This window comes from Saccoglossus kowalevskii, chromosome 21 (assembly GCF_978046115.1).
Source record: "Saccoglossus kowalevskii chromosome 21, keSacKowa6.1, whole genome shotgun sequence".
Classification (NCBI taxonomy): Eukaryota; Metazoa; Hemichordata; class Enteropneusta; family Harrimaniidae; genus Saccoglossus; species Saccoglossus kowalevskii.
In genome coordinates this window covers 15,416,378-15,560,556 of record NC_140661.1, presented here as the reverse complement: position 1 = coordinate 15,560,556, position 144,179 = coordinate 15,416,378, and the positions used below count along the sequence as shown (strand labels likewise).

At 37.0% G+C, this 144,179-nt stretch overlaps 2 protein-coding genes, 3 long non-coding RNA genes and 1 other non-coding gene across 6 annotated transcripts; all 6 read right to left on the bottom strand.

The window, feature by feature from the left end:
• Positions 1-24,038: 24,038 nt before the first annotated feature.
• Positions 24,039-26,353, bottom strand: LOC144342880 (uncharacterized). The gene is made up of 2 exons (XR_014928004.1): positions 25,345-26,353; positions 24,039-24,717 (listed from the first exon to the last, which is right to left on the bottom strand). It is a non-coding gene; the product is annotated as an uncharacterized LOC144342880 (long non-coding RNA).
• On the bottom strand, positions 25,469-25,569 carry Mir184 (microRNA mir-184). The gene has a single exon (NR_037547.1). It is a non-coding gene; the product is annotated as a microRNA mir-184 (primary transcript).
• Positions 26,354-32,648: 6,295 nt separating the features above from the next.
• LOC146729659 (uncharacterized) lies at positions 32,649-40,760 on the bottom strand. Its single transcript, XR_014928061.1, has 3 exons — positions 40,658-40,760; positions 37,092-37,236; positions 32,649-32,691 (listed from the first exon to the last, which is right to left on the bottom strand). It is a non-coding gene; the product is annotated as an uncharacterized LOC146729659 (long non-coding RNA).
• A 12,868-nt stretch (positions 40,761-53,628) lies between these two features.
• LOC146729658 (uncharacterized) lies at positions 53,629-82,368 on the bottom strand. The gene is made up of 3 exons (XR_014928083.1): positions 82,281-82,368; positions 65,666-65,830; positions 53,629-53,949 (listed from the first exon to the last, which is right to left on the bottom strand). It is a non-coding gene; the product is annotated as an uncharacterized LOC146729658 (long non-coding RNA).
• A 7,671-nt stretch (positions 82,369-90,039) lies between these two features.
• Positions 90,040-99,355, bottom strand: LOC100371542 (excitatory amino acid transporter 2-like). Its single transcript, XM_006824889.3, has 10 exons — positions 99,234-99,355; positions 98,881-98,992; positions 97,878-98,091; positions 97,172-97,214; positions 96,525-96,645; positions 95,395-95,521; positions 94,570-94,803; positions 93,590-93,781; positions 93,230-93,364; positions 90,040-91,260 (listed from the first exon to the last, which is right to left on the bottom strand). Exons 1-10 carry the CDS (start codon positions 99,348-99,350, stop codon positions 91,050-91,052), a joined length of 1,506 nt encoding a protein of 501 aa, XP_006824952.1. The 5' UTR covers positions 99,351-99,355; the 3' UTR covers positions 90,040-91,049.
• A 7,622-nt stretch (positions 99,356-106,977) lies between these two features.
• Positions 106,978-110,757, bottom strand: LOC102804768 (excitatory amino acid transporter 2-like). The gene is made up of 4 exons (XM_078005744.2): positions 110,669-110,757; positions 107,728-107,919; positions 107,454-107,588; positions 106,978-107,155 (listed from the first exon to the last, which is right to left on the bottom strand). Exons 2-4 carry the CDS (start codon positions 107,907-107,909, stop codon positions 106,978-106,980), a joined length of 495 nt encoding a protein of 164 aa, XP_077861870.2. The 5' UTR covers positions 107,910-107,919; positions 110,669-110,757.
• Positions 110,758-144,179: the final 33,422 nt, after the last annotated feature.

The following is a 144,179-nucleotide window of genomic DNA, read 5'->3' as shown; positions in this document are numbered from 1 at the left end:
TTTTATTGCAGTCACTTTTTTTTCCCAGGTCACAATGTCGTGAGAAAACACGGAACTAGAGAATCAAAAGTCATTAGAACGCTGTTAACGCTGTAATTTGTACACATTTTGCATGGATGGTCGCATATGCTAGATGAAATGGATCACTTTATAGCGAGGTTGTGTCTGTTCCTTTTTACTATCTCTGGCGTCGTCTTTGCAAATGAAAGAAGACAATAGTATCAATGAGGGTTTTATGGATGACGGGCACCAATTACTGTGTAGCGTTAGTGTGGTTATTTCTTCTTTTTTACCAAATTAAGTTTGAAATGTATCACGCCTGCGGCATCGGGTCTGGTTTATGTACCACTGCTGGGAGAATAAACATCAACAGAATGATATTCTGTCAAATATATGTAACTATAGCAACAGCAGTGTAACCTTTTCGATTTAGGTTGCCCAACGACGAAAGCTTATAACACATAGAGTTTTATTAAAAAGACACGTTTAACCCAATTTAACAACACATATTTATCCCCCCCCCCTCAAGCCCACTTTGTCTAAATCTTCTTCTGAAAGGCGTGGTGTAGACTTTTGCTGTTTAACAAACTGTATGCACAACAAGCGAACACTGGATATAATCATTTGAAAATTCAGGTGCGGATCACAGATAGTGTCGTGTCTGGTTACATCGCGCATTTGAACGCAGACAATCGGTATGTATGTACGACAAACACCGACAATGAGCCCGGCTGACATGTGTTTGGAACCCACATAGCCTCATGCATTCTCGTCATAGTTTATTGTGCATGGAAACTTCGATGGGGACTATTCACCCAGTGTGCTGTACCGAGACCGGTCCTACAGTCATGCGCGGCCGAGCAAGAAGACTAGTCGTACTTGAGGTACGCGTATTGTTCATTTCAGTTCAATTAATGGCACTGAACACTTGGTTAGTGTGTTTGGTTTTCATTTGGAAAAAAGCACCAACCGTGAAATTCAAGATTATTTTACCCCATTTAGAGGACTTACTTAAGACATGTACATTGCGACTTGGGATTACTTGCATTGGAATCAAATTTGTTGGGGGACTATATCCTAAATGTCTGCGCGTGCACTCCTGTGCAAGAGTCCGGAAAGATCGCTTCGGTGAATGGGCGACATTTTTTTTTTCGAATCTAGGTAAATGCCTCTAAGCAATTCACCTGTGTGTGAGAAAACTTTCGAATACGTATCATCATTTTTAAAATCACATGTTTGCGAAGGAATTTCACACCAGGTTGGTCTGGCGCTTTTGTCTGTGTTTCCGCACTCATTTGTACAAATACCTCAGGGGTTAGACTCGGGTTAAGAGGGCCAGAATTGGGAAAAGAACATTCTTTGTGAAAATTGCACAGATCAATCGGCACTATCCCCTCGCCGTGCCGAATCCCCAGACCCTATACGTTATGTTAAATAAAGCACATTCGTGGCAGGAAACCTACGGGCCACCGTTGTGAAAGATTCCACAGAACGAGTGCCAACAAAAACGCTACAATAAAGGCCAGAAATCGCATTCAATTATTATAGTCCGCTGCTCAAAGACAAAAAATAAACAAAAGTTGTATCGCATTTCAGTGTATTTATGGAAATGTGTGAGTGACAATGAGAACAGAACATCGAGGTCGTATACAAACTGACCCTGTGTTTATTGGACACAAGTAGTGCCGTGAAATGCCACACCGGCAGTAAGATGAGTTTCGTGACAAGACATAATGGGAGGCCGTGGCGTTCCGAACCTCTCGGACACTGACTTTGAATTCTTACAATACGTTCCACATGGAGCATTTTCTGTGGAAGAAAGACAATACGCAAACAAGTCTTAGTTTATTTGTTTGATCGTATTTCCATTGGCCGGTGGCATAATCTCATCATCGGGACTGGCCACACGCGTGTAACTGTCATCGCCCTTCATGAAATGCGCCCTTCTTAAAAATAACACAGGACGAATGATAGACAATGTAATCGACATGCTTGTCAGTATTTCCGAATGTGACGTTTTAGATGGCATAATTATGTAAAAGACTGGTAGAAACAAGTGGGGCCACGCACAAATTGGCTAAATGTGACATTCATGCAACGTGTAATTTGGCATTGGGTAGATATTATATACTGGTGACGTGACTTGCCATATATAAATAAATGCAAAATAATTGACCCACGCACAGTCGTAATCGTGCGGCCATTGTTTATTAGCAAGACGGGAATTCGCTGACTTTATTACAGAGTTGAGGTCGTCTATTTGTTGAACTGAATGCACGATTATTGACGGAGAATTTGATTGACTGGTGCAAGTACCTTGCCATTCACGCCTAAGCACCTGTTAGAGCAGCATTCAAAGCCACGCACACTCCTCGGAGATGCCCGGCGTCTAGTGTTCGTGCGTCATTTCCCTGGAAACGCGTTACCTCATCCACATCTGTGATCCGAGTGTCAGCTGCGGGATAAAAGTGCGTTGGCTTATTAATAGTATATCCCGTTCCGCTGAAGATGTATATTATATATTATTTCCATCTCAATCGTGATTTAGCGTCATATATATATATATATATATAGCACACAATCTACTCAAGAAATAAATAACTTTTTTCATTATAGAAAACGACATATCAGATCATTATTGGTTAACGTCATGTCTACAGCAAAGACGCATCGACATATTCCAGCACATTTACAAATGTTGGGAAACGTATATCAACCAAATTTCACACTTCATGGGACTCAATAAATGAAAATGAAAACTCGGTTAAGAGCTAAATGTTAGTTGGTAAACTTAGAACGTCATGCACTCAGTTACACCATTCACTGGTTACCAAGGAAACGTTGCACCCTCCGTATGGACGCTGATGAACCAAGTTGCAATGTACGGTGCAGTTGCCTGACAACCAAGAATCCAAACAAAATGACGTCGATGAATAAGCCTGGCATGAAAATACGAGCGACGAAACGATTGATTGTCATAGCATCAATAATTGAGAGGTCGGTCTTAAAATAAAATGGCCACTCACTGAAACTATGTCGAGTGTATGCGGTGAAATTGGTTGGACACAGAAAGTAATGTGCGTTCAACAACTTAGGAATCAACTCAATGAATTAATATATCACTTCAGAAACGACGGTGTCGAAACTAGTCATGAAAAATGTAATGAGATAATTACCAGGCGTTTCAAGTCAGTCAACGCTGATCTAAGTACGCGCAATTCCAAATTGCAGTATGTCATGAACAGAAAAGAACACAAACTTACATTCCAAGACTGTCAGGGTTTAAAAACAATAGTATTGTTCACCAAGAAAGGCCCGCTTTGTCGCACAAAAATAGCTGTATATAATTGCAACGTGTGTGGTTAGTTTCTGGAATGCCAGAACACTTGTTCACGTTTATTTGTCATATATGACGTCACAGAGTGCCGATAGATACGCATATTTTAATACCCGATCGGGCGAGGAAAAGTTGTATTGATTCTCACACATAGTTTATCAGTAAATAAAGTTGACACAGCAGATGTTTGATGAAACTAAGTCGCTAAACCTGCATTATCTTAAGTATTGTAAATTAATTGCTGTGTCATACAGAAATAACAACCTCGGATGGGTTCATCAGTAAAACACTGAAATATCTTAAGTACAATCGCTTTACAATCGCGAGACTTCACACGTGTTCAGATAAAAGATATGTAATAGTTTGTCATGAATATATATATACACGAGATCTCGAGTTATTATTACGCGATCTCGTGGTGAAATTATTTTTTATTTTATTTTTTTCAATTTTCCAATGGCCTTTAATAATACATGTACATGTATATACGGATGCAGTTCAACATCAACATACTGAGCGTGTGACCTCTTTATATTTCAGAGACAAAATAAATATTACACCATACGTTTACCATTCGTTTGTTTTTCGATCCAGAAATTATCTCAACAACTGTGTGTGAATACTGTGCCTTGTGCCACTCTTGGTCATGTGATCATTGTTCTGGTCGTACATTCAAGTTTACTCGTATTCCGGTAAGTACGAAATGCATTCTGTTCGTAAACCAAGACTATTTGCATATATGCTAATTGTATATACCGCAGTTGTATTCATATGTAGATTGTGAACCGCAATTGTAAATTTCTTAACTTGAAAACCAGTATTGTATTAGTCTCAAATTTTTTGTAAACATTTATGAATTGTAAATCATATATATCTTGTAATCCAACACTGTTTGTAGCCAAAATGTCGTTTTTCTATGAGTTGCTCGTGGTATAAGTATAGGTAACACCGCGGGACTGAGAAATATTGTGAAGGCGTGGCCCAAAACAACTAATCGAGGCCAGTCCGAGTCAAACATCGGACTCAAGATGTGACATCGAGAAAAAAACAATAAAAGTTTGTAGTGTTCATTGTTGTATGAAAAGTTTGAGTCGCTAGGTTGCGTCAAATAAGAAAGATGATTTTTGATTGGCTCGTTGGTCAGCAGCCAATCGCAAACTCAACACGTGACTGTCGACAATTCGTCGGTGTTCTATTTTATTTAGCTATATGTTTGTTTTTCCGATAGAAAATACTTTTTCTTGTTCCCAAACGTCTATAATATTCGTATCCATTTTAACGAGCTTTCAGAATATAAATATGCATTTTGTGATTGAGTATACCACTTACTTACATCCTGGGCATTCGCCATATTTTCAAATTCCTGCTATCACCAGAAATCGTACTTATGATAACACTCCCAGGCCTCACGATGCACCAATCTGAATCTCAATAAAACTATAATATTGTCTACAAACGTGCTCAATGGCTGAAACTTGATTATCAGTGAGGAGTTTAAAGGTCGGGCACACGTCTTTGTTCAAACAGATATATAGATCCCTGGGACGTCGATGTGATTATATTATGTTAATTAATGAAAAGGGTCAAACATACAAAATGACGATTGTGTATATAGCGCCCAATGTACAGTGACATTCTTATAGAAAATGTCGTTGCGTATAGTTTTTTTTACCCCCATATCATTTTACGGGACAGTTAATGGTTCGCAACAGTATTTGCCAGCAACATTCCGCCTCCATAAAAAAAGATAAGGGACACATTTTATATAAATAAGGTGAGTGGAAGAGTCAGCTCAGTCTGTTATTTCATGTATTAAGTGGAATGTTTCGAAAAATTACTATTTAAATACATCGGGGCAAATTTAACTTAAAATAATTAAAATTATATACAAACGTCATTATCTATGCATTCTAAGTTACATCCAACATGTGACTTTTAGAAAAAAGTATATGCATTATACATGACATCCTGGTACTTTTTGAGGGTGTTGACCGACAACGGCAATTATTTCAAATGTTAACCCTCAACTGCGCCATGTTTTTTGGGGGCGAAAATAATTGAAACAAAATTGTCTGTGAAATTGTACCCCCAGAAAGTACCAGGATGTGTGACCTTTCGAGGGAATGGGTCATGTATAATGCATATCACCTTTTAAAAAAAGATTATGGCGACATTATGGCGTTCAAAGGGTTATTAAAGATGGGTGAATGGAGACAAGTACGATTAAAGGACGGCGGTCGTCGCGCCGAATCCTGTTCGATAGCGACGTAGACAACGCGTGTAAAATACATTGTTTGTTTACATGAAACCCGAACACGCGCTGCGCGACGACCACCGCCTTTTAACCTGCACCCAGTACATGCGGCAATGGTTCCGTAGAATCCAATGTAATCTGCCAGTATATACTTGTATTTAATTGGCTGTGAAAACGTGTCATATCGATGACGGTGTGAGTAACGACGCAAGAGTTCTTCACCCAATGCGTTGCAGGTGCCATTTACAATGGTAAGATAGACGACTCTCTTCAGTAAAGCATTCGCCGGATAACTATAATTTGAATCGACCTTCGCAGTGTCGAGTGTTGACATTTACACCACGTTCTACATATATATTCAATCATGATGCCTCGGCCCCATTTTTCCGAAGCGTAAATGCCCCGAGGCTTAAAACTACAATCACATGTTCGAGTCGTTGGTAAATACACTGAACAGCTCCATACAGCAGCTCTAAGAAAGCTCTCTAAAAAGCGTGACAGTTCTTGGCGAATAAATAACCAGAGTATGCGAATGATGGATGAGTGGTCGTTCCTTTGATACTATGTGAATTGGAGCGAGGAATTAGTCGGGAAAAATCAGGGTAGCGACTTGAAAGTCCGACAGGTGTATAGAGAATCGACCTCGAATGGTCGGTCGATCGACTCCAAGATGGAATTCGTATGGAGTTGTTCGTTTACAAAGTGGCGTTACGGCGCTGTGCCTTAGCAATGTTCACTGAGTGAATGACGTGATATCGCAGTAGAAAATCGACGCAAACGAACTCGAAAATTGGAGAGCCGTTTTCGATTAGTCCTCCTATTTAATTTAATCGTCCAGCTTGTTCGTTATGTTAAACAGCAATTGAAGAGATGAAAACCGGTAAAACAAAATCGAGGAAACTGTGCTCCTATTGCTGTTAGTTGATGTATCGATAGTAGTAGGAGTCATGGCAACAATATCGCATTGTATTTCTTATTTGCGAGCCAGGCTCATTGCAAAAGTAATGTTCATGTAGGAAATTAACACCAACAACGACGAAATGTGCATAGCGCCTAAAAGTCTGCAAGACTTTGGTCAACATTTTGATAATTTTTCACATATGCTGAATCACAGTCCCTCAACGGTATTGAGGGACGGTGGCTGAATATATTGTGGATTGCGAGTGGGAAGGCGTCTCTTTCTCTTGTCTTTCTCTGTAAACAGCTATTTCCTTTGTGTGACCCTAACGCTACTATGTAGGGACACAATTCTTTGTTGTTCATTTTCAATTTCAAAATCCCTGATTCATTGGAGTTAACTGAAAAATTGGCAAGGATCCCGACGAGTAGTCAATCAATTCGCCTCAGATTCAATTACAGCGCCATTGTGGCTTTCACTCGGTCTACTCTTGCGTGAGAACTGACTCGGTGCGAGATTTACTTGCAATTGATTCCAGTACAGTTGGTAGAGTGCAAAGATCGTCACAACGTATCCCCCGACAACCCTACTTATTTTTTTTCTGGAACAACTCGGGAATCAATGAAGTTATCAGTGGCGCAATCGACTTTTAACCCGCCCTTGAAAATTGTCCATGAGTGTCCCGCAATTGAGGATTGCCGTCGCTTGGATGACAACGGAGTGTCAACAACGCTTAACAAGTTACACTTGTTTTATCCCACAAACGTTCAGAGTGGTCGGTAAATCATTGTTTAATTTCGCTATTTTCGTTGATAAGTAAAATCCGCTAAATTAAATCTACGTGAATATGTCAAATAACAATAAAACCCGTCGTTCCCTTGACAAATTCGTGAATAAATGACAAAATGGTGAAATTAAAGGTCAATGAAAATAAATGGTTTTACAGTGTATCATAAACCCAAGAGTGGCCGCCGAGATCTCGTTGAGACGTAGAGAACCACGAGACTTGTTATTCTTCCTTTGACATTATAGCAAATAATGTTTGGTCGACATACTTGTTAAAGTTTATTGCTGATGACAATGTCAAACAAATTACGTGACATATTTCTGAAATAATGTAAAATATCGAAGTATAAGACAAGGCACGGGCTTTAAAGAATGTCCGAACTGCCAGTACGATCTTCTAAGAATATGCACGAACTTAAAAATCACGATTCAGGCCAAATCCGTCACCCTTGAATGCAATTTTACGAGGTCAAAATGGTATTTGGCAACGAGGGTGGAACACATTCTGTTCCACAAAGACAAATTTGCTATAATTTGTCGTTATTATTTGCTAGAGGGAGGTTTATTACCCACTCGACTCAAGTTAACGGTCGATTCATCAACGGTATACTACAGTCCGAGGTATATAAGCATAAGATCACCACGCTGAAGTGGTATTTTATGTCGCCAGCTGAAAGCATACTATTAACTTCGTCTCGTTTCATTTGTCGACACTTGGGGATTTTTATGAGCTATGTTTGAGAAGGTTATGAAATCACCTACGAGCTTGAGAAATATCAGTCGCAATTGCTCTGAAAAGACTGGATCAAGCGTTATCGAACTATACCTCTCTTGGGAAATTAGTTTTTTTTTCTACCTAGAAGAGAATAAAGTTACAATTGTATTGTTGGCGCAGAGAAACTGTCCGACTCCAAGTAATAGGTAGTTTTGAAGGGGTAGACAAAGTTATGTATAATATAATGTAAGCCGTTGCATTGCGATGCCATTTATATCAGCGACGTATTGTCGCTTCTTTTCCAGAGCGACACGTTGCGAAGCAGGTGCATGAATGAATAGGAAACATGAAAGGGGAGGTGTCGTCGGAACTTGAAGGTGTATACTTCTCTGTGGTGCTTTGTTTTGTTTTTTTCTTCGGTTGCCGCGCCAATGAATCAGTGGCATCCCAACTTACCTGGAGCCACAGGATATAAATGTGTGCATTCAAATCGACTATCGGGTGGCATTCTGGTATACGCACCGCACCTCTAAAAGTGATCCCACCGATAAATTGCCCGTGTTAATGACGTCAAGTTTTTGCAAAATTAATTTCAAAAATTAATTCCAAAAGCCATCAACTTCCAAGAGGCCGCGGTTGTATAAGGATATCAACCACGTGATTATTTTAACCTGCAATCAAACAATATTAACATGTCCACGCACGTGCGGACACGCTGCATATCTAGCCAATAAATCATCGTTTACAAAAGATTGACATGATGTAATCTTTTTTCTGTGTGCCGGTCCCCATCGACTCGATCGTGTATCTGTTTGAAAGCCTAATGCTACAGTGGGTGTGTATAAAATTAATGTTATAGGTATCTTGTGTTGTACTGTTTATGAGGACCGACACTTTTTGATCCGGTCACCGCTAAGGAGGTAAAAATAGAATTCCATAGGTACATCGATTTTACGAATAGTTTATGAGTATTTACATGTGTGGACTGCGGTTGGCGGAGGGCATGTATAACCTCACACAACTAATGCTGGAATACAATAGCCGTGTGAGATATAGCCAATGATGGATGATGACATCACAATCGCTCTGATCGTTCGTAGTTTATGATTAAATTAACGGGAATTAAATGACAGGGTTAAAGCCCTCTTCGGCATCGGCGACTATTCGCGACGGGTGTTATCAGTGCATTTCGGCCCTAAACTGATTGATGAATTGTGTATGCCATATAAAAATGAGAAAAATGAGTTTATTTAAAAAAAAAACATGGGTCTCTTCAATTTGACTATGGCGCCAATACGTTGCCGCTTATCACTTATCGTTAATTTTCCGTCTGTACACGATTAGTTTATGGCCGCTGATCAACACTGTCAACAGTGGATTGGAGGAATATATATAACCATGGAGGTAATAAGAAAAAAATACCTAAGCACAATTTGTTTCTTATTGTATACGTTCGAGGAAATATGTTGCATGGAGATTTTAAGTTTCCATAATACCTGTATGTAACAATTGAATCGGTTATACGCTTATGCTGTGAAAATGAATGACGGCATTTACACTGAAATGCACATGACATCCAATGCTCTCTTGTGTAAACAGTCCTCTGCCTTTGTGGTAAACTCCCTCTACGGTGTTCACGCATGGTAATTTAGTATGGCTCCCGTATGTAAGATGCAGTGACGAAGTATTGACTTGAACGTTCACTTATGAACTTGAGATTTAAATATAATATATATGTGCATAATGTTGGGCAATCGCTTATCGTGTTATTTCTTATTGGGTCAGTTAGTATGACATGGTAGGTAGATTGGTATGTAACGAGCGCATCTGCTATGACTTGTTGTGTTTAGTGATGGACAATCGTTGGGCGATGGCGGAATTGAAATAATGCACAGGAAATTATCACGAAAACAATATTGGAGCACACAATAACTAAAACACAATTCTGAAGAAATAAAAACAAAACAGCGAATTCATCATTGAATATATTAGCACAAAACAGAGTGAAGGAAAACATATTTTGCATAGTTTTTCTGCCATCGCCCCAGACGGGGTTTATAATGGTTAAACGCCTTACTTGAACTTTAGCGGCGCATGAGCTGTGTTTTCACCATATGTATTACTGAACCAAAATTACATTTGTAGTACCAAATACGTAAAATTATGTCAAATATTTGTATATATATTTATGATAATAGCATTCAAATTATTAGAAAAAGAATCTACCAAACATCATTTTTTTTTTTTGGTTTTTTCAGCATAAGCATACTAAAATTTCTTCTCAGTTGGTTTCACAGAGTATTTAGACTGAGTATTTACATGAACTAAAAATAATAAATTAAAAACAAATGGAGAGGAGCGCAGATAAATGCCGTTTATTATTACACATTCTAAATAGTTTGTACTCCCTGCAAATTCCGATTATTTCTATAATAGAGAAATTGTACAGTTATTAGATGAAAATAGTAACGTGCAGGCGAGATTGGGAGTACTATAGTCTTGTCCTGAACCGACCCGTTGAACGCCTCACTCTTTCGATTCGTACAGAACTTCTTGTACCACGCAACATTAACTAGGTATCGCCCGAAGCATGTCGCTTATCTGGCATTCATAACCGCTTCAACGCACTTTTTTGACCAAATGCCTAGTCATTTTTAGATTGGGCCACCCAGACAAAGTGCAAAAAGACCCTCCGGTATGACATTGTGTCTCGTATTTCTGACGAGTCAGGTAGTTCATGTTGCTAATGCGAATGACTTGAATATGTGCTGGTCACTTATTTGTTTCTGAAAACGACCGAAAGACTGGAGCGGTAAACAGGAATGTTGTCTGCCTCCAGGGAAAGTCTTGCCTCCTTTGATTTACGAGTACACTTCAAAGGTATTCTTCGCGTTGTTGTTGATATAATCATGGAGCATGGAGCTCCTTTTTTAAGCTCCGTCATACAACATACGCCACTTTGTTGTCGTCACACCCTATTCCGAGTGAGACCGTCGACAGAAAAGATGGCCGTAGAGTAAAAATAGTGAAACTATTGAAACTTTGTCCTGAGTCGAATATACACCTGTCATGGAAATACATTTCATTTAGCGAAGTTACAGGTCGTTCTGATTTATCAATTAATTGAATATTTGATCCTTTGACCCCTTCGCCACCCCAACAACACCATCACCCGCCTCGCCCACTTAGGTAACCGATATTACGCTACTTACCCATATATGGTCGCCTCTCCTTTATCAGTCTGAAATACTAGTAAAAACCGGACTATTTGTGCGATAATTTATCATACTATGTTCTGATTCATTCTTATCGTAACTGCGCAACTTGTCTTGCGATCTAGGGTATTATTAAACCCTGGATTGATGAAATATGACACTTATGATAAAGTTGACCCTGCTTGAATGTACTGAGTTCCAGTCAATCATGTATACTATACTATAGAACGAGTCACCCTCGTCAATCACAATATATGGAGTGATTGTAACTTGTTATATCGGGATTATTCGTGAAAACTCGGCTTAATTTCAACGCGTGGCGTACCATCGCAACTCTTTCCAAAGTAATTCTATTCAACTGTCCTGCCCCCATATAAAAAATAAAAGTCCAGGAAACGTGTCCTGGTATATGATTGTTACATAAAATATGGGAAGTATAAAAGCCAACCAAACAAACTTAACTTAAAAACATTTCACATAAATAACACAACCGATTTCTTGACAAAAATTTCAAAAAAAGAAAAAACAAAACAAAACAAAACAAAAAAACATCTACTTGTAACAACGAACAAATGAAAGAAAGCTTTTATTTTTCATCCCAAATCGGGTCTATACTCCAAACACAGTCTGATGCAACAAGGAAATAATTTCCTTAATAATCATTAATAACTTTTAAATAACTTTATAACTTTACTTGTTCTCATGACCGTGCATTTGGGAAGACCAACGACGTATTAACACGTCAGTGCGTCCACGGGGAAACCCTCTCGTGCAACGTGTGCGTACTTCTCGCTTATAGAATTTAACCTTTCTGAACATTCCTTCCGGCCCATTCACTCCGAATATAGTTGATAGGTATGTACCCTCGGTGGCTTCCGCAGTGAACGTGGTTTTTAGTAACATAAACAATACTAGGGCATGGAACAACATTGACACAATGCAAAAAGTCGAAGTATGTAAATAATGTACACAACTTGAACTTATTTCGGCAGCTGACACCGTCTGGTATATCGCTGTAGTCTTATGTATACATTGAGTGTAGTCGTTCAGATATTGATCGATATTCGGGCCGCAGGTTTGAGTGTAGTTTCAATATCTGAGCTATTGCTAAACCACGAGTACATTACCCGGCCGACAACACGTCAAGCAGGGGCGTATACACTGGGTTCGTACGAACGCCCTAAAATTTGGGAATTTAAATATTTTTTTTCTCGTTTTTCTTCTTTTTTTTACGTGGCAAAGTGCCGTGAAAACAAAATTATAACCCGCCCCCTGTCGACCACTATAATTGGAGTTTGTACCGACTGATCATATGCAAATGAATGTGTTGATATCATTTTTTACACGTGTGCAGGGCTTTTACATATTAAATTATTGCAGGTATACGAGTTACACTGCACAATCAGCTGTTAATATTTATTACTAGAATGTAAACGTGACAAGGTCGGATCGGATCACTGGCATCGAAATCCAGGTAGAACAATAGACCAAAGTAAAAGGTGTTTTAGTTCGAACGCAATCCGTAGTTTTGCTTCGAGTACCGTTAACTTCTCGTAGAGATGAGGCTGTAATTTTTAATAGTGTTGTTTGATATTGTATATTGATAGACACGTTGGACTATGATTTATAATTATAATGAAAATGCTGTTTTTATAGCACATAACTGAGGATTCGTTCGATTACATAATGAAAATCTTTAATAAGCATGCGCACTGGATATTTTGGTACGTACAATAATAATCACTGCACATGCGTAATACGGTGGTTTTGTTCTTTTATCGAAAGAAAACTGTTGGGTGTCTTGATAAATCATACAATTAGTCCTCGCAGTATTGAGAATCGAACAACAATATTAAAAATTGTATGTTTTCGCACATAATACATCTTTAAACAAGCGCCACGAATTTGTATGGAGCTAGATCAAGGTGGTGGTGTAATATCTGGTTAATATCCCTCGAAGACAATATAGTCAAGAGACCGGAGTTTTGTTATAGCAAAGACGGTACGTATATAACACGAAAAGAATATGTTTTGCAGGTAAACTTCATACATAAGGCATTGCCCCGGTTACGCTGCTCAAGTTTCCAATTAGAAATTCAATCGCCATTTAATATATGTGACGAAGTTTCCATTGGGGATTAATCTTCATAGCCTTCGCAGGTGTGTCTATCAGTTATTCAAACCATGGAGGTAATAGACCATTTTCCGTACACTGCGAGAATCACGCGTTATGCGTGAAATCGAACGTAAAAACAGGACAAACAAAGGTCATAGCGTCGTAGTCGCGTCAAACATCGCGTGGGATTCGACAAACGCGAAAGTATTTTGGGGACATTTCCATGCTTAATAATGTGCTGTCCACATTTGATGATAGGCAATTTCGATTAAGTAAGGGTATTCGGAAGCAATATTCCTCTGTCGAAGATCGGCCGGTCGGTGTGAGCTACGAAATAAGGAAATTCGAGTTCAAAATCAAATCGTTCGATTTTTGCGACAGACGTTCGGCGCGCGTCTTTCATGCATCTCGCGAGATCTCGCAATTGTACGGAAAATCACCTATTAACTCAATGACTTAAGAATGGTGTGGAAAGTGTTAAATCCAATAATATCCGATTTAAATCCACTTTAAATCGTGCGTATATAATATGTAGAAATACATGGGATAAGTTTGCCAATAATGAGATTTGTTAGATATATTCATATTTTACCAAAACCAGAAAACAGTTCCATTTGTATGTAAATCGTTAATATTGACTATTTAAATCCACGTGGACAAATGAATATTCATGAGTCGCATTACCTAGAAATTAATATTAACTTTGGTTCTAAGCTGTATGTGTGAATACTATGAAATTACGGTAGATCTACGTATACATCTACGTATATCTATGTATTTTGAAAACGGTGCAATACGCTGTGGATTTAAATTCAAGTCCACATCTGTCTCAGGTTGTGATTTTCTTAAATACGTGGATATATTGGATTTAACAACTTTCCGCACCGTAGTGAAAAAATTACCCCACCCTTTTATTTTTCTGTGACTTTGTTACAATGATTCCCGTACACCGTTTCAATGATGTGGGTATTGTTCCTCTGTTCTACTATAGTTGTACGGATTGTAATTTTCTTAGTGTTCTTTTCCCCCTACATTCACGTTGACTATGCACGGCATTGTTTCCCAATCAGCGCGTCATCCTTATTAGTGAAATACAGGTTAAAACATTCGTTTTTTATATACATTATTTTTCGCATTCTTTTTTGGTTCAAATGAGAAAAAATGTATAACGACCGACTTTGTCTGTAGAAATAATAATAATAAGCGTCTGCACCATTCGGATATATTTCGCCACTAGGCGGAGTGACGTGCTATGATGTGCTAACTACCCAGGGATCACTAGTAGAATCCTGCCAACATGTATGCGAGGCACCCAAAGGGGTCTGTAAACTTCTAAATAGGCAGGGGTTCATTTTAGAAATTGTTAAAGATCAAAGGTCCCGTTTTGAAGTTTTCAGAGATAAAATCTATGTTTAAACTTTGAAAAGTCGAGTGGTTTATAAGATGGGTATTTTGAGCATTTTCACCACAAGTTGGTGCCTCGCATATATCAATGATAATATTAATAGCCCATGACATTTTATCACCTATCAATCCAGGCATGGACGTAAAATACTAGTATATCTCGATGACAGACATTTACTTTTCTATTTGCCCAGCTCCATGGATTGGGTTTCACATCCCTTTATTTTAGATCGAGGTGTACATCTTTCAATGCATATAAATAGTTTGCATGTATTTTTTCCTCTAACAGGTGTCGGTTTCACATCCCTTTGTTTTAGATCGAGGTGCGTGTCTTTCAATGCACATAATAAATAGTTTTCATGTATCTTTCCTCAAACAGGTGTCGGTTTCACACCACTTTCTTAAAAGGAAATGAATTGTATGCAAAGCGAGGGTGAAGCCTTTTGTCTCTAGCTTACGTACTCCATCAATAGCTGCAACAGTTTACATAAATACATTCTTTGTCTCTATGGAGCTAATTTATTTATGTGCGAAGCGTGGGACAATAACTTCTTTTGTCTATTTGTGATTGCTACCCGGTAGTACTTCATGCAAAATTGTACATTTACATGCTGGTGGCGTATTTGCATACTTTTTGTTTAACATGCGATTGAGACAAAACTACAAAATACTAGTGGCTTTGGAAAGTATCGCCAGATGACATGTATTCACAAGTGTCATCTAAGTCAGTGATGGTCTCTGATTCTGTGACGCGTGATACGAGTATGAATATTAATAATATAATTTTTTTCCGTCAACAAAGATTTAAAATACACCACTGTTTATCTTGTATACTCCATGGGAAATGTCAATAATTCAATTGTATTCTATAGATATGACAATATATTTTATCAAAATAGTTATCCCCGTCACATATTCAAGTTGCACATCAAGTAAATCTTCGGTGGCTTCGTCTTTCCTGATAACTCTGCTGCAACGTGATACTGCAAACACATTAATCAATCACTGGCTTTTAATTTCGCTTTTTTCACTGATGAGTAAAACTGCAAAATTAAATCTAGGTGAACATGTTAAATTACAATGCTGCCAATTTCGTGAACCTAAATTCCGGTGAAATTGCCCAAAACATCGAAATAGTGAAATTAAATGCCAGTAAAAATAAATGGTTTTACATTAAAGTATCCCATCGTTGTTCACACAAAAACTATTCATAGAGGCTAGGCGTTTTAGGTAATGACCTTTTTTTTAAATATGACAGTACAGTATGCCTGAACCGTCCAACTCAGAAACGCCACAGCTATAGCTACGCCCAAGCTATTCCAAATAGTGATTTAGTGACAACATGGAGGCAAAAATAGAAAATATTTTTATTTCCATGGCGACAACGACTACACAATGTTAGATGCTATATCGTATTTATCGTTCTGAGCATCTATTTACTGTTTTGGCTGTAATGTCCTCCAACCAGTATGATGTTTGTCCCACAATCGAAATTTCGTCCAAGCATAGATCTTAGAAAACATGTTTTCTAAGGTATATGGTCTGAGCTGGGCCGCCTCGACCCCTCCACTTACTGATCGCCCGGACATCGAATCGCCAGACATTTTTATTGATGACAGAAGTGTTATTAATCAATCAGAGATTTAACTACTCCTACCAACAACAAATTACGATGCACATAAAGTCAGAGACATACGAGTCGTTAAACCAGGTCACCGAGAACTTAGTGTTGAAATGTAAATAACTTTCAAGTAAACAGTCGAAAAGACCAATTCTAAGTCAGGTGCAAGTGGTGTCCCTGTGACGTTTTTTTTAAAAAAAAAAAACAATTTTACCGTAGTGCAAACAGCAAAAACGGAGAGGAACGGTTTGTTTCCAGAGTTTAATCTTCAAACAATCATTAATAAACAAACTGTCGCTACGTTACACGTAATGAGTTCCCAGTATACTTAAAGTCGTAAATTTCAATTAATGGTACAAAAATAAACTACAACAATTTAAGGTTGCATTGCAACAAATTCCAAAACTTTCAACAACAAATATACAAATCTTGGAGTGATTAGTACGATTCACAACTGTCGCGTCTGTTGTATATCTGTTACCATAGAAACATCCACATATTGTTTGGGTAACGAGTGCAACTAACTGTCATTGTGTTGGCTTGTACTAGCCGATCCACAGGTGTATTGGTAAATAGGCTTAGTTAGAAGTAGCCACCTGTCGCTTCCACACAGGTGCATTTGACACTCCAAGTATCCCCCGGTGTTAAATGGTCAATCATTAAAGTATCACATCACATATACGATTGGAGTGAACATTGTCGTCGCGCCGCATGCAAAGTGCCTAATACACATTATTTGGACGCGACAGTAGCATTTAAAATATCAGTTAAGTCGTACATTTGTTGGCATTTTTCGGCGAACGACTCCAGGTTGTTGTTGTTGTTGTGTTACATTGTATTGTATGTATATTGCAAAAGAAAAAAACTCGAACAACTTTGTAATGTACCATTTTTCTAACAAGCTTGCCAACATAAGAATCTAAAAAAACTATTGACATTCAATACAGTAATGCCCGTAATCCTGAAACACTAGTTCAACATTTAATAGGGCAATCTGACAAGTATAATCGAGATACTATCTCCGGTCATCAGTGTTGGCGATTTAAGAGAAAAATGCATCCACCTCGTTGCAGGATTTGTTTTCAAAACTTTCACACCTTGGCGTCACCGTTCCTCAAAACGAGGTCGATGAGCAACGTTTTCGAACATTGGTAAATATTCAATTAAACATTCAGTCTATGGAAATACGTTTTTGTTATCGTGGAAACAATGCTATATGTGCCCTGTCTTGCCAATGATGATGAACAAAGGTTTCAAACAATTCTCCAATCAGTCCCTGTTCGAAATTACATCAACGCTCGACCGATTAGACATTATATTTGGCACTAAATGATATAAATCAGAAGACACGTGACAATCACTATCATGCAAACAGAAAGTATATTGCTTTAGTTATGTTATCAAATAACCCGGATAAATTAGTTCAAGGAGGGATACAGGCACATCTTTCACTTTGGGTTAGGTTTAGTGAAACACAAATATACAACACTGATCGAAACTATGTTCTCATTGTGGAAGAAAAAAAGAAAAAAATGTTGACTTCAGAATTAAGTCATTGGCTTCTGTGTCGACAATCATCGCAACCATTTATCGCAATAAATAAGAATTGTTGGACACTGGTGACCAACTACTGTTTACCTCCGTAGCCAGAAGAGCACGTGTCTGTTTAATCAATCCGTCCACCTATAAAGTGTTCTTGATACATGGTCCCTGGTTTTGTATTTATTAGCTACGTATGAAAGTTATTGCGAAACTAGCCGTCGCTAGTAATTTTGAGGTCACAGTGCCCGAATCAACACCAGAACTAAAAATCGGATAGACGGTGACTGCGCATGCCCGTGCTAAATGCCCATTAACAAGGAAGATCATGGACCCATTCCAAAACGTCAGAAAACTATACACGATAGCTACTTACTTGGGGGTACAGTGTCGATAGTCCAAATGTTGCTTCTAAATAGACGAGAAACCCGTCAAATTATATTAGTAATGTGTCAATGTTATCCAATCCCACAAAATTCATTACTCGTTACGAAATAGTATTACTGACAAACAACCAACACGCAATGCACACAAACAGAAAAGTAATTGATCTCTAACGACTCATTTTCCCCATTTTGAGGCAAGAAAACTCAAGCTAGTCATTTTTCCCACTATACTAGGTGGGCCTATGGCAATCTGATGTAGTAGATAGTGGCCGAGGTCACGTTGTCATTTTTGTTTGTGCCATTAATTGATTTGCATTTCTCACCTTAACACCTGCACACGTAATCGCAGTGCCCAGACAAACAGCTCGGAACGTAACCCACAAATTTCAGATTCATTTTTTATTTATCCATACGAAAGATGATTCATCGGGATCCATTTTAGAATAGTTGTCTCTGGCACCTGTATGTTTCCCATCGACCGAAACGACAGAGATAGCTCGTCGTTATTTATGGCATTAACACACGCGTCAATTATTTCTGCTCGCCAAATAATTCAAAAATATAACTTTATTTATATACATGTTATGCAAATATTGAGTTCGTTCACAAAATTATAAAACACAAAGCGATATCCATGGTATCAGCACGCCACTTCTTACATTGAACTTCACGTTATGCAAACTCGGCAAATCAAAATATTTACATCGAAGCTGAATGTATATATATACTACACGGAAATCAATTACGTCGGAAAAATACATAGGTCGGTTTATTTACAAAAAATGCAAACCGGAATTGAAATGAGAATGAATAACATGAACATTATTTTAGTAAAATTTGGTAAATTTGGGCGGGCTTGCGTTCATGGCACCAACGATCGAGGGCAGATTCCATCTTTGACACCTCGTAAGCGCGATATGTCGGGTCTTATCTGAACTGCTTTGTTCGAAGGCGCGACATTTCTTTGACCTATGTTACATAGCGAAGATCTTCACACGTACCCGGAAGTGCCAGATTTCCACAGCCTGTGAACAAAACCAAATAACCTCGCTCTCAGGAGCTGAGGAATAAAAATACCACTCTCCTGACCCCGTATGTACTGGCATCAATTGAGTAAGTGCCATTCCATTATAGTTATGGAATATATATATCTTTGTTTCGTACTGTGGCCATTGGCCTTATGTACAGATACAAATAAATACATAATAAATTAGATTGGAATGGTCGCAGAAACAAGTAAAGAAAAACAAATATAAAATCTTAATACATAACATTTGCATAATTAAGTGTTCTCTCCAAGCACAAGTTGTCGTACTTGAAAACTATAAAATATAAATTTACCAAGGTTTAACTGTATATATGGGGTTTGATTCTGAAATAATGAAATAAACTTTATCTCTGTACTAGGTGGGGAGTAGTAATACTGTGCAATAAACTTCAACCTTAGGGAGTTATATTTGTGACAAACTAATGTAAAGAGGTATTCGTCCTCAATTACACTACAGCTAAAAGGACACAGCCTCTGGTTACGTTGAGTACCACTGGCCCTACCCTTTTCAATTTGTAGTATATGGGCCGAGATTCTTAATCTACATAAAGCATTTCTGTATATTGCAGAAGACTGACCAATATTTGCGAGATATTTCTCACATGTTAATTCATGTTTCACCTTACAATAAGTTTGGGACTTCTATTAATTTCAGAGCTCCAATCTTGTCTGGAAATATCAAAGCACCTCTGTTTAAATAGTTCCAGGAATGCAATAGAATTACTTACATATTGGTCAATCCAAATATGTCCAAAACCATATTTATAGAGAAGATTTTTAACTGTCAAAGCCCAGCAGATAGTACCTGCTCCAGTCATATTAAGTTGAAATTTATACGATTCTTTTAAAATATGTGGAGAAACATCACTTATTAATTTTAACCAAAAACGAATAATTTCAACATTTACATACACTCTAAGATAATGCCGACCCAATTCCCCCCTAGCAGCGGAATTAGTGGCAACAAAACTAACACTTAGTAAATATTTGCAAAATTTATTGTGTACTCTCTCCACATCATTAATATCAGAATGTGTGCATCAAATAGCACTACCGTAGAGGAGAATTGAGGGGATTTTACAATCAAATATACGAAACGCAACATCAGGTGGCACACCACCCAGATTCTGTAACTTTTGTTCCAAACAAAAAAGTGCTTTACTAGCCTGTTGAGAAACATATTTTTGTGCCTGGTACCACTTTCCAGAACTAGAAAGTATAACCCCCAAATAATTATATTTTGAAACAATTTTAACTGAAAGACATATTTTTCCACAAGAGTACGTAAAATAAAAACATTATCTAATGTGCTTCTATGTTTCTGGAAACCTCTTTGTTCTTCCACAATTTCATTATGTTTTAACCAGGTATTTAATCTATTACTTAACATACTTGTATAAATTTTACTTATGAGGTTTAATAACATAATACTCCTATAATTACCGGGGTCATCCTTGTTTCCCTTCTTGTATACAGGCGATATTAATCTCCTATCCCATTCATCAGGAAAGATTCCCTGGTCAAATACCTTGTTGTATAAAACAAATAACATTTCATGGATTTTTATGGGAGCATTTTTCCAAAATTCTGTGGGTATACCATCTGGTCCTGGGGCTTTATTTGTCTTTGATTTACTTAAATTTTCCCTAATTTCATCCAAAGAAATAGGTCTATCAAATTCAGAAACATTAAATTTGTTATCTTCTAAATCATCCATTTAGTTTTTGATTGATGCGAAAAACTCTTTGATTTTCGTCCTCCATCAAGGTTAGTGGGTTAAATAAATTATTAAAATAGTTAAATCATTCAACCTCTGATATACTGTCTGGCACATTGGGCCTATTAGATTTCAAACTCTTCCAAAATTGTTTTGAATTAGGTTGTATCGCCACTTTTAAAAAAAATCATCACGTTTTTTTCTGTGAAAATTAGTTTTCTTATCACGACCTAGTTGCCTGTATGAGTATTTAGATTGCAAATAATAGTCTAAGGTAGCCCGACTTCTACAATTTCTGAAACGATTCAATGCTTGAATGTTGAATACAACATTCCTTGTCAAACCAGGAGTTAAAATATGACCTGCCAACATAATTAGGTTTGTGCATCATATGTGTATTACAAGCATATATAATATCAACTAAATTATTTGCAGCCGTACTTGCATTTCCCTGCATAATATTATCATGGCAATCATGGCGCATCCCCTCAACGTGTTGTAAATTGATATTATTATAATACTTTGGTTTTCCCTTGGTGTCCCCACCTTAGTTTAGTAGTAGAATAATTGACACTATGCTGGAAGTCATTGACATTCGCAGAATTGGTAACATAAGCAAGAGATATAGCAAATTCAAGTGGCATATGATCAGAATCAATCCGAGCTCCAACTGTAAATACATTGAACAATGGAAACTCATTTGGAAATGACAAAACAGTCAACACTTGTCCCAAACTCTGAAATAAAAGTAAAATTTCCACTACCAGTGTTTTTATAAACTATTGATCTCATCCATATTTATTGATCTCATTATCCATCGACTCCCCTAGAGGTATATTATTATTTTGCTCTAAATCATCTATTGGCAAATACATTGTATTTAGATCAACACTATCACCATAGTTACCAGTTCTACTATTTAAGTCTCCTACAATTATGACATTACAACCAAATTTATTTATTTTTCATATGCAAATATTGAACCCTCGGGAGGCCTGTACACTGTTGCAAATACAAGTATTGTTTGATCATTGCTTATAATCCTAGACCAAACACAGTATGGATCTTTAGAAATATGCTTAATTTTAAATTGACCCGTGTTCTTTTTACGAGAAAACACCGAAATTCCACCAGAGGCTCTTCCATATTTCTTTCTTTTTTAGACCACTAACATGTAGTTGCTCATACCCTTCAATCTTAAAATCAAATATGGTACTCACCCAAGTTTCTACCAAATAAACACAGTCAAATGATTTTAAATAATCTACAAAATCATGATCAGCCAACTTTTCTATTAAGCCATTTACATTCCATACTAAAAACTTTAGTTCAGCGTCACTGCCCATGCTATTAAGGCCATGGCCAAATTCCTAGTCATTAACAGTACTTGAATTATTGGGAGCAGTAGGAGTTGGCATGGCCACTACAGATGCTCTATTGTGTGTCCCTTGCTGCTTTCGTAGTGAGTCGCTGGTTTCCAACGGCTTGATAGTTTCTGTTGCTTCATCAGTATTGTCAATTTTAATAATTATAGTTATGGAGCGAGGTGTGGTTCGCTATTTGTGGCAATACGTCAATGTAGATAAAGCAGTTGTCTTTACACGTATTTGAAGAAATGCTTTGCCGTACATTACAAAAACAAGTTCGTGTTGAACACGGTGTTCAGGCCCCCACACTCCATTACAAGATTGTATATGCGATAACGTAAGGATACAAAACGTTCAACAATTTGTTCAAATGTATGTCAATAAGTAACGTTGGCATTTTTTTAAATTGAAATACAGACCGTGATGGGCACCAATTGCATTACAACAAGTTGTTTTGAAAATATGTTAATTACATTCCAATAAGCAAGACCCTTCTAAAGGGCATTGTCCTATAACAGCAATAATGAACAATAGCGTAGCTCATTTTGTTTCCTGTTAAATGGAAAAGCAAAGCAAAAAAATGTTTTCTCCCCCCCAAAAAACTAGTGCAGCATACTGCATTTTTGTATTAATAGTTTATCCAAAATTTCTAAGCCCGGTGCACTTGGTGCACAATGTCAGTTTATATATTCAGAAAGCCAGTTGCAGGTGAAATTTCACCGTACATGGCAAACCTGAATGACGGACTAAGGAAATGCATCTGATTTGCATACCAATTGTACAAAACAAAGGGTCTCAAGTAAATTAGTGGCACGATTGGACATCTGTCTGTATAACCATGGAACATTATAGTTCCATGGTATAACGAACCTGAATAAATGCGAGTATGATACTCTAATCGGCCTACAAGCAACACCGACGAGACCCAGACGACCGAAAACTCTTTCCTTTTTTGACAATTTACAACTATTAATATAGTACTGGTTGTACGCTAAATTTACTATAGCATTAGCGATTTCCTTGAAACCCCAGTTAGATTCGAAGGCAGAGAAAAGAAAAGGTACAAGTCCATTGTGAATAAACTCGTATTGTGCAACAGAGACGGTAAATAAGCTACCCTTTCTTATCATCAGGCTGTGTTTACTTGTACGCCATCACTTAGCACCTTGAATTTGAATAACCACGCCCCCACAATTCTGCTCGTGACGCCTCGCGAAAGCCTTCAATATGTAATTTTATTGCACGTTTACGGAAACTTTTTACTGGGCACTTGAAAATTTCATGTTTCAACATTTTGTCCGCTTGTCATTTGCTAAAAAACTGGAGTTGATATTTGTGCGAGCCCCCCTCACGTGTAATTGCATCCCAAAATTGGAGGGACTGTACACATCTATCCCTTCATTTAATGGAATATTCAGAGGTACCACGCCCATTGAGATCTCGTATCGAAGTTGCAATCTCACCGTGTGGCACTGTAACCCACCAAACAATTAACACGAGTCCCCTTTGTCAAACATCAACTCACGCGGGAATTGCTTTTATTTATTAATCACAGAGTTGTATGGGAATTCATGCGTTCCCACCGATATTTACAGCACTACATTCATAAAAATAAAACATCAACAGACCAAACAATTAACTTGCCGCCATAACTTTATTTTGGGAACGAATTACAACATATAAATATACAATGATAGTATTGGCGAGATTGAAAACAAGGACGGTTCATGCAGGTTACCACGTCGTGTACATGCAAAGGACGCAGCCGAAGCTCAGTTTGTGACGTCATCCAGCGCCGGATGTTCCAATGGCGGGAAATTTGTCACCTGACATCAGTAATAGAATGTCGTACATGTACATTATAATTCAAGTTGAAACGGGGAATTGGATGAATGACGTTCATTGACTGATGTTCACCTATTTGTACAAAATGCACAAAGCGGCAGAATCAGAACTTTTCACGAAAAATCTTGCAAGATTTTAGATATATGTTACAAAAAGCAAGCCCCTTTGGGAATTCAAGCGAAACAAAAGGCGTTCGCGTAATAGAAGTTGTCCAAATGTTGAATTGGATGGAAAACCGCCAAACAAACTTCAAACTCATTGACACGCCAGCCTCGTTCAATTGACTCCGCTATCGTCAGCAGCTTTGTTGTCTGCTATCCTTTGAAAGTATCCGTGTGTACATTTCCGCTCCCATTGTGCTGACGACTTGAAAGACTTTTCATTCGATTCGAACTTAAATAAAATGTCCCCCAGGCAGACACCAGTGTTCGATCCAGGTCCATCCACCGTTCTGGCGGCGCTTTACGACCTAGAATTTAAAGTTAGATCACGATGTATGGAAATGGAGGGGGTGTTCCTTTATTATCAACACAGGGGTACAGGTACAGTTCACGTGAAAAACTAAACGTATAAATCATTAGGCTCAATGTATAAATTAAATGTCTTAGTGTGTAAAGAACTATCCCCACCATTTTCCCGTACACACTTTTCAAACCAAAATATCATAACGCGGCAAAGAATAATACATTTAAATAGTTAGCCAAAATACGCATCTCATCGGAATAGATGACACATCAGGCAAAGGCTAATTCAACCATTCCCATACTGCCTCACTAAAATGGCGACGCCATCGCAAATTTGCGTTCATATAGTCCCGCCCATACTAACATTCCTTCTACGCACATCGCAACATACTGAGAAGGCACCAAGCCATGAAATATGCATGTACACATACGAAGCTATATTTGATTCTGGGTACCAGTAAACCAACGAAAAGGCAATATAAAACAAATGCAAAATAGGAAATATGTGATTGAACCAGTGACACGTGCTTGGCGAATTTGGGATCAAAAAACGTTTAAGAATACATTTAGACAAGAATTACCACGTGTTCATATGTCAATGGATAAATTAATAAAAACGCGTGTATACTAACATATTATTCTGCACAATTTCTACAATGATGCATACATACACTGTCGAGGTCATTACGCCATGTGCTTTCGTCATTTGAATCGAAGACTCCTACTTGTAAAGCACCCTCTCAGTTTGTGCTGGGCTGATTAGTGTAAACCACAAGCCCTTATCAGTTCTCCGTCCAGCTTCCCATGTCGGGCTGGACGCGGGAATGATAAGGAGTTGAGGAAAACGTCATCTTCTATCCGTCCCTCTCCTATTTTGAAGATATCTACGTGAACCAACCCCACGACAACGTGGCATGACACAGTGACCAAAAATGACCAACCTAAGGAGACTATACTTAATGAAGTGCAAGCGGATATTGCAGGGTTTCACACCCTGAATGGACAAGAAACCAGACCGAGGCTAGATCTCTCGCAAGATAATGCCAACAGAAACGGAACAAAGCACATGAATTACGTCCTAAACAAAAAAATAACTTCCCCATCGAAATTTATAAAATCGCCCTTCCAGCTCAATAAACGATCATACATTGAGTAAGCTTGTTGTAAACGCACGCATGATACAGACAAATTCCACACAACAAAAACACAGCCGCCATGCCCCAATTCGTAAAGCAACGTCTATAGAATCAACACCAGCGATCGGTATAATAGACCTTCCCAAACTACGTACTATGATCACATGCATTCACAGACTGGGCAACTATCGATATTGTTAGATCATATACTACCTGGTTAAGGTTCCCTGCGATTTAACTACACCAAACCATTTTTGTCCTGCTAAAAATAAAACGATTAAAACCATGCTGCAATAACAAATGTGGCGATGCGGAAGTTTCGGTTCTCGGTTCACGGGCTTAGCTTCTCGACATAGACGTTAGCATACACATAGAAGTGGTACTCGTTCGTCATCCGGCGCTGTTTTATGGGCTGTGTTTGTACGATGTGTAGTTCTGCATACCTGTTAATGCTAGGTGATGGAGATATGTCCACTTTAAAGGGTCCTTTCGTGCTAGTCACACAGCGACATTATCTTGATGGACTATTGAACCCAGCCAACCCCGGACGGTGTTAAAAATTCCTAGACCAAATGAACAACTTAATCTCGCGGCCCGCCATGGAGTCGAGTGCATTGTAAAAATAGCCAAGTTGTTTGAATAATAATGGAGGAAAATTAAATACCATTCTATAGTAACAAGCGTCTACCAAAAGTCTTCGCAAACAAACAACATGCAAATATACAATAAAGATAGAAATGTGTTACATGCATACACTGTGCTGGAAAATACAAAAGTGAATTAAGTATGGGGACGGGAGAACTGAAGAGAGCAAAATTCTCGAAGAGAGCGTGGTCAGCAGAACTTGATTCCAGAGGGGTTGGGCGTGATGGTTGGTAGACATATTTCACATCACTCGACACTCCACAGTCGTCCATCTAAAGTGTGCTGATAAGCGACGATTAGACTGAAGGCAGCTGAACGAATGAGATTCCAAACTTCTACTTGGTTAGCTGGTTTCATCGCGCGGAATAAGACACTAGAGTAGTTCCAACAGTCGGCGCTCATTGATTAAAATATCCGATCCGCCCTGTTGCACTCTTTCAGCTAGGCCATTGTCCCGGTCTGTTTTTTTTCAGTTATATGTGAGATGGTTCTAACCAGTATGGTGCATCAATCGTGACAGCATTTTGAAGGCTGGCCGGACAGCGGTCGTCTTGTGAGTAATTTCATTCAGAACGCGTCTTGTTTCATTACTGAGTCATGTTTCAATACATATCCCTCGCTGCTTGAACGACCAGAGTTGAGGCACCTCGTATGTTCTACGGCGACTAAAGTTGAAAAGTCGGAACTTCTATTCACGCCCTTCACTGCACACCGGACTTTCGGCGTTTTGTACCGCCCATGACTTCCATGGTTCCACCCAGTGCCGGAGAACTGGCTGTAATTTGCTGATCCGTATTTGCATACAAATTTACATAATACATTCAGACACTGATTTGCCAAGTTTATCTTTTCACGTCCTTCCCTGCCTCGCCATTACGTTGCCAGGGTGATCGGTGACCTTTACCGCAAACTGGCGCAAAAAAAACAGCATCTACAATGAAAGAGAACATTCAGAACAGACTTTGAACAATCAGACTATTGTCTAAAGCAAACATACCGTCCTTGTTTTTCTTTCATTCATGCATACCTTTTTTTGAAATCAAGGTATGTAAAGGGCAATTCTGACACATCTTACAGTTCACTCTGGCACACGCATCACGATATGAATGGCAACCATGCACACATGAGAATATTAATTCATTCAAATAAAATTGAAAACTAATTATCAACAGACTTATAATATTTGTCCAGTTTTCAGATCGGAATGTGCTGTCATAACAACATAATTACAGAACGCAAAGCATAGTAGAAAAATTCGACGATTAAAGATATGAAAAGTAAATAACTTAAACTTTGCAATCCACACCTGTTTGGCACTAAAAACAAGTCATACAAGTGATCTATGAACCAAGGTATATCAACATACCACAGTGGAAATCATAAATAAAATGGTTAAGCAGGTGTATCTATGGAAAAGTTCACCACGTCTAGGAATGCTCGGCCAGTGGCGACTGTTGTTTTAAGTTTTATACGAGACTATATGAATTACGACGATCCTCTAATTTTGTCTCATCGCCATGGTGACTTGTACATCTGTCGAATGACATTTCACAGGACCTATACAGTATAATATTAAATATAAAGTCAACATTACGAACTGCGTCAATGGGGCTAGCGACTATCTATAGGTTTCAGAAGAAAAACAACTTTCAAATGGAGAGAAAGGCGTCAGTGGAACTCACCTGTACGTGAAGCTGTCGCAAAATACCCTGGGATTTGCAATGTTGGTTTTGGGCTATAGCCAATTGACTTTTTGACATGCATATTGCATGTACGAACTCGAAAAACGTATGTCCAAATGATAGAGATACTATCAACTTATACGAGACCTGTCAACGATGGAACTCGTTCAACCAATCACTTCGCGGGGGTTACGGATTGCCCTGCCCCAGGGAAAAGAGGAAGTTAAAACAATTGCAACTATTTAGAGGGCATCCTAGGCCATGTCGTTTGGAAATAAATTCGTCGTCCTCAAAAAAAAAAAAAAAAAAAAAAAAAAGAGGCGGTGCTGGCAAATTGTCCCCTCAATGACGACCGGAAGAAATAGTGATTTATTAACCATGTCGAAATATATGTAAACAGATACAACCATCTTTCGGTTTACTCGTGCAAATATCGGGGCCCGTAAAGATGCGATAAACACCAATGGGGTTGAATTGTTGCTACTTAATGGCGCTTCTCCAAAACACCCCTTAGATAAAAGATTGTGGTGATACAAACTTAGCCGTGGCGTGACAAATTACACAGGTTAAGAGGCGCCTGCATTTTTTTCATAAACAACGCCAATGTTAGTCGAATTCTAGGAATTTACACTATATACATAATGACCCTTGCTTTGAACGACGACTTTCGTCAGATCGACCATATATTCAGGGACTGTGGATTCATGCACCCCATTCACGCTCACGATGGCCAGCGCGCGTGTGTGTAAGTGTGCGTGTGCGTGGAGGGGGGGGGGAGTGATTTGAAGCTCGTAGAAAAGTAGAAAAAACGACCTCTGAATGACATAGCGTGTGATACGTGCACAGGAAATAAAACTCACCTCAGGGGTGTCCGAATGATTTACCTCGGAAGAAAACGGCAAGCGTGCCTACAATAGAGGGGCCTGGAGCTATAGCATACCTGTTCTTCCGTCGGAATATTGGGAATTAATGTCCCTAACTCAAGTCTGCGCGATCCAAAACACGTATGTGCCTAGCTTGACAACATCATTTAGGCATATCTACAGTTACTGATTTTGAACAATCACAATACTCGAACAGTGTGGCCAACGGGCAACACTTTTTAAATGCAACCCAACGAACTGACCTTTTACCTGTTGACAGACATATCACGCTGAGAGTTACACGAGTTCGTTTGAATACGAGGCACGTTTTTACAATTAGACTCCGTTGAGGGCGGTATTGCACATTCAACGACCGACTCCGAATCGTTGAATTTAGCTCGTGTATTTTTGTGTTTCCACCATTTTCCATGTGATCGACCAGGCGATCTATATTCAACAACTGAAACATAGAAGTTTATCGAAAGGACACCCACAACTGCGATGTGAAACACACAATTATCACATCCGGGTATCGGTTTGTACAGCAAGCGACCGTAAATTGAATGTAATTGAAAGAAATTATCTATCGAATTTCAAAATCTAGCAGTAATAATGTACAACTCTACTCAAAGGTAAATATAATATAATTCACTTTAAATATGTCCGACATTACATTCACGGGGAAGAAAATTTATGTAAAATATGGGGTGATAGTGGGATGTTTTGTTTTATCACCGTTTTCTATGCAAATGATATTACTCAACGGAACCTATTCTCTGGATACCCACAAAAAGGATTACAAAATTTAAGAAACTCGTTTGCAAACGGAAACACTGCTAAAGTGTCATTTTATACATGTTATTTGTCTCAAACCAAAAAAAAATCCTACTATTGACTAGTACCAAAATGATTACAGACCGCGTGTTGACGCAAAATGGTGCCACTGCTATATACGCTAAAATACTCATGTCAAAAAGCGAGTGCAGTAGCTAAAAAACCCAAAAACAAGCACGTGAGACTGTCTCATGACGTACATTTTATTATCGTGGGGATATCAATTATTCCCATTACTGATGTAGCGCCCCTCCTCTATGATTGAGCCAGTACGATTGGCAGATCATATCAGTGTACTATATTGTACCAGAATAAACAAGAACTCATCCTCCATCTGTGTGACCTCTAACACATTGAAAGCCAAAAAGTCAACTGTTGCCACCTTTCATAATTAAAGAAAGATTAGAAACAAATAGCAAAATGTTGCTCAATTTTTTTGGCGGGAAATGATGTCGGTTTTATAAAGCAATTGAAAATGTATTTGTTTTCTTATTCTGAATAATAGTATTTGTTAACGACCAAAATAAGAGGAAAAAAAAACGATGCATTGCGAATTGATGTAATATAACGCTCCAGTTGTTACTGTAACCAGATATCGAAAGAGTCGTCCTATTTGACCTCACTATCAGTACAGTTCGTACACAATGCCATGGCAACTGAGACAGGAACAAGGACATCCATATGCTAACAAACTAATTGGAAGGTAATTCGATCCGTTTGTTGATAATTTATACAACACTAAAACAATTCAGAATTAAATAAAAATTGAAACCGTAACATGGCCAACGGGGGCAATTATTATACCATGCAAGTCACCGGTGGGGCTCCGGTTTCGACACTGGGCTTCCCTCCCAAACGAGTCAATTATACTGATTGTCAGTGAATGGATTATGTATATCTGCTTCGATCGGATCGAACGAGTCTAACTGGAAATTGTAGGGCGTTAGTGCGTTTGTAAACGTATGCACTTACAGTTAGTGCCATGAATATATCAAAACTGTGTTATCCCACTGGAACAGCTGCTACGTAGAGATAAGTGAAATCTGAGAACGTAACAGGTTACATTATTCCCAATAACAAAGGTCAGTAGTATACACGTACCCATATACCGGTAGTATACGTCATACTAGAATTCTGGCCACCCACCCTGACCAACACAGGATAACATGGGTGGTGTGGAGATCTGGGATATGGTGATTTACCGAGTATCACCATCGACGGCGTGTTATGTAAGGTATTTTATTATATATGGTCACTTTTGTCTAAATTATCAAAATTACAAAGAAATTAATCTAAGCATTACGGGAGAAACCAGATGGGGTGGCGGTGGCGGTTGGTACCAGTAGTTTGTTAGGAGTTAGTATCATGGCGGTGTAAATGCATTGCAAATGTATCGAATACGCACCCCCGGTAATGTAATGGACTGTATAGTCGAGCATTGTATAACAGACGATACGGTAATTCCAATCATATTATACATGCCACGCATAGCATATGTACGATTACAATCCATTATCACGTGACATACTTAGAGTTCTACTGAAATAGGTCACGCCAGTGGTGATGATTGTGGAGTTGTAGGTGCCAGTTTTTAATTTCCCTGGTATTTCACATTTTTACGTCCATCTATGTATGGGTGACTATATATTTAAAGGTTGAGGTAGTTACAAAGACAAAACACACAAATCTGAATACAGTGGCATTCATCATTGCATATGGAGGTAGGAGGAATAAAGAGGTATGAAATACAACACACTTAGTACGTATTTGACAGCTCGTGCCTACCCGTACGTGTGATCGCAAACCTCAACTTGGGCACAGACTGGTGCAACGTGATGGCGGCGCCGCTCATGCGCAGAAACACCAGCTTAATCAGCATGAAAAACCGATAAGAGGCGACGGCCTAAACTGTGTCCACGATACGGAGATTAGTGGTCGTGGACTACAATGTACTGGAGAAATATGCCAATACCATAGATTAAAGTTAAATACGAGTGTAAATTAAACACTGAGTACACACTATCAAATTTAATTTGTTGACCTTTTCTATCCTTATCGTGTCGATTTCAAATTTCCTCTCTCTCTTTTCACATTGACTAACAGACAACTACACAAATAATATATATATAGTACGCTTCATCCGGTGAATACTGATGCATTTGACGAGTATGGATGTGAAGCTAATATGAATTATACTCCAAGTATATGAAGGATTCAAATAGAAACGGACACCGTTGTGATTTATTACCTCAGCGTTAAAAGCCTGGTATATTTCGACCAGCTTCACGTGCGGTGATGATTCGCAATTAAACTTGAGGTAATTCAATGGATTCTGCGTACAGCGACGAGAATGAACGGTAATCGGCATGGAAGCGCCGAGGTTAAATATTACGCCTGTTAATATACACAGCGGTTCAACAATAGCAGAGTACCATGTGCTGCCCATTCCCCAAGCTGACGCCCTATAAAACCGAACAAAATGGGCATTTCGCGTTTTTTTTCTAACTCTGCGAAAGCGAGTGTAAATGGACAACTATGAGAACATTATCGTCATCGATCTAATATCAATATAGCGTACAATTCACATACTGTAATTATAAGGATAAAATCGGGCACATATTTACCGAGTCAAAACCCCATCCAGAGCCTCTTCCGTACCGCACCATCCGTCACGTCATGAGAGCAAAGGGAAATGCTAATGCGCATGCGCGGCTTACTGAAGGTCGTCTATGTGACCTTATTACTGAGTTCTAGATATCCTGCCGCACCGTTTTCTCGCGGAATTGATAAGGTAGTTCTCGCTGCTGGAATCGGTTGACCTACAAAAATAAAGACATGAAAAAAGTCACTGATGTGATTCTACGTTTAATGGCGACTACTCGTCTGGGTTACACCTAATACAAACGACAAATAGATGCAGTTAGCACGATAAAATGCCGACAGACATAACACGGTTGATATATTTTCTTCCACAAAACAGTATTTTCTTCTACATTGCCGTGCGCGATATATTAGAAATTAACTCAAGATAAAGTACCTCACATATCGCAGGGTGGCAATTAAATAAAACTAAATTAGCTTACAATAAGGCAGCTCACACTGTGTTCTGCCTCGCTCTGGAACAGTAATTACATTTGGCGACATTCCTGTTAATTACAAGCCGTTACATACAGCCTTATTTTAATAGTATAATTCAAATTTCTAATGACAAATCCCACACAATTACGCAGTGTAAAAATTATGATTAATTATATACACTCGCGCTTACTAATTAGAGATTGTAACTCAATGATGTTCGCGCATGCGCACATCGATACTGGGATCTTCAAATATGTACGAGTGGCTACTGAATAAGTTCTTATTAAACGTGAAAACCCTCGAAAAGTACAATCGCATTTCGAGCAGGCCACTTGAGTCAAATATCGTGAAGGTATTTATTGAAAAGAAGAAATAAGGTCAATGAAGTTTTCTCTTTCTTCAAACTGCCACTAGTTAAATTGATACTAGATTAGAACTTAGCCGTCATGATATCAGTCAAAAGTCAAAGCAGCAAATGAAATTGTACGTTTTGTAACATTATACCGGTTGGTAATTACGCAATGTGACAAGATGGTATATTTTCTTTGGGCACCTTGCATTAATTTTTTACGAACGTTATAATGAATAATTGATAGCGCTACAATATGCATAGATATTGTTTTTGACAGACATCATGCTCACGATTGTGAAATGTTTACAAATAATCAGTATCCGAAACAAATATCGGTATGTTAGAACATTCGAGAAAGAGAATTAAAATCACGCAACAGCAACCACTGCGAGTCGCAAAAAGGTGCTGTATATGTAAGTGCGTAAGCATCACGTCCAATAAAGAATTTTAGTTCCAGTCGACTGTATTTATACAAAATACACAATGCATGTCAGTTTAGAATATTATACTGACTGTGCGCTGATTTGTTTCAACGTACCATGAACGTACTGTGATAGATGAACTGTGGTAGAGCTAAGGCAAGATTATATGTATGTATAGAGGGACTGTGGTATATTATTATGACATTGTACAGTACATGACTAGATTCGTCAATTGGTATCGATTGAAAAAGTACACAAAAGACAGAAATGTATGGTCAACCGAAACATTGCCTATCTTACGAGTATGAACCATTCAACGAGTCAGTGCCTTCAAGTTCGTGCGCATTGCCTATAGGCGGCCACCATATTTACGCCTGGTGTGAATGCAAAATCGCGAGATCCTTATCTTTACAATTACCGGCACAACTTACACGTGAACATGGTAATTAAATATTGTGGGAGGGCAACTTAATGCCCGGATGATACAAACCATGCAAATGCATTGATTTCCCTATGGAATATTTGTACCCGGATGTACAAGCTCTGACATTCGCGCCACGTTATTTCAAGAAAGGATTGAAATCATGCACGACAAAAATACATTTCTGAGATGTCAACAATCTCTTTCTGTAGATAAACAGGACGCCTTATCATATTCTATAAATAGCCCGCATCTGCTGGGTTTTTATTTACAGTGCGGCGTGTGCATTATTCGTGGATTGTATCAGTTTTAGTGAGTAGACATAACCTTGAATTTATGTTGCTGTCCTGCGTGAACCTCCAAGGTCAAATCTCTTAGTGATTCGATGCACTGCACACGTGACTCGCATTAGCAAACTGTTCACTTGCATGAGAAGTGGACAGATTTTAATAATGTTGATTCCAACAGCACTTTATATTCATCTTGAACATGAACTAGTCGTTAATTACAATATACTGATAACCGAATAAAAAACCTCGAAGAAGTATCATAACTCGTTCACGTTCACAGTAATGGGAATGTCTAGCTAAACGTTGAGGGCGATGTGTATATACTAGTAATTTGCGAATCAGAATTATGCATTATACTAGTAGTTGACGAGAGCCCAACATTACCGGGAATTCCGAACCCCTCAACTCGGCATCTTTTATACATATTACTCCTCCATCGAAGATTCTGAAATTATGTAACTGATCTCATAATCATAGTGACCAGGAGCGAGGATGTCAGCGAGACGTTATCTGCAAGTGGGACCCTGCATCCGTCATGATAGCATGACTACATACACATGTATAGCAATAATCTACAGGCCATGGGCTCTGAAATTGATGTGGTCGGTCGGATGAATGGCCAGGAACGTGCTAGTTCCTAGCATTTCACTTATCACCACTGTTAAACCCGATTAAACAGTTTGTCTTTCGTTCATGGACTCAGCGCCGCGATAATGTATCCAACACGGCAAAGAATTTTTATTTAAATTACTATTTTATGTCATTCCAATATCAGCAGATGCGTGAATAATGCATCATCCTTATAAAATCACGCCCTCTGGCGACAGGGAGCTTATGTGACGTCAAAATTACGTGTTAGTATATAGTATAACTTTGTTTGGTTGTGTCGTTGGACATCTAGAATAAAGAAAATGTTCACGAAAACTGATACTCATCGATGGAGCACAGATCAAAGCGATGTTCACGTTTTTAACGGCCTTCGTGTCACCAGTTTACGTCAGAGATGCGCCTCGTCGCTAGAGGGCGCCACGATGTTCAAACAGTAATTCCATACAGTGATAGACTGGTAAGCAACAGTAGTAAACGAAGCCTGTTCTCCGACGTTCGCAATTATAGGGGATTTCGTTTAATATACAAATTCACTCACTGGAAAATAAATAATCGACGTCGTGTTCACATAATAGGGATGTCGTATTTACATGAAATATACATGCACTAACTGATTACCTCGCAAAAAGTTTAACTTGATCAAACGGCGGAGATGTTCAACATGTAGGGTCACTGATGAAATTATTATTTTGAAATTCTGTCAGATCCCTGTCTCCGTGACTATAACAGAGACTGTTGTACTCCACGAAACGACCATGTTTCTTAATCATTTTAGATACTCGCATGCGCGAACGTTAAGCGAAATATTATTCACTGATTATCAACCGATTGTGAATTTCACTGAAGTAGGTCTCATTCGTCACTAACCAACTCACTATTCCCATTCATCATTTTCTGACATGCCATTAACTGCACATTTCCGTGAAATTAGGTCAGTGACCCAGGGTTATTCTATTACAATGTGAATTTCAACGTCAGTCACGGTAATGCATCACTGTATAAGAATGTCACAGTGCTCCCGAAACGCGTACTAGTAATTTGGGTGTCTTCACAACAACTTTGCCAGGTTGCCAATTCTATCGTTCAAAGGAACAAACCGGTGAGAACGTACTCCCGTGACAAATTGGAAACAGCAATGTGATTGGATACCGCTTAGTTTGGCAGCTGAATCCCTTGCCACCATTAATACTAAGCTAGAGAAATTGATAAGTAACTCTGACGATCAATGACGTCATGCTTGGGTGGGCGAATCCTTGCATAGTAGTATGGAATATTGCAAAAAAAATGATCGCCAATATTTTTCCGTAACGATTCTTGTGCTCGGAAAATGAGAATTATACGAGCGCAGGATTCAGCAAATAATCAAGTATCGGCGATTCAGTGCATCGAGGGTAATAATACTGAAACGCTTCTCTCGGCTAATAGCGTTATGAAAAACCCCAATAATGTGAATCCACTTTGTCGGAACGTCCAAACGATGTTGACAATTACCGATCTTGCTGCTAAGTAGCCACAGCTAAGTCGCGATCATCATCACTAACGTTTCAAACCCCGGGAGTTCCCATCACCATCACGTATACTATTATCAATCACTTGTTATCAGACATAATAGAAACGCAACAGTATTTACTCTTAAATTCAAGAGCTGTTTCAGGGATGTCTTCAGTATGCACTATTCCTAGATCTTTAAGTCGTTATTCATTCACAGATAGTTTACACTAACATGGCAATATTTTATCAAAAGAAAATCCGACTTCCATGTTTCGTGGGGATGTGAAAACAAAATGGGGGAAGAAAGGCGGAAAAGAGGAAATGAGTAATTTCAGTTGAAAGTTCCTCTTTCTGTATACATGCACCAAGATTTATCCAAGCTAGGAACTACACCCAGATCGTAACAACGAAATCAATAAAATATATCATGGGTATAGTCCTGAAGTACCGGGTGAAAAACACCTGTGATTAGCTGCACAAATTGTGATGGGATTCACTCTTACAGAAAACAGAGACACATGGGCACAGGGGGGGTGCGGATATGTTGTGTTCTTACCTTTAGTGAACGAATGCGAAGTGAGTCACTCTTGTCACAATCAGTTATTGAGCGATTGTTAAAAGCATGTTCCCCATGTTGTCATAAAAATACATCTCCAAGTCTACATACTCTTCAAAATGTTGCAGATGATGGATCGGTCGTCCTGAAAGTAAACACGAACATATGCATCATCGGAATGCCCATGATAAATCAGTTTTCCTGATGTGGTTCGATAACAAAATCGACTGCTGTATGTTTAAGTTGGAAGGTGAGGAAGAATACGAAATCAATTACCGGTATATTTCATATTAGTGCACCATCCGGGGACAAGTCGTTGTGGAATGGTAGGGCTAGTCACTGGCGCCCTGGGACTGAGTCACGGTTAAATGATCAATGTAGCATACATGCAATACTGTTATTAACAGTGATAAAATGTTGGCGTAGCGGTAAAGGAGAAAGATAAACAAGGTCCACCATAGCGTCAGATTGTAAATTCAAGTTAAACACAGTCAGGCTACACAAGAACACGCACACGTTTGGTCCGTACAAGTCAGAGTCGAATGTGTAATACCCTGGTTCCTTTATTACTGCGGAAATTAGTACCCGTGTAAAGAAAGATAATCTGTGAACATAAGGCCATCGATCACGTGGGTTCTGTAAATCGAGTGTTGATTGGTTGAATGAAACCACGTGGCAATAGAGCTGCGCGGTGATTTGTCGACACATACCACGTGCCTTCGAGTTATTTTAGGCTCCTAACAAAAATATAATCCTCGTCAAATTTTGCTTTCAGGCAAACATAATTCAAGGATAATTGACGAACTTTTGTCGTGTAAAGGTCAAATGATAATTACCAAATCTGTAACGAAACGAGGCCCCAATTCATTCTGCCCTTGTTCAAAACCTTAGGTTTCCGATAAACTGAAATTGGACGAACCATGGACTGTACTGTCGCTATTTTTGTGCGTTGTTTTCAGCGCTGTATTGACTTCTGGTTCCCAGAATAATTAGACAGTAAATAACACCGCGGCCACCTTTCTCGCTTTCGAATACATAATAAAAACGTTGCTATGGTATGTTAACATACTTTGAGCAAATATCTGGATCGCAGGGAATTTTTAATTAAATTTTTAGTTTTATTGATTTATTTCTGCTTTGAATATTTTATCATTTCGGTTAATTAATATTCAGATGTGACATCCGCTACTGCACGAGTTTGTATTTGACAAACCTGACAAATACATTAAATCTTGCCTGTGTTGGTCGTATTTCCATGGAAGTTCCCCTATAATGAGACGTATAGCGACACCTTCCGGGTCAAAGGTTCGCCATTTTCACTGTTATATCGAAATCAGCTCAGTTCGACTTGGTGATAAGCAAACAGAGACCCACTCCCGTCTAATTGTGCACCAAAATAAAGGATTTCTTTTAATTTGTGTTTTTGATTCGAGTGTGGTCCACGAGTGTCAGTAAAGGGTTCAGTTTTTATACACACAATGTTAAGCACCTTCTCACCCGCGACGAATTACATTACTGCGTGATCTGATGAAACGGATGGCGGCTCATTCCGGGGTTTAATGTGCGTGAGTACGTCCCTTGGCATCATTAACAACGGATTGCCAGCTCCTCAATGAGGAACACATGTGAATACACATCATTGAAGAAGTCGATTTTCGAACAAAAGAACGACAAGCAAACCCATTCCACGCACACCTAGTAAATCAATAAAACCAGCCAACGTGACATAATGCACTGCACATAGAAATATGAGGGAACTACAATACTGAAAGTGATAGAGTGGAAACTGCGTTTGACACATCTGACAAGGTTCGCCCTCTTCAAAACAATCTAGTTTCTAAAATTCAGAGGTAGACTGCCTTGAGTGGCACGGAATACACACGTACGTTTGATATGTGTTACAATAAACGGGAGGTCACTTCGATGTACAGAAGCAATCGGGGTAACCAATAAGGAGGGAAGAAGTCTTTATTTTACCTACCAGTTATTTGTATCCGACACAATATTATAGAATTTTTTTTCAGAAAACATTCATTTCTCGTGCCTAAATGAATATTTTTTAATTGTTACAATGGGGTCTCCTTCTATATTAGCGATAAATTGCATTTTCAGCGAGACGCCGTCGCGTAGCGCCCACAACGACGACTTTTGGCTCATCCATATAACGAAGTTAGAACGCCTGGTTGCGCCGGAAAATTGTAAGTTTGACTAGCGATTGAAAGCGACAGCCATGATGTCCGGTTCAGCCATCGAATATAAAGAGATGTGACAGCTAGTCAAGGAAGTAAATAGAACAAGATTGAATGCTCTTCCTATGTACGATGATATGAAATGGGGCGACTCGCACACATATACAATTCATCCTGCACCCGGATTCGCGCGAGATAATCAAAAATAAACAAATTTGAAGGGTTGTTATGTCTGCAATTTTAATGACAGTAATTTATTTGACGCGAGACTAATTTCATGAAAATTTGTGGTTAGATCCCCGAGTCGAATAGCAGGCCAATATTGAAATGCAAACATCATCGCGGGCAGGTGAACATTTATTTTACCATTAGGCACACGATTAATGTCTACCCATTTGTCCGCTGGTTAATTTCGAAAACAGCTATATCACTAACTGATATATGTATCGTATAGGCACGCTTGCTTCGTTATACATGCCTCAAAGTATAGCCCGGGGTAGGGAGACGATTGGGCACCGCCTCTTGTTACAATTTAACTGAAATTACATTCAAAATGGCGGAGTACCAGCGGAATTTTAATCCCAATATGGGAAAACGCCCGTTTTCTCGATAAATATAGAGGATTAGGGAGTATTACCGGCTACTGAGATCCAGATAGTACAGAGCCTGAAAATAGTTGATGGCAGGGGTTTGTACGCTAATAGATATTTAGGGACCTATCAATACAATACGATGTTAATATATCAAACACGAAGCTTTTAATCCGGGTTGAGCCGATATCGATAACCTCGGTGTTATTTGTGGAAAACAGGCGAATTTATCTAAAAATTGTACTTTACAAAAAATACAATTATTTCAATATTTTTAACAAAATTAAATGTAATGTCGAGTAACTCAGTAACGATCCTAAGCTATTCAAAACCAACTTAACAACTCGATAATTTTTCTTATTCTTATCAAGAGTAGAAAAAATATATTTATTTTAAATTTAAGGGACGGACTCAGATATATGAATGAGAAAGATCTCGACTTACATTGACTGATTTTTGAAATCTTGGGGCCCGAGACAAACATCACTCGCGGCTTGTAGACTTCGTCACCGTGACGGCGGAAACACAATTGAAATATCGGGTCTCATATTCGTCAGTTAAAATAAAATGAGCACTATTCTAAATTTCAAGATAAACAATTATCGTATTTTTTTTATACTATTATAAACCAAATAAAATACAGACAGATGGTTCAGTGCGCCGCGTTCATTCTGGGGATTCATTTAAATACATCGAGTGACGGAGTCATGATAGAATTTTTGTGCGAAATGAAAATAAAACAACTAGCATCACATTTTAAATTATTCAACAAACAAAACATATTTACCTGTAAGTACAAAAGTGACCCTTTAGTGTACTATGTCGCATGTTTGGGTGCCGTGGCCGCCGAGAAACTCGGCCAAGTGAGTACTCGCAGTTGTGGAACAGCAAACGAATGAACTCAGCGTGCGGATCACGTGACTAACCTCGTTCCAGAAAAAAACTATATATATAAATGAATTAATTCCTCAAATTCCGCGATCAGGTGTTGGCGGTCGATTGCTCTTCGATTCCGATGCTTGTGTAGAATAATTCATGTTTCGTAAAAGTATAAAACACACAAGCACACAAATTTTATACTCAAATTTATTTGTCGCAGATGTTCAGAATCACGATCTCAAATTCGTACCATTTACGACTGAATGATTCTCTGGGGGCCGGTATAGGTATGGTGACGTCAGTGTAACACGAGAGACAGCATGTCATGTCATGTTGAATCGGAGTTTATATATATATATATATATATATATTCATGACATTTATTCAAACACAAAAACAGTTATACACGGCATTTCAATGGAAATATTTTATTTGATGAAATAAAAAAAGTCATGTCGATCTATGTGGATCATGCAAATAACGCGGGTTTGGCGAGCGCACATTCTCTATCTCCTGGCAATCACGTGACTTACCAGCCGCGCCTATTGACCATCACCATACGGCACAGTAACATACACATTTACACTATTCCTAAAATGACAACGGTCCAATTATAATATTGACAGAGTTTTCGCACGAAACGTAATGAAAATATTTGACCGTTTACGGCGATTAACGATCCTAGGCAATTTGCCGGGGTCATTAACGCCGATTTTCATGACACCTTATCCCTGAACTCAGCCAGGTTTGTTGTCACTTTACACCTACTCTCAGTCAGTCAGTCAGTCAGTCAGTCAGTCAGTTATGTGTGTCGCATTAGCATGATTATCACATTAAATGGAATATTTATATTACAATCAACCGATTAATTTCAGAGAAATCTAATTTTACTAGCGTTAACATATTCTTCATTTTAATATTATTACAGCTGATTAGCGGTCAATCAGTTAAAGAGTATGTAGTTGAACAAAATGTGAATATGTGGAACAAAACTGAAATAACAAAATAAAGCGCTCTAATAGTAGATATAATCAAAAGACAAATATATTACCCTAAAAGCACATATTCATAAGTAGCCCACGTTCAATGTAGCTTGAGTGCGCATGCTCGGCTGCCGGCCGATGAGTTGACGATATAAAGCAATTTCAATTCTCATCGCTATACATATCTGCCCTGACACGCTCTTGAATTTGAATTGAAAATGAGAGTAAGTTGTCCCGAGGGAAATTACAGATTGATTTTAGTTGTACGACGGGTGTTATAATAGGTAGGCTTGTTCAAAGTACTGAAAACTCACCTGTGTTTTTTTCTTACATAAACGAATAAAATGACTGGCTTTGATTTGTTTGTCAAAACGAGATAATATCATCAATCTCCTTAATTTCGAAATTATACTTTGCTATATCAATCTCTTCCACCAAGAAAATGCGGTTTCTGTTTAAAATATTGGCGTTTGCGTCCTTTAATATTCGTTTTATTTTTATGGTGTAACATTCATATACACTCCCCTCCCAATGCACTTGATAATTTGACGTTGTTAAAATACACAAAACGTGCCATGAGAGAATAACAACTTAAATGCATATAGCTGATTGGTTTCAATTTACAAACTAGATAAGTTGATTTTGTGACACCGAATTTAAATTGTAAAACGAGTAATACTGATGTTATTTAAACGACGTTTGAGCTAAAGTACTGTTTTCAATGCATAGATGAATTTCTTTTTAAAAAAAGAACGTACTCTACCCCTGAAATGAAACGATTCGTCCCTTAATTGATTTTAGGTATTTCATACTATTTGTGCGTGTCGACGCATGTATTGTGTATGACGATGTAGCGGAGATGACTTTTGCTTTGACAAAAGCAGGGGACAAAATAGCCCCTGACTTGGGCATCAAAGACTTGTCGATTAAAACTGACAGGCGAGCTTCGCCATTGATAGCAGCCTCTACTAAAAACATGGCCGAGTTCATTTACTTGTAATGTATACTACCTATCGGAAATGTCGTTGCCGCGTACGAGGCTGACTGGGAGTGATTTTCGGGAGACTCGTTTTTACAGCGGAAATGAGATCGTGCTGTGCTGATTTCAGAACGCTTGATTTTACAGGAAATCCTTACCACCGTTTACAAATTGATTTTTTTTCTTATTTGTATTGAGTAATGAGCTAGTGATTGGAAAGCTGATAAATTGATAAAATCAATGGAAGTGCAGTGCAAACTGCGATCTGGCTATTACTTTGAACCCGACCAGACACTACCAGAATTTCAGGGGAACTAATGTTCTGGCACTCTAATAAGTGGCTCAATTTCTATGGTACATGGACTCCACGATGTGAAGACCTAAACTTATACACGGAGTAAAGCATCGCTAGCGCCCTAATCGAGACATTCGAACTAGGCTATTTCACCAATTGAAAAATGGGCATCGGTTCGTGTTTCAATGACCATACTCAGTACACATCAATATGTGTTTTATATTGTGTCTTCTCATTTTCTGTGACCATTACAGGAAAACGACTATCAACAATGCCCCCCCCCCCGTGTTAGACATTATTTTAATGCTCATACCCACCTGATGGTGTCACGAGGCAGACACGTGGCATACAAACGGAGAACAGTATCGAGTTCTGAAAAAAAGCACCATCATCTTATTGATGGGCACTGCAGTATTGATTCAAGTATTCGCATAGGTCAAATATTCGAATACTGTCGGCGTTTGTAATGTTAAAACTTATCGGCTGAAGTGGTAGGAGGTTACGAAAATGTGATCAAATCAAAACTGTTTCAAACCCCAAATCCTAAACCCCGTAAATTTTCCTAATAAATCACTGAACCTCGAACCCTTTGTAATGTATTAGGTCATCAATAAAGTTAATCGCTCATGAAAAAAACTTACTGGCTACTATTGAAACTTATGGCCAGATTTCCAGGACTTTTACCATATGGCTTTATTTGTTGCCGATGCTCACACAAACCAAATAGAAACTGTATGGTCGTCGAACACAAAAAATAAGTTAAACACGCTAGCACGTATGGGAGAAAAACACATGTAGTTAAAAATAGGGATACTAGGTTGTCCCGAATTATTTGGAAAGTCTGACGAATACTATTCATGTTTCATGACACAGTGTATTAACATACCTTCTAGAGCAACTAACATTGCATGTATGTTTGAATTGGGTAGATATCCCCTCATCATTCCAAGCCTGACACAGATGGTTAAAAATACTAGACTGGCAAAACATCACTAAAAACCATGAAAACACACTGGTCAAGGAAGCCTACAATCTTGGTATCCAACTGGATACACAAGGTACCGACAACTGGGTTTCAGAGCTTGTACATATTCTAAAATTCTTGGGCATCAAGTACACTTTGAATGATAAAAAGATTGAAAATAGTTTTGTTGCAACTTTTGTGGAAAAATTAAAACAGTCATTTGAAGAACACAGCAACAATGTATTATTTGATGATAACAAGGGGGAAACCAGAAAAACTAATGAAGAACATACAGGCAACTGAAAAAAACATGTCACATTTGAAAACTATTTGGAAATTATAAAAAAAACCTCATCATACGTCAGCCTTAACTAAACTTAGGTTAAGTGCCCACAATCTCCACATTGAAACTGGCAGATATACTAATAAAGATGTGACTGACAGAAAATGCCAAATCTGTCAAAACAGTGAAATTGAAGATGAGAAACGTTTTCTCGTTCAATCTAGTCATTACACTGAATTAAGGAACACATTTTTTAACAAATTTAACATTGTTCTTAATATCTGTTCAACAGAACAGCAATTTATCAAATTATTAAAAAGTACTTTTATATCAACTGAATTTTCGGTTTTTACTTTTTTATTATCATGATTCTGTTATTTATTGTAATTTTATCTCTATCTCAGCAGAGATTCGATAACAATAAAGTTATTATTATTACATTCTTATGAAAATAGTCCAAACAGATATTTGAAAAAAAATATGTTTATTTTAGCCGAATGTCCGCGAATTTGAACTCGTTGAAGCTTTTGAATTATACTGTGCAGTTAATAACACACTAGATATTAATATATAAAGGGAACGTGAATTAATACTTGTCATACTATTTTTTTTATAGATTTTATTTATTATTTATGGTATATTTATAACGTATCCGTGCCTTTTGTTCTTTTCTTTCCATTAGCTTTATCTGTTATTATATTATTTTTGAGTTGTTCCAATAACAGAGAGAGTAATACGTAGCTATATAGTGATTTTCAAAATGTTCATTATTTTTGGTTAAATAGTTCTATTTTGATTATTATTGCATATTCTGCTAGTGAAGTGAAATATTTATGGCCATAATAATTCCATGTTGCTAGAAAACACTGTTTGTACCCATATATCAACACGTTGAAAAAGTCGCTTTGAAAAAAAGTCGGCCATGTAAACTTGTCTTGTGACCGTGATCAACACGAACTGCGACTATGACGGCCATAGGCCCGAACAATGAGTTTCTATTCTTCGTCTAACTCCTATATAAATAGGGAAGTCGGCCGAAATGACACCGATGGATGTTGAGATTGGGATTTGAAGCATCCTTGAGAAAATAGACCTAGTTATTGGTCGCCGGGATGCCGTTGAGATTCCATCCTCAAATTGTCCGTACGTCATATTGTCGCGTCCGCTGTCCCGACATACGTTACCATGGTATTTGGAAAAGTAGGCGAGGGGGAATAGAACACCATTTGATTGGCAAAAACAAGTCTCGTTGTTCTTTCGCTCTCAACGAGATCTCGTCGAGTAGTTACGTCTACGATACGATCTATCTATAGTAATGCTCCTACTCCGTCAAAGTTATAGCAGGGTATAATCGTCACCTGCGCATGCGTCAGGTGAGCATAGCGTCTACCCATGAACCTTTGCGTTCTTAGCGTGCGTTGTTATCATCGCTTGGGGCTCAATTCCGACGCGTACGCAAGTGACGATTCTCCCGCTATATGTACCAGATATATGATACGAAAATATGTGGTATCTATATTAAAAATGCATTATGGACGGGAATATGCAATTTTCAACACTGATATTTGATATTCGATGTCGATGAATGCATTTGATTATCATAATTTATCATTTAAAACGTTGTTATTGCAGCTCCCGAAATATACTAGCATATTCGTCTGATGAAACTGTGTAATTTGCTAATACGCATGCGCACTGATTGTTTTTATACGCACAAGAACAACCACTGCGTATTAGTGTGTGTTTTTTTGTTTTTTTTTCATTTTTTTCAATGAACTAGTGTTGTGCAATAGCAACATTTTTATTTTACGATATCTTCTAATAAACTTTGATCATCAATTAAAAATAAACAATATTTAAACAAAAATTCCTAGTAAGGATGAGATGAAGCCATTATAGCGAGATGGTTTCCCCCGTTATTAACTGTAATGCGTGGCCGCAAGTTACGAACTATGTATGACGTGTTGAATCAAGGAAACAAAATGACCCCACACGAGTTCAGCGGATTACCTCGCAATTGAGGTCAAGTATAGAAAGTGAGGTTAGCGCGGGATTGTAACCCGGATATATGATAGGAATGAGTCGCCCATGCCTCCAGAGGAACCCCTCCCGAAACAGCGAAAATGGACACCCCTTTTACACAATTTCACGAACAATTCATACCAACTTTACATAACATGTTTGTAGTAGGTATGGTGAGTTTCCTTTATATCGATATTTTACACTTGAAAAACGCATGTTTGATAATTTTCAAGAATTATTTTCAGCTGCAGGTGATGGTGTGCCCCACGTTTCAGATTTAAAAACGAAATAATACACTCTTCTCCTAACTTAATAAAAAAGGAACTAATTTTGTAGCACACTCGTAAACGCCATGTATTTAATTAACGATTAACTAGAATGTACGCTATGGTATTCAAAATTAGGCTCCGTTGATGATGTCATGTGCACTGGACAGAAGTCAGCTGAATACAGAATACAGGAATACCATTTACGAACTGATTATTACAAGGTCAGTGTATGAAACAAAAAAATGTCAACAATTCAGAACACGATGTTTGTAAGCATCGTCCCGAGTAAAAAAAAAAAAGAAGACGCACACGCAGTAAAAACCTGCATGAATTAATTGATGTATAAAGGTGGCCCGAGCGTGCTGTCCTCGAAGCTACGTGTTATTACATGCATACCAATGATTGTGGACATGTGATAGTCATATATAGATTTATTGAGTAATACGCCGGACATGCGCCGAATCACCAACACTTGTATAGATCCATGTTCCCTACTAATACTTGAAAACACAATCGTTACCTCCCCCATGATAAGTGAATAAATTTATTTCTTTTACTCAGCATTAAAATGTCGCAACGTGTGCATTATCGTGAAAACTGCAGTCACCAGCTGGTGTACTCAGATTTCAATATTGAATTCTGCACTGGTAACGTTAAATACGTATCCCATTTCGAGGGGGTTGAATAACACGAGATAGTAATCGGTATCTTACCTTCGTTCACGTAGTGCACAATTCCCAGTATAATATTCGAAAAACTGGCATACATAGTTTAAAATTCACAATTCGAGTTTGTTTTATGCATTATGAGTATGTCCATATTCCTCTCAAATATACGCCCTGGTCGTTGCTGTCGTAGCTTTTACAACGAAGATACGGTCGACCGTCATGCTAACACATTAAAGAAAAGGCTGGAGATGTTTCCGATATAAACGAAATCACGATTCTGAATTCAATATACAGTGTTCCTGGTGTAAATAGACGTCCAGGGATTATCTCCTTCACCCCAAACTAACTGGCAGACTAGTATATCATAGATGTATTAATCTAAGATTATTTATGATGTGAAAAACTTAAACTTCTGTGGAGAAGAGATGAGATCGGAACCTGAACACCCGGCTATGTGCTTAAGAAGATACAGATGTAGCTGCAACCGTGAACGTCGCGACCGTCGTCATACGTATTAAGGCCGGAGCAGCAATATGTTTCAAGACGATGTCGCGAACGCATGGCATATTATAATTCAACTCCTGGCTACAATGCTGTCCGATGTTTTTTGTCTTCTGATGTATATTATTTGGTTCATTTGGTATATTATTGATTGCAGTCCACGTTGATATACAGCCACAAACTTATTCAAGGGATGGGCGAAGATACGACATCTGAATATTTTTTTCGCCAGTTCCCGGCTGTATGCGTCTGAGGTAGGCTAGGATTTAACGCGACATACAGTGCGGTTCGCTGACTCAGAATCTCGCACGATTCCTTCAGGGAATGACTCGTATAAGGTTCTTTAATCTTCGAAAACAAAGCAAATCTACCCCTCTCTCGATTTATTGGATAGGAATGTTGTACTTTCGCCGACAGGCTTATTATTCAAGTTGTTTCCTCCAATATCTACGCAATCTGGATTTACCATGATCCTGAATAAGAATCGAGCATATTTTCCACGCCATACATTTATCAGTCGCTAGACAAATTGATGATTGCCCTGTACTTCGCCAGACAGATAGCCACGCTGTGGCTGTTACGCATGAAATGAACCATGCACCTGCATCGGATAAATATTTCCTGCAAAGGTAAATTAGAAAGCGATCAATAACTAACGTGGTGACGTCATGCGAGCCGTTAAATTGATGGTGCAGGCGACGAACATAAAATATGAAATGAGATTGGCTTTTTTTTAACTCTTGAATTGAATTTAAAATTACACAAATACTCGATGAAGCTGTAGGGAATTTGTCGTTAAACTGCAAGATCGGAACGAGGCAGTTGTCCCCAGATGTGTTGCGATGTAACGACACGCGGGACTAATCCGCGAAGTAACTTTATCACCGTTTGCGGTCGGTATCGCGTTATCGATGAAGCTGCTTGATAAAGCTGTACTCAGCCGGTGCAAATTGTGAACGGTGTCGGGGGAATGCGAACTAGTCACTTGGCGGCATAACTGTTTTACATGCTCTTAAGGGACGGTCCAATTATTAAGGAAAGGCAATACTGTAACATTGCTAGTTAAACGGATACGGGGATCACCTGATCGGTATTATCTTTCTCGCTTATTTGTTTGATCAGCGCCGATTTTATAGTCGGCGAGTAATCTATCTCACGGCTAACAAACGACGACCTTCTGAATTCATTAGATATACGCCCCGTTTTTATTTTTTAATTTGACCATTGTAATTTTATTACGTCAACTACAAATTTATCAGGATAAACTGAGAATGCCAATTACTAGTATGTCAAAATAAAGGAAAATAAAAATAACACTACATGTACTATGATACCAAGTGCGAAAACAAATAAACATGTTAAGATTTCGGTCACTAGTTGTGTTGGGAGAGGGGGGGTAATTATATCAATAATTCAAGAATTGATCAATTTATACGAATATTGAAGCACGCGTGCAGGATATATGGTTGGGAGGGGCTTTTAACATAACGTAATTATCGCATTGCATGGGTAACGATTATTTTAGTGGGGACATTCCTCTAAATCCTCCTCTGGTGACCGGGAACTATTTGGGAAATCGACCATCAATCACTCACTCAATGGTTATTCTGGGCTTAGTCTCAGTGGGTTTCTCCCCATATCCCGCGTTAATTCCACTTTTCTGTGGCTGTTACGTCGGACGAGTCTGTCTCCTCGATGCGTGAACCTGGCACCCTATCAATTGAATTCGATAACTTTTACTGTTACCTAGCAACCGCATCCCGGTCATTTCCCACGATGATCGTTAACGTATGCATTAATAACACGAAAGAGATTGGATGTCTGACGGAATGTCGAGAATTGATGGAGAAACGAAAGCACAAACTATAACTAGATATTCATGATATTATTTCAAGGTGGCCAATGTAGCTCCAATCACGATTAAATTTTATTACATTTTAGTTATGTATTGCCCATCGATGACACTATTTTAGTCAGAGGTTACCACGATTGTTCCTGGTTTTTAATGTATGTATTTTTGTTTTATCTGAGACCTTAGATTTATTATCTGTATTAAATAAAACTCCACTATTCCTATTATGTAGTGTACGTCGTGACCAGGAATTTCTGATTTCAAGGACATAAAAAAATTCCCTTCTCGTGAACGCTGCTTGAAAACAGGAACCATTTGCTTAGAAACGGCCACCACAGCACGTATTGCAGTCGTTGTGCATTGTCAGAGTCACTGCTACGGTGACCCGAGAATCATTTTTACAATCTACAGTATCATTAGAAACATAATATTTATAGTGAGGCGAAACAGCATAGAACCGTGGAACTGTTTATAAAAACGGAAGTACCAATTTAATCGTCACGAACGAACATATCAGTGATGTTCCCGCTCAGCTATATATCCGAGCCTCGTTTTCGAATTGACCCGATTATCCCCATTCTCGAAAGTAGCATATGTTCAAACACAATTACACTAGTAATATATACTCAACCATTGAAACTGAGCCAATGCATATAGGAAATATACGGTTAGGCTTAGAGAGCGAGAGAAAAAATAAAACCACAGAAGGTGATATTATAATGCGATGGAATGTTCAATTTTGCTAAATGAAGCTAACAAAGACCTGTAATGGCCCCGCGACGAACGTAAATTGATCAATGTATTCAAGTAATTCGCTGTATGATGAACAGGATGTACATCACTTCGAAATGAGAAAGGAAAATATGAATATGATGATTGACATGTCAGTTATCAGCGGTAAACGAGAATTGTATTACCCCTGTCAGTCTTTACTCACGTTATATTTGCATATTCAAGCTACGTCCTCGTTCCCTAAACATATGGAGATCAGCGGTATTAAATTGATCTGTCGTCTGCGCCGGGAAAGGGTAAAAACCTCGACAACGACGGGTATTCAGTAGTCAGTACGAACGGAAGTTTGTTTTCTGGAAATTGAATGTAAAAATAAGCTCAAATCATTGTTGTACAGTTCATTATTTAAAAATAACATAACAGCGCGACTCTGTTGACTGCGTGCAATACGACGTAAAATCATTTGTGCTGATTAAGTAGACAAGAATAATTGAAATATGGCCTTTATTCCTGACTTTCTCTGTTTTACTCCTCCTGTATATTTCATTCAACACAGGTCATTCATGTAAGTGACATCTTCCGTCGGTGAAGCTAACATATGTTTAGTTCACAGCCCACTCGCTCCCAAGCAGACGACACTTTCCCGCTAGGCCTTTGTGTTAAAACTCTTGCGTATTTTCAGTTTACAATATCATGAGATATTCGCCGAGAAAACTAACGTAAGACTCTTAGATCAGAGCAGTTTGGTGTAAAAACATTCGGAGGTCAAGTTTAGAATGAGAGAGTTTTTTTTTTCAAATTTCTTGTCATATTTGAACCACCAAAATTCTACCAGCATTTATTTCAGTCTGTTTGTTTTAGCATTTTGAATACAATGACCACAACGTGCCTGCTCTAACCCCTCTCAATATGAGGGTAATTTCAGCCACTACCAGCCACTTACACTGCAAGAAGCCGATTACTTTAATTCTTCCCTGCCACAGTATTCACTACGGATTTAAGCAAATTCTCTTTGTTGCAACTAAATTTAGCGAATACATAACAACATCTGCCGGTAGACGAGTACCATGGAACGGTAGGATTCCTTGCTTGCCAGTGTGTGATTGACGATTGACGCTGTGTGATAGTGTCAACTACCAGCAACTGTTTTATCGACACCGAAAGCCACAAACGCCTGTTTGCGAAAAACATTGAATAGTAGTATGATTTTCTTTATATTCACGGGAGATGAGAGTTGATGTATTGACATGATGGAAAGAGGATCACGAGGTCATGTTATTTCTGACCTAATTTGCATATATATAACCTCTGGTTGCTTATATTCTCCAAAAAGAAAATAATCCGATAAAGGATGCACCCCATGCACATACAAAATAAAGAGAATTTCCCCCAGTTGCGTCACGTTTTAACATTTCGGCATGGTGCTCTATTTGGTTAATTTTGAAAAGTGTTACCACCAATATCTATTGTTTGTAATCATTTGTGTATTACGCTTCCTGTCCCGGCAAGTATTGCCCTTCCCGTGAAAAAAATATATAGTCTGTGTAATGAGATAAACCAAAGACAATCTCTTTCTAATGTCTTTGGATAAACCAAATGCTTGTTTCCAACTTGTAGTGGCGTGATACGTGTTACGGCGCCACAGACGTCACGCCGCATCGTGTCACGTGTGAGTCCCATGCGTATACATCGCGTGCAAAATATTATACATATAAAGACAATAGAGGGCGGTGTTAGACCGTAATAATCTCGCGTAGACAAAGAACGTGCATTACCCGCGTTGTTTACGTCGCATGAGACACGACACGGCGCGAACACTGTAACATTTTAATGCGTCACACTTTAACACATCGACCACTCTAAAAAGCTCAAATGAACCAATGACTGTTCATACTTGTGATGTTTGCCATGATCGCATTTAATAGCTTCAGAATGCAGTAGTGAGTGTGTATCCGTGTTGGGGGGGGGGGGGGCTCAAATGGACTTACCACATACACATCTTTTGAGAAAATATCGAAGTACGTAGCCCTGGAAACTGTGAGGTTTGCAAAGTATGTCTAATATCGTAAGCAAATATACTTTATCAACGTGAGTATAATTTGAGTTACTTACAATTCCACCGCGTAATACCATGGCGAAGCCATCGCTTGTGCGCATGTGCCACATGTTATTGCAAGCGCCCTAGCTTACTCGGGAATGTTCACAACATTGAAATATGTTCGATTAATTTATTCAGGCTATGCATTGAAACTAAACAGTCATAATGGCACACCGACCTATAATTATGAGAACTAAAACTAGAACATTACCAACATCTGTTGTTACCTTTTAATTTACTAATAAACTTTGGAGTTCCGGTTTGTTGACCTCGGGCGGGAAGCCATTCAGCACTGCACTAAGTTGGACGAGGGACGATCACAGCGTTTCACGAGATGTCAGTGTAAAATAATTAATATTTTAATCATCCCGCGCAATAATTCAAAGCGGGAGGGGGGAGGGGTCGTCACCAGCGCACGCGCGGAAATTGAGTCCCAAGCGACGATAACAACACATGCTAAAAACGCAAAGGCTCATGGGTAGACGCTTGTTTATAAACAATGACACGCTATGGCCACCTGACGCATGCGCAGGAGACGATTCCCCCGCTTTAATCATTGTTGTTATTGTCTTGTAGTTTTTGTGGCCTTACTTACTGCTATACTTTCCAAAGTATAAAAATAATAAATAAAATAAAGCTATCGTCAGCGATGCCTTAGCGGTGATATGACAAAGTGTGGGGTCGATCTTAATAAGCGTGAAAGAAATCTTCGAGGGTCGCTCGGTCACTCGACAAACAAAGAGATCATACTTTAAATTACATCATAGTGTAGTGTGATTCCCATCGGAAAAGCGAGAAACACGTTTGATCTACCCGGACGGCATACAATTTCGTGTTTTAGTTCGAACTCACGTATGAACTCGCAACTCAGACTATCTGACTCGTTTACTATTAACCGTAGTAGCGTCGTCTTCGGGGCGGGAGGAAGACGATATTGTGTCATGTACCGTAATCCAACACACTGGTCTCATAATATATGCTTAAAGTCAGATGGACAATCCCCCCCCCTCCCAAACAACGCATGTCGGAAGAGAAACAACAGCTATCTACCTGCAAACAAACAGTATGATCATGAAATTCCTCAAAATACAGTGAGTGGAATTCAAAATAGTCTGAAATATGCTCAATTGTGACAAATATTTCTACGCGGTCGATCGCCCCAAACCCTACCCCAACACAAAATGGAATCAGCCACTTATTCGGAACTTCCGGTTCAACAATACAGAATAAAAATCATATATTTCTTTTCTTTATTTTAACAAACGTGTTTTTTTTTTTAATTTTAATAAGTACACATTCCTTCTCGAGGGAGTTACAAGTTATTTTAATCACATAAGTGAAAAAAAACGTCCTGTAAATTTATTTTGTTTCCTAAAAGCATTCGCTAAAGTCAACATTTCAGGAGATCTGCATATAGATAGTAAATACACGCGATTCATTTTAATACTGAACTGTCGGGAAACACTATTGATGAGATAGCACCGAGACAACTTCTTTCCATGCAGAGAGTCCCCCAGTGTTTACCATGATTCGAAAGGCTGTCAGAGCGAAGACCTACAACAGGGAAACACCATTATACACAAGATGCAATTTAATGATTTATTCATGGGGACATCGGGAGGGGTCTAGAGGGGATATGCAACGTATGGAAGACAGATCAATGGGATTCTTCTTCTATTTTTGTTTGCCGCCATTGAAAGTGTTACTCGGTGTATAATTTAGCCTTAAGATTAGAAATGGTGTTATTGTAATGTGTAGTCAGGACATCGATAGCCGAAATGGCGGTGCTAAAATTGTCGATTTTAGACACGTGCATTTCGTTTGGTTAACTTGGAAATGATTATAAAAACAACTCGATGTTGTATAAAATTTCGGTGAAATACCAACAACACGAGACAACAAAACAAACAAACAAAAACGCCCTCTCTTTGCCAAAAAAAAAAAAATCAGCCCGCAAAATAGGCATAGTTTTGTTTATTAGCAACATGTCTTGGTTAAAATTTTTGAAAAAAAAAAAAAGTGAAAAATGTAATTTTATTTTGTGAAAATAGTGACGAAAGTTGACTTTGGCGCTCAAAGAATTCAAAATTAGCAAGCTTACACCGTTTTCTTTTACAAGTTCATGTTTCGAGCACACATGACGCTGCATGTATAGCACGACCGTATCGTTTCTTGTACACAGAAGATTGAACAGTTTATAACTGCCACGCCCGGGGCGATTATTCACATCACGATTTGTGGGTTTTCTCTATGTTACACCATGGAGGTATCTGTTTATACCTCTATGATTGTAAACACTTCTTCGTCGTCAGCCATTCGACTGCCCAATACTTCCTCGAATACACCATGGGAATGACAACTATGTAGTCAATCTCCACACTGAAACCGAAACATGATGTGTTCCATTTTCCAAATATTCGAAATAACAATGTCCGGGTTGTGATAATGCCAACAAAAAGTGGTCACTGAGCATTATAAACAAATGCAAATTGGGTATACAAATATGCAAATGTATTGTTTACTAACATCAACATATTTGTATATTTAGTATTATGGGACGTATTGTATTCGGAAGTTTGTTTATAATTTACTATAATTGTTTTTTATTCCAACAAAACAAAATCAACGAACATTAACGACCCAAACAAAATACTGTGTTTCAAAACTTTGATTAAATGCAGTGTCGTGTAGTAGTGATGTGTTGTGGGTAATACGTGCAACACGCCAAATTGAGGCTTCAAGGATTGCAAGTATTGCGTCAATCGTGATGGTATGTGACAATTTGTCATACAAATGCGGATCATGTGGTACTACTAATGGTCACCGTCGTCCTGGTAATATTGTAGTCCCGCAAAAAAAAAAAAAAAAAAAAAAAAAACGTCCTTGCCAACGTTCTTGGAAGACAACCCTCGTTGGAACGCATGCGCATGGTACACTGACATACAATAACGTACATGAAATATAACCAAGAAAAGAACTTGCTTTTTAAAATACATCTACGTAAATTCTATCAACGAAAATATGATTCATAGGCTAAAGGGGACAATGTGCTGTAGTTATTGTTTAATCACCAATCGGTTTTTTACATATATGTATCGATTTGTCCCGTCATTTATACTGAACAATCGATATATTCTTATGAACATACTCAAAAGTACATTATGCTTAAAGAAAACTCAAGCTTGCACCAACTCCACTGAACATGAATGACTAGTGGGATTTGATGACACAGTCTGAGATTCAACTCAGGTCAAATAAATACCGTGACAAGAAATGCCGGGCTACCATGCACCTTGAAACAAGCCAATTAATTAAAGTCATGTAAACAGTTCAGTATTTCAAAAATAATCGATGCGGCGTCTTAATGTATACAGCCAGTAGATGCTCTATGAATAAATGCAGAACAAAATCATGACATGTCACTGGACTGCGGTGCTTTGGTCTACTCGCTTCATTATTAGCTAGGTTTAATTTGTGCTGATATCGCATAACCAAGTATGCCCCCCCCCCAAAAAAAAACAAACCACAGCAAATATTCAAATTTAACAATAGAATGTATCATTTACATATATTACACTGAATGCAACTCCAATATGCTAATTTAAAATTCAAATCAGTGAGCATTTCTCATTCAGTTAGTATGATCACCACGTCACACATAAATAACATATGCGCATCTGCACTCATGATTTAAATATTTACAGCGGATGCCATTTTAAACTAAAAAAAGTTGTATTTTATTGATTACTTTAAATTGTTCATATGAATGTTGCTTTAAACGATTTTCCTGATTGGAATCAATCGTAAATATAAGTAGGGCTAAAATCATTAAAATCGACTGGTAAATAATTTTAAAGAATTAGGTGTCTAGTACCAGCCGTAGTCGTAGATCAATCTTCTATATTTTGTGTTATCATTTAACGTGTTAGCTTAAAAATCCCCCTTTTGTTGCTCCGAGTGCGATCAATATAATGCTGATTAAATAAATGCATTAATTATAGCATGGGTAATTCCAGCTGTAAGGGTCGATATACCTACTACAGAAGACGCACATTTGTAAATCTATAATGTTATGTAATTTGTAATACTCTTCTCATTACTGAACTATGTACGCCAACAGAACCTATATACGCGTAAGCCTGTTCAGGTTACATGATTTAAAAGTCGTATACTTTTTTCCCCCACCGTACATTTGCATATGATTTGCATAATTATTTAATGTATTAAACGACTGTTATATTTATGACATTTGCACTATCGGTTGCTATGGATAAAATATTATTTTTTTTCATTCAAAAAAAAAGGTTTGATCATCCTAGATACTCTAGTTGTTCTTCATAGTATTATGGTTACGCTGATTGGGAATACATTTACATAGTGACAGTAGAAAAAGTTAATTTGCGTTTAAAGATAATGATTTATCCATGGTAACCGTCGAATATCTCAAAATAGCATTTTTTGTATGATATTTTATAGTATTTACAAAAAAAAAATATTCTAAATCGCGACGAACGGCATGTTTGATTGTGTACCTACGATGACAACTGCCCTCTACGGCAATATCCGATATATTCTTCCATAACAATAACTATCGTTTTGTTTATTGATCGGTCAACAATATTTTCGATATTTGCAAACTACCAACGTCACTGCATCGCATCGACAAATATGGCGCCTAGAACACCAACTCGTCGTCAAGAGATAACTGATCGACGATAGATCTTATTAGTAAAAAACCGTCGAGATCTCAATGTGAGAGCCGCGAGATTTGACCCAGCTTTCAATTGTGTTCTATTTTTCCTGTCATCGCGTCCACTGCGCCAAATACCATGGTTACATATGTCAGGGAAACAGTGCACGCCGGGAACAGAAAGAATAAGACGCTGCTTGAGAGGCTAAAAACAAGTCTCGTGGCTCACCCGCTTGCAACGAGATTTCTGTGGCCATTTGCGAATAATGTCGTACAGTATTCAAAGGAGTATGAGAATTATCGACCATATCGAACAATTCACTTGTTAGATTCAACGCACTTACAGCCATGTATTAGTTCCTTGTCGGGGGTTAGAGGTCCACGGTTCTATTCCGTGAGATTGTCCCGGGTATAACACGCGTTCGTTTATTGTAGATTCTAAGTGAATTTTTAGTCCTAAAGGCATTGTCGCAGTTAAAAGTAGTATCCTAAACTGCGTCTGCGTTTATTTTGTATTACATGTAGTAAATATGGGAAATCTTTATATTGGTTCCACGTCGGCTTTGCCAGACATTTACGGTGTACTAGTCCAGTACCATTAAAATTTAGTTCAAGGGGACACGTCGTTTCAGAGTATATCCAATTCTCGTGGACTTACGTCATTGGCGGCAGTGGAGATCTACTTACGCATAGAGAAGGAAGTCACATTCCGATATGAAACAGTGTATGCAAATAGAATGAATAAATGTCTACGTCACTTTCGATGATAATCATGTGATGTGGTATATTATTCCGGTCGTTTTGTGTGTTCTGTTTTCTATCTCTTCTCATTCTAGTATTCTATCACGCTGATGAAGGACCATTACCCGAAACTTCAAATATATATATTTCAATCCTCAATTCAAAGTACACAAACTCGACTGAAGAATAGATGAACGTAAAATAAATTCCATCCCACGAATGTTATTAAAAATTACAAACGTGGTAATAATGAAATGTGAAATTATATTTATAGTGGAAATGATACGGAATGGATATATATACAGTGTGAAGAACAACCCGTATGTCCGACGCCCTCTTTTAATTGGGTCCTACTAATTTCAAGCGACGATAACAACACACGCTAAAAACGCAAAGACACATGGGTAGACGCTTGTTTGTAAACAATGACACGCAATGGCCATCTGACGCATGCGCAGGTGACGACTCTCCCGCTTTAAGAAGTCAGAACCCTAATTTGGTGCCGTTCACTGCTATCAGTGTATAAAATGCACAAACAGCTCGAAATTGGCAGCTAAGTGTCGCTGATGGGAAGAACCCCCCTCCACCAAATCACGCTGGGCTTTTCCCGAAAACTACGCATGAGAGATTTAGCGATTCCACCCGAGAATTTTTTTTTTTTTTATCAACGCCTAGTGCAACATCAAATTCATAATAAATAAATAAATTATTTTGAGGTGGCATTCAAGGAGATGATGTTTAGAAATTCGATTAAGAAAAGTAACTTAGAATTAATCTAATTAAATTACATATCAGGTCGAGCTAACCTTGAGCAAATAAATTAAATTGTAACTGAAAAATCCAAATATACAACTATGATTTTTGTTCAACGGACAATAAATAAATAATATAATTGTTATTGTTAATGAAATAATTATAAGACTAACGTGCGGCGAGTAGGAGCAATGATGATTACCCATGATCCAATGCGACGTTAAGGAGAACTCAGGCTGTCTGCCCCGCAAGGAGAATGACACGAATTACTGCTCGCTTCGCCTGCCTCAATACGACATTCAATGGGAAGAAGAGGTCTGTCGAGGTGAACGCTGGGTAGTGCGTAGTCTTGCCAAATATCGATACAATTCGTCCGCAGAACATTTAATGCCTGAATTAACTGTGACAAAAACAATCTTGCTGTATCACATTACAATGTGTGACATGTCATACGAGCTGACAGACTATGACCGACTAGGCTGCAGTTCACAAAAAGATGAACGGATTGTGTATCAAGTTTTTTTTTTCAGTCATTACTTGGTAGTTTCGCAATTTTTATTTTTTGTTAAGTTTATTGATTATTGAGCTAGTATATAGAGTCATCGTGATAAAAAAAAATGGCGGACGATCGCGAGAGACAACGATAGCATGCTTATCTTGGTTAGTGTAATTCTATAGAGGGTACAACAACTGAAGCAGTCGTAAATGTTTTCTTTTTTAACGATAAAAACCCACTAATCTTTTTCTTAACTGTATTTCATTATGGTTACGTTAATCTCTTACATAAATTCTGACAAATGTAATCTGTAGTCACAAATTTACAAAATTTCATCCGTTACTGCATTTTCTAGTCTCACTAATAAAACAAGATGGCACAGGTGCTTGTAAGCAAGACGAAACGACGTACTCATGTCAACGTAACAACGGCAGATGAGTCTGTTATTGTATGGAATAAACATCAGCAGCCCGGGTTGGTTAATCTTCAAAATATTCAGACTTAACACAAGTCAATGCCCCCGTGCATATAAAGTCACAGTCGCTGCGCTAGCGCAGCGCGTCGCGGGTTCGAATTTTGCGTAAACAAAAATTGCATTTTCACATGTTGTATACGTCGCATAGAACCCATGACAGACAGGACGATGTGTTACAACTGAGACGGTTTACTGTATCACGTGTCAGTCAACGTTTTCACAGCGAGTCACAACGAAATTCGGTTTGCGAAAAAGCATATCACTAGACGCCTAAATCAATTATTTGTGTATATGGTGTGCTTTGTTCATTTTATGGGAACAAACATGGCGGATATATAACGACGATAATGGTATATATGTATTCACTCTGATGGACCAGCCGAAATAATGTGAAGTCGCCATGACAACAACCAGAAGCCGCGACGGTATCACTCCTAGTTTTAGTATTTGCCGCGGGCCAAGCAGGTGACACTATGGAGGTCTGTCCATGCCAAATCAATAGCGGCTCGGATGCATCGGTGACACTGATCGGACAGGAAATGTCTTCCGCTTCCAGTGACAGTCACCTAACTCGATGGCATCTTGTCGTGATTGTGTTGGCTCTAAAGCAATGAAATCTAATTTTAAGAACGTTCTAGCTAGCTTGGCCCTGAGGGCTGTCTGAGAGGACATGAATAACATCGTTATGATAGCTTGCTCGTTCGTTTGTCGTGTGTTGAGAACGTTACCTTCTGTAATTTAATCTTCGAGCACGTCTTCGGTGTACGACTCTTTCACTTTCATGACAGATTTCACATTACAGTTACTGATATAATTATAAAAAAAAACACTATTACTCTTTGTGATATATTGAATTGATACACGGATCGCAAAGTTTACAGCCCCCAGTAGAAACAACGGAAGTATACGAAGCATGCTGATAACATAATCACAGTCACGGTACCTTATGTAGTGTAAGTGTACAGAACTATGACACGTACCCAAAGTTTACGATTTCGTGGACCCCCTCCCAATAGGCCATACAATTTAGATAATTTTAGTGTATGAAATGCACACACTTAGATTAATTTTGCGTGAATAGTCGATAAATTCACCTTCTACAAATTCACAAAACAACGCTAATAAACAATAATTAATTTTTTCGTCCCTTAGTCCCTTACAAGCAGATCCGTGACGTGAAAAGTCTCGAGCAGCAACCCGGTCCGTTGCCACATCTCCCTTTGTGATTAATTGTTTTAAAAGGCACAACCATCACCCCTACCCAGCAAAATAAGTTATTCTAACAATTTGAGCCGAAGCCTGGCAAATAACAAAATTCTAAAAATAGCGAATATTAATTAAGGCAACCCTGATGAATGGGAAATCGGTATATTCTGACGTAAATACGGTTGATATAGAGGTATCTACGTTCACATAGCTGTATTAGGTGACATATATATTTAATGATATAATAAATTTTTAATTAATAGTCGGTTTTTTAATAGTTCACAATACGTGACCTGATTAGTTAAGTAGAACCGACACCGGTTAAAAAGGAAAGAATTCGTATCGAATAAAATATTTGTATCGTAATTAGTAATTTGAGATGTACGTATCTGTAAGACGCGCGCGCGGCCGCGCACGTAATGTGTACGTTGTATTACATGATCTGGGGGCAGGTAATTGACAAGGCTCCAGTCTGTGTGTGTCAATATCAAGGGGTGTGTTATGAAAGCTCACACTCAAACTTCATTACGAGCGTAATATTAAAATAAGGGCTTGTAGATGTGAGCCGTATAAGGAAAGAAGAAAAAAAGAAGAATGAGCAACACCATTCTGAAAAGCAATATGACTAATTTTACGACCCCCACCTTCACCGCGGCAGTTTTAAATGGCCGTCTCCTTGTTGGCCTGTTTCTGTCTGACATACTAACGCAATCGGGGACAAAATACAATTAATGCCTCTTTATGATAAAATCCTCACTAACAGCACAGTTTCGTGTGTAGTTTTAACAATTACGTCACCTCTAGGTCGAACGGGCTTAAGGTTACCAAGGAAACGGATGTTTTTTGGGAGGAAGTACAGCATTATATGTTCATTAATATCGCAAAAAGGGGGATAATTTCTTAAAACCACAATTCAACCGAGGAATAAAAGCAAAATAATGACTCGACGCTGACTCTTATACAATTATTAATATATTGATCGAAGATTATGCCAGAACATATAATCTATTAAGTTTATCCCAGACTCACCGAAATTGTTCAAAGTCAAGTATATGAACAGATTATTTATTATAAAAAGGCGAAGCAGTGTCCTAGTCGCCAATGTTGTGCCGTCTGACAACTTAGTTTGCCGTCAACATAACTACATTAAAGGGAACCTCAATCCAAACAACATAATGACCCCTAAAGAAAAAGCTCCGCAAATGTAGGAGAATGCAATTTACAGTTTTGTTGTATCACTTTTCATTCTCTAGATATTCCAATTTTCATCAGTATTACGTAGTCAGCCATCTTGATTTTCAAGCAAAGGATTATGGGTAAATTATGACATCATAGAATCTGTTGTCAGAAATTGAGAAAATGATTTCATCTATAACTTCAAAAGTTGAACTTCAAATTGGCTGAAAGTTTAGAAATTGGTAGCATACATGTACTGGTGCCATCCACGCTTATAAAATAGTTGTCATGGAAACAGAACTGAAAATATTTATTTTTATGTTTTTCTACCAAATGCTAAAATTTCCTTATATTGTATACAATTTACCAACGTGAGTAGGTTATATAGGTGATATATCACATGTTGAGCACAAAAAGGGACAAAAAAGTGACATTCTATATTTCACAACTAAAATATTGATTTTTATTTTTTTAACGTTTTTAACAATATCTTCACTTTATGTGTATTTGTGAAATTCCAATTTCCATTACTATAATTATATACATGAGTAATATGCACAACGAAAATTTGAACTAATTCGCATCAGTATTTCTCATGTTATAGATGAAATAATTTTCTCAATTTCTGACAACAGATTCTATGATGTCATACTTTACCCATAATCCTTTGCTTGAGAATCAAGATGGCTGACTACTTAATAACGATGAAAAGTTGAATATCTAGAGAATGAAAACTGATATAAAAAAAGTGTAAATTGCATTCTCCTACATTTGTGGAGCTTTTTCTTTAGGGGTCATTATGTTGTTTGGATTGAGGTTCCCTTTAAGTGACATGGCGGACGCCTCTTGTTGCCCTGACGACGTCAACAAAATAACATAAATGGGGCGGAGTACAGACCTGGCGACTCGTTGATCATCGCTCACCGAAGGAATGATTTTATTTGCACGGTCATTGTGTGCGCAGTACAATAAGAGCTAAAATGTGTGTTAGCAAAATTCGCATGCAAGGAAATGAATTGTTGTAATTTGGATTTCTCACACGGAGAAACCTTTTAACCGAGAGGTCAAACTGTGCTTTAGAAAGGATTCTCCAATTCAACCAATTTTCTTTCCTGCCTGTCTCTCTCTCTCCCTCTTTCCTCTAGTGCCTCTGAGATTGCGCGTCATGGATTGCCTGAGATCTGAATCACTCTCAAGGATTTTTTATACAGATTAAAACGGTGAACTTGAACGGGTGGGCACCAATTATTTGGCAATTTGTTAAGGTTGGACAGATGTGATTGACAGGGTGATTACACTGTACACAAAATAGTGTATCAAACAAACACTTTAAATAAATACACGGCTAGAAGAATGGTGGGCCGACTAATAGACCTCCATTAAAGGCAAGGAGAGTAAGGCAAATCAAAGACATTAGAAATGTCTAATGTCTTTGGGCAAATTAAACTGAGTTCAAATAGCGTTGGAAGATAAGAACTATAAAATCTGAAAATTTAGATTGCTTCAGTAAGACTGTTATCGAAGTGCGCATTGAATTGTTAGAGCGAGATAGTAAAGTGGTTCGGAAAGAGAGTAATTAGACTTTGGTAAATATACTAAAGCGCCATACAGATCGATGAGGGTCCACGCGTATACATCGCGTGTACTTTTTCGCTTCACGTAACGTGAGTATTTTGTAACAAAATCCGAAACCGGACTTGTTTCATTAAATTTTAAAAGCCATGTAATTGACGTTAACGTCGATTTTTGTTCTTAACAAGAAAAGTGACCATGACACGAAGAACAAATTCGTGCCAACATTTCCCCGGTACCTCACATTAGTAATATTTCAGTTTTCAACAGTCGGCACCAGAGTGTGTGAAGCAAGGAATATTCGACGAAAACCACGCGCAAATTATACTTTATGGTTCAAGGTGTCGAAACATTTGAAAATACTAATAACCTAATATTAATAAATTCTTGGTCATGACGTCACAAATCAATAAATATCAATCTTAATAATCCCACTTCAGCGACTTATTTTTAGCTGCTCATGTGACGTCAGACGCCACGTTATGGTAGTTGACGTTCTCATTCATGGCGACACTGCGTATTAGTGCGGACAAGACTCGTGTACATGTATATGCGATTATTGTATCTGCGAGAACTGGGTCGGATCATCAACGCAATGTACATAAATCCTCGATCACCGCATGTGGTACAGCGAAAATGGTGAAGTCAAATCAGACCACAATACTTGTAGTCCCACAGAGGATGAATACCATATTGTGGAAGTAATTAGTCATCCGGGTTCTCTCCAACCCTATTACGGTTAGAGACTAGAGATGTACGTATAAACTGGTTATACCCCATGGTGAGAATATTTAGCCGTTTGACAAATAGTGGAATAAAGCCAGCGAATGGGCTCGTTATACTCTTTGAAGAGCTCCAGTGAATCGAAGGTCGTGACTTGCCTGGATACCTTTGTAATACCTTTGTCTCGATGAATCCGTACAATTCACTCTATTCGGAGAGTTGTGCATATTGACTTCAATTCAAATATTTGTATCGAGCTGTATAGAGTCGAATGTTTTCTTCAACACTCTGTGACCCTGGCAGTCAATACAGGGAGGTATATAGTATAAAATGACACTTTCATTTGTGTTCTATTCGATTGGAACTAATGTAAATTATTAGATCGCATATAAGCAAAAAGACTACCACCCCATGACATCGAGAAAATTAATAACCAATGTTGAAAACATACACGGACACTCTGACAGACCACTAATAGTGTGATCGATTGGGGGTAACGCGACGAGATGTCGCAACCACAGTTGATGGGTACGTATAGACCCATATCAACGCTGAGTTATTTAATAATAGTTCTTTGTTTGTTTTTTTTTCTTAAAAAGAAAACAAAACAACCAATTTCCCATCATTTTTGACGCCGCCTCCTGCATCCGACCTACGCGAAGCAAGAACAAAAGAACACGTAAAGGTTCGATGCTCGGTCGATCGATTGTCTTTGCGGGATCAGCCAAACCAAGCACAGGTTGCCAATGGCAACTGATTATTCATTTGGGACATTTCCTTACATAGTTTATATTTGAAAAAAAAAATATTGCACGTGTGCTCACTGTTGGTCATGTTCAAGTTCTTTTTAATTTAAGTAATACTGTCAATTTCAGCCGCTAATAGCCTGGATGAACTGTGTGAATCACCCACTCATGGTACTTATTTGTTGACCGCTTGTCCTCCCCCGGTTCTACCTCGCCTGTTTATAGTAACGCTGTGGTCTCCCCAATGTCGCATTTGAAAATGTATGACGCCGTGACAACTTCAGTGTTTATGAAACTAACAAATGGGTCAATACACCGAGGTAGTTTGCGCGCACCATTGGTGAGGCTAAATAATTGATAATACGTCGATGGATAGACATACATTGCGACAGAAAAAAAAACCGCTAAGTATAGCACAGTGAGGCACAGAATCGTTAATCATTTATTGAAAGCGAAATCATTTCAGAGCTAAGAGCGATGTGAGTCGCGGTAATCACAGAGCAATTTTGCCGGGATTAAGTCCAGGGATAAGATGAAAGCGCACGCAGTCACGCACCGTGAATCTGTGAACTACACTCGGGGAATGTAGTAATAATTCAAAGTTAAAGCTACAACTTTCGAACGTCACCACTTACTCTTGGGGTTCAGTGTTATAAAGATGCAATATCGGAAAGAAGTGGTCATGCACTTACCGCATTTGAGTGATTTCTCGGCTGATTTCTCTCTGTTCCGAATACGTGGAGGTACTGATCGAGTCTTCGGAGACGACGCAATTAAACACTCGCTGCAACTCTGGCATCGTCAATGTAGAAACCCAGTCATTTGCTTACCCCTTTGACGCATGCGCACTCTGCCCTCTGAAAATAAGAGCGTGATAGCGATAAAGATATTTTTCTTATATTATATACAGAATACAATATAATAGCAAGATGGTATGTCACGCTAACAAAACAACGCGAGGTATGAATGCGTGCGAAGTGCTCGTTATAGTAATTAACCGTAACCTAAACACCATCCCTTCCAAACACAGCACCATCAAGTGGGCGCTGATCCGAGCTTATTACCCGCACGCGGCCTTGAACGAGTTGTTTCGTGTATCATTTGTTTTTCTTTGAACTTTAACTGTTTGTATTAGGTCAAGCATTGGAATGACAACTACCGTGTGATATTGATGGTGTCGCTAACATGATGGTACGATGGCCCACGTGACAATAGTTCATAGTGACGAAAACAATCTAGTCAAGTGTTGATGTGTGATAGAAACAACCATTCGATGCGGTTAATTTACTTTGCCATTTTTTTTTCAAAATGGCGGCACATATTAGGAGTGACGCACGGCGCGAGGTATTGCATCATACTACTAGTACACAAATCTACATGTACGCGGTCATAACCCGACCTTGCGTGTTGTAAGTATATACCCTATGTCACACTGACGAAATGAACAGATACATTAATAGAATTAACTCTGAATATTAACTGATATCATTTTTACATGTATGTGGTTGCTAGGGTACCGCGCTACTACTACTGCGTCGAAAGTTGCGTCTTTCCACATATTGACCAAGTTCACGAACAGTGAAACTCAAGTGCGTAAACCGTACATGTTCCGAGTACTATGCCCTGTGTACGTGTCATATATCGAAATGTGAGGCAGGGAGCCACACGTGTGTCTCGCTGTCCTCAATACCCTGTCAGTTTTCACACAAACGCAGGTGTCCTTGTCATCAGCATCGAAACGGTCGTCATATGAAAAAAATGCACTAGTACACCTGAAATCGGCACGTTTTACAATAAATCAATGCTGTGGCTACAAACTGTCCAAACATTTCAGATTCAAGGTTGCGATAATAATATTCAATATTATGTTGTAATCGGATTGTCAAAGAAAATCGTACAAAACAAGATTGTCGTTCATCACAAATAATCAGTAAACGACATACTATACCGAATTGACAAAAGAAGAAAATCCAAATACCGCGGTGTTAATAGTAACTGGTTTGAACTTGAATTTCAGGGTGACTTTGGGCGATTGTATTGTCGGTCATGCGGAAAATATGCATTATATATTTTCACACAAAATGCCGCGTATATTGGGATGTACAATCCCACCTTGAACAAAGTAAAAGCAAACACACTTAAATGCCCCTGGTTTGGAATGAATAGACATGAAATGGGCAAACTTTTTATAGGCTTATTTCGGTCGATCGGGCAATGCTAACATAGGGTGTTAAGAGAAATACAATTTCATTGCCTCTCGCTGAATGGTAAACACTTTTTTATTTACCCAAAGAGCGAAGTGGTTGCTCAAGTACTGTATTGTCAGAATTGTGAAGTGCTTTACCGACAAGGACTACGTATACTAGTGTTCATAGTCGTGATATTGGTACACAACGCGGTGTGTTTGTGGATTACGCTTTGCACCGGGAAACACTCGCATTTTTGTTCACATGCCAAGTTCCGAATTTCAAGTGTACGACTACCATCGTTTGATGTATCACGTGCTCCGCGCGTGCTCCTGTGACGTACGTTTCACAATAAGAACAACATTTGTTGTTTTTTACTAGACAGAGCGATGAAAATTGAATTGGTAGTTTGACGCCAATTTTCTAAATGATAGGCTTCGAAACCGAGAACCAATGTTACATGGGACAGTTTTTGTCTGTTTCGGATACAAAACATGATGGACATCGAAATGCATTTGAAAGTTTTCCAATAGAGTATTAAGACTGAGAAAAAACATCACACTACATAGAAATCACAATTGTTCAAGTGTTGGTCTCGGTCAGAATTCGGGAGGTTATTTATCGCAAAATTGAATGGGCTCATGTCATGGCGTCAATTTCGTAAACAGGTTGGACGTCATTTTCGACAAAGACATTCTTAGAACGGTAACTAATGCAATTCTGTGTCGATGCTTTTTTAAATCTTTCTCAGCTTCTCTTCAGAAGGGGCGGCGATTCAATCTCACCCCTCCCGCTGAAACTGTAAATCTACTACATGTATTATCATCATTAATAAAAAGGTCATAGAAACACAAACGTAATCAAACAAGTCCTGAAAAAAAAAGTTTCAGACTTAAATTAAAACAAATCTGACGCAGGGAATTCAATTTGCAAGTAGACGGGTCGTCTGGGGTCACTGAACTCGCATTTATCTCCTGAGTACTTGCTACTAAACCCGCTACTGTAATTGCCAAGAATAATGTCTTTCTTCGTTAATGGGTTGTCTGTCTATTCACCCAATCTCTGAAATAGGGGAGTGTGCGACTTGCTGGCGTCACCTGGAGTTGTTCAGTCGCAATGGGGAAAAGATGTTGAACGCAAACAGGAAACAATGCAACTATTATCAATATCACTATTTGAAAAAAACAAAATAACAAGCAAACAACACGATGTACGGGGAGGGTGGTGCAAAAGTCAGGTATTTATTTTAACATTTTACGTAATGCCACCAATTCAGTTTCCAGACTTAAAATTAAATTATATAATTATACCAAGAATGAAAACATTTACTGATAAGTCCGATAGATTTGTACAATGTTCACCGAAATAACAAATACTAAATATCGACGGGCAAGCAAAACAGTACTAGTCTAGCGACGTCACGCTACGTTTTCGCTAAAAGGGGCTACGTAGCGCAGTATAATGCGTTTCATTATCTTAAAAGTGCTTTGTCTTACGTCCCAGCCTGGCCGTACCTGAATTGACCAGCTGCAGTAAATCACGTCAAATGACAAAAACAGAAAGCAAGTTTTATAGATCTAAAAAATTCCGCGGCGTTAGTCATTATTTCGGATGGTTGCCGTTTTTTGAACCTTCGTGACCTTTCCGCTTATGGGACTACAAATGTTTTTGAGCGTGTTCGAAGTAGCGAAAAATTACTCGTAACACAGAAATATATGAGTGGACATTTTACACCGACTGAGCACAGGTGTTTTCACTCAGAGATTCACTCGCCTTTGTAATTGTGCCTCTCTGCAGAGTCGTCGATGTCGTTGTCGCTGTTTTTTTTAAATACGTATCTGCTTTTGTTATTTTTTTATAATATCAGGAAGTGATGAACAAATTATTAAATATGGAATCGACACAACATAGCTCATTGTCAACCAAGGCGAAGCCAAGGTCGCTTCGCTGTTGGGGTGAACATTTGTATTATTATACCGAATAAATATTAAAACAGAAATTGTGGCACTCAATCTTGGCAATCTTCCAGGTCTGAATGTATGTATGAACACAAATATAAATGATTTCAAGAGTTTTATCATAGACGCTTTTTTTACTTTCATGGTTGTGTTGAGAAAATAGTTTCAGCAACTTCAGCTGACGAAGAATTATTTTTCACAAACACGCCCGGCACAACCCCGTACGCAGCTATACGCCACGATGCGTTCCAATTTTAGAACACTGAAACGCATTAAAACACTGAAACGAGCTGCACGCCACAGAGCTGAAAACTGATTGTTTTAACACCATTTTCTTTCAACAAATACACTGTACATAATATGTTATTATACTAACAAAATCAAACAAAGCGATACCGTCGCAGATCGAATTTTCAAATAGCGTTGCTGAGCGCGCTGGCGAAACTCACGGAAAAGCGCGACTAAACATAACGCGTAATCGCTGCAAAATCCTAGTTTTTTTCCCCAGTAAGATGATAGAAAACCATAAGTGCATAAGTGAAGCCAAACCAAACCAAACTGATTATTTCACGAATATTGCCGCTTATCGTGTTCCCTTGACAAGTTATTGGCGTAAATCAGGTAAATTCGGGAGGAAGGTACTCGGATGGTAGGTATATGTGATAGTGATACATTTTGTGATATGCCGATAGTGATGTATTTTGTGATATGCCGATACTGATACATTATATTATATAAGAATAGTGATACATTATATGATATATGAATAGTGATACATTATGTGATATATCAATAGTGATACATTATGTAATATATCAATAGTGATACGTTATGTAATATATCAATAGTGACACGTTATGTAATATATCAATAGTGATACGTTATGGGATATATCAATAGTGATACATTATGTGATATATCAATAGTGATACGTTATATAATATATTAATAGTGATACGTTATGTAACATATCAATAATGATACGTTATGTAATATATCAATAGTGATGCATTATGTAATGTATCAATAGTGATACGTAATGTAATATATCAATAGTGATGCATTATGTAATGTATCAATAGTGATACGTTATGTAATATATCAATAGTGATGCATTATGTAATGTATCAATAGTGATACGTTATGTAATATACCAATGCTTATACATTATTTGATTTACCAATAGTGATACGTTATGTGATATATCAATAGTGATACGTTATATAATATATAAATAGTGATACGTTATGTAATATATCAACAGTGATACGTTATGGGATATATCAATAGTGATACATTATGTGATATATCAATAGTGATACGTTATATAATATATTAATAGTGATACGTTATGTAACATATCAATAATGATACGTTATGTAATATATCAATAGTGATGCATTATGTAATGTATCAATAGTGATACGTAATGTAATATATCAATAGTGATGCATTATGTAATGTATCAATAGTGATACGTTATGTAATATATCAATAGTGATACGTTATGGGATATATCAATAGTGATACATTATGTGATATATCAATAGTGATACGTTATATAATATATTAATAGTGATACGTTATGTAACATATCAATAATGATACGTTATGTAATATATCAATAGTGATGCATTATGTAATGTATCAATAGTGATACGTAATGTAATATATCAATAGTGATGCATTATGTAATGTATCAATAGTGATACGTTATGTAATATATCAATAGTGATGCATTATGTAATGTATCAATAGTGATACGTTATGTAATATACCAATGCTTATACATTATTTGATTTACCAATAGTGATACGTTATGTGATATATCAATAGTGATACGTTATATAATATATAAATAGTGATACGTTATGTAATATATCAACAGTGATACGTTATGGGATATATCAATAGTGATACATTATGTGATATATCAATAGTGATACGTTATATAATATATTAATAGTGATACGTTATGTAACATATCAATAATGATACGTTATGTAATATATCAATAGTGATGCATTATGTAATGTATCAATAGTGATACGTAATGTAATATATCAATAGTGATGCATTATGCAATGTATCAATAGTGATACGTTATGTAATATATCAATAGTGATACGTTATGTAATATATCAATAGTGATATGTTATGTAATATATCAATAGTGATACAATATGTAATAAATCAATAGTGATACGTTATGTGATATATCAATAGTGATACGTTATATAATATATTAATAGTGATACGTTATGTAATATATCAATAGTGATACGTTATGGGATATATCAATAGTGATACATTATGTGATATATCAATAGTGATACGTTATATAATATATTAATAGTGATACGTTATGTAACATATCAATAATGATACGTTATGTAATATATCAATAGTGATGCATTATGTAATGTATCAATAGTGATACGTAATGTAATATATCAATAGTGATGCATTATGTAATGTATCAATAGTGATACGTTATGTAATATATCAATAGTGATACGTTATGTAATATATCAATAGTGATACAATATGTAATAAATCAATAGTGATGCATTATGTTATGTATCAATAGTGATACGTTATGTAATATACCAATACTAATACATTAGTTGATTTACCAATAGTGATACGTTATGTAATATATCAATAGTGATACGTTATATAATATATTAATAGTGATACAATATGTAATATATAAATAGTGCTACATTATGTGATATATAAATAGTGATACAATATGAAATATATCAATAGTGATGCATTATGTTATGTATCAATAGTGATACGTTATGTAATATACCAATACTAATACATTATTTGATTTACCAATAGTGATACGTTATGTAATATATCAATAGTGATACGTTATATAATATATCAATAGTGATACGTTATGTGATATACCAATACTAATACATTATTTGATTTACCAATAGTGATGTAATATATCAATAGTGATACGTTATGTAATATACCAATACTAATACATTATTTGATTTACCAATAGTGATACGTTATGTAATATATCAATAGTGATACGTTATATAATATATCAATAGTGATACAATATGTAATATATAAATAGTGCTACATTATGTGATATATAAATGTGATACAATATGAAACATATCAATAGTGATGCATTATGTTATGTATCAATAGTGATACGTTATGTAATATACCAATACTAATACATTATTTGATTTACCAATAGTGATACGTTATGTAATATATCAATAGTGATACGTTATATAATATATCAATAGTGATACGTTATGTAATATACCAATACTAATACATTATTTGATTTACCAATAGTGATGTAATATATCAATAGTGATACGTTATGTAATATACCAATGCTTATACATTATTTGATTTACCAATAGTGATACGTTATGTAATATATCAATAGTGATACATTATGTAATATATAAATAGTGATGCGTTATGTAATATATCAATAGTGATACATTATTTGATTTACCAATAATGATACATTACGTGATATGCCAATACTGATACACTGTGTGATACTAATACGTTACATAATCAGCAAACAATATCTGTATCAAGAGTTGACCAAATTAGAACGTACCGTCAGTGTGCTTGATGAATTTGATAATACGACTAGCAGGCAATGTTGTTGTTAACAGTATAAATGCGTCGGTTGCTGCTGCCGAATAATTTCACAGAACGTGTTTCTGTATTCAGTTTTGGGGACTATAAACACTATACTAATAATATACTATACCAATAAATACGTAACAGGACGCTTTTTATGACGACAAAATAACGTTTAAACATAAGCTACACGACTACAGATCAAAATAATGTCAACGCTTTGAACGGGCCTTCATCTATTTACGTCATAGAAATGCTTGTCGCTAGAGGGCGGAACTTAAACACATATAAAGGCTTCCCATGACCAGTACAATTACGCAGCACTTTTTTGTAAGATTACTTACTATTTCAATGACTGAAATTAATGACTAATTTCATGACGATATTCCACGACGTTACCAATATTCGTTTACCTGGCGAAGAAAGAAACTTCGAAAAACACCACGCGTGGCTGCAAACGGCGTTTTCCAACCATTCTAATTTCGGTTCGGTGTCACCCTTATGAGTAACCCCTTTTAAATTACACTTGAATTATAACCACGCTAAGTTCTCTTGTTAGTTTCATATTCAATTACTTATAAAATGCACGGTTGTTGTCGGGGATTCAGAGAAGTGCGTCACGTTTCATCGAACACCTGCGTGCAAGCCTGAAAGCTGTTTCTAGCTGAGCAGCTGTAGGCAGAGATGTATATATATATAATGGCTCAAAACTTAGATGCCTGACACTCACGGCAACATTGTCATTTCCAACCCAGCGCGTATTGAGGAATCATCTGGAGTTTGCCAGAATCGTCACCCATCGTGCCCTCTCTATTTATAGCTACTTTAAAGACCTACTTAGTGCCATTATACGCACACCAAGCGGCGGTCCACATATGATGTATAGCATATATGCGTCCGTTTTTCAAGCATTTACATCGCCATTTATCAAAGCTGAGACATTACTAGGATTGAAAAAAAAACATACTGTGATATAATCATACGTAAAATATAATGCAAAGAAGTCTTATGCGGATGACTTTACTTGGTATATTTTCACATATCTGTAATGATTTATCCAACAAAATGGAATATAAAATATACCATATACCATAATCGTGAACGCGAATCCCGTGTTGCTTGTTTATATGTTCATCATAAACCAATAATTATGAAGGATTTGCTGGAAACGGACGGATGTGTCGAAGTCTCGTCGTAGTTTAATATTCTGGACACATCTGTAAAACAGATTTCAATTTGATGGCAACCGGTCAAAATATACGCCACAATTTACAGATGTATATTGCCCAGACTTCAACAAACGCTGACTCCCCAGAGATTTATTTGCAGTCAGAAGATGTGAAAAAATATTGTTTTAGTGAATTCACAGCAAAATTAGAACATAATATGTACGGCTCAAAATGTAACGCAATGTAAAAAACTTGACAAATATCCCAGTGGAGGAAAGTATAACCAACTAGCGAATTCGCGGCACTGAGCGTTTTTCCTCGGCATACATAATAACCACCCTCTCACAAAATCGCCAATTAAGTATTCATCGATTTAGCGGAGGTATTCTTTTCATCTCCGGCAAATAATAACCCTTGACCCGGGTATTTTGGCAACAACGATGATTCATTAACTCAAATTAATAAGGTGGGTGGTCATTCGAAGATTGATCATGACAACTATAGCACAGAATGGTCATTACGCAAAACATCTTCCTCAACCTCTGCTCTTTACTCTAGCGTTCTGGAACATCAAAGTAATGTAACTTCCACACCGCCAGACCGTGCATGTATGTTCATTGCGCATTGTCGGTCCGTGTAACTGTGTGTGTGTTTCAGAGAAACATAGGTTTCTAATCCGGCAATCTGCGAAATGAGATGCTTATATGATTCTTGTAATTACGTATCTGATGTCACGAATAACATGATTAACACATTTTGCAATAAAGAGGCAAAACTAGCTTCACAGTCACCACGCAACTCTCGTTTGAATTCTGTGAAAACCAGCAAGGCAGTTTACACATCACGTTGTATTGGTCGCCTGGGACAAATATCGAACTTTAGTGAGGTAGCTCGTTGTCATCGTTACGTTTTATTTGAGTTTTATTTGGTATTTTATTTAAAGAGCGTGTGTATACTGACGCGTAAGTCAGCACTGCGCCGTTCATGTACACAAAAGGCAAACATAGAAAGACAAAACACTTCTCTTGAATGAATTGTACATGAATCTGATTACCATCAGTTGTACACCATGCGCAAGGGCGCCCTCTCTCTTTTAGGCGATCAAGGGAAACATAACTACTGCAAATGTGAACCACTTAAAATCTTGTAATTAGAGCGAGGGACGGATTAGAGATACACATTTCAAGATTGCTCGAACGCCCACACTTTATGATGTTATCGGATAATAGAACCCACTTGCATTGGAAGAGTTACAAATGTGTTACCCGGGGTTGTCGGGCAGAGAAATGGTGATGCCAAGTTTCTCAACATAAACAACTAAATAACTAAATAAATAACTAAATAACTAAATAAATAACTAAATAAATAACTAACTAACTAAATAAATAAATAAATAAATAAATAAATAAATAAATAAATAAATAAATAAATAAATAAATAAATAAATAAATAAATAAATAAATAAATAAATAAATAAATAAATATAAATAAATAAATTTACCAACAACTAGTATTTTATTCAACAATTGACAAGGGTATATTTAGAGAATACAACAATTAAATTATTTGATTAGGTTTCATGTTTTCCTGTACATTACAGTCTTTCAAAGTCTACTACAACCGTCAATACAAATGTTATTGTCACTGATATTTACTTATCATCACCAAACCGAACCAAAACACACCACTGTAACTAGAACCGTTTTAAGTTGCGCCGATGGCACAATCTATCAGATTATGCTAATGAGTTGTAATACAAGAATATGCATTGGTTTTTGTGGTCAGCGAGGTTGAGTGAGGGGGGACGAATCGCTGTACAATACTAGATAGCGTCTAATGTGACTTGTATGATGGGGAAGGACGGTCGCTTAATGATTGCACAAAGTAGATCTTAACAATACGTGGGAAATCAACACGACGAATCACGTCCAAATAAGGTTAATACATGCCGCTTTGAATATTATCTTGTATCTATCAGAAACACAGAAAGAATCCAAGAAATCGACATATATACAGCTATCACCTCACCTCTGCGTAGAAATTTTTGTTTTCAGTATACAAACAAACAAAAAACATGTATTTCAACTTGAAGACAGGGGAATATCATAACCAGTATAAAATACCTCGTTTTTATTCAAAATAGGTCGTGTGTCTGAAAGGTCAACATATAATATGTTCACCAGTTTACGTACCGACGTGACCTTAGAAAAAGTACGCATAACACTGATAGCTGTGAACAAGAAGCATTAGGGAAGATGCTCCAGGAAGATTTTCTTTTAAGACAAAACCTGCATGCGATAGAAAAACAAATACTCCTGGGACAGAAAATACAATTTAAGCGAATAAAATCATCACACATTTGATAGGGTAATGTACAACGATATTTAATGGAATTACAAATTATATTTTAAAGGTGAAACAAACAAATTTGCACAGTTTTTCGACCATATCCCGACCCAGAAAAAAAAATCTAAAAAAATTTCTGACCAACCTCTTACAAAATGGTTGAATCTAGTTACTATAGTAACAACTAGCTCTGTTTTTCAAAAACCCGATATGATATTACATATAGTATGTTTATGGCCACACACTGAGATAAGTTTTCCCCCCAGGAGTGGTATTTCATTTTGGAACAGCCGACTTGGATACTAGTGAGTACTCTTTTCTAGTATCTAATACCATTAGCCGAATGAATCAAGTTAATCCGTTATTAAACCAAAAAGAGGATTTTCGACTAATCGCGCTTGTATAGCTTCTTTTTTTAAAATAAAAATCGCTTTCCAGCAAATTACTCAATTTCCCGTTTAAGGCTACAATGCCACGCTTTCACCGACACTCCTTTTCATAGCAGTAGATTGGTGGCAAATGTTTCCATCGATTGAATGTTATACGCGCTGTGTATTACATTTACAAATAAATGCAGAGCAAGTTCAAGGTTATATCTCACAGTACAATTTGCACTCGGATAACTCACCTGCGTTGTTCAACGCCGGAATGCGTATCGTCACCTGCGCACACACGGGAATTGAGTCCCAAGCGACGATAACAACACACGCTAAAAACGCAGAAGCTCATGGATAGACGCTTGTTTGTAAACAATGACACGCTATGGCCATCTGACGCATGCGCAGGTGACGACTCTCCGCTTTGATGTGTGCATTAACTATAAGAACTAGGACACATATTTTCTTTCCATACAGAGATAGTTTTTACAATTTTCAAAATACCCGGTCCATTGTGAGTCAGTATACAATGTATTTTGGGAAGAAGACTATGTCGTGTCAGGTCATTTTAAATACGGTCATTCCAAACATCAACGGTTATTTGTATAATATTATTCATAATAAAAGTGTTTGTGGGTGCGTTGAGCAGAAGTCACGTTTGTCACCTACAAAGAAACAACTCATATAATATACAGTTCACTGTTAATATTTCCATTCATGGGGCCACAGTCAAAAATTACGATGGTGAAAAACCCCTGTAATTTGTAGCGACGTATGCCTCTTTCAGCATAGTAAGCGATTCGTGGGATGGCACTCGTAACTTCGGGGGCTTCATTAATCTCGCGCACGGATAATGAAGTCGATGATTGTCTCCTGCCTATACATTAGTAAATCACCATTCAGGTTCTAACCTGTTGAAAGCATATATCAGGCATGTGCACTTCGTGTGGGGGACTGTTATATAGAAAAGGGTGTGTTGCAGTTGTATCCAACTTCCCTTACTCGTTATGTCAATTACATTGATGGAGTCTGAGGATTATTATTCCTTCTGAACGGAGTGCGTAATTTACTGCCTCGTTTCGAAGATATACGAGTCTGCCAAGACAAAGCGTTTGGTAACCTTTCACACGACACCTTGGGTGTGGTTCAGGTACCGCACGTCGTTGAGGGCGTGGCGACTCCTAAATTATTCTTATAATGAATGGGCCACGCTGTTAGTGATTTTACTCGGTTAAATTGCACACAAGTCAAGTGCGCTCAAAAGATAAATTGTGTGAGATTAGCACATGACTATTTCGTCTTTTAATTTCTCAATCAATCTCGCATGTCACTGTTATGTGTGTGATTCAAAGGACGTTAAAACGTGTACGTATTGTCACATGACTAAACGTAGTTTCATACTAGTTTCAAAATAACGTTTATTTTACAAATATCTTGAATAACAACAAATTCCCGACGACTGATTGTGTATTAACACCACGATTCTAAACGATACTCTTGAACGAAAATGTTTGCATCGGGGAAAACATGTCCATTGCATGTCTTTTGCCCACGGCACTGTGCTTTATAGTGTACGCCGTTTGAATAAATCATTCCTAATGTAATATCAGAGTAATAATTTATAATGGTACGGGAAAGAGAGAAATAATTCACACACGCTTCAAGCGAAACTATCTCAGAATTTACAACCCAGACAGAATGTTGGATACACGCCTGTTTAATACAAGGAACATAAGACATTACTCGTTCGTTGACCACTCGATACTGACAACGTCTGGACGTCACTGTTACCTTTGACAGAGTTAGAACTTGCCATTAGGAAAGTCCCGCTCGGTATTCATGGCGTGTTCGTACGTGTTCTGTTGCCAGAGGTGGAGGGGGGGGGGGTGAGGGGAGTTTTCGCATGGCTTCATAACGATGATTTATTACAGTACGTTATTAATCGATATATTACAGAAAGACGGGAGAACTGAATAAGCAAGGCCCACAAGTTGTTATGTAATTTTTGTCCATTTTTGTTTCTCTTCGAAGTATCAGATAGCACACACGTGAATATGAATATAATATTCATCTGTTATAGAGTAGTGACTGGCACGGAAGGCATAGACAATAAAGAGACTAATAAAACCACCTTCTCGGATTTATCGAGTGGTTATTAAATTAATCATACAATAATAGCCACGGAAAGCTTCGTCTGCATGGAATGCAGCACATAATACCAGGAATGCCCTGGGCATCAATATAAATGCATTGTGCAACATGAGAAGAATATCGCATAACATCAAGAATGCACCACATAACACAATGAATCCACTGGAAATCATGAAAAATGTGTTGTACAACATGAGAAGAATATCGCATAACATTAAGAATGCACCACATAACATAATGAATTCACTGGACATCATGAAACATGTATTGTACATCATGAGAAGAATATCGCATAACATTAAGAATGCGCCACATAACACAATGAATCCACTGGGAATCATGAAAAATGTATTGTACATCATGAGAAGAATATCACATAACATTGAACATGTATCACATAACACAATGAATCCACTGGACATCATGAAAAATGTATTGTATAGCATGGGAAAAATATTGCATATTATTAAACGTGTACCACATAATACAAGGAATGCACCGTACAACATGGAAGGCATAGTGCTTAACATTAAATCCATCGCATAACAAGATTAATTCATTGTAAATCGGGATACAATGCATTGCATATTATGGGAAACACCCTGCATAACATCACAAATCCAGCACAAACCACGATGAATGCACTTGGCATCATGATGAATGCATTGTACAACATAGTAAACATGTTGCATCACATTAAAAATGCATAATATAACACACAGAATTTACTGTAAGTAAAAATGCACCACACAGTATGAAAATGAACTTCAAAACACAATGTACGCACTGCATATCATGATAAATGCACAATAGAAAATAGAAAACGTACTACACAACATTAATGCACCACATAACACGACGAATGCATTGCATCATATCATGAAAAACGCGCTGTACAACATGGGAAACATATAGCATGCACCATGATACAGAATGAAAAATGAACTTCAGAACACAAGGTATGAACTTCAAGACGCAACAAGGAAGGCATTCTACAACATCATAAATGCGGCGCATGGGCAACAGTGAATAAACAACACGCCATGTGAATGGCGACGTTATTTCTGTGTTGAGTCATTGGTGCCGTGTGACAAATATTTCTTGGCTGACAGGGTACTATTTGAAATCTGGGCTCTAGAATTCAGTTTTTAAATTCTATATCATTCTACTCTACCCGTAGAAACCTTCTTTCAAAATTATTTATCGCCTTTTAAATATAACAGTATAACAAAACAGAACAACATCATATTGGCCTAGTTTCGCTATTGACTGCACGCCGCCAATAAACAGTAAATTTTGTTATGCAATTTATACAAATTAGGACTGTGCCAAAATTATAAAATCATAGATTATCATAAGTACAATTCTGAAAATATATTTTGGATTTATAATGTACAAGTAATATGGCACCCGTTTTAGATATAATTGTATTTAGGATTTGTACAAAGGCACGTGACAGCAATTGGCCAATCAAAAATATGACTGACCTCAGTCTCATTGGCTTGTACGCGTATTTCTGAAATATACACGCATTGAAAGACCGCTAGAAAGCGGAGATGGTGATTAGTGATAAAGAAAGAAACGACAGTATTTATCAATACATAAATTGAATTTGTGTCCAACAGAGCTATTGACGTGTACAATTTTTCTGGTGTAAAAATTGAAAGACGATTAAATTACGCCAATTGTTGTGAATAAAAGAAATAACACGTATTCACAGCCGCACGTCCGATCCCTTCCACTTCGCACCATTCACTGCCGCAATCGATGCTTACGTTTTGACAAGCATCATTATAGCTTGCAGCGGTTGCCATAGCAACAACAAACATCATCACAACAACACAGTCAACGCTACTCTGCGCTTCCGCGAAAAAGTTTTTTTTTTTGTCTGGTAGGCATACACTTTTAGAAATAGCGCGATGAGTGGCGTGGTTAGGCGTATCTAGGGTAGACTACTTCTTACACCACGCTACAGAGACTTTTTTTACGGACATCTATAAAGCTAAAACCGTGACGCGGGCTTGAAAACATCTTCACGGTCACTCGATTAGACTTCCGATCCGATAACGACATGATATTTTAATTGCTTGTAACATTTACTTTTAGACAATTAGCGGTTAAAACTAAAATTAAAGACATTAAAATTATTGTTACGACTCCAGACTGAAGTATACATGGTTACATGACGGGTAAACGAATGTGGGGATAAGAGTGCTGGTGCGATGTCACGGCTGCAGCACGACATCGGCATTTTGTGTTACATTTGTACCTGGGATAAAATAACGAATCAACATTGCAATCACCTTCTCTTCTGTCTTTTTTTTCAGGATGTATCATTGACTAGCTCAACAAAATCCAAAACTTAATTTGAAATAACATGTATGTTTACCACTAGACAGGGAATGTATATTGACGCGATTACGAAAGCTAAGCACGCTTCAGACAAGGCTGCCCAATTAGCACACATTGTTATTCTTCGCCATGGCAATTCAACGTGCTGACAACACACGCTGTAATCATACTTTCAACTATGGCAAATATTAAAGTCAGCGAGAGCCCGTAGAGATTGCTTTATTATGTGACCTTATGTACGTCGATATATATTATTATGATCGAACATAAGACAAATTAAAATGATCGACGTGATGGTAGCATTGACGTCAGTGACGTCACGCTGTGAGTACTGAACTCAAGTACGTCATAGTGTACTTTCATACGCACATGCACATAATCGAACTGATTACGACATATTTCCTCCTTGTTATTTTGTCTGAATGGGGGCGATTAAACCCTCTAATATTGTTAATTTATATGATTGGGTACTTAGACATTTTTTCTATTCAAAATGGCCACCGCCAACTGAAACGAGGAGGAGTCGCGATGAGGAAATCACAAAACATGTGTTCCCATGGAAACGAGTCCGCGTTTTATTTGTATTTCGCCAGGCGACATATTGCTGCATCGTAGATTGCATCGTCTCTCAATACTCGTCTGTGGTTAAAAAATAATGGTGTAGGCACAATATTGGTCTAGTTCTTGTAACATACACGCGTTATTAGTCGTTTTAAACTCATCAACTCGAGTGTAACTAACTGCAATTACACCTCACTCACGACCTTCATATCAAAATAACTTGAGGGTTTTGTTTTTCACTGGCATCGGTCATTGAAGTATAATTGTGAGCTTGTCTGACTGGGTGATAATCTTAATTGAAAATGTCAAGCGTCTACAAGAATATGATTGCCCCCACTTGTGAACTGTCATTCAAGTTCCGCTGGCCGTGACGACAAAATCGGATAGTACAACAGGTCCCATAGAGCTGAATGCGTACGTTTAGCTCTGCTCAAACTCGGGCACACTGATGGCTGCATGCTGCATTACATACACGTACAAAACAATTAAAAATCAAGTTTGTCGAATAGAAAAATAATAAAATGAGAATTTTCCAAGTAAGTAGTCGCTGTCATCCGTTACTTACCGACTTAGCGGGAATTTAGCGGCTGAAAAATTGCCTTCATCCGCAGGATATGCCTCCCCTGCCAACCACGAAATGATCACCCAAACAATAAACTAAAAAGCAATCCTTCCTACCGACCAGTATCCGTTCCTCATCACTTATACCGGTGATTCGATTTAAACCTGGGGGTGTTTAGCGTGATCAGGAGGGTGTCTCATTGTCGCTAGAGCCTGTCGAGGATGTGTTTGACACCTGTTGGCGTTGATGTTCGACGTACGTAATGTCTACCTTTAGCATGCTATCGTCGCTACCGACCCACATTTTATGCATTACACCATTTTCCTTTTAAGAACATTCTGGAGTGTGCCATTTTTGCGTCACCTCAATGCATTACGGTGAATTAAATTGGACGCTAATGCGCAGTCGCAGATCGATACTTATACTCGCTGTATTGCCATTAACGGAGCTTATGAATGGGCTAATCTCGGAGGAATTCGGCGAACATTACTATTATTTGAGAATAAAAACCGATAAGTAATGACTTGTTAATCCTAGCCGATGCAAAATGAATTGGTATTCAATGAATGAATAAAAACCGACTACGTATAGCCTATTCGTAATACTATTAGAAAACTACATAGAACGGTATTAGTGTGTGAACGAAACGGCGATACAGAAAATTCTATTATCCAGTTAACTGACTAATGTCTCCTTGTTTGACAATATATATATTTAATGACGGAGTAGATGAAAAACTATTGTTTTGTCCTTTGAATTATCTGGAAATAATGGTAGTGAGAGCTGGACAAGTGTCAATCATCATCGTCAATTTGCTGATGTATAATTTATCAGTCAGTCAGTCATTGAGTATTTTTTTCAGTCACCCACATCCTAACCCAATGTTTATTTATTTATTTATTTATTTATTTATTTATTTATTTATTTATTTATTTATTTATTTATTTATTTATTTATTTATTTATTTATTTATTTATTTATTTATTTATTTATTTATTTATTTATTTATTTATTTATTTATTTATTTATTTATTTATTTATTTATTTATTTATTTATTTATTTATTTATTTAATTGTAGAAGCATTTATACAAGATAAAATCTGATAACTTCGAAAATACCTGTCAACAAACAGGCTAGTTTCTAATTGCTTTGACTGTTTGATATTCAGGTAGAAAATCAGCCACACTCTTGACTAAATTCGTTTGCATATTTTATTGCGTACTAGTCGTTAAATTCAGACCCGCGCGTGATATATGTTCTGTTTACGAATGTTTACGTTCCACGTCACCATAGCGACCCCCACGTTTCACAGTTTATTATTTCCCGGCCTTTCACCAATGCGATATGCAACAATAATCTTTACAAGTCTGTACCACATACGTTGAAACAATAATGGCTTCGGGGTAACAATATGTTCTACGTAATCTTTGGTGTATTTTTTGGTCGTCCAACAAAAAAAAGAAAGGCAAAAAATAAGGAATATAGTGACCTGACCTCTGTTAGCCAATATTCTGCCGTTGAAATATGATGAATAAGCTGAAGAATGATTTGTCCCGTTGAGTTGACTGTCAGCTTTCCCGACATACTTCTTAAACGTTCACTCAAAGTGTCAAAAGAGCCACCCGTCCATACACACACATACATACACGAAAAAGAGTTCCCAGTGTTAGACGCCGGCACATGTCCTTCTAAGGTAACTGGCCGTTGCCAAGGCTTGTGATTGAATATTACAGAGCAGTACGAGTACCTCGGGAAACGGTGACCTTATACTTGCATACATAATGAATTCAATGTGAAATACATGTAGTATTAATATTACTTCTTTGATGCTGCCACTGCAGAGTTACGCCTTTATTTGACCCACAAGCAGACCCGCAATTCAGTTAATGTCGTATCTACCGTAATTATAATTTATATCAAAGGTTTCATCTTCCTGTTCATGTGCGGACTGACAAGCTTGTTCATAAAATTCTTTTATTTGATATGGTACCAGAATAAAAATAAGTCTTAGACTTTAAACCAACTGTCTTTAAAATGGCCAACTGATTTACAGTAATTTACTCAGCCGGTAGTAATTTTCTTAAAAATTGCCAGTACCATTGAATCCGTCGACTACATCCTTAGGACTTTTAACATCTGCCATGATAACTTTTTTTTCAACTAATGAACATAGTCAAATTAATCTTTCATTTTGTTAATAGTTAATAGTGGGTAATTGAAATAAGTTACATTATCTATCGTCTATGAAGATTTTAATTGTAATATGAGATCTATAAAATTCCATAAATTAACAGTTTAATTTGCATTTTAAAGAATGGCGGTTGCATACCGCTTACATTTTGTAAAAAAAAAAATTGAAGAAAGAAAAACACGTTTATTTGGCATTTGAATGTCTGACAATTGCTGTATAACGAGGAATAACAACGTCACTAAGAAACGTGTCATTACAGCAAAACAAGACGATGTCGTTCGCATAATGGGAATAATAGTTTAATATAAACAGTCTAATTCGTGGACTTTCTCCCCCAGGTGGTAATAAAGAGGATTGTGACAGCCTACAAATTGTTTTGTACAGAGTGATTAGCCGCAGGTTAAGAAACCCAGCTACGCTTCGTGTTACCGTTCGTCGGGGAGTAACAAGGAATATGAAATTGCACAAGTCATTCGACAAATGTCAAGGCTACCTAACTAAGCCATAAAAGGACCCATGTATGTTTCATGCAATCAACAGTACAAATATTTGCCCACCGGCAAGATGCGATTTTATCCAAATTGCGCACGCTTAGATCGGTCATTAAAATGTCAGTCTGCGCTCGCCGACCGATAATTGCTTCCATGATATCCTTTCTACTGAAAAACAATTGAACAAATTGTCAATGAGTGCAATTTAAGTATATGCATGTCTTATCAGACTGTGTATCTAAAATGTGGGATAGGCCAACATTTTTGAATGGGCGTTTTACTGTACCGGCATTGACAATGTTAACACACACGTGATCGTGGTTCACATAAAACCTCATTCATATAGCAGTTTGCAATATTCCTGTATTGTGAGATATTTCGTTCTTTTTCCGTTTTGAAACAAGTATGTTTAAATAACCCTGCAATTTATTGACATTGGATCAAGTACATAATAATGCAAGTCATGAAGTGAATCTGCTATATAATCGTTCTGGATTTCCCGACTCATAGATCCAATTATACTCTGCATGATTTGGCTGATTGGCTGATTGTCTGGGACAATTTGTTCTACTTTTTAAACAAAAAAAAATCACGCAGCTCACGTATGGCCAGGCTGGACACGAGTGTGGTTATTAGGTTTAGCCGTGTGAAAAATGCAACCAAACGTACACCTGCCGGACCGACCGAAGTTCACATTCACCGAAACGCGAGATTTGCGTTGGATTAAGCTTACTTTGCAGCGGTGTTCCTATTTTATTCGATCGTTCGCTTTTCACTCAACTATGAATGAGGACAATAACGCTCTCCGGCGGGCAAAAACATCGTGACGTTGAAAGGTCTATGCTATCTTATATAGACCGAATGTAAGAGTGAATGGAATGTCCAATCGCCAATGCTGTTAAAATGATAACGCCGAATATTTTATATACGTCATTGGATTGATAGCATTGTCTCACTGCAATAAACGCAACCGTCAGCTGGAATGCAACCAAAAGCTGGTTCACCAACTCCAGAAATAAGCTTTTTTGCCGTAACACGACATAGTTTACGACAATATGTCCATCGTGCCATATAAGGATATGTTTTACCATATATTACAGCAAGCTGTTTGCTTATTGTTTTCATAATAACTAACATGTGTAATCACATGTACTTGAAATGACCCGCGTGATCGGCCTATCAACTACACGATTGTTAACACATATTCATATACATATACATATAGATATATATATCGATATCATATTTACAGAAAGTGTGCGCATGAATCAGGACCATTGTTTCCTTCAAACAAACATAAGTTTTCGTGTTTCATAACAAAAACAGCTGCCCATGATTGCAAATATGCTTCTATATCGATAATATAATGTACACGTGTTTCCACGGCAACGCACAGTGCTATGCGCAGTGTTAAATCATTATTTATTGGCCTCATTTGACGGTTCCTGTAGTCGATTTTTTCGCCCACTAAATGTTTTAAAAACTGATATTATAGTTAAAATACATTGTATAAATTGGACACACGTGAGGAAGACAATTTACTGGAACGCTAAATCCCCCAAAAATAACGTTTTCTGGATCAGCGCGTGTAAAACAATATATCATTTATCTGTTTATTGTGTGATCTCGCGTTATGCGTGAAATCAAAGGGAGAAACAAAACAAACAAAAGTCATAGCGTCGTAATGGCGACAAAACATCTCGTGAGATTCGCCAAACGCGAATTTATTTCCACGCTTAGTTGATTAATATGGTCAATGTTGATGAACTAAGGACACCTCAACACCATATTCCCATCTGAAATGTCGGCATTTTTGACATAGAACTATAAAAAAGGGAAATTCAAGTCGAAATTCATTCTATGATTTTTGCACAGACATTAAAACCACGCCTTTCACGTATCACGCGAGATCTCATAGTAAACGGGAAATCACCCACTGCGGAAACGAGTTGTTGAGCGCGCTGTCGTTAATACTCAATTGTTTTAATAATTGAATTTGACACGATTATCGGCGGATTGTTCATGTATCATGATTAATTTTGTAATTAACGACGGACGGAAACTCATGTTGTACTTATTTAGGCCGTAGGTACATAGAATCTAAAGAAAAAGAGAGACTTGAACCTTGAAAAGCACTGAAGATTGTGTTTTTTGTAATTAAGGTAGAATTCTACTCATAAATCAATCAGTCTGTTATTATTTTGCAATACATTGTACTCCCAGTCAATACAACAATACTGACTTGAGAAAAATATGTTTCGAGGCCAATTTATCAGTATTATAGCACTTTTAAATTGGTTCTCACAGCGGAGAAATTGTGCCATTTCATAATTGGTGAATAGAATATAGTACATTTGTATCCGGAATTATTTCAAATACCTGCGTTTTAAAAAAATGACAAGAACGCATCTTTTGTCAAACTTCGTATTCTATAGCATTGCAATTTCTTGTATTGGGAAAATAACAGAATTTTGTAATATACGATGATTCTGTCCACGAAAGTTCTTAAACCATAATTTTAACAAACGTTTCTCAACATTTCATCCGACCTACATTGCTTGAAGGACTCTCTTCTGTGCTCGTGTGCCATGTTTCAAATTCTATTTTTCTCGCAAATTGTATGTAACTAGCTGCCTCGGTTTCTGTGTGCATTCATTTAGTTATTTGTTCAGTTTGTCACGGAGCATTGTTAAGACCATAACTCATTTAATAATTCAAAGCTGTTTACATCTGTTTATTTTCAGTTTCCATAGGCGTTATATCGTTTTACCATCTCCAACCACCGCAATGTCTATTTCAGGTAATGGCACAATAGACGGTTGTAAAAATGCCTATTCGCAGCGGAATTCGTGACCCGTGATGAGAGGTCAAAATGGTTAGTATAGACTGTTGCGATACATACAAACATTGGGTCACGTGATCTCGTGTCACTGGATGGTACAATATACATGTACTTGTTTACACTGTATTGAATGACAATAATGTATGTGCAAAGACAACTCATCTGAGATGTGAATGGTTGGGTTTGTGGTAATATCCGGGAAAAAAATTCTGAAAATACAAAAATGAATGTTGTCGGATCTCCAAGAATCAGTATTAATCGTGAAACCTAGATATTATCGTATGGTCTATATACAAGCTTATAAAGTTTGAGTGAATATTTATGACGCGAAAGAAACCACGAACACATACACTGGTAGTTGATATTGGAGATCATTCCGCCAAGACATAATTTATTCACACAAATGGGACAATAAATCACACAAGTTATTTGTGTCTCTAGGCTTCATTAACAGTCAGTGGGGTTATTTGCATACGCGTACCGCTTTGATATTGACCCCGATGTTTTCGTGAAATTGGAATTTAGTGTCACGTTTCACTCCAGGACAAATTGCGTGAACCAGAGCAGAGCTAATGACCGATTTACTAGAGTGAGAAAGAACAATCCGTTAAAACATATGCACCCACAAAACTGTACCTGGCAAACACTAACACTATTACCGACGCTAAATTAAGCGTAATAAGATCTGTATCACCGCGATATGGGTATTTAATTTCAAATTTAATTGCAGTCTGGCTCTGTAAGTGACTTTGAAATGCGAGAACCATGTTCGCGAGAAACAAAGATTTTCTTTCTTCCAAATGATATATGAGTTTGGAATCTAACAATCGATGAGCGATGAACACCATATAGCGTGCGAATTAGGGAATGATGTCACTCAAGTTATTAATCGCACCGAAACATTTCAACCAGTTACGGATACCTGAAATTTTCCGGAGGACTTGATAGGTATTAGCATATGTTTAAAAATGTACAGTAATGACGTAATACACGCAATTGGAGTGTGCCGAACTCCAGCACTTCTGCGCATTGGTAAGAAGGTCGTCGTTGTAATAGCATATAATAATTATTCTAATGTGCGATTATGACGTCACGTGTACGTGGAATGGAGAGGAATCAACCACAAAGTCCGGATTATGATCGATTTCCAGACATCACGATTTATTACATACTCCGTATCTTATTAACTCATCCAGTAATCATTAATCAGTCAACGACGACGGTGTCTTAGGCATGGAACGCATAGGTTCGACACTTACCTTATTATCTACTACATCACGTCTCTAACTCACGTGGAATAGCTTTCAAATTGATTTCGATCTTATACTGGTTTGTGCCGTTTCATCACTTCTCGCTGACAGCACATCCATATGGAACAACCCAACACGATTACTAAGAGTGACCACACCTCTCTGTTGGTTTGAGTAATTTTAGTATGAAATACCTACTGTGACTGGCGCCCTCTTTTCGGCCGCAACAAGATAGACGTGATCTGATGTGTCGACTATTGATGGCGCTATTACCTATTATACTGGCAAGGGACAAACATGGTCATTTTAGTTCATCAGCCGTATTTGAAATTTAGATTTTACTATCGCAGACAATTGAACCATGTGGTTCCGTATTTGAAACACATGCTGGCAACGTTTAAGATGTTTAACTTTCCGATATTTCGATACCAGATCTTCAGCACGGGTCTCCTCGAAACTTACATTTGTTGTAGAACTAAAGTCTCTCGCTGACTGCTTTCAGAACACACGATAATTGCTGCGTGTATTCTACCCTGGCAGTGTCAATAGAAATGAATTGACATCGACAGTACACGCGCTCATTGTTACAACCATTCCATGACTGGGATTCCAAAACCATGACCATAATCTAAATATATATACATAATTATAAAACGCATTTAGTCAAGGTGAACACTTTAAAAATTTTGTATTCCTATCGCCGTATTGACTATACAATGCCACAACGGAAATGTTAGGGTACCCGACTCGTAATTGCAGGCGCCGATCAGTCGTTTATAAGTGTGTTTTGATGAGCGTCCCCCGAATGATCGAATAATAGAATGGAAACGCATCGGTCAGTTCTTTGCGGTAGTGAGTCCTCATTTCAATTCGTAGCAAGGCTCAAAGCACGAATTGAAACGAATGCAAGCCTGGACACTGAACCCATGATCATTAACTTAACGTGTGCGTTGCATCCGCTACACACTCAACACGCCAGAGATTAATGCCTTTTGAGGTCAGATTTATTGAAGACACCGTTAACATCATAATTATCAAGTTCTTCGCGTCTAATGTGTTTGGGTGTTTAGTGATTCGTCATTTAATATACATGTATTTCAGAAACATGTAGCCTGTCGACTGAGATAGCTCCGCTGTTAGCAATGCACATTACAATTAAAGAACAGAAGATATCATCACAATATGAACAAATCTGAGAGAGGTCTAGCTGAGGTACCTATATGTATAGTATCAAAGCAATCAGAATTGTGGTTTTTAACAAGAAGTCGAAAATATCACTTTTTACCAAAAATGACAAAAATATTCATCAAAATTAGAGAATTGAAGATATCATTACGAAATAAACAAATCTGAGAGAAGTCTACCCGAGGTACCTATATGTATAACATAAAAGCATTCAGACTTCCAGTTTTTAACAAGAAGTCGAAAATATCACTTTTTACCAAAAAAGGCAAAAATATTCATTCAAATTAAAGAATTGAAGGAAACGTCATGAAATGAACAAATCTTAGAGAGGTCTACCCAAGGTTCATCTACACCAAGTATCAAAGCATTCAGGCTTGTAGTTTTCAAGTCGAAAAAGTAGAAAAGTTGACGACGGACGCCGGACGAAGGACGACGGACGCCGACGGACAATCACTCTTATGATAAGCTCCGCTCGGCAAAGTCGACAGCGGAGCTAAATATCTAAAACTTAACGAACGATCACTGATCAAAATGTGGACGGTCTTCCCTTAACTCATCTTTGTCTGATTTCACGGTGTAGTTTGATTAATATACTGAGTAAATGTCTAATAGTTCTAAATTAATAGCACAATGTTAATCTTTAGACCTTCTTGTTCAACAATCGTTGTTAAGGGGTGGTTGTCGCGCAGCGCGTGTTCAAATTTCATGTAAACCAACAATGTATTTTACTCGCGTTGTGTACGTCGCTTTGAGTCCCATTCCGAACAGGACGCGGCGCGACGACCACCGTCCTTTAATATGAATTATAAATTCACAAAACTGTATTTTCAGTGGCCACCGCCAAATTCTTCTCATCGATGACGTCATCGCTCATGGCAATGCTCGCGCCATCGGTATCTTTCCAGTCTTTCTCCGTGGCATGCATCTCATCCACAAGTCGCATTTCCGACGCCATTTTGTCGTCGACGATGGCAGTGTTGATTACGTAACTTGCACCGTTCACGCCTCCTCTCATAGCGTCTCTGTAAAAAAGCGTATTTTATCTTGTTATTTTTAAGTATATTGCAAGCATCCTCACATTAAAGCGAGGAGTCGGCAAATGCGCATGCGGCAGGCAGCCATATCGTGTCATTGTTTACAAGCAAGCGTCTACCCATGAGCCATTGCGTTTTTAGCGTGCGTTGTTATTGTCGCTTAGGACTCAATTCCTGTGCGTGCCCAAGTGACCACTCTTCTGCTTCAATTAGTATAAAAAAAACATAGTAAAATTATAGATCACCTTGCCCATGATTCATGATGACGTTTACTTCATAATGGATACAAACCCAAATGAAATAACTATCAATTTATTAAAATGTTTTCTTTAGCTAAGAGCATATGTGCTTGTAGATAAGTTACAGGACTTTCAGCTTAGAACAGATGTATGGGCAAAATGTTTGAAGCGCGGTGGTCGTCGCGCAGCGCGTGTTCGAATTTAATGTAAATAAACAATGTATTTTACACGCGTTGTATACGTCACTATGAGTCCCATATCGATCAGGACGCGGCGCGACGACCACCGCCCTTTAACATCATACCCCATGATTAAGCATAGAACCCTTTATAAAGTAAATAACTGTATTACTCTCTAATAAACATTAAACACATGTATTGTGGGAATTAGATTTCGGGGGAAATGAAGCTCGAAGACGAAGACGGCGGCTATAAATAAAAACAAACAAAAATGGCTTGTTTCTCGGTTAATAGTATTAAATGTACATTATTAATCTCATGGTACCTTATAGAGTGTGACATGAATTGTACGAAAGGTTCAAAATAATGCAACAATGATATCTAAACAAATTTCAGCAGAAAAATGTTCTTACAATGTCGGTCTACTACACAAAAGAGCTAGACAGATTGTTGTGTTTATTACACCGATGAATATCTGACTCCACGAGGATAAAAAATGAATAAATACTAGCGTACGTATTAATACTTGTATAATAATAATTTATACTTTTAAGTAGTACATGTTCTATTTTAATCCTAAGGTCTCCTTTCGAATAATCTTAACATCAATCTTAAGTAACTTATAGAATGTAAGCTGAACTGTATTAAAGTTACTTAATAGCAATATATCTAAGCAAAATATTGGCGGGGAAAATATGATTGCATAGTAATTGATTAATAAATTGCCAGTATTGAAATAATGCCTGAAGATATACTAAAAGGAAGTTATACATCTAAATCAGGTAAACCTACTGGTCCAGATGATATTCCTAATGAATTTCTCAAACACGGTGGTCAAATTTTGGCTTGGTCTCTAACTTTACTTTTCAATTTAATCTTACGAGCAAGGAAAAACACGTGTGAAATGTTCTTGTAAACCCTCATTTTTGATGTTGAACGCTACTCGAAAGTAGAAATATTTTTCTTTTTTTTTTACATATGTGACAACTGCTTCATATTATGAATTTATATCTCGATATTTTTTTTAAAATGTAGGTCCAAGGTATAGTGAAAAAAAATATATAGTATCTTAAAAGATACAAGTACATGCATATACATGTATGTGTTATAAAAATTCATGCTTTTTGTTTCTTTAATAAAGAAATCTGTGGTCTATGTAAACCACTACTTAATTTCTATTTTTATTTATTAATAGTATTTTACTGTTTGCTTAAAAAAGAAAACAAAAATATTAGCAGTGAATGATTAAGAAAGTCCAATAACTGTTGACTAATACTAAAATGGATAACTATTTACAGATTTTCCCTCGAAATATTGTCACCGGAATATGCGCAAAAATATGCGCACATGTAAAAAAAAACACAAGTAGCATTCTACCTTCACTGTGTATCCATTCGATGATACAATGAACAACTTTCATGCGCATGAGCGCTGGCTATTTTTGTACATACATAAACAGTCAACAGACATGCGCATTCGGTGTTTTCCAAGGTGTCATCAAACGAGTACGCCAACAAGAACGACAGCAAATGTACTTACAGCAACCACTCCATGGCTATCAATACACCGATATTTTTGTACGGTATCCCAGCTGAGCTAGCAATGGTTGCTATGGAAACTAAACTTGTACTCGGTATCCCAGGTAAACACATGGAGAGGGCGGAGGCCATTATCCTAAACAAAAACGACAATAACGAAACTATTAAAGATGTGACATAGGTACTTTATTAAAACTCGCATTCAATGTCCGATTACATTGTTATAGGACAACTTCATGTTAATGAGATACTTATTAAGCTAACTTCTTTTCAATGTTACGTGAGCCCTTGTCAGGAATTCATCTTAGATTGTATTGCAGATATATATTATATTGTACAAAAACAAATTAAACAAACTCACCCTATGGTCACGATCTGTCCAGCATCTAGTGTAATCCCCTCCGTCTGGGCGAGCCAAACGCAGCTAATCGCGATGAAAACAGCCGAACCATCCTTCTTAAAATTTACGCTCAGGGGTACCACAAAATCGTAGATTTTTTCATGCATCCCGATTCGTTCACATGACTTGAACATTTCTGGCATTGCACCAATACTGTGAACGAGATTAGTGTGTCATTCAAGTTCTTGTTTTAATAGTTGGAAACATTCCATCTAAATATTTGTTTTTGTCAATTTCACTTATCGGTGAAGTGAGCCACACACGGCATAATTAAGACATGTTTTATTCGTATACCCATGGAGGTAATTATTACCTCCATGGTATACCAAAGACACGATTCTCCTCTCAAGTTTTCAGACGATGATGTTGTCGACCCAAATCAATCTAATGCACATATTTATTAGCAATCTGAAATATGTTCACACAAATCTTGGATTGCACCATTTTAATAGAAAAATAAAAATAATAATTATAACGCATCGAATAGACGTGAAGCGAATTTTTTTTATGGCGGACTGCTTTGAATGGAACAAAAAAAAGTTACTACTACTATCACCACACGAAAAATATTTCGTGAAAAACATAGATACACACAGCAAACAACCGTTTGGCCTTACACATGTTTTAAAATGATGATATTCAACTAAACGTTAAGAGCTATTAATTAATTTTCATGATGAAAGTTTTATGTTTTATGTAATGTAAATGTGTCTCTAATACCAATTTCGACTGAACTGACTGAATCATCATTATTTGATGATGCAATGTGTTTGAGCACGCTAATGTATAAACAACTTTGGTTGATAATAAATCTTCATATAATCATAACAAAGGTGTGATTTATGGTAAAGTAATGGCGTGTTGTGGCACCAAACGACATTAACGACAGTCAGTGAAAATATATGTCCTATAAATCAGGACAGACATTTTGTAAGAAATACCTGCTCCGAATCACCATGACGACAATCGAAGATCTGGCTGATTTCATAAGAATGACAAAAGGATTCTTTCTTGTCCATATGAAATAGACAAGTGGAATGGTGAAGAATGTATGTATGAGTAAACCGACTATGACCGTAGCAGAAAACAGTCCCAGTGATACCATTACATCAAGTAAATCATCAACTTTCAGCAACGCCCCGGCGATCAGACTAGTAGTTGCGATCGGGAGTGTCCTAAAAGTAACCAGACGTGTTAGGAAAAAAAATGTGCGTCATGTAGGCGTTGAGTAGTGATGTCCGTGAGTAATTCTTTGAAAGGTGGGTAAGATAATGAGTCTATCTCAGCTAATGACGAATGTGTGAACACACTGATGTAGCTATTCAAAGTAAAGAAAATCGACAGAATAAGTGAACCAATGCGTTGGTTGAGAGTGTTGTGCCACGTAGCCCACTACAATAATACGAGAGATTTACTGTTGGCTTCATAATGTCATACCATTCTTTACTACAGCCCCTCTACACATTGATCCCGATCAATTTATTGTGAAATAACTAAACTCGTTTTGGTACAGTGGCGACGGCACCAGGGGGCCCCCTCGAAAATCCAAGCTCAGAGGGTATAGATTTCAAAATGTTTAAGGTGGAGAATGCGCGGACCCTCAAAGTAAGCCCGCGTTTTCGACGCGAGAGACGGTGAACAGATCCCGACCCCAGGCAAAAATCCGTGCCGCTGCCTCTGTGGTATATACATGTACTACTTTCTCAACTGTTGTTTTTGGCTAAATGCCCACAGCGCCACCATGCGATGTGTTACTAACCACTTACCAAAGAACTACTGTTAATATCTTGAATATAATAATCTTCATGGCGTTAAAGAATTGTAACATGACAGTTGTATGTTCGGGTTCCACGCTCATAGCCAACCCGAAAGCCATTGAAAATATGAGAATACCTGAGCAATGAACAACATGTACTGGTAATTAATTGCGTTATTGGCGTTAGAACTTGAGGTTACTTTATATTGAATGAAATTACAATACGTGACCAATCGAGACCACCGTTAAATGATCAAGAATAATCGATAATATATATCACATTTCTCGGCCACAGTCAAATAGGACCAGACATGGTGGCCAAGACGCGCATGTTTGCACAAGTATCTTGTTTTGATCATTTTATCCTGTTTCTTATTTCCTGTAACGGTATATCGACCGTTTGTTACTGTGACCAAATTATATTTACTACAAGATCGGTCTTTGAATTCAAATGTTAAGTTATTTCTATTTAACTACTAACTTCCACGGCTGATTGATCGAGCCGTCATTGCCACAGGCAAGTGGGCGGTGAAAGACTGAAAAGAAGCTATATTTTCGGGAGTCTTTTTTTTGGGGGGGGGGGAAGAGTAATATTAAACTGTAAAAGGTTATTCTCGCAATGTTAAAACGCGCGACCTTTGTCAAGACATGCGTTCGAAAATGACGCGAAATATCTGGGGATCCGTCAGCAAAAATGAATTCTGACACATGAAATATGCCATGTTTAGGGTACGAGAAGGAAGACAGAATGTCTTTAACGGTCAGGTCGTTACAGACAATTTCAATTTATTTTCAAAAATAAAAGTTAAAAGATTTGTATAGTTTTATTTTATTTGTGCTTTTAAATTTGACATTGATTTCAATTGTGAAGTCAAGAAAACTATTCTAAAAAGGAAAATACGAAGGACAAATACGAAAAATGTATGATCATCCTCGGTTTCCGTAAACGTATGTTAATTAATATTTAATATCGATTAATCTCGATCATTATGTGATTGCCGCGACTGGTCATGGATTGTAGTTGTACACCAACGGCCATTTACTAGTACTCAAAACGCAAAAACGTTAATAGATAATCTAAACATAGTTCCAATTACAATGTTGATAATAATTTGACCACTATACTCTAAATCAACTCACCTAAATAGTTGGTTCCGCTACTGTATGATACAGATTTTGATAAAACTTCAATGTCGATTTCCGTCTTATTTGTGACGTTATTCGTCGATGTTGACTGCACCAAGTCATATTCTGTGTAAACCTAGAACATATATCTAAGTTATTTTTTTATAATAGCGATAAATAGATAAGAGAAGAAATATTCGATTAATTATATTCTTATCTAACACATTGAAGAAGGAAGAATAAATAAATAATAAAATAAACTTGATAGGATTAAATGAGATTAAGAATAGGAGATTTTGGTATCTTAGTAAATAGTGCAAGTTAGTTTGAACTCCTGGAGACCACTTGAGAACTCTATCCAGGAAAGCTCCCCTATTTTTCAATCGGCCTTCACTAATCATCCAAAACAGCGCCCTCAATCTGTAATCTATTATGACTCACTTATGACAAATGAGATAACAACATCATGTTACGAAGTCGAATGCAAATGTAAACAAAAGCGGACTATATTTTAAATATGCGCTCTCATTTGTTATATCTAACAATGAAGATATATGGTATGAGACTTCTGTTCCCGTCGCGTGAGGTCTCGTGAGGTCTCGTGAGGTCTCGAAGATCCGGGTTATAACGTATGAAGTGAAACTCAGATGAATGTCACTTACCCGTTGTACACATGCCTGTACAATATTGTTCGTGATTAAATTTCTGCAAATTAATATCGGTAAACATGTCAGAGTGGTAAACTATATTATTTCAGTTATCCTTCACAGTTTATTCACCTTGGCGGCGTGAGCTGATTATTTCCCATCATGCATGTGAGCGACACATGATTATTTGAACGATAATATACCGTAAAATCATTTATTCGCACTGGTGTTTAACTTAACTATTTCGATGCTATGAGCAATTTCACTGGATTCACGAACATGGTAGGAAAACAATGAGTTCTATTGTTATTTTACATCTTCATTTGAATGTTACTTATTGGTGAAAATAGCGAAATTAAATACCAACGAATAATTGATGCGTTTACAGTATTGTAAGCGTGCTTGCTTTATTTAAAATGTGCTCATAACGTGTTTAACATTAATGATATTTTTGAAAAAGATTTACCATAGTCATACATGGTCATATACAAAATAGAAAAAAATGGTAACAAATTTTCAAGAAAAATATTTTTTCTTCATCGTTTTACTATAAATATACTGAGTCAATACCCGGGACAGAATCCCTTCAATATTAAACTTTTTTTCAAAACTCAACATAATGAAACAATGTGCCGGTAATCACATTTGAATTAATAATAAAAATATGATAATACTAATAGCATGTGCGGTAGAACCTGTGTGAAATATGGACTACATTTACCGGAATAAATCAGCAAAAACATCCTGGGTCTCGTAGTACTGAATACTACTAGACTGTGTCTCGTCTGAAGAAGCTTCGCTGAATGAGTTGCCGGGTTTGATGCTCAGAGCTAGGACTAATCCCAGCACGACAGCCAGTATTATTATAAGCACCATGTATGCGAATGATAAAGCGCTCATTTTTGTGTTGGTTTTCAAATCGAGTGATGCCACGGCTGTCAATAAAACAAATTAATAATTACTTAATCTTCCGAGCTTTAAGACATAAAATTAATTAATTTGTGACGACTATTGTCTAATAGTACCAGAATCGGACATGCGTTTATTGAAATTCACTGCGCGAACTAGTACATCGGCCCTGTTAAAATTACGCCCTCAAGCGACGAAGAGATTCTGAGGTCAAAATGCCGCAGATTGTCTAGCAAGAGGCAACTTTGTTTACTGGAGTAGCCGTACGCTATTCAGAATGAACGGACGAGTAGAGACGAAAACAATATTGAATGCCATCGGCTTTCATTGTTACCACGAAGTATTTCTTCGCTAGGCTGATGGGAGAGGTGTATTGATCCTTTAAACAAGCCTATTGCATCTCCATCTCGGAACTGTTTACGGAGAGGTCGGACGAATAATGTCACTGATTCTTTTAAAAGATTTGAGAATGTAGCGGTAGATTTTAAAAATATCTTTGAGAGAAGTGAGGAAATCGGAAGAATAACAGAAGGCGGACTGACATGTATTGTGTATAAGGCAAGGAAAGCAAGATAGAGGTAATACGCCACGTGATAAAGACAAATCATGTAATGAATTCGTGCAGTTAGAATAGAAGAAAGATCGCGAGGTGGCGATAGATGGAGACATTGAGTAAGAAGAGACCTACCTGAACACAGAATCTGGATATATTTACTAGTGAGAAGAAACTGGATTTAGGCGAAAACGGAGATAACATAAAGATATGTATAATCACTGACTGTGTGCATAATAGTATATGACATGTCGTCACTTACCAGTAATTATGGACGAGACTATGATCGGTAACACGGCACACAGCAACGCACGCATAAACAGCTCCCCTGGTAAATTTATCCACATGATGACTTCATCTGATGGGTTTGCCGGCTTGAAGCAGAATATTTAGTTTAGTAAACAATCAATGAAACCTCGTTATCTCTTTGAAGATGGTAACATATCACTGTAGCGAACATTTGCTTGGTGTATTGAGAGTGTTTTGTGATTGGAAATGCCACGGTAACATGCCTTATAGAGCAATGATAAGCTTCATTATTTGTGTAATAGTATCTCATCTCAGTAAACTAGCAAATGTGTGCTGCTTTAACAAATTATTTCGTGTTGTATTTACCTTGATCGCTATAGCGAGTACAAACCCAACGATTACTCCAATTAATGTCAACAGCAAAAGTGCGTTGTCTCTAAGCCAACCAATCATACAGTCTTTTGAAAATTTACAGCGGCCCATATTGCATCTACCTGCTTAAAACAAATATGACATGTTTTCATACTACTCAAGATTTGTATTCTACTGAGACATTTTGTCAAGACTGTAATTATTCCAATGTAAAGCTGCTTAGCTGTCAAGCAGCGCGCGCGTGTTCGGATTCCGCGTAAACAAAACAATGAAATCACGTCGCATGGGACCCCTTACAGGACAAGACACAGCGCGACGAATGATAACACGTTATTTACCACAAACTTAGTTGTTTATAACAATATAAGTATATATACAAGGTATCACTTACAATGTCGGCACACTAATAATCTTTGTATAATTATATGGTTAATAACGTCACTTTTGTAAATTTCACTCCGTTTCACTGTTAGCTCAATGAATGCAAGAACATACTGAACGACACAGAAATACTCTGTATGTTCAGTTTAACATAGGTTTTAAAAAAACACCTTGACTAGCAGGAGACCTGTTCACCTATAATTGTTGTTTAGAAAGTCGTACTGAAGTCACGGTCGGCTTGTCTGACAACGGCGTCAATATATTATATGTAGAATTCTTTATTATATAATCTCATTTTGGCAAATATTGAAATTGTAGGTTTTTTTCTCTTCCAGAAATAAAAATTAATTCAACTATATTACCAGTTAACCCACTGCGTGTCGTCACAATGATGGTAAGACGCGTATGTGCGTGTGTGGGTGGGTTTGGGGGTAAGGGTGGGTCCCCCACAATTGATGAAACATGTACTTTACCCTCAGGCCTTATAGAATGCCACAACGACGAAAGAACAACGGCGCCATTTTTTTAAAACAGAAAGCCCATACCTTAGCGAGGGGGGGGGGACCAGCGGTACCGCTATTTGCCAATCATCCGTACGGACTCAAACTCGCTTCTAAGTTTCAAAGTATATAGCAAAATTACGACCTTCGTCACGTGAACATTAATTAGTATACACTTTATCATCAACGTTTTAGGCTGAAGATGTAGGCCAAAGTTCATATGAATAACCTCGTTTTTCAACTATTTTGTTTTATTCGCGGGTTATTATAACATTGCGGAATAAGATGTACATGCTATCTTTGATTATTATGGCTGGGCGATACAATTGTGTAATCCTACATAGATAGCGGTGGCTGACCATAAGGTCAACTATGTATATGAAACATACATACCCGGGAGGAAGCGTCGACCTAGTCGAAACTTCAACACAGACGGCACTCTCGGTGAATTACGAGCTAAATAACGCAGTTAATTGGTGTCATGGTAACGTTAAGATAAATGACCGACGACGAGTGTAAGATTATCATTCGTGAACAGCTGACAGGAACGACTCGAAGCGGGCCGTTTATCAGCTGACCGCCACAACATTTCGAACTATCTGGTATATTCGCTTCCGAGCCGTATTGACGCCAATTAAGGCGAGACGTGCATACTATGATTACTTGTATATGTTTTGGAAAAATCTGGAATATGTCGAAAATGCGACCTTAAAGGGCGGTAGTCGTCGCGCCACACATGCGCAAGATATATGGGTCTCATATAAACAAAGATGGCGACTTTGACTGTTACGCAGATCAACGAGTACAAACTGAGACGTTACCAAGCTTTAATTAGGAATTTTCAGGTTATTGGAAGGTATCGAAGAAGTCACCAGCGGTAATTAGTGCACGTCGCGCCCAGATCAAACCTCATACTTGTAATTTATATAAGAAGAGGGCATTGGATTGAGGGTAAACTCAATGTTTATCAACACAAATGTCGCTACACATGCGCAGCGCGACGACTGCCGCCCTTTAATGTAATTGTAATTGTAGTGTGTTATTTGATATTTCATGCAGAATAGCGCAGAAAGTTGTATTTTTTTGATCAAGAAATAAGTTTACACTATGCATTTTTGAATTATTGGTACGTACAGTTAAATGCATGCGCATGCGTGAAACAATTTTGTTCCCCATGTAACAAGGAATTTTAATTTCATTACCATGTGCAGTAAATACAAATTCTAAATATGAGCATGAAATATAGTTTTAGTTCTGATGTGCCAGTCTTCTGAGTTACATTTCACACTATCTCACTGGCGCGTATTCGAAATTCATGTAAACAAACAGTGTATTTTACACGCGTTGTGTACGTCGCTATGAGTCCTATATCGAACAGGACGCGGCGTGACGTCCACCGCCATTTAAATTTCTTTTAATGCACCTGCCGGCATATTCCGTTATAGAAAAATGTTATGCTTGCTTTCAGCAGAATTAATCTTATTAAACACGTTCAATTTACTTAATTAATATGGTTGCCGTAAGTTTTAAAATAAAATAAAATAAAATAAAATAAAATAAAATAAAATAAAATAAAATAAAATAAAATAAAATAAAATAAAATAAAATAAAATAAAATAAAATAAAATAAAATACTGCCAAAATCAAAATAAACATGGTTGTCTTGGTAAATTCAAGTTACCCTCATAAAAGTAGCTAACACCAGTCACAAGATGCCCCACTAAACATTTCATGTTCAGCATTACAGTGCCATAAACAAACAATCAAGTCATTAACTCCGACACCTAAGATCAGTTTACAAAGCCCCAAAATGCTCATTAACTGATTTTAAACCAAATAACACGAATTATACACACACATCTAACGTGATATGTTCACGGATATGTTCCAGGTGGGAATATCGCATAAACAGGGAGTTACTCCAAAAACAGAGCAAAATGTAAAAGTATTTGTTTTTCTGTCTGACCTCGTTCATGGTGTTCAAACAAAAACAATTTTCTCATTTTAATAGTGTCAGAAAACTAATTTCAGTCGTCAAATTCATCCAAATTATAGATTTTGTATTAAAATACATACTTAGAACTGCGAATGAATATATGTACTCTACACTATGTGTGTTATAAATCGTAGACGTTTATGCTGAACGGTTAATGAAAGGCGATTATAAAGTGGCTTAGCCACTCGCCCTCTTGGAATTTGTTCACAGTTAACTAGGGCATACCCATGATGCTCTGCTTCATGTTATAGTTTGCTATTTTGTCTATTATAAACGCCATAGTATATAAAACATGTGAACATATTCCGCCACTACTGTATGTGTGCAAAACGGTGTCGGTTAGTTCGGGAAGTTATTTTGGCGTTGCGTGCAGCATGGAGCTCCGTGTGATTAGCTAGTTGACTTGGCAGTGAATAACTTGGTTCTTTGTTCATGGTATGATAATTCTAGACGAGGTCTTTAATTATTATCACGTGACAAGCCAGATTACAATTGACATGTCGATTTACTCATGCGTGACCCGACCATAAAACAATTAAATAATGTAAACACAAAAATCGTAAATAATGTTGACTTCAATTATTTCGGTCATTTTGTCGGGAAGGTCTAAAACCGCTTTTCCTCGAGAAGCTACGCTACATTAATTGAGCATGTTAAATTTACAAAAAAGGTCGACAAATCGAATCCAACAAATGTTCACAACTGTTAACAGCCAAGAAGCTAGAAAATACGTGGGTATATGCATTGTGAAGTCCCACACGATTGGTTGACAATGTATTTTCTCGAAATAGTATATAGTTTCAATCCGGGGATACATGATCAACTTCGTCAGCCCACGAGACTTATATCTTATATTCCTTTTCATCCCGGACTTTAGCGCCTCGAATTTTGTCCTTCTGTTTAAGAACTCTCTCACGCACAACATAAATAACTTGTAAACACGATTTATCGCTTTATTATTCAAGTGCCGAAATATTTCTACAACATAGGCGAACTTGACAAAATATTATGAACGTCGCCACAAGAAACTAAATACGCGAAATCAAAACTTACCGTGACTAGTACATTCGCTGCCAAGAACTTGAAAAAGTTGTAATATAATGTCGACGTCCCGCAGAGTCTTTTGTCTGGCCGATTCTTATCGACAAGCTAGGGGGTGTTTCAAACAACTTGGACGAAATGGACGTTTGTTGACACGAACTTTGCCCTGGAATACATATCTGCTTTCAGCTAATTTACAGCTTAAATTGTTCTTGGGTCAATAAAACAACAGTTAAATGACAGTTCTTATTATCTGAGATGAATTATCCCTGTATTTGTTACGAGCATAAAGGGGCCTCAACAATGTTTATTCACTGAGTGCTGACTAAGTAAACCCCAAGCTGCAAACTTTATCATACCATAATTCAAAGTTAGACAAACATTCTGTCAGTGAAAAGCACTAATTAACTAAATACAATGATGACATCAGAATAAAGTTTTAAGTAAAAACACAGGATTTTATGTTTCTGCAATGAATTGTGGGTAACGCGGAGGACTGATGGTGGCATTCCAAGCATCATAAACAGTTGATGTTTTCAATCTTTCGATTGGCAACCTTCACACTGGCCCAGATCTTATGGCGAGTCACGCACCTGTTCCCGTCGACTGTTAGGCGGTCGACGTGTAGCCTTGACTTGACAAATTGACTTATGGTCAGAATACTGGTTCGCATCATATCGGCGGTGGTTCTGATTACGGGGGCCCGGGCACCGTTCTCTGACAGCGTAAGAACAACACGTTCTTGTTGACAGGTAACCTCAAACGAACGAGTTAGTTCCACGGAGCTTTATTAGATGGAATTGTTTCGGATGTGTTTGTTGTAAAAAAAAAAATTTCGCACGTTAAAGGTAATTGAACCCCGATATTGCTGATGTTCAATGCTTAGTGTAAATGTGTTACTGTGATTGTGAGTTAAAGCCTTAAAACTACAACTAAATGTTTCGCAAAAATGTGTTGATTGTTTATTACCCCAAGTGTCATTGAAAGCAAATAAAAAGTAAGAGCAATTCCGCAAATGTTATATTCTATACACAATAGTGGTACAAACGTCGCATACAACAAATGTTTATCATGAAGGTGGGGGGGGGGGTATAATATTTGTTTACATTGCGCCTTTTAAAGTACAATTTGATTTTATTGAAATACGATTAACTTTAAATAATATGACTGGCACCCCTATATTATTCGTCTCACTTTATTTACGAAGGGTAATTTTCATTCTAGCATTATTATTATTTTGATCAGAGTACGGCGTTTTTTACATTTAAAGTACTTCTACTAAACGCATATTTTGAAAAATTGCTGTCACTATCGACACATCATCGTTTCGAAGAAAAAAGTACTTTTACTAGACACATATTTTGGCAACTTGAAGTGCTTTATCGAGAGACATTTTTTCATAATATGCTTTCACATAGTAACATAATATTAAAAATGCTTTTACTAGACACATACATTAAAAGTGCTTTCATTTGGCGCATATTTTGAAAAAGTGCTTTCACTAGACACACATTTAAAAAAAGGTGCTTTCCCTGGACACATATTTTAAAAAGAGTTCATTATCACAACACTTTGATACATTCTTTCACTAGACACATATTTTGTGTTCTGTATGCTTGATGTGAGAATGTGAAAATCGCTATGACATCAAACACAGCATTTAAAGCGAGAGGGTCGTCACCCGCGCACGCGCAGGAATTGAGTCCCAAACGGTGATAACAACTCACGCTAAGAGCGCAGGGTAGACGCTTGTTTGTAAACAATGACACGTTATGGCCACCTGACGCATGCGTAGGTGACGACTCCCCCGCTTTAATGAGTTTATGTTTCTAGTTTCAAACACATTTTGTAGCTTGTGCTTGACACTGAGACATTTATGAACGTTATCTAGGAAAAACTGTAATACAATGCCAAATATTTAAAATTTAACAAAGTCGTTCCAACCAACAAATAACCTAGACATAACTAAGCGAATACTCACATTATAAAATATTTGACAAAAAAACGAAATGTATATAGATGTTTTTAATCAATTACAAACATCGTTCTTTACTTTACTTTTCACCATGCTTTTCACAAAAAAAACATATATTGAATACTAACAGTACCGTAAGCAAAAACGACCAAGTGACAAACAGCAAACGAGTATCGTCTAACTTGTGTTCAAGTTTTTAGTACAAGTCTAAAGCTCTGTTTTTGTATAATTAATTCCAAAATGTGTGTAACTGACAACTAAATTGGCATAGCTATGTAATGTATGCAGTTCGATTGACAATGGCGAGTATTTAGTAGAATTATATAGGTGATGTAACGTCGCATATCAGTTAATAAAAGTTCCACGAGTCAGACGAAATTTGGCAACAGAACTGAGTCGGTATGGAATCGATTTGTTACTCAGTTTCGTGACAATAAAAATTAATGTTAAGTAATTTCTGTCAAAACACGCGACAGTGTTTTTCTCTGGTATTACACCAAATTAATGATATGCCAGTTTAGATGCGTAATTTGATTTGTTTTCCAGAAGTTGCCACATGACTTCGGTACACCGTACACCCTCTTTCAACTATCTTCAAATTAGTTGCTTTTCAAGACAAGCAGTCTCTCGGCTGAGATAGCTCCGCTGTTTGCAATGCACATTTCAATTATAGAACAGAAGATATCATTAGAAAATGAACAATATGCATAGTATCAATGCAATGGGACTTGCTGTTTTCAACAAAAATTCAAAAATATTATTTTTCACCATAAATGATTGTGGTTTTTAACAAGAAGAAAATATCACTTTTTACCAAAAATGACAAAAATATTCACCAAAATTACTGTAGATAATTAAGATATCATTACAAAATGAACAAATCTGAGAGAGGTCCACATGTAGTACCTATATATGTAATAATATCAAAGCAATTGGACTTGTCGTTTTTAACAAGAAGTCGAAAATATCACTTTTTACCAAAAATGACAAAAATATTCACCAAAATTGGAGAATTAAAGATATAATTACAAAATGAACAAATCAGAGAGAGGTCCACATGTAGTATCTATATATGTAATATCAAAGCAATTGGACTTGCGGTTTTTAACAAGAAGTCGAAAATATCACTTTTTACCAAAAATGACAAAAATATTCACCAAAATTAGAGAATTGACGATATCATTACAAAATGAACAAATTTGAGAGTGGTCCACATGTAGTACCTATATATGTAATATCAAAGCAATTGGACTTGCGGTTTTTAACAAGAAGTAGAAAATATCACTTTTTACCAAAAATGACAAAAACATTCACCAAAATTAGAGAACTAAAGATATCATTGCAAAATGAACAAATCTGAGAGAGATCCACATGTAGTGCCTATATATGTAATATCAAAGCAATTGGACTTACGGTTTTTAACAAGAAGTCGAAAATATCACTTTTTACCAAAAATGACAAAAATACTCACCAAAATTAGAGAATTGTAGATATGATCATGAAATGAACAAATCTGAGAGAGGTCTACCCAAGGTACATATACACCAAGTATCAAAGCATTCAGGCTTGTAGTTTTCAAGAAGAAATCGAAAAAGTAAAACATTGACACGGACGACGGACGCCGGACGACGGACGGACGACGGACGACGGACGACGACGGACAATCACTCATATGATAAGCTCCGCTCGACAAAGTCGACAGCGGAGCTAAAAAAAAGTAAGATGATGTTATCAGGTGCTTAATTTAAAATGGTAAAGAGCCACCCCTCTCCGAAAGATACCTATGTCGAATACGAAGCGGCGCGCCGACTGTGATCTATTACAGTAACTATATGAATTGTAATTTCACAAAGTTGTATTTTCTGTGGCCACTGCCAAGTTTTTTGCGTCGTCCATTTCATTAGCTTTTCGGCGTTTCTGTATCACTGTTTCGACTAGTCGCATTTCGGGTGCCATTTTGGCGTCAACGATGGCTGTGTTGATTACATGACTTGCACCATTCACGCCGCTTCTAATGGCGTCTCTGAAAAAGAGAGGATTATATATTCAGTTTATCATTCATGACGTCATATCAGTCTTGGTCATGTGACCCTTTGATTTAAAATACCACAGTAGTCGCTCGGTGAGCGTTCGAATTTTGATGAACAATTTATTTTGGGGAAAATGAAAGACAAGATCGAATTACACTTCCCTACTAACTGAGACTTGATTTTCGTTACAATTCATGTTTTCACGTGTATCGTTTTTTTGTAGGATGGGCTTTGGAGGATGTTTTACTGGAGATGCGAATGGTTTTACATTATTTTGTTAAAAGTACTTACAGCAACCACTCCATGGCTATCAATACACCGATATTGTTGTACGGTATCCCAGCTGAGCTAGCAATGGTTGCTATGGCAACTAAACTTGTACTCGGTATCCCCGGTAAACATAAGGAGAGGGCGGCGGTCATTATCCTGAGAACAAAAACACCGGATGAATTTTACTGATGAATTACATGGTTCGTGTCCATCCATGTAGCATTACAAACTCAACAAAATAACTATATTGTAGGTATGTTATGATAATTAGTATATAACATACAAACAAACTTACGCAATGGTCACAATCTGTCCCGCATCTAGTGTAATCCCCTCCGTCTGGGCGAGCCAAATGCAGCTACACGTGATGAAAACAGTGGAACCGTCCTTTTTGAAATTGATAGCGAGGGGCACCACGAAGTCATATATTTTTTCATGCATGCCGATACGTTCACAGGACTTGAATATTTCAGGCATTGCGCCTATACTGTAGAGGAGATAAAGTATACTGTGCTAAACGGCAGTCATATTGGACGATTGTTATGAGTTGGAACCAGGGGCGGGAAAACTGAATCGTTGTAGATAATAGCAAACCCCAAAATAGTTTCGTAGAAGATCCGGTTTAATTATCTTGACTTTTCAAAAAAGGAAATTTTTGGTCTACAAAGTGTCCAGCGGTTGAAACACATGCGATGAAAGACGATCTAATTTGGTGGCGGGCATCTTTAATTAGGTCAAAACAAAGTAAGGACCACAAAACAAAGTAAAGATTTTTGGGAATTAATTGAGCTACGTCTAGATGACATCTGTCGTATCTCAATTAATGTGACGGGTTAGTAATATTTAACCAATATTCAGCAGTGTTTCGTGAGGGAACCACTTACAATACGGCTTTCGCAACCTAATGCGATCAATGCTTGAATTCAGCGCGATCAATGCGCAATCCAATGCGGTCAATGCGCGACCCCAATGCGATCAATGCGCGACCCTAATGCGATCAATGCGCGACCCCAATACGATCAATGGGCTCAATGCGCGATCCCAATACGGTCAATGCGCGACCCCAATGCGATCAATGTGCGATCCAACGCAATCAGTGCGCGACCCAAATGCGATCAATGCACGACCCCAATGCGATCAATGCGCGGCCCAAATGCGATCAATGCGCGACACTAACGCGATCAATGCGGTCAATGCGCGACCCCAATGCGATCAGTGCGCGACCCCAATGCGATCAATGTGCGATCCAACGCAACCAGTGCGCGACCCAAATGTGATCAATGCGGGGCCCCAATGCGATCAATGCGCGACCCCAATGCGGTCAATGTGCAATTCAACAAAATCAGAGCGCGACCCCAATGCGATCAATGCGCGATCTCAATGCGATTAATGCGCGACTCCAATGCGGTCAATGTTCTACCCCAATGCAAAAAATGCGCGACCCCAATGCGATCAATGCGCGACCCTAATGCGATCAATGTGTGATCCAACGCAATCAGGGCGCGCCCCAAATGCGATCAATGCGCGACCTCAATACGACCAATGCGCGACCCAACGCAACCAGAGCGCGACACTAACGCGATCAGTGCGCGACTCCAATGCGGTCAATGCGCGACCCCAATGCGATCAATGCGCGACCCCAATGCGATCAATGTGCAATCCAACAAAATCAGAGCGCGACCCCAATGCAATCAATGCGCGATCCCAATGCGATTAATGCGCGACTCCAATGCAAACAATGCGCGACCCCAATGCGGTCAATGCGCGACGCCAACGCGATCAATGCGCGATCCCAATGCGGTCAATGCGCGATTCCAATGCGATCAATGCGCGACCATAATGCGATCAAAGTGCGATCCAACGCAATCAGGGCGCGCCCCGAATTCGATCAATGCGCGACCTCAATGCGCGACCCAACGCAACCAGAGCGCGACACTAACGCGATCAGTGCGCGACCCCAATGCGGTCAATGCGCGACCCCAATGCGGTCAATGCGCGACCCCAATGCGATCAATGCGCGACCCCAATGCGATCAATGTGCAATCCAAGAAAATCAGAGCGCGACCCCAATGCGACCAATGCGCGATCCCAATGCGATTAATGCGCGACTCCAATGCACAAAATGCGCGACCCCAACGCGGTTAATGCGCGACGCCAACGCGATCAATGCGCGATCCCAATGCTGTTAATGCGCGATTCCAATGCGATCAATGCGCGACCCTAATGCGATCAAAGTGCGATCCAACGCAATCAGGGCGCGCCCCGAATTCGATCAATGCGCGACCTCAATACGATCAATGCGCGACCCAACGCAACCAGAGCGCGACACTAACGCGATCAGTGCGCGACCCCAATGCGGTCAATGCGCGACCCCAATGCGATTAATGTGATCCAACGCAATTAGTGCGCGATCTAAATGCGATCAATGCGCGACCCAACGCAATCAGGGCGCGACCCCAATGCGATCAATGCGCGACCCCAATACGGCCAATTTGCGATCAAAATGCGATCAATGTGCGACCCCAATGCGATCACTGTGCGACCCCAATGCGATCAATGCGCGAGCCCAATGCCATCAATGCGTGACCCCAATACGATCAAAGTGCGACCCAACGCAATCAGGGCGCGACCCAAATGCGATCAAAGTGAAATGTAATGCGATTAATGCACGACCCCAATACGGCCAATTTGCGACCACAGTGCGATCAATGCGCGTCTCTAATGAGGTAAATGCACGACACCAGCGTATTCAACGCGAACCGCGAAGGCGAAAATAATGGCAGGGTTCACTGTACTGGAGTGGTAATGTGCCATCATATACAACGGAGGCGATGCTCAAAATATCGATATTTGTACACACAACGACTACATGCAAGTACCGGGGCGATTATCTATCATTTATTTAGGCGGGTAAATAAATGAAATAAGAATGTGAATTACCACCAATCGCTACACTACAGGAAACAATGCTGAGATAATGTAATAGCTATAACCAACCGAATGCCTCGAGTATATCAACCGAACTTGGAGTGAATTGTGCACATTTGTATTGTATATCCGGCTTTGGCGGGTGTTATTGCTTTATTATACATAACAATTTATTCAATAATCTTATGCTTTATATAAAACTTTGTTTATGCAATATAAATATGTATTTGTTATCGAAATGAAACATTATTATTGAAAATATTGGTCGTTTACATAACAGATGACGACACAAGATCAAAATGAAATACCTGCTCCGGATCACGACGACGACAATCGAGGACCTTGCTGATTTGAAAAGTATCACGTAAGGATTTCTTCTCGTCCATATGAAATAAACCAGCGGAATGGTACAAAATGTATGAATGAATAAACCGGCTATGACCGTAGCAGAGAAAACTCCCAGCGATACCATCACACCAAGTAAATCGTCAATTTTCAACAAGGCCCCGGCGATCAGACTAGTAGTTGCGATTGGGAGTGTCCTGAAAGTAGCAAGATATTTGAGTTAACAATTATATATATGTAGGTGTTGTTCTATGATGTTCGCCAGTTATTCTCGAAAAGGCACTTGTTAGCTGTTAATTACGCAGACAATTCGCAGTCAGTGTAGAAAACAAAACACGCAATTAAGCCATCTAAGACAAGGAAACATACTAACTGATTAGAATCTTTGCATTCGTGAATTTGCTCAACATACTTCGAACTAACCACGCCCTAGTAGAATAAACCTTTCCGTACACATAGACGCATTACTATCCTCTTGGCAATATGCGAAACGTCCATCCACATTCACACAATCATGTTCCCCAAAACACTCAATTCATATATGTATTTACTTCACAAATTCTTTTATATAATCACAAAAAACACAGATTTTCAGACAGTATGATGTAAACTTCCCACATCATTGTAAAATTTACATTATGTACAGGTAAAAACACCATGTATGCAACACAAATACTACGGTGAATATTCGTATGATACAAGTCAATAACAAGACCCCTCCTAAATTGTATAACATACGTGATCCGAATATGGTCTATATATTTAAAACTTCTTTTTTATATGACAGCCATCGCAGATTATTTTTTACACGAACACACAGCATGAAACAGCGCGACCATGCGATATGTTACTAACCACTTACCAAAGAACCACTGTTAATATCTTGAATATAATAGTCTTCATGGCGTTAAAGAATTGTAACATGACGTTTGTATGTTCGGGTTCCACGCTCATAGCCATCCCGAAAGCCATTGAAAATATCAAAATACCTTATAAATAACAACAATGCATTCGGGTTAATATGTCAACAATGTCCGTTCATTTTCATTGCAATAGATTTTAATTCTCTACGAGTCTCAACAACAACACATTGTCGATAGCAATATATGTTCTCTCCAGTTTCGCCAAGTGGCCAACATATTACTAGCATGTTTTAGACATAAACTCGGAAAAACATGTACAATATGATTATGTTTCCAATCGGCTGTCAACACATACACTGAATATCTCGAATAAATCAACTCACCTAAATAGTTGGTTCCGCTACTGTGTGATACAGATTTTGATAAAACCACAACGTCGATTTCTGTCTTATTTGTGACATTATTCGTCGAAGTCGACTCCAGCAAGTCATATTCTGTGTAAACCTGAACAGACATGTAAATTTATTGGTAATAGCGATAACACATGACGCGGAAAGTGGTGAAGAGATCGAGTGTGTTTATGACACATTACCCCGTGATATCGCGATATTTCACGAGACCGAGTTACAATTTCTTCCCAATAAGTGTCACCATGGTCTGATACCCCGGTCACTACACATAACCTCTCACAACTATATTATGCTTAATTCCCTATATAATTTCTTTTATTATCATTAGTCTTTTTCTTAAAGATTCTCTTTTCGTAGGAACTACTTCAAGGTACTATTCCCGTGTGGTCTTAAAGACAGACTCTGCTCTGTGGTCATGGGTGTACCGCTGTGAGATCGGGGTACTACTGTAAAGCGAAACTGGGATCAATGTCATGTCTGTATCACTTACCCGTTGTACACATGCCTGTACAATATTGTCCGTGATTAAATTTCTGCAAATTAATATTGGTAAACATGTCAGAGTGGTAAACTGAATAATTTTAGTTATTACTTTCGTGTTGTATTCACCCTGGCAACTAGGAGCCATATTTACATTAATCAATTACTCATAACTCAACTTGTCTCTGTTATTGGAAATAATTGTTCACACATGCATTCAATGTGATATATGAAACTGCATTTACCGGAATAAATCAGCAAAAACATCCTGGGTCTCATAGTACTGAATACTACTCGTCTGAAGAAGCTTCGCTGAATGAGTTGCCGGGTTTGATGCTCAGAGCTAGGACTAATCCCAGCACGACAGCCAGTATTATTATAAGCACTATGTATGCAAATGATAAAGCGCTCATTTTTGTGTTGGTTTTCAAATCGAGTGATGCCACGGCTGTCGATAAGCTCGAGCCATTCCATTAGAGCGCGTCCGTTCCATTAGAGAGCGTTCCATTAGAGAGCGGTCACGTGACGTGTGATCACCTGACAAGTGCTGGATACACGCTCTAACGGAAAATACCGTTAGGTTTAGCGAATTTACGAACCGTTACGAAAGAGTTTGCTCGTTCGAAGACCGTTTTTGTAAAAGCGACAGCCTTGGTCGATACACTGTTCATTTACACAATCTTTCCTGGCACCATACGCACTCACACTGTTAGCGGCGGAGTGAAACGCGCCCATGTCATGCCATTAACCGATTACTGACGTCTATGTATTTCATGTCTTTGGCATGAAAGCTATAAAATATATAAAATACAATGCCTTGCTATCGTTTGAACATTTCAAATATTTAACTAGTCTAGCGTTTTTTTTTTCATTCCATTGGAGACGAGTCGCTCTTCATTTCATTACAGGACGGTATGACCCAAACCACCCTCTAACTTCGCTCTATTTACTTGAATTGATATGGGAGCTATTAAATATATTTAATACAATATATTCAAACAGTTTTGAACATTTTAATTATTTAATTGGCCAAGCGATCGTGTCATTCCATTACAGACGAGTCGCTCTTCGTTCCATTACAGGACGTTATGACCCAAACCACCCTCTAACGTCGCTCTATTTACTTGAATTGATATGGGAGCAATTAAATATATTTAATACAATATATTCAAACAGTTTTGAATGTTTCAATTATTTAATTGGCCAAGCGATCGTGTCATTCCATTACAGACGAGTCGCTCTTCATTCCATTACAGGACGGTATGACCAAAACCACCCTCTAACGTAGCTGTATTTACTTGAATTGATATGGGAGCTATTAAATATAATTATTAAAATATATTCAAACAGTTTTGAACATTTCAATTATTTAATTGGCCAAGCGATCGTGTCATTCCATTACAGACGAGTCGCTCTTCATTCCATTACAGGACGGTTTGACCCAAACCACCCTTTAACCTCGCTCTATTTACTCGATTTGATATGGGAGCAATTACATATATTTAATACAATATATTCAAACAGTTTTGAACATTTCAATTATTTAATTGGCCAAGCGATCGTGTCATTCCGTTACAGACGAGTCGCTCTTCATTCCATTACAGGACGGTTTGACCCAAACCACCCTTTAACCTCGCTCTATTTACTCGATTTGATATGGGAGCTATTAAATATATTTAATACAATATATTCAAACAGTTTTGAACATTTCAGTTATTTAATTGGCCAAGCGATCGTGTCATTCCATTACAGACGAGTCGCTCTTCGTTCCATTACAGGACGGTATGACCAAAACCACCCTCTAACGTAGCTGTATTTACTTGAATTGATATGGGAGCTATTAAATATATTTAATACAATATATTCAAACAGTTTTCAACATTTCAGTTATTTAATTGCCCAAGCGATCGTGTCATTCCATTACAGACGAGTCGCTCTTCATTCCATTACAGGACGGTATGACCAAAACCACCCTCTAACGTAGCTGTATTTACTTGAATTGATATTGGAGCTATTAAATATATTTAATACAATATATTCAAACAGTTTTGAACATTTCAATTATTTAAGTGGCCAAGCGATCGTGTCATTCCATTACAGACGAGTCGCTCTTCATTCCATTACAGGACGGTATGACCCAAACCACCCTCTAACGTCGCTCTATTTACTTGAATTGATATGGGAGCTATTAAATATATTTAATACAATATATTCAAACAGTTTTGAACATTTCAGTTATTTAATTGGCCAAGTGATCGTGTCATTCCATTACAGACGAGTCGCTCTTCATTCCATTACATGACGGTATGACCAAAACCACCTTCTAACGTAGCTGTATTTACTTGAATTGATATGGGAGCTATTAAATATATTTAATACAATATATTCAAACAGTTTTGAACATTTCAATTATTTAAGTGGCCAAGCGATCGTGTCATTCCATTACAGACGAGTCGCTCTTCATTCCATTACAATACGGTATGACCCAAACCACCTTCTAACGTCGCTCTATTTACTTGAATTGACATGGGAGCTATTAAATATATTTAATACAATATATTCAAACAGTTTTGAACATTTTAATTATTTAATTGGCCAAGCGATCGTGTCATTCCATTACAGACGAGTCGCTCTTCATTCCATTACAGGACGGTATGACCAAAACCACCCTCTAACATAGCTGTATTTACTTGAATTGATATGGGAGCTATTAAATATATTTAATACAATATATTCAAACAGTTTTCAACATTTCAGTTATTTAATTGCCCAAGTGATCGTGTCATTCCATTACAAACGAGTCGCTCTTCATTCCATTACAGGACGGTATGACCAAAACCACCCTCTAACGTAGCTGTATTTACTTGAATTGATATGGGAGCTATTAAATATATTTAATACAATATATTCAAACAGTTTTGAACATTTCAATTATTTAAGTGGCCAAGCAATCGTGTCATTCCATTACAGACGAGTCACTCTTCATTCCATTACAGGACGGTATGACCCAAACCACCCTCTAACGTCGCTCTATTTACTTGAATTGACATGGGAGCTATTAAATATATTTAATACAATATATTCAAACAGTTTTGAACATTTTAGTTATTTAATTGGCCAAGCGATCGTGTCATTCCATTACAGACGAGTCGCTCTTCATTCCATTACAGGACGGTATGACCCAAAGCACCCTCTAACGTCGCTCTATTTACTTGAATTGACATGGGAGCTATTAAATATATTTAATACAATATATTCAAACAGTTTTGAACATTTTAATTATTTAATTGGCCAAGCGATCGTGTCATTCCATTACAGACGAGTCGCTCTTCGTTCCATTACAGGACGGTATGACCCAAAGCACCCTCTAACGTCGCTCTATTTACTTGAATTGATATGGGAGCAATTAAATATATTTAATACAATATATTCAAACAGTTTTGAACATTTCAGTTATTTAATTGGCCAAGCGATCGTGTCATTCCATTACAGACAAGTCGCTCTTCATTCCATTACAGGACGGTATGACCAAAACCACCCTTTAACGTAGCTGTATTTACTTGAATTGATATGGGAGCTATTAAATATATTTAATACAATATATTCAAACAGTTTTGAACATTTCAATTATTTAAGTGGCCAAGCGATCGTGTCATTCCATTACAGACGAGTCGCTCTTCATTCCATTACAGGACGGTATGACCCAAACCACCTTCTAACGTCGCTCTATTTACTTGAATTGACATGGGAGCTATTAAATATATTTAATACAATATATTCAAACAGTTTTGAACATTTTAATTATTTAATTGGCCAAGCGATCGTGTCATTCCATTACAGACGAGTCGCTCTTCGTTCCATTACAGGACGGTATGACCCAAACCACCCTCTAACGTCGCTCTATTTACTTGAATTGATATGAGAGCTATTAAATATATTTAATACAATATATTCAAACAGTTTTGAACATTTCAGTTATTTAATTGGCCAAGCGATCGTGTCATTCCATTACAGACGAGTCGCTCTTCATTCCATTACAGGACAGTATGACCAAAACCAACCTCTAACGTAGCTGTATTTACTTGAATTGATATGGGAGCTATTAAATATATTTAATACAATATATTCAAACAGTTTTCAACATTTCAGTTATTTAATTGCCCAAGCGATCGTGTCATTCCATTACAGACGAGTCACTCTTCATTCCATTACAGGACGGTATGACCCAAACCACCCTCTAACGTCGCTCTATTTACTTGAATTGATATGGGAGCTATTAAATATATTTAATACAATATATTCTAACAGTTTTGAATGTTTCAATTATTTAATTGGCCAAGCGATATTGTCATTCCATTACAGACGAGTCGCTCTTCATTCCATTACAGGACGGTATGACCAAAACCACCCATAACGTCATCCTATTGATTTGAAATGTGAGCTATAATATATATTTAATATAATGTATTCAAACAGTTTCCAACATTTCAATAATTTGATTAACCATATTCACGTATTATGTGCTCATCCCGTTACCTATAGTTATTCCACAAACCATCGATTTAAATTGATAAGTATAAACAGAATATGGTAAACACATTGTTAGTGCTTGAAGTAAACATGCCTATTTATCAGATAAAAAACATGTTATTTAATGAAGTCATGAAACACACAACGTCATAGTAATATTTCCTTTAATTCAAAGTTAGTTAAAGCGGGGTCGTCACCAGCGCACGCCGGAATTGAGTCCAAAGCGAGGATCATAACACACTCTAAACACGCTAGATAACTGATTTCCGGAGGGTGTAAAAAGTGAATGCCTACTTAGGGTAGTTTGCTACCACTAAAAATACTCAGAAATCCAGCTAGAGGGATTGGGTTACTGTAATGGTAAAGATTCTGAAATAAAAATATAGGGTCACCGAACTTTTCTAAGAAAGGGCATCAAATATTGATGAAAAATGCATGTTAGAATAGTTTTTTTTTTGTTTTTTGTTAGAATAGTTTACAATGTTGGAATGTTATAAGATGGCGGCTCTTTAGACACATTTAGTAGATAACTATGTAGCATGTTATTATATAGTGGTTAGGTAGCGAGAAATTTACTTCAAATGTGACTTAACGCAGCACTCTTAAATTACTCTTAGTTGGCTTTATTTACTTAGAGGGCCAGTTATATAGTAGCTTATGATTTGTGCATGATATGTACTTTGAAGTCAAGCCAAACAATATAATGCTCCCTAAAGAAAGACCTCTTCAACTGTAGCAAGCAAGTTACATTTTTTTATATCACTTTTCATTCTCTATATATTCAACTTTTCATCACTATTATGTAGTCCGTCGTATTGATTCTTCAGCAAAAAACTGTGGGTAAAGTGTGACATCATATCCACTGTTTTAAAAAATTGAGAAAATGTATTAATTTATAACGTGAAAAATACTGAAGCGAATTTGTTCAAATTGTCAGTGTGCATATTACTCACGTGTATAATTGTAGTAATGGAAATTAGAATGTTACAAATAAACATAAAGTGAAGATATTGCTAAAAACGTGAAAACAATAACAATCATTATTTTAATCATTAAAAGTAGAATGACATTGTTTTGTTCCTTTTTGTTGCCAACAGGTTATATATCACCCGTATAATCTATTCACATTGATAAATTGTATACAATATAAGGACATTTGAGCATTTTGTAGAAAAACACACAAATGAATACTGGTATTTACATTTCCGTCCTGACAACTTTTTTATATGCTTGTTTGGCGCCGGTACATGCATGCTACCACGTTCTACACTTTCAGCCAATTTGAAGTTCGAAGTTATAGATGAAATCATTTGTCAATTTCTGACAACAGAGAATATGATGTCATACTTTACCCATAATACTTTGCTGAAGAATCAAGATGGTGTACTACATAAATTATTAAAAAGTTAAATATCTAGAGAATGAACAGTGATATGAAAAAACTGTAAATTGTATGTTCTTATGTTGTCAGACTTTTCTTTTAATATATAACATTCAAATTATTTGTGTATTTAGCTTGCTATTGGATTTGATGTGTGAATGCATCTTTAACTACATCTTCCTACAGGAACTTATTCAAGCAAAATATATTTCCCCATGTTTGACCGCATACATCGGTGTTGATGTGGTGGAATGAATTATATATCGTTGTTTCCTAAATTATTAAAAGTTGATGGTAATAAAGCTATAAACTCATATACACTAAACACATGTAAATATAAATCATGACAGCAACTTCAACTGTCATAAACGAAAACCACTATGTGTATAACTCCCAGATATTCTGAATAAAATATAATTACACGTTCATCTTTTCAATACGCGTAACTATAAGTCCCAAAACCCATGCGTGTTCAATCTTGTGTTAAACCGTTCTAAACTGTCAGAGATGCACAATTCGAAAAGTGATCAACAGTAATGAAGTTAGTAATTCTACCAAAGATACGATACAACAGAGTAAGGAAAATTGTTGTACCATACATATATAGTTCCAGAGTTTCAACTTTTACTCATGCTTGTTAAGTGGTTCTTGAGATACATATGGAGCAACTACTAATTGCTTATTAATATACGTAATTAAATTACTGACTTACATTAATAATTAATTAGTTCCACATGGCATGTATTGACCAAAATTTCTTTGACAACCACCTAATAAATTTCGAATTAACTGTTAACTGCACTTCCAGTTACGGAAAACATAACACATTAAACAAAATAAAAAATCTATGTCACCCGTAACTCGAAGTTACAATGCCTGTGTGGCACCAGTAATTACTAAATTATAATAATGGTCAGCATTATATAATTAAATTGAATACTCTTCCTAATAATGCATGTAATACAAATACATTGATGAAACCAATATATTGTTTTACTATCATAATTGTACATGTTCATGTTACTGATACATCTCTAATAATCAGAAGATACATGCACTGTAATTTACATATCAAGTATAGTTCTCTGCATCATATATCTCATATTGCTGTCATCTCATTTTTACAGGCGACTTGTGTGGCATCCAAATAATAACACATGGTAGTTTTGTATTTTCATGACTCGTTCATACAGGATCGCATTGAATACTTGGAGAAAGGGTAACACTATCGAGTATAGTATTTGCAACAAAGAAATAGCTATTGCATTGCATAATCTAGTGTTGGTGTTTCATGTTCCCATACACGATCTTGCAATTCTGTTGCAGGTAATATTTCTGTTTATAAGCTTGTGTAGCCTAGTGTGTTGCTATGATAGGTTCGAGCACATGAACATTGCTATGTTATGACATTAAATAGCATTCTTAAATGTGTTTTATGACGAACTTTCTTTAATTATAAAATAACAGCCAAATATGTCAAAGAGCATACATGGACAACACTTAGGTATTGTGCTATGTTGTGTATTTCCGGTGTTAATTACAGTTTATACATTAAGATGTGGCTCTCAATAGTATGAGATGGATATATACATAGTACAGATGATAAGTATCAACTGCCGATACATTATACATGTACATCTATTTAGCTTTACATTTATCACTGCTTGTAGCGTAATGATTTAATATTTCTTTACATGAGAAGTTGAGATATGCTGATGCTGGATCACTTCTTCTTCATGACTTATCTCTTCATGGGTGTACCTACATCCAATAATAAAAATTTTGTGGCTATGTGTATAATATTGGAAGAATTTTCGATGAATCTATTGCGGAATATGTATAAATTATCTATCTTTAATTCACAAAAACTGATGCCCATATATGGTCCTTTAGGTTAGGTTAAAGTTCGCAAACATAGCATGTCAACACAAAACGCTACTACCACCACAACTGAAAAAGAGAACGTTTTCACTTGCAAGCTCTTGTGATGAAACATGTATTTAAGTATGGTACACCGGCACTACATATTATACTTCACTGTTGAATGTGTGATGAAATTACTAAGTCTTACTAATACTTGATGAGCGGTGCGTGTTCCAATATAGTATTTCATTTCATATAGCTATTCATGTGAGAGTATCCTGTACCAAAAATGCATGACTGTATAAAGTAAAATGACTACCATGTATTATATGTGAATGTCACATAGAAGATTGTTACAACAAGATCAGCTAGCTGTGCACTAGCATGTATTTAGTTTTTATTGTTTGAACCAGTATATTTTGTTATTATAATATGTTATTGATTGCTTATTATATATTTATGCTAATAGTCATGATTTCTACAAAGAACATGCCTGTGACTGTGAAATGCCAAACCACACATTTACCGTTTTGTGTTTGTGTTCCACTGAAATAGACAATTATTGATTTTTTGGGTTGAAAATGATTATTCGTATCTGAGTAAATTTGAGATATTTCTCTTGTTGTAGCCATGCCCACCGATCCTGAAACAGTCGACTGTTTTCGGCTTTCCGACTCTAGCCGAATTAAAAGTGCTCCATCAAACGCCAAAATATGAGAGGAAGCCATGCTCTTGTACTATAATTTTATAATACTGCGTCATTTAATATTAACGATATATATTTTTCGGTCAGCGTTTTTTAAAACGTTATATTTTTGGCGTAATAGTGTGCGAATTTACGCGTTTTCAAACGATCCAAAGTTGTAACATCAGTATACGAAAACCCTAAAATTAATGAGAAAAAGTTGGGATGGACATTCTCTTTATACCGTCATACCATAAACCCCCACGCGAAACAATTGCCCCCATTTATAAAAGAACAACTTGGACAAATGTTTTGGGATTTTGGATAACATTTTGAAGAGACCATATAGTCTGGAAGCTAAGGCCAAGAATTTGGAGTTTAACTGCACCCCACGTCAAACATTGTGGAAACAGACTTTTCTTATGCAAGATGTTCTGACTTTTTCAAAAATGTTTGTTTCCAGAACAGAAATGTCCTGAAAAGCTATGTAGCTATGGCTACATGAAAATATCATGAAATCGTTAAAAGATCTATATTTTCAATACATATGAAAATACGGAAGTAAGGTTGGTACCAAAATGTTGATCGTGGATTGGCCCAATCATTTAAGACATCATATATGCTAATTAGGTAATTTGCATATTCAGAAATTACCAACAAACCTGTTTTTTCAACGAAAATTGTATATATTGCGTGTTTTGTTTTTTCAGGAACATATAGTCTTCACAACACTATTTTTGCTCAATATTATTCTGAAGGTTATCATTTTATTTTCTATAATTATAGCATGTTATAAATAAGACAATACAACTATGAACATGGCAATCAGATTTGAAAAAAATAAAATCTTTATTTATACAAATTATTTGCATACAGAACTAAGCACAATTATGCGAAATGAACAAGCTTTATAGCAAACTATTCACCATATCATGTGTCTTGGTTTTACATGAAAACAGTAATGATAACTCTGAAGAAAGTGTGCATCTGCACTGCAGCAAATTGTGCAAATACTTCAAATTTATGTTCTGTTACTTTACAAAACTAGTTTTGGGAAATCATATAAAACCTTCTAAGATTAATACATGTCCAATGTTTTCAAGGTGTTTTAAATCATCATTAGTCATAATCACTGTCTGCATCTGCCCTGAAATAGGTGAAGCTCTCGTGACCTTGCAAAAAACACCAATTTGCAGAAAAATTAATGTTCTGCCTTGATGATTAAATTTCGCCCCGTAACTTTAAGTTTACGTTTAAAGCTTCTGTTTCGATAGCGTTTCAAAAATGTATGCTTCAGCAGACTCTGATGATTCAGCTTTCATCAGTCGACATTCCACAAACTCTTTACAAAGTTGATCACCATTCTGTTGAGTAGTAGAAACTTCTCTGTTTTATCTTCTGCTGCTACCCCTGTTGAAATTGAAGTTAACTTCTCTGATTTAGAAAATGGATTCAACATGCTGGCAAGGACCTTGACTACACGTCTCACATCTTTCTCATCTTTTTTTTTATCCGGGAGGGTCCTGCCTCTTTGTAGAGCCACTTGCATTCATCTGACATACCAGCATATCTTCTGATGTTTTCAGTTATCTATGAGCGGTCATCTGTTATTTCAATCCATCTCCCAACTGCATCTTGATTTCTGCTTTTTCCAAGAATTCCTCCTGGTATTTTGCTCCTCTTGTTTATTGTTTCCTCAATAGATCCTCTGGAATCTTCGCAAATGGATTTTACTTTGATAGTTGAAAACCAAACTGACCATTTAGTTAGTATTCCCCACACCTCGCATAATGGTCTACAATCACTTTCAGCTTAGACTGTAATCATATGAATGGAATTTGGATCCCTGGTAATAAACATGATTTGATTTTATTATTTACCAGGGATGCAAATGTCATAATCGTGATCACACTCTAAGCTGAAAGTGACAATAGAATGTTTCTGAACAATTTTGCGTAAGGAACAACTGTTTATGAAATGTTTAGTATCAATGAGACAAGGGTACATAATTAAGTGTTAGTAAGTTGTAAGTCATGAAACCAAGATCCCATGAAAACATTCTCTCGTATTTTGACATGTAAAAGAACTGAATGATTTGGCGATTATCAATCCTGTTGGACATTAAATATCAAAATCTATGGTTTGAATATTTCACTGAAATATATACCTTGTTTGGTTAAAGAAACAACTTCTCCCAAAGCGGAAATTGTATCAATCGCATTGTTGTTAAAGCGTCCCGGATTCTTTCGCGTGCTCATTGAAATACGTTCCAAATATCGCAGTGTACGAGACGAGATTTCCGTGGGATCTTAGCTTCATGACTACACACAATCCTTTGGATTTCGATAACCCCTAGTTATCTATTTCCGATAAGATAAATGCTTGTACATGGTTAACTTAATTGCAATGCTATTTAAGTAATATGCAAATTAGCTAATATGCAAATTAGCTTATATGATGTCATAAATAATTGGGCAAATAGTGTTATGAAGACTGTATCTTCCTGAAAAACCAATCACGCAATATATATAATTTTCTTTAAAAAGACAGTGTTGTTGCAAATGAGCTAATTAGCATATATGATGTCATAAATAATTGGGCCAATCCACGATCTACATTTTGGTACCAACTTTACTTCTATATCTTCATATGTATTGAAAATATAGATCTTTTAAGGATTTCATAATATTTTCAGGTTGCCATAACAACATGTCAATTTTCACCACTTTTAGGGCATTTTCCGCCCTGGAAACAGGCATTTTTGAAAATGTCAGATCATTTTGCGTAAGAAAAGTCTGTTTCCACAATGTTTGACGTGGGGTACAGTTAAAACCGTTTTTAGAAGGCTTTTGAGAAGTAGCTTCCAGACTAATATAGTTCGTGTTATGTAAAAGGTAGCAATGACGTGACGCGAAAACCGGTGCGTCAACAGTAAATCACGCAGAATTCACACGCAATTGTTTTTAATTATGCTGTCTAAAATTTTCTGAATTGTTTTGTGATTGGTGTTGATTTCACACTTCTGTGATCTTTTCTTGCAATTTGATCTGCGTAATAAGTGGACTGTCAATATTTTGCGTCCACGTATTCTTTAATGTGATGTCGTAATTATGACAATCGCGATAACTCAAGTCGACATAGACATGGCGATCGTTGAGAGTTCTACGGCAATAGTAGTCGGCACTTCAATCGACTTCATCGACCACAATGCAATTGACTGTGATTGTACAGTACACGGTTGATCGCGGCGACCAGGCGCGTCAGAAAGGATATATTTTGTATCTAACTCAACCCTATACGATAAACTTATAACGATAATATGTGGTCTATATGGTCCACTCATCCTCGAGAAACAAATACCTGAGTAGCAATTCAGTCAAAGACAAGAAAATTGAATAAGAAATGCGTCTTACATATATTAACGGCAATGTACGCTGACCAGCAAGTTATCATTCATATGTCAAAAAGTATATTTGAGTACTAGTATACAAATGAGGAGTTAATGAAGAGCCTCGTTTTAAAATACATTAAAATAACATTTTAAACCTACATTTGAAACCAATTTTTTCACTTTGAAATTTATATTATACTTAATAACGTAAAAAATACTGATATTGATGCACCAATAAATGATTTTGGCCAAAAAATAGCAGGCATTTCACAAGCACTTTAATGTTATTATATGCGAATATTATAGCCATTCAAATTATAAAAATCACGCAGGAATTAAACATACCAATGATACAGATTCTTCTCTTATCTGACAAATACTAGACTAATTTTTGAACTAAACACAATTCTAATGGAGAAATTAATAGTATAATACTAAGGCGGTTATCTTGGAGTTATGCAAATAAGGAATGTTAAAATGATCACATGATTCGCTCAAGAGACATTCTAGTACCTTTTAACAAGAATGTCGCTTTTTAAATCACGAACAAATATTAATTGGAGGTGTTGATATGCCGTGTTATGGTATCGTGATGACCATTTCGGATTTATGCAAAATTAGAAAAAAATACCCAAGGATGATGTCATGCCACCATACCGATTCATCACGTCTATCGTCCCAGGAAACAAAATGCATCAAAATATTTTGTATTGACTCCAAATACAGGTCCAGCTCAAAAAACCATTTGCCTGCCGGGCGATATATGTCATTGAATAAATTAGACGACCACCGAAGATGACGTAATTCAACGCCTAATGAGATGGATTTAACGTCGCTATAATCAGGAAATAGTTTTATGTATATGATGTTTAGACATCATTCATTCAGTTAGCAACTGAATAGCAACTGAGTCAGCAATAGCCTTTGTGCGTACTTCAAACAATGAAAATCGTTTGGCGAATTAATAATTGAAATTTACTAGATATATTCTTCATCTCCTATGTAAAATAAAATAAATACAGTGACGTAGAGAGTGGTTTCTGCCATAGTGGGCTCTAAATAATGAGGAGAGACTTGTCTATAATGGAATGACAAGATCACTTGGCCAATTAAATAATTGAAACATTCAAAACTGTTTGAATATATTGTATTAATTATATTTAATAGCTCCCATGTCAATTCAAGTAAATAGAGCGACGTTAGAGGGTGGTTTTGGTCATACCGTCCTGAAATGGAATGAAGAGCGACTCGTCTGTAATGGAATGACACGATCGCTTGGCCAATTAAATCATTGAAATGTTCAAAACTGTTTGAATATATTTTAATAATTATATTTAATAGCTCCCATATCAATTCAAGTAAATACAGCTACGTTAGAGGGTGGTTTTGGTCATACCGTCCTGTAATGAAATGAAGAGCGACTCGTCTGTAATGGAATGACACGATCGCTTGGCCAATTAAATAATTGAAATGTTCAAAACTGTTTGAATATATTGTATTAAATATATTTAATTGCTCCCATATCAAATCGAGTAAATAGATCGAGGTTAAAGAGTGGTTTGAGTCAAACCGTCCTGTAATGGAATGAAGAGCGACTCGTCTGTAATGGAATGACAATATCGCTTGGCCAATTAAATAATTGAAACATTCAAAACTGTTAGAATATATTGTATTAAATATATTTAATAGCTCCCATATCAATTCAAGTAAATAGAGCGACGTTAGAGGGTGGTTTGGGTCATACCGTCCTGTAATGGAATGAAGAGCGACTCGTCTGTAATGGAATGACACGATCGCTTGGCCAATTAAATAATTAAAATGTTCAAAACTGTTTGAATATATTGTATTAAATATATTTAATAGCTCCCATGTCAATTCAAGTAAATAGAGCGACGTTAGAGGGTGGTTTGGGTCATACCGTCCTGTAATGGAATGAAGAGCGACTCGTCTGTAATGGAATGACACGATCGCTTGGCCACTTAAATAATTGAAATGTTCAAAACTGTTTGAATATATTGTATTAAATATATTGAATAGCTCCCATATCAATTCAAGTAAATACAGCGACGTTAGAGGGTGGTTTTGGTCATACCGTCCTGTAATGGAATGAAGAGCGACTCGTCTGTAATGGAATGACACGATCGCTTGGCCAATTAAATAAGTAAAATGTTGAAAACTGTTTGAATATATTGTATTAAATATATTTAATAGTTCCCATATCAATTCAAGTAAATACAGCTACGTTAGAGGGTGGTTTGGGTCATACCGTCCTGTAATGGAATGAAGAGCGACTCTTCTGTAATGGAATGACACGATCGCTTGGCCACTTAAATAATTGAAATGTTCAAAACTGTTTGAATATATTGTATTAAATATATTGAATAGCTCCCATATCAATTCAAGTAAATACAGCGACGTTAGAGGGTGGTTTTGGTCATACCGTCCTGTAATGGAATGAAGAGCGACTCGTCTGTAATGTAATGACACGATCGCTTGGCCAATTAAATAACTGAAATGTTGAAAACTGTTTGAATATATTGTATTAAATATATTTAATAGTTCCCATATCAATTCAAGTAAATACAGCTACGTTAGAGGGTGGTTTTGGTCATACCGTCCTGTAATGGAATGAAGAGCGACTCGTCTGTAATGGAATGACACGATCGCTTGGCCAATTAAATAACTGAAATGTTGAAAACTGTTTGAATATATTTTAATAATTATATTGAATAGCTCCCATGTCAATTCAAGTAACTAGAGCGACGTTAGAGGGTGGTTTTGGTGATACCGTCCTGTAATGGAATGAAAAGCGACTCGTCTGTAATGGAATGACACGATCGCTTGGCAAATTAAATAATTGAAATGTTCAAAACTGTTTGAATATATTGTATTAAATAATTGTAATTGCTCCCATATCAAATCGAGTAAATAGAGCGAGGTTAAAGGGTGGTTTGGGTCAAACCGTCCTGTAATGGAATGAATAGCAACTCGTCTGTAATGGAATGACACGATCGCTTGGCCAATTAAATAATTGAAATGTTCAAAACTGTTTGAATATATTGTATTAAATATATGTAATTGCTCCCATATCAAATCGAGTAAATAGAGCGAGGTTAAAGGGTGGTTTGGGTCAAACCGTCCTGTAATGGAATGAAGAGCGACTCGTCTGTAATGGAATGACACGATCGCTTGGCCAATTAAATAATTGAAATGTTCAAAACTGTTTGAATATATTGTATTAAATATATTTAATAGCTCCCATGTCAATTCAAGTAAATAGAGCGACGTTAGAAGGTGGTTTAGGTCATACCGTATTGTAATGGAATGAAGAGCGACTCGTCTGTAATGGAATGACACGATCGCTTGGCCACTTAAATAATTGAAATGTTCAAAACTGTTTGAATATATTGTATTAAATATATTTAATAGCTCCCATATCAATTCAAGTAAATACAGCTACGTTAGAAGGTGGTTTTGGTCATACCGTCCTGTAATGGAACGAGGAGCGACTCGTCTGTAATGGAATGACACGATCACTTGGCAAATTAAATAACTGAAATGTTCAAAACTGTTTGAATATATTGTATTAAATATATTTAATAGCTCCCATATCAATTCAAGTAAATAGAGCGACGTTAGAGGGTGGTTTGGGTCATACCGTCCTGTAATGGAATGAAGAGCGACTCGTCTGTAATGGAATGACACGATCGCTTGGCCACTTAAATAATTGAAATGTTCAAAACTGTTTGAATATATTGTATTAAATATATTTAATAGCTCCAATATCAATTCAAGTAAATACAGCTACGTTAGAGGGTGGTTTTGGTCATACCGTCCTGTAATGGAATGAAGAGCGAATCGTCTGTAATGGAATGACACGATCGCTTGGCCAATTAAATAATTGAAATGTTCAAAACTGTTTGAATATATTTTAATAATTATATTTAATAGCTCCCATATCAATTCAAGTAAATACAGCTACATTAGAGGGTGGTTTTGGTCATACCGTCCTGTAATGGAATGAAGAGCGACTCGTCTGTAATGGAATGACACGATCGCTTGGCCAATTAAATAATTGAAATGTTCAAAACTGTTTGAATATATTGTATTAAATATATTTAATTGCTCCCATATCAAATCGAGTAAATAGAGCGAGGTTAAAGAGTGGTTTGAGTCAAACCGTCCTGTAATGGAATGAAGAGCGACTCGTCTGTAATGGAATGACAATATCGCTTGGCCAATTAAATAATTGAAACATTCAAAACTGTTAGAATATATTGTATTAAATATATTTAATAGCTCCCATGTCAATTCAAGTAAATAGAGCGACGTTAGAGGGTGGTTTGGGTCATACCGTCCTGTAATGGAATGAAGAGCGACTCGTCTGTAATGGAATGACACGATCGCTTGGCCACTTAAATAATTGAAATGTTCAAAACTGTTTGAATATATTGTATTAAATATATTGAATAGCTCCCATATCAATTCAACTAAATACAGCGACGTTAGAGGGTGGTTTTGGTCATACCGTCCTGTAATGGAATGAAGAGCGACTCGTCTGTAAAGGAATGACACGATCGCTTGGCCAATTAAATAACTAAAATGTTGAAAACTGTTTGAATATATTGTATTAAATATATTTAATAGTTCCCATATCAATTCAAGTAAATACAGCTACGTTAGAGGGTGGTTTGGGTCATACCGTATTGTAATGGAATGAAGAGCGACTCGTCTGTAATGGAATGACACGATCGCTTGGCCACTTAAATAATTGAAATGTTCAAAACTGTTTGAATATATTGTATTAAATATATTTAATAGCTCCCATATCAATTCAAGTAAATACAGCTACGTTAGAAGGTGGTTTTGGTCATACCGTCCTGTAATGGAATGAAGAGCGACTCGTCTGTAATGGAATGACACGATCGCTTGGCCACTTAAATAATTGAAATGTTCAAAACTGTTTGAATATATTGTATTAAATATATTTAATAGCTCCAATATCAATACAAGTAAATACAGCTACGTTAGAGGGTGGTTTTGGTCATACCGTCCTGTAATGGAATGAAGAGCGACTCGTCTGTAATGGAGTGACACGATCGCTTGGCCAATTAAATAATTGAAATGTTCAAAACTGTTTGAATATATTGTATTAAATATATTTAATTGCTCCCATATCAAATCGAGTAAATAGAGCGAGGTTAAAGAGTGGTTTGAGTCAAACCGTCCTGTAATGGAATGAAGAGCGACTCGTCTGTAATGGAATGACAATATCGCTTGGCCAATTAAATAATTGAAACATTCAAAACTGTTAGAATATATTGTATTAAATATATTTAATAGCTCCCATATCAATTCAAGTAAATAGAGCGACGTTAGAGGGTGGTTTGGGTCATACCGTCCTGTAATGGAATGAAGAGCGACTCGTCTGTAATGGAATGACACGATCGCTTGGCCAATTAAATAATTAAAATGTTCAAAACTGTTTGAATATATTGTATTAAATATATTTAATAGCTCCCATATCAATTCAAGTAAATAGAGCGACGTTAGAGGGTGGTTTTGGTGATACCGTCCTGTAATGGAATGAAAAGCGACTCGTCTGTAATGGAATGACACGATCGCTTGGCAAATTAAATAATTGAAATGTTCAAAACTGTTTGAATATATTGTATTAAATAATTGTAATTGCTCCCATATCAAATCGAGTAAATAGAGCGAGGTTAAAGGGTGGTTTGGGTCAAACCGTCCTGTAATGGAATGAAGAGCAACTCGTCTGTAATGGAATGACACGATCGCTTGGCCAATTAAATAATTGAAATGTTCAAAACTGTTTGAATATATTGTATTAAATATATGTAATTGCTCCCATATCAAATCGAGTAAATAGAGCGAGGTTAAAGGGTGGTTTGGGTCAAACCGTCCTGTAATGGAATGAAGAGCGACTCGTCTGTAATGGAATGACACGATCGCTTGGCCACTTAAATAATTGAAATGTTCAAAACTGTTTGAATATATTGTATTAAATATATTTAATAGCTCCAATATCAATTCAAGTAAATACAGCTACGTTAGAGGGTGGTTTTGGTCATACCGTCCTGTAATGGAATGAAGAGCGACTCGTCTGTAATGGAATGACACGATCGCTTGGCCAATTAAATAATTGAAATGTTCAAAACTGTTTGAATATATTGTATTAAATATATTTAATAGCTCCCATGTCAATTCAAGTAAATAGAGCGACGTTAGAAGGTGGTTTAGGTCATACCGTATTGTAATGGAATGAAGAGCGACTCGTCTGTAATGGAATGACACGATCGCTTGGCCACTTAAATAATTGAAATGTTCAAAACTGTTTGAATATATTGTATTAAATATATTTAATAGCTCCCATATCAATTCAAGTAAATACAGCTACGTTAGAAGGTGGTTTTGGTCATACCGTCCTGTAATGGAACGAGGAGCGACTCGTCTGTAATGGAATGACACGATCACTTGGCAAATTAAATAACTGAAATGTTCAAAACTGTTTGAATATATTGTATTAAATATATTTAATAGCTCCAATATCAATTCAAGTAAATAGAGCGACGTTAGAGGGTGGTTTGGGTCATACCGTCCTGTAATGGAATGAAGAGCGACTCGTCTGTAATGGAATGACACGATCGCTTGGCCACTTAAATAATTGAAATGTTCAAAACTGTTTGAATATATTGTATTAAATATATTTAATAGCTCCAATATCAATTCAAGTAAATACAGCTACGTTAGAGGGTGGTTTTGGTCATACCGTCCTGTAATGGAATGAAGAGCGAATCGTCTGTAATGGAATGACACGATCGCTTGGCCAATTAAATAATTGAAATGTTCAAAACTGTTTGAATATATTTTAATAATTATATTTAATAGCTCCCATATCAATTCAAGTAAATACAGCTACATTAGAGGGTGGTTTTGGTCATACCGTCCTGTAATGGAATGAAGAGCGACTCGTCTGTAATGGAATGACACGATCGCTTGGCCAATTAAATAATTGAAATGTTCAAAACTGTTTGAATATATTGTATTAAATATATTTAATTGCTCCCATATCAAATCGAGTAAATAGAGCGAGGTTAAAGAGTGGTTTGAGTCAAACCGTCCTGTAATGGAATGAAGAGCGACTCGTCTGTAATGGAATGACAATATCGCTTGGCCAATTAAATAATTGAAACATTCAAAACTGTTAGAATATATTGTATTAAATATATTTAATAGCTCCCATGTCAATTCAAGTAAATAGAGCGACGTTAGAGGGTGGTTTGGGTCATACCGTCCTGTAATGGAATGAAGAGCGACTCGTCTGTAATGGAATGACACGATCGCTTGGCCACTTAAATAATTGAAATGTTCAAAACTGTTTGAATATATTGTATTAAATATATTGAATAGCTCCCATATCAATTCAACTAAATACAGCGACGTTAGAGGGTGGTTTTGGTCATACCGTCCTGTAATGGAATGAAGAGCGACTCGTCTGTAAAGGAATGACACGATCGCTTGGCCAATTAAATAACTAAAATGTTGAAAACTGTTTGAATATATTGTATTAAATATATTTAATAGTTCCCATATCAATTCAAGTAAATACAGCTACGTTAGAGGGTGGTTTGGGTCATACCGTATTGTAATGGAATGAAGAGCGACTCGTCTGTAATGGAATGACACGATCGCTTGGCCACTTAAATAATTGAAATGTTCAAAACTGTTTGAATATATTGTATTAAATATATTTAATAGCTCCCATATCAATTCAAGTAAATACAGCTACGTTAGAAGGTGGTTTTGGTCATACCGTCCTGTAATGGAATGAAGAGCGACTCGTCTGTAATGGAATGACACGATCGCTTGGCCACTTAAATAATTGAAATGTTCAAAACTGTTTGAATATATTGTATTAAATATATTTAATAGCTCCAATATCAATTCAAGTAAATACAGCTACGTTAGAGGGTGGTTTTGGTCATACCGTCCTGTAATGGAATGAAGAGCGACTCGTCTGTAATGGAGTGACACGATCGCTTGGCCAATTAAATAATTGAAATGTTCAAAACTGTTTGAATATATTGTATTAAATATATTTAATTGCTCCCATATCAAATCGAGTAAATAGAGCGAGGTTAAAGAGTGGTTTGAGTCAAACCGTCCTGTAATGGAATGAAGAGCGACTCGTCTGTAATGGAATGACAATATCGCTTGGCCAATTAAATAATTGAAACATTCAAAACTGTTAGAATATATTGTATTAAATATATTTAATAGCTCCCATATCAATTCAAGTAAATAGAGCGACGTTAGAGGGTGGTTTGGGTCATACCGTCCTGTAATGGAATGAAGAGCGACTCGTCTGTAATGGAATGACACGATCGCTTGGCCAATTAAATAATTAAAATGTTCAAAACTGTTTGAATATATTGTATTAAATATATTTAATAGCTCCCATATCAATTCAAGTAAATAGAGCGACGTTAGAGGGTGGTTTGGGTCATACCGTCCTGTAATGGAATGAAGAGCGACTCGTCTGTAATGGAATGACACGATCGCTTGGCCACTTAAATAATTGAAATGTTCAAAACTGTTCGAATATATTGTATTAAATATATTTAATAGCTCCAATATCAATTCAAGTAAATACAGCTACGTTAGAGGGTGGTTTTGGTCATACCGTCCTGTAATGGAATGAAGAGCGACTCGTCTGTAATGTAATGACACGATCGCTTGGCCAATTAAATAACTGAAATGTTGAAAACTGTTTGAATATATTGTATTAAATATATTTAATAGTTCCCATATCAATTCAAGTAAATACAGCTACGTTAGAGGGTGGTTTTGGTCATACCGTCCTGTAATGGAATGAAGAGCGACTCGTCTGTAATGGAATGACACGATCGCTTGGCCAATTAAATAACTGAAATGTTGAAAACTGTTTGAATATATTTTAATAATTATATTTAATAGCTCCCATGTCAATTCAAGTAACTAGAGCGACGTTAGAGGGTGGTTTTGGTGATACCGTCCTGTAATGGAATGAAAAGCGACTCGTCTGTAATGGAATGACACGATCGCTTGGCAAATTAAATAATTGAAATGTTCAAAACTGTTTGAATATATTGTATTAAATAATTGTAATTGCTCCCATATCAAATCGAGTAAATAGAGCGAGGTTAAAGGGTGGTTTGGGTCAAACCGTCCTGTAATGGAATGAAGAGCAACTCGTCTGTAATGGAATGACACGATCGCTTGGCCAATTAAATAATTGAAATGTTCAAAACTGTTTGAATATATTGTATTAAATATATGTAATTGCTCCCATATCAAATCGAGTAAATAGAGCGAGGTTAAAGGGTGGTTTGGGTCAAACCGTCCTGTAATGGAATGAAGAGCGACTCGTCTGTAATGGAATGACACGATCGCTTGGCCACTTAAATAATTGAAATGTTCAAAACTGTTTGAATATATTGTATTAAATATATTTAATAGCTCCCATATCAATTCAAGTAAATACAGCTACGTTAGAAGGTGGTTTTGGTCATACCGTCCTGTAATGGAATGAAGAGCGACTCGTCTGTAATGGAATGACACGATCACTTGGCCAATTAAATAACTGAAATGTTCAAAACTGTTTGAATATATTGTATTAAATATATTTAATAGCTCCCATATCAATTCAAGTAAATACAGCTACGTTAGAAGGTGGTTTTGGTCATACCGTCCTGTAATGGAATGAAGAGCGACTCGTCTGTAATGGAATGACACGATCACTTGGCCAATTAAATAACTGAAATGTTCAAAACTGTTTTGAATATATTGTATTAAATATATTTAATAGCTCCCATATCAATTCAAGTAAATAGAGCGACGTTAGAGGGTGGTTTGGGTCATACCGTCCTGTAATGGAATGAAGAGCGACTCGTCTGTAATGGAATGACACGATCGCTTGGCCACTTAAATAATTGAAATGTTCAAAATGTTTGAATATATTGTATTAAATATATTTAATAGCTCCAATATCAATTCAAGTAAATACAGCTACGTTTAGAGGGTGGTTTTGGTCATACCGTCCTGTAATGGAATGAAGAGCGACTCGTCTGTAATGGAATGACACGATCGCTTGGCCAATTAAATAATTGAAATGTTCAAAACTGTTTGAATATATTTTAATAATTATATTTAATAGCTCCCATATCAATTCAAGTAAATACAGCTACATTAGAGGGTGGTTTTGGTCATACCCGTCCTGTAATGGAATGAAGAGCGACTCGTCTGTAATGGAATGACACGATCGCTTGGCCAATTAAATAATTGAAATGTTCAAAACTGTTTGAATATATTGTATTAAATATATTTAATTGCTCCCATATCAAATCGAGTAAATAGAGCGAGGTTAAAGAGTGGTTTGAGTCAAACCGTCCTGTAATGGAATGAAGAGCGACTCGTCTGTAATGGAATGACAATATCGCTTGGCCAATTAAATAATTGAAACATTCAAAACTGTTAGAATATATTGTATTAAATATATTTAATAGCTCCCATGTCAATTCAAGTAAATAGAGCGACGTTAGAGGGTGGTTTGGGTCATACCGTCCTGTAATGGAATGAAGAGCGACTCGTCTGTAATGGAATGACACGATCGCTTGGCCACTTAAATAATTGAAATGTTCAAAACTGTTTGAATATATTGTATTAAATATATTGAATAGCTCCCATATCAATTCAAGTAAATACAGCGACGTTAGAGGGTGGTTTTGGTCATACCGTCCTGTAATGGAATGAAGAGCGACTCGTCTGTAATGGAATGACCCGATCGCTTGGCCAATTAAATAACTAAAATGTTTGAAAACTGTTTGAATATATTGTATTAAATATATTTAATAGTTCCCATATCAATTCAAGTACATACAGCTACGTTAGAGGGTGGTTTGGGTCATACCGTATTGTAATGGAATGAAGAGCGAGTCGTCTGTAATGGAATGACACGATCGCTTGGCCACTTAAATAATTGAAATGTTCAAAACTGTTTGAATATATTGTATTAAATATATTTAATAGCTCCCATATCAATTCAAGTAAATACAGCTACGTTAGAGGGTGGTTTTGGTCATACCGTCCTGTAATGGAATGAAGAGCGACTCGTCTGTAATGTAATGACACGATCGCTTGGCCAATTAAATAACTGAAATGTTGAAAACTGTTTGAATATATTGTATTAAATATATTTAATAGTTCCCATATCAATTCAAGTAAATACAGCTACGTTAGAGGGTGGTTTTGGTCATACCGTCCTGTAATGGAATGAAGAGCGACTCGTCTGTAATGGAATGACACGATCGCTTGGCCAATTAAATAACTGAAATGTTGAAAACTGTTTGAATATATTTTAATAATTATATTTAATAGCTCCCATGTCAATTCAAGTAACTAGAGCGACGTTAGAGGGTGGTTTTGGTGATACCGTCCTGTAATGGAATGAAAAGCGACTCGTCTGTAATGGAATGACACGATCGCTTGGCAAATTAAATAATTGAAATGTCCAAAACTGTTTGAATATATTGTATTAAATAATTGTAATTGCTCCCATATCAAATCGAGTAAATAGAGCGAGGTTAAAGGGTGGTTTGGGTCAAACCGTCCTGTAATGGAATGAAGAGCAACTCGTCTGTAATGGAATGACACGATCGCTTGGCCAATTAAATAATTGAAATGTTCAAAACTGTTTGAATATATTGTATTAAATATATGTAATTGCTCCCATATCAAATCGAGTAAATAGAGCGAGGTTAAAGGGTGGTTTGGGTCAAACCGTCCTGTAATGGAATGAAGAGCGACTCGTCTGTAATGGAATGACACGATCGCTTGGCCACTTAAATAATTGAAATGTTCAAAACTGTTTGAATATATTGTATTAAATATATTTAATAGCTCCCATATCAATTCAAGTAAATACAGCTACGTTAGAAGGTGGTTTTGGTCATACCGTCCTGTAATGGAATGAAGAGCGACTCGTCTGTAATGGAATGACACGATCACTTGGCCAATTAAATAACTGAAATGTTCAAAACTGTTTGAATATATTGTATTAAATATATTTAATAGCTCCCATATCAATTCAAGTAAATACAGCTACGTTAGAAGGTGGTTTTGGTCATACCGTCCTGTAATGGAATGAAGAGCGACTCGTCTGTAATGGAATGACACGATCACTTGGCCAATTAAATAACTGAAATGTTCAAAACTGTTTGAATATATTGTATTAAATATATTTAATAGCTCCCATATCAATTCAAGTAAATAGAGCGACGTTAGAGGGTGGTTTGGGTCATACCGTCCTGTAATGGAATGAAGAGCGACTCGTCTGTAATGGAATGACACGATCGCTTGGCCACTTAAATAATTGAAATGTTCAAAACTGTTTGAATATATTGTATTAAATATATTTAATAGCTCCAATATCAATTCAAGTAAATACAGCTACGTTAGAGGGTGGTTTTGGTCATACCGTCCTGTAATGGAATGAAGAGCGACTCGTCTGTAATGGAATGACACGATCGCTTGGCCAATTAAATAATTGAAATGTTCAAAACTGTTTGAATATATTTTAATAATTATATTTAATAGCTCCCATATCAATTCAAGTAAATACAGCTACATTAGAGGGTGGTTTTGGTCATACCGTCCTGTAATGGAATGAAGAGCGACTCGTCTGTAATGGAATGACACGATCGCTTGGCCAATTAAATAATTGAAATGTTCAAAACTGTTTGAATATATTGTATTAAATATATTTAATTGCTCCCATATCAAATCGAGTAAATAGAGCGAGGTTAAAGAGTGGTTTGAGTCAAACCGTCCTGTAATGGAATGAAGAGCGACTCGTCTGTAATGGAATGACAATATCGCTTGGCCAATTAAATAATTGAAACATTCAAAACTGTTAGAATATATTGTATTAAATATATTTAATAGCTCCCATGTCAATTCAAGTAAATAGAGCGACGTTAGAGGGTGGTTTGGGTCATACCGTCCTGTAATGGAATGAAGAGCGACTCGTCTGTAATGGAATGACACGATCGCTTGGCCACTTAAATAATTGAAATGTTCAAAACTGTTTGAATATATTGTATTAAATATATTGAATAGCTCCCATATCAATTCAAGTAAATACAGCGACGTTAGAGGGTGGTTTTGGTCATACCGTCCTGTAATGGAATGAAGAGCGACTCGTCTGTAATGGAATGACCCGATCACTTGGCCAATTAAATAACTAAAATGTTGAAAACTGTTTGAATATATTGTATTAAATATATTTAATAGTTCCCATATCAATTCAAGTACATACAGCTACGTTAGAGGGTGGTTTGGGTCATACCGTATTGTAATGGAATGAAGAGCGAGTCGTCTGTAATGGAATGACACGATCGCTTGGCCACTTAAATAATTGAAATGTTCAAAACTGTTTGAATATATTGTATTAAATATATTTAATAGCTCCCATATCAATTCAAGTAAATACAGCTACGTTAGAAGGTGGTTTTGGTCATACCGTCCTGTAATGGAATGAAGAGCGACTCGTCTGTAATGGAATGACACGATCGCTTGGCCACTTAAATAATTGAAATGTTCAAAACTGTTCGAATATATTGTATTAAATATATTTAATAGCTCCAATATCAATTCAAGTAAATACAGCTACGTTAGAGGGTGGTTTTGGTCATACCGTCCTGTAATGGAATGAAGAGCGACTCGTCTGTAATGGAATGACACGATCGCTTGGCCAGTTAAATAATTGAAATGTTCAAAACTGTTTGAATATATTTTAATAATTATATTTAATAGCTCCCATATCAATTCAAGTAAATACAGCTACGTTAGAGGGTGGTTTTGGTCATACCGTCCTGTAATGGAATGAAGAGCGACTCGTCTGTAATGGAATGACAATATCGCTTGGCCAATTAAATAATTGAAACATTCAAAACTGTTAGAATATATTGTATTAAATATATTTAATAGCTCCCATGTCAATTCAAGTAAATAGAGCGACGTTAGAGGGTGGTTTGGGTCATACCGTCCTGTAATGGAATGAAGAGCGACTCGTCTGTAATGGAATGACACGATCGCTTGGCCACTTAAATAATTGAAATGTTCAAAACTGTTTGAATATATTGTATTAAATATATTGAATAGCTCCCATATCAATTCAAGTAAATACAGCGACGTTAGAGGGTGGTTTTGGTCATACCGTCCTGTAATGGAATGAAGAGCGACTCGTCTGTAATGGAATGACCCGATCGCTTGGCCAATTAAATAACTAAAATGTTGAAAACTGTTTGAATATATTGTATTAAATATATTTAATAGTTCCCATATCAATTCAAGTAAATACAGCTACGTTAGAGGGTGGTTTGGGTCATACCGTATTGTAATGGAATGAAGAGCGAGTCGTCTGTAATGGAATGACACGATCGCTTGGCCACTTAAATAATTGAAATGTTCAAAACTGTTTGAATATATTGTATTAAATATATTTAATAGCTCACATATCAATTCAAGTAAATACAGCTACGTTAGAAGGTGGTTTTGGTCATACCGTCCTGTAATGGAATGAAGAGCGACTCGTCTGTAATGGAATGACACGATCGCTTGGCCACTTAAATAATTGAAATGTTCAAAACTGTTCGAATATATTGTATTAAATATATTTAATAGCTCCAATATCAATTCAAGTAAATACAGCTACGTTAGAGGGTGGTTTTGGTCATACCGTCCTGTAATGGAATGAAGAGCGACTCGTCTGTAATGGAATGACACGATCGCTTGGCCAGTTAAATAATTGAAATGTTCAAAACTGTTTGAATATATTTTAATAATTATATTTAATAGCTCCCATATCAATTCAAGTAAATACAGCTACGTTAGAGGGTGGTTTTGGTCATACCGTCCTGTAATGGAATGAAGAGCGACTCGTCTGTAATGGAGTGACACGATCGCTTGGCCAATTAAATAATTGAAATGTTCAAAACTGTTTGAATATATTGTATTAAATATATTTAATTGCTCCCATATCAAATCGAGTAAATAGAGCGAGGTTAAAGAGTGGTTTGAGTCAAACCGTCCTGTAATGGAATGAAGAGCGACTCGTCTGTAATGGAATGACAATATCGCTTGGCCAATTAAATAATTGAAACATTCAAAACTGTTAGAATATATTGTGTTAAATATATTTAGTAGCTCCCATATCAATTCAAGTAAATAGAGCGACGTTAGAGGGTGGTTTGGGTCATACCGTCCTGTAATGGAATGAAGAGCGACTCGTCTGTAATGGAATGACACGATCGCTTGGCCAATTAAATAATTAAAATGTTCAAAACTGTTTGAATATATTGTATTAAATATATTTAATAGCTCCCATGTCAATTCAAGTAAATAGAGCGACGTTAGAGGGTGGTTTGGGTCATACCGTCCTGTAATGGAATGAAGAGCGACTCGTCTGTAATGGAATGACACGATCGCTTGGCCAATTAAATAACCAAAATGTTGAAAACTGTTTGAATATATTGTATTAAATATATTTAATAGTTCCCATATCAATTCAAGTAAATACAGCTACGTTAGAGGGTGGTTTGGGTCATACCGTATTGTAATGGAATGAAGAGCGACTCGTCTGTAATGGAATGACACGATCGCTTGGCCACTTAAATAATTGAAATGTTCAAAACTGTTTGAATATATTGTATTAAATATATTGAATAGCTCCCATATCAATTCAAGTAAATACAGCGACGTTAGAGGGTGGTTTTGGTCATACCGTCCTGTAATGGAATGAAGAGCGACTCGTCTGTAATGGAATGACACGATCGCTTGGCCAATTAAATAACTAAAATGTTGAAAACTGTTTGAATATATTGTATTAAATATATTTAATAGTTCCCATATCAATTCAAGTAAATACAGCTACGTTAGAGGGTGGTTTGGGTCATACCGTATTGTAATGGAATGAAGAGCGACTCGTCTGTAATGGAATGACACGATCGCTTGGCCACTTAAATAATTGAAATGTTCAAAACTGTTTGAATATATTGTATTAAATATATTTAATAGCTCCCATATCAATTCAAGTAAATACAGCTACGTTAGAAGGTGGTTTTGGTCATACCGTCCTGTAATGGAATGAAGAGCGACTCGTCTGTAATGGAATGACACGATTGCTTGGCCACTTAAATAATTGAAATGTTCAAAACTGTTTGAATATATTGTATTAAATATATTTAATAGCTCCAATATCAATTCAAGTAAATACAGCTACGTTAGAGGGTGGTTTTGGTCATACCGTCCTGTAATGGAATGAAGAGCGACTCGTCTGTAATGGAATGACACGACCGCTTGGCCAGTTAAATAATTGAAATGTTCAAAACTGTTTGAATATATTTTAATAATTATATTTAATAGCTCCCATATCAATTCAAGTAAATACAGCTACGTTAGAGGGTGGTTTTGGTCATACCGTCCTGTAATGGAATGAAGAGCGACTCGTCTGTAATGGAGTGACACGATCGCTTGGCCAATTAAATAATTGAAATGTTCAAAACTGTTTGAATATATTGTATTAAATATATTTAATTGCTCGCATATCAAATCGAGTAAATAGAGCGAGGTTAAAGAGTGGTTTGAGTCAAACCGTCCTGTAATGGAATGAAGAGCGACTCGTCTGTAATGGAATGACAATATCGCTTGGCCAATTAAATAATTGAAACATTCAAAACTGTTAGAATATATTGTATTAAATATATTTAATAGCTCCCATATCAATTCAAGTAAATAGAGCGACGTTAGAGGGTGGTTTGGGTCATACCGTCCTGTAATGGAATGAAGAGCGACTCGTCTGTAATGGAATGACACGATCGCTTGGCCAATTAAATAATTAAAATGTTCAAAACTGTTTGAATATATTGTATTAAATATATTTAATAGCTCCCATGTCAATTCAAGTAAATAGAGCGACGTTAGAGGGTGGTTTGGGTCATACCGTCCTGTAATGGAATGAAGAGCGACTCATCTGTAATGGAATGACACGATCGCTTGGCCAATTAAATAACCAAAATGTTGAAAACTGTTTGAATATATTGTATTAAATATATTTAATAGTTCCCATATCAATTCAAGTAAATACAGCTACGTTAGAGGGTGGTTTGGGTCATACCGTATTGTAATGGAATGAAGAGCGACTCGTCTGTAATGGAATGACACGATCGCTTGGCCACTTAAATAATTGAAATGTTCAAAACTGTTTGAATATATTGTATTAAATATATTTAATAGCTCCCATATCAATTCAAGCAAATACAGCTACGTTAGAAGGTGGTTTTGGTCATACCGTCCTGTAATGGAATGAAGAGCGACTCGTCTGTAATGGAGTGACACGATCGCTTGGCCAATTAAATAATTGAAATGTTCAAAACTGTTTGAATATATTGTATTAAATATATTTAATTGCTCCCATATCAAATCGAGTAAATAGAGCGAGGTTAAAGAGTGGTTTGAGTCAAACCGTCCTGTAATGGAATGAAGAGCGACTCGTCTGTAATGGAATGACAATATCGCTTGGCCAATTAAATAATTGAAACATTCAAAACTGTTAGAATATATTGTGTTAAATATATTTAATAGCTCCCATATCAATTCAAGTAAATAGAGCGACGTTAGAGGGTGGTTTGGGTCATACCGTCCTGTAATGGAATGAAGAGCGACTCGTCTGTAATGGAATGACACGATCGCTTGGCCAATTAAATAATTAAAATGTTCAAAACTGTTTGAATATATTGTATTAAATATATTTAATAGCTCCCATGTCAATTCAAGTAAATAGAGCGACGTTAGAGGGTGGTTTGGGTCATACCGTCCTGTAATGGAATGAAGAGCGACTCGTCTGTAATGGAATGACACGATCGCTTGGCCAATTAAATAACCAAAATGTTGAAAACTGTTTGAATATATTGTATTAAATATATTTAATAGTTCCCATATCAATTCAAGTAAATACAGCTACGTTAGAGGGTGGTTTGGGTCATACCGTATTGTAATGGAATGAAGAGCGACTCGTCTGTAATGGAATGACACGATCGCTTGGCCACTTAAATAATTGAAATGTTCAAAACTGTTTGAATATATTGTATTAAATATATTGAATAGCTCCCATATCAATTCAAGTAAATACAGCGACGTTAGAGGGTGGTTTTGGTCATACCGTCCTGTAATGGAATGAAGAGCGACTCGTCTGTAATGGAATGACACGATCGCTTGGCCAATTAAATAACTAAAATGTTGAAAACTGTTTGAATATATTGTATTAAATATATTTAATAGTTCCCATATCAATTCAAGTAAATACAGCTACGTTAGAGGGTGGTTTGGGTCATACCGTATTGTAATGGAATGAAGAGCGAGTCGTCTGTAATGGAATGACACGATCGCTTGGCCACTTAAATAATTGAAATGTTCAAAACTGTTTGAATATATTGTATTAAATATATTTAATTGCTCCAATATCAATTCAAGTAAATACAGCTACGTTAGAGGGTGGTTTTGGTCATACCGTCCTGTAATGGAATGAAGAGCGACTCGTCTGTAATGGAATGACACGATCGCTTGGCCAGTTAAATAATTGAAATGTTCAAAACTGTTTGAATATATTTTAATAATTATATTTAATAGCTCCCATATCAATTCAAGTAAATACAGCTACGTTAGAGGGTGGTTTTTTTCATACCGTCCTGTAATGGAATGAAGAGCGACTCGTCTGTAATGGAGTGACACGATCGCTTGGCCAATTAAATAATTGAAATGTTCAAAACTGTTAGAATATATTGTATTAAATATATTTAATTGCTCCCATATCAAATCGAGTAAATAGAGCGAGGTTAAAGAGTGGTTTGAGTCAAACCGTCCTGTAATGGAATGAAGAGCGACTCGTCTGTAATGGAGTGACACGATCGCTTGGCCAATTAAATAATTGAAATGTTCAAAACTGTTTGAATATATTGTATTAAATATATTTAATTGCTCCCATATCAAATCGAGTAAATAGAGCGAGGTTAAAGAGTGGTTTGAGTCAAACCGTCCTGTAATGGAATGAAGAGCGACTCGTCTGTAATGGAATGACAATATCGCTTGGCCAATTAAATAATTGAAACATTCAAAACTGTTAGAATATATTGTATTAAATATATTTAATAGCTCCCATAGCAATTCAAGTAAATAGAGCGACGTTAGAAGGTGGTTTGGGTCATACCGTCCTGTAATGGAATGAAGAGCGACTCGTCTGTAATGGAATGACACGATCGCTTGGCCAATTAAATAATTAAAATGTTCAAAACTGTTTGAATATATGGTATTAAATATATTTAATAGCTCCCATGTCAATTCAAGTAAATAGAGCGACGTTAGAGGGTGGTTTGGGTCATACCGTCCTGTAATGGAATGAAGAGCGACTCGTCTGTAATGGAATGACACGATCGCTTGGCCAATTAAATAACCAAAATGTTGAAAACTGTTTGAATATATTGTATTAAATATATTTAATAGTTCCCATATCAATTCAAGTAAATACAGCTACGTTAGAGGGTGGTTTGGGTCATACCGTATTGTAATGGAATGAAGAGCGACTCGTCTGTAATGGAATGACACGATCGCTTGGCCACTTAAATAATTGAAATGTTCAAAACTGTTTGAATATATTGTATTAAATATATTGAATAGCTCCCATATCAATTCAAGTAAATACAGCGACGTTAGAGGGTGGTTTTGGTCATACCGTCCTGTAATGGAATGAAGAGCGACTC

What these genes read in the sequence shown, in the direction of transcription:
- LOC102804768 (XM_078005744.2), bottom strand. Translation starts at nt 107,909, where the DNA reads ATGCCTGAAATATTCAAGTCCTGTGAACGTATCGGCATGCATGAAAAA. An exon ending in GGACAGATTGTGACCATTGC is followed by an intron (nt 107,589 to 107,727) that starts GTAAGTTTGTTT and finishes TTTTGTTCTCAG; the next exon opens with GATAATGACCGCCGCCCTCT. An exon ending in ATAGCCATGGAGTGGTTGCT is followed by an intron (nt 107,156 to 107,453) that starts GTAAGTACTTTT and finishes TCTCTTTTTCAG; the next exon opens with AGACGCCATTAGAAGCGGCG.
- LOC100371542 (XM_006824889.3), bottom strand. Translation starts at nt 99,350, where the DNA reads ATGGGCCGCTGTAAATTTTCAAAAGACTGTATGATTGGTTGGCTTAGA. An exon ending in TAGCGGAACCAACTATTTAG is followed by an intron (nt 95,522 to 96,524) that starts GTGAGTTGATTT and finishes TTCATTGCTCAG; the next exon opens with GTATTCTCATATTTTCAATG. An exon ending in ATATTAACAGTAGTTCTTTG is followed by an intron (nt 94,804 to 95,394) that starts GTAAGTGGTTAG and finishes GGTTACTTTTAG; the next exon opens with GACACTCCCGATCGCAACTA.